The 144,179-nt window shown below is 39.8% G+C and overlaps 2 protein-coding genes across 2 annotated transcripts; both read left to right on the top strand.

The window, feature by feature from the left end:
- The first annotated feature begins 39,747 nt into the window (after positions 1-39,747).
- Positions 39,748-54,879, top strand: LOC138390405 (flavin-containing monooxygenase 5-like). The gene is made up of 8 exons (XM_069479255.1): positions 39,748-39,882; positions 42,513-42,701; positions 43,565-43,727; positions 46,697-46,839; positions 47,680-47,879; positions 51,559-51,908; positions 53,345-53,417; positions 54,522-54,879. The coding sequence occupies exons 1-8, from the start codon at positions 39,748-39,750 to the stop codon at positions 54,877-54,879; spliced, it is 1,611 nt and encodes a 536-aa protein (XP_069335356.1).
- A 21,714-nt stretch (positions 54,880-76,593) lies between these two features.
- Positions 76,594-142,706, top strand: LOC138390404 (flavin-containing monooxygenase 5-like). Its single transcript, XM_069479254.1, has 10 exons — positions 76,594-76,764; positions 77,629-77,791; positions 79,371-79,513; positions 80,934-81,133; positions 87,289-87,641; positions 87,787-87,859; positions 90,259-90,620; positions 127,883-127,989; positions 138,972-139,086; positions 142,633-142,706. Exons 1-10 carry the CDS (start codon positions 76,594-76,596, stop codon positions 142,704-142,706), a joined length of 1,761 nt encoding a protein of 586 aa, XP_069335355.1.
- Positions 142,707-144,179: the final 1,473 nt, after the last annotated feature.

Below are 144,179 nucleotides of genomic sequence, written 5' to 3'. Positions count from 1 at the left end.
AATGTGAAAGAAGCTAAACATGGTCCTACATGTAGATTTTAAAATTAGACTGCGCGAATGCAATGGAAAATCTAAAGTAAGCTTTATATTTTCTGAATCTAAATCTCTATTTTCCATTTATTTTCTTTAAATAGGAATTGAGAAGTTTGAAGGCAGTATTTCCACAGCAAAAATTGTAACAATCCAGAGGCATTTGGGGGAAAGAGTGTCCTCATGACTGGCACTGGGAATTCTGGCACTGCTCTGGCCGTAGCGCTGGCCACACTGCAAAGCAAGTCTGTGCTCTTATAGTTGCATCTTGTTAAAATTTGGTAGTCCTCTACCTGCACGTGCACCTGCACCAAGTGTACAATAATCAAGATTCAAAGGTTATTTTTGTAGATTTCCACTCAAAACACATCTTTCCATACAAGAGACAGCAAAGGGTTGAGTGTGTTGGGTGAGCCAAATGGATTCCCAGTGATCAGACAAGAAATACTCAGACCTTCTGATCTTTGTCAAGACCTCTAATAGTTAACGCATCTATATTGTGGAAGATTCTGTGGTCATTAAAAAGAATGAAGCATAATTACAAGTGCCAATGTAAGAAGATATTAGTTGGAAAAATTGTGCCAAAGGACTCCATGCATTTGTAATCCCATTTATGGAAAAAAAAAACTTTATACTTATGGTTATACACATTTATGCAATTTCAGAAAGAGTCAAGAAACAGTTAACAGTGGGTGGCTTCCTCTGGGGATAACAAATGTGTGTGGGGGGGAGAGTCTTTTACATTTCATGATTTATTGTTTTTACCTTGATGGTGTGTGTGTGTGTGCTTAGAATACTTAACTAATAAAACAAAATATGAAGCAACTTTGGTAATTAATTAAGACCATCACTCTATTACCCTGAATGACATGGTTTAGAATTATCTCTACAACATGCAAAGATTTAGAATGATCTAGATAAGTGACTTAAATATTGCAAATTTTCCAAATAGTGTTTAACAGTGTACTCACTTTGAGGTCTGTGAACAATTTGTGAACGTGTGAAGTTGTGCTTATTTAGTATGGTTAACACGGTGCAAATAGATCAGCCACTGGAAATGTGCTAGGCAGTTGCACAATAATCTGGTTGTACACTGAGGGGAGCTAACACACCAAGGTAACTCAGCTAAACCAAGGGTCAGTTTTTGTCCATGTGCAAGTGTGCCCTCTGCTGGCCATTCTGGGAAAATCACAGCTATTTTACAACCGTAGACTTCTCTATGGTCCAGAAATTCCTTCATTGTAAGAATGTTTATTATTCACCTACTGTGTGCCAGGTATACATATGTATGATCATCATGATATGAATGTCTGTTATAGAATTCACTTTACTTTTTTGTATGTGTAAATATTTTCTTATTAAAAATATTCAATGTATTGATACAGGCATATAATGAATTAATCAAATCAGGGTAATTGGCATATCTATCATCTCAGGAATTTATCATTTATATGTACAACTGTTATGTCCCCATAATAATTAAAAATTAAAAAATTTCAAAAAGAAGGGTAACAGCTACTTAAATCTTCTTTCATAGCATGAACTCAATCTATATAAAAATTAACTTACAGTTAATATAAAATACTCAAATCTTACAAAGATATTCAATGTAAAAAGCAAAAAAGGTTAGAAAAATCACATGACAAACAAAATTTTATATTATTTTAAAGAAATTCTGATAGTAATTCCTTGGGCCAATTAAATGACGTAAATGCATATAATTGATTAAAAATAATCATAGCATTTTAGAACTTGCGATTACTGAAGAAATTATTTAGTTCAACATCCTTTACTTTAGCGCCAAAAAAACTGAGTTTCCAAGACATTAACAGCTAGCGTAAAAGCAGTCAGGAAGTTATTAAAAAAAGGCCAATGCTAAAATTGAGATCTCCATCCCAGATTTGCTACATTTCAACCTAAGAATAAAAGAAACAGCAAGTGTTTTGTTTTTTTTTTCTTTTTTATATTTAAGCAACCATCACCGACTTGACAAAGGAACGAAGTTAAACTGTTTATGTAGAGATGGATCTTTAGGACTCATTCACATAGCAGTAGATCACGTAAGCCAGAAACCGGTGAGAACACCAGAGAGTGAACTGAGAAGTGAACACGAGGAAAGCTGATCCCAGCCCTTTGCAAGATTTAAGGTTGAGGAGCCCCAGCTGGGAAATGGCTGTGTTAATCCAGGGCTGAAGACTGGCAAAGCTTAGAAGACCAAGGAGGGGAGAGGACCCAGGAACAGCAGGCACTGCTGGGGAATTAGATAAGTAAGGGACAAAGTACTGGATCTTGAGAAGTCTATGAATTAGCAGGAAAAAATACATAATTACACCGTCCAAAGATTGCAAATGTTGGTTTTGCAAGGATGTTTTTAAAAGAGGAGCACACACTGAAGTTTGGGGAAGAGTTGAAGAGTTGAAGTTCTACTTCTTCTGTCAGTTCACAGGCCAACCACGTGATTTCCAAAGCAGCAATGAGGTCCAGGGCGTGTTCCAGACAGCCAGAAACAGCAGGAGGTGCTGAAGATACAGCAAGGGACAGGAGTTCTGTCTCATGTGTATTTTTCAGTCCTACGCCATCTTTACACAGTGAAATGCTTGTTTTTAACCAAGGAGGTCCAGTGACGTCTGTGTTCCTTCTCCTGCCCCACGACTGCCCCCAAACCCTACTTTAAACACACTCTTACTTTATTCTAGGTGTTTCTTAGCACTAAAGAGCCCTGGATATTGAACCACGTGTGGGGTGAAGGCTATCCTATGGACTTCGTTCTTTTCACTCACTTTAATGATATCATCAAGAAGACCGTGATGGCATCTGGGTTGAATAGCTGGACAGAGAATAAACTAATTCAGGATTCAGAGAAGAGTGACGTCAGCCAGATGGCTGCCTAGAGGTGCCTGGTGCTCATCTACTCCACAAGAAAGGACCCAGCAATGGATAAACAGCAAGGATTTGATCGGAGTGTCAAAGAAAGAGCACTGGGTTGCAGCAGGGGAGTGGAGAGGTATCTGTGGTGAGTGGAAGCCCAGTAGGGCAGGACGGAGGCACCCTGCCTCCGCAGCCCCATTTGTCTCACCTGGATTGGCCCAGAGTCAGGAGAGACTTCCCCTTGCAAAGAAAAGGTAATCAGAAGAAGCCTACCAGCCCCCCTCACCACAGCAAACACCTGCAGTCCTTATCGCAGAAGAATCCCATGGTCCTGATAAGCCCTGAGCCCAGTTTGAAGAGCTGCCGGGAATTCACACAGTTGCATTGTTCTTTATTGGGAGCACAAGGGTACACTCCCCACCCCCACTCATCCCCTGTAAGCCAAGCTCTTGCAACACAGAGCTGTCTTGATATCAGAGCCCCTTCTGACATATGCCCTGCCCACCTGCACTTCCAGCCAGATAAACAGCATGGCAGCCCTCCCCGGGGAAAACCAGCCCTTGAGCCAGCCAAACCACTGTGCACCTGAGCGGGAGAGGCCCTGAGGCACTGGACAGCTGACATGCCCCCAGCCCAGCTGAGCAGCCACGTGCCCACGTTCTGGGCCTGAGAAACAGCCTGGTGGGCTTGCTTCTGGCGAGCACACCCCCAGGCCTGCCTCACAGCCTGCACCCATGGGCCCAGGGCCTGAGAAACCACCCAATGCAATGGGTCCACTCCCGGCAGACATGACCCAGGCTGGCCAAGTGGTCATGTGCGTATGCCCAGGGCCTGAGAAACAGCCCCGTGGGTCTGCTCCTGGCTGGCTGAGCAGCTGTGCACTCACACCCTGGGCCAGAGAAATAGCCGGGGAGTCCCATCCCAGGTGGACCTGCCTCCAAGTTGGCTGAACAGCCGTGTGTCTGTGCCCCTGGCCATAGTAACAGCTTCATGGCTCCAACAGTAGTGAGCCAGACCCAAAGTCTGCTCACCCACCTTGTGCACACGTGCACCTTTGACCTGAGAAACAGCCAAGTGAACCCACTCTTGGCAAAGCTGTGCCATTGCTGCCACAAACTCTTGCAACCTAGGCTGCAGAGGCACTTGCACTCATCACTGGCATGGACCACGGCTGAAGAAACTGCACAGAGACTGCACTACTGTGTCCACTTAGAACCAAAGCCAGTGCACCCCACTAAACCAACACCCCAAGACCCCTCCATATGAATCAGTCTTTCCCTACTAAATTTACTACCTAAAACTGGAAGAGGTGACCGTTGCACCAGATGCATAGAAATCAACACAGGGACACATCAAACATGAAAACGAAGGGCAGCATGACAACTCCAAAGGATCACAATAGTTTCCGGTAACACACAGCAATCCTAAGGAAATAGGAAATGCCAGAAAAATAATTCAATTCAAACTAATAATCTTAAGGAAACTCGATGAGGTACAAGGAATACAGATAGATAATTCAATGAAATCAGGAAAACAATTCATGATTTCAATGAGAAATTCAACAAAGAGACGTCATAAGAAAGAACCAAACAGAAATCTTAGAGCCTGAAGGAGTCAATGAATGAAATAAAAAATATAATTGAGAACTTCAACAACAGACCAGGTCAAACAGAAAAAAAAATTTCTGAACTTAAAGACAAGTCTTTTGAAATAACTTAGGCGGGCCAAATAAATGTAAAAGGAAAAAGAAAGTCTATAGGATTTATGGAACAACACTAAGCAAATAAATATCCACATTATGGGGGTTTCAGAAGGAAAAGAGAATGGAAAAGTTGTGGAAAATATATTTAATAAAATTATAGCTGAAAACTTCCCAAGTCTTGGGAACATCCAGTTATAGGAAGCTCAAAGATTCCCAAATAGATTCAACCCAAATAAGTCCTCTCTGAGGGCATTATAGCCAAATTGTCAAAAGACAAAGACAAAGAAACAGTTCTTCAAAAATCAAGAGGAAAGCATCAAGTCACATATGAGGGAATCTCCATTAATCTAACAGCAGATTTCTCAGTAGAAACCTAATAGGCCAGGAGAGAATGATGTAATGTAGTCAAAGTACTGAAAGAAAAAAAACCCTGCCAGCCAAGAATATTATAATCAGCTATGAATATTTTTTTGCTACAGCTAGGCACCCTGAACCAAAGGTATAGTAAAATTAAGTCAGTCTACATCTAGACTTGTGAAATATGACGTTAGTATTTTGAATGTTTATTGCAGCACAATTCACAATTGCAAAGATGTGGAATCAACCCAAATGCCCATCAATTCATGAGTGGATTAACAAAATGTGGTATATGTTACCATGGAATAACATTCAGCCACGAAGAAGGATGACTTAATGCCTTTTGCAGCAACATGGACGGAACTGGCCATAATTATGGTAAGTGAAGTATTAAAGAATGGAAACAAACACCACGTGGCCTCCTGTTCTGCTCTAACAGAGCACATGTGCTCACTATTAAATTGGAACTAACTGATGAGCACACATGTGCATAGAGGGAAGTAGGACTCAGTGGAAATCAATTGGGGGCATGGGGGGAAGAGTTGGGCAAAATTCTTCTTAACAGATAGAATGAATACTACCTGGGTGACAGGCACACTTAAAACCCAGACTCAGGCCGGGCGCGGTGGCTCACGCCTGTAATCCTAGCACTCTGGGAGGCCGAGGCGGGTGGATTGCTCAAGGTCAAGAGTTCGAGACCAGCCTGAGCGAGACCCCGTCTCTACTAAAAATAGAAAGACATTATATGGACACCTAAAAATCTATATAGAAAAAATTAGCCGGGCATAGTGGCGCATGCCTGTAGTCCCAGCTACTCGGGAGGCTGAGGCAGTAGGATCGCTTAAGCCCAGGAGTTTGAGGTTGCTGTGAGCTAGGCTGACACCACGGCACTCACTCTAGCCTGGGCAACAAAGTGAGACTCTGTCTCAACAAAAAAAAAAAAACCCCAGACTCATGCATTACAAAAGCAATCCTTGTAACCAAGAACATTTATACCCCCATAATACTTAGAAATTAAAAAAAAAAAACAATTTTCAGAATTAGCCGGGCATGGTGGCGCATGCCTGTAGTCCCAGCTACTCGGGAGGCTGAGGCAGGAGGATCGCTTAAGCCCAGGAGTGTGAGGTTGCTGTGAGCTAGGCTGACACCACGGCACTCTAGCCCGGGCAACAGAGCGAGACTCTGTCTCAAAAATAAATAAATAAATAAATAATCATCAGTTTCAAGAAGGAATGGGTCAATTACAACCAAGAATTACTGTTCTTTAATTTTAAAAAGTAATTCCATTATCCAGCCATATTTTATTTAGGTTAAAGACAATAACAGGGACAGGGACATTTTCTTTTTATTTATTTTTGGAGAATTTAGAAAGACCTAAAAAAGAAAAGTGGATAAAATGCATTTATAATGATTTTACAAACCTGAAAGACGTCCCCTCCCGGTGCACACGTTCTGGGCTCTCCACACAGCGCACAACCAGCCAGGGCCAACCGCCAGCACCAGCACTGCACCGGGGACCGGGCGCCTTTTAGAAGTTGTACTAACTTTCTTTCCGGGATAAGATTTCTCCCTGATTCTTTTTCTTTTTATCTATTTTATGGAACCAACAGTAATCGAGGAGCCAGAGAAAGGAAAACGTGCTTTCTCAGGAGTTCTCGTTAACAATATAGGAAGAAAAACTCCCATTTCTATTGCTAACAGGGAAAAGGAAAAGTCAGGTATGTGTTTTCTTTCTAGAACTCCTCTCTCGGGTCCCTTTAATCAGCTTTGGAGAAGCTCAGCACCAGCGTTCCCGCACTTTTACTGTCCCGGAGTTATACTCTCTGCCTTTTCCTGGATCCTTCCTTATCCTGTGTTTGCTTTCACAGGACCAAACACACGGCCACCCCCCAGAGAAGTCTGGAGAAGGGAGTTGGGGGGGGGGCCGGGGGGAGGCAGGGGCTTCACTGCAGGCAATTACTGAACACGAGATTTATAGGTCTAGAGGTGTGGGGTCAAAGGAAAGCAAAACTCAATTATATTTTACATGTAACTTCTACTGTCAGGAAGGCAGCTCTCAGGAATGTTCAAAGAAAAGATTGAAAATTCGTTATTGCAGATGTTTACTCTGTCCTTGGTTTTTATGTTCAGGTATAATCTGATTATCTTACAAGCCAAGAGAAGACTTTTCCTCATGTAGAAGCGAAGCAAACATTCACCTGTGCAACCAATATCTGAGCACTTACCATGTGCTGAGAACTGTGCAGGCCACATGGGGTGAAGGTATCAATCATATAACTCCCACCCACAAATAGCTCCCGACGGATGGCTAATTAAATGTTTGCTGACTGGCTGACTGAAAGAATAAATCTTCACCCAAGCTAAGGCCACAAATGTTCCCTAGTAGAAATTCCTGAAGGTGAAAGGAACACTCTGATCAGGAAAATACCTAAAGCAACGAGGTATGTTCTAGCCTCCTTTTTTTGGTTACCTTTTAGGAGATTTTCACACAGGTCCATCTTTAGGTTTAGTAAAGAAGGCAAATAATGTCAATATTTAGCATAGGATAGAAATAAAGCCAGATCTAACCTTCCCCAGCCAGTTCTCCAGAAGAATCCTTAGTTAATTGCAATAAATATTTCAGTGAATGTCCACTCTGTACCTAAATATGAGCTGAAACCTGTGTAGACTATAAAAAGGACCACAAGATCTGGTCCTTGCCCACAAACAGCTTACGGCATAGTTGAAAACACGAGACCTCATGTGCTTGAAGGAGCACACACAGACAGTACGTAAAGCCCAGAACAGCAGTGTAAGAACAGTCAGGGTGGAAGTGGACATCAGGGTGAGTTAAGGTGGTCAGAAGGGGAGGACTCAAGCCTTGCTCTGACGATAAGACTTGTCTCAAACCAGCTTTGGAGGTTTTCTTTGGTCTGTGTAGCTGGTGAATCATCCCGACCCAGAGAGAAAGGATTCTCAAACCCATGAAGACCCAAGTGGTCCATGAAAATGTCCCCCAATCTCCCAAGCCAACCTGGTCCCAGTTTCTTTGCAGCACCCTAGCCATCTCACTGTTCGTGGTTACCTGATACTAACGGCCTCCTGTTCTGCATGTGACAAAATGGAGCAAGGGCAGCAGAGTCCCACGTGGCCCTCTGCTTCCCAAAGTCATCCCTGCTGCCTTTGAATGGCTTCTTTCCCCTCACCTGGCCTGCTCCGGGAGAGGAATTTGCTCACCACAGATCGCTAAGAGAGGATGTCTGATTGGTTGTCACTACCCCCCTCTGTCATTATCAGTGCTCATTCTACGCATGGCACTGTACCCAATGATGACAGTCATTCCACAATGATTGAGCATCAGTTTGAAGATGGGCACCATATGGAATTCTATTAATATTTGAACCGTATCTTCATTCAAAAAGAACAGTTAGATCATGGTTGCATTGACCAAATAGCTCTGTCTGTATCTCTTCCCAACAGAGTGGATGGAATTCAAAAGATACTTATCCCCATTAGTGTATGACTGAATCATTGTATAGTTGCAATTGCCAAACAATTGCACAATATTCAGCTAACATGTAAATCAGTGAACATTTATCTACTATATGCCAGCCACTTTTCTAAGAGCTTCACAACAATATACATGAAGGAGGAATTTTTAATTCCTTTTATGGGGAAAATTAGCCCAGACTGGCCCAGGTTGTGCAGTTAATGAATAGTGGTTCAGCATTTGAACCTACCAGAGACCAAAGCCGGTGTTTTTTACTGTGTATCACACTCTCTCCCAGTCGTTCCCAACTGATATTTTTCAGGACTTTATACACTGGAATATTTAAAACCTACTAGTGTGACATGTATTTTCTTTATTACTGATTGCTTGCTGAAGCAAGCAAATTGTTACATTGTACATAAGCAAAAGATGTACTGTTCTCACTACATTTATAAATATTTACAACTGAATGCCTTCTTGTAGTTTTCTTCCATGTAGTTTACAAATTGCATATTATAATGATATGAAGCCAGAAATATTTTTCAATGAAACTGTATTTACTAACATGAAAATGTTTGTCATTTTGATACATTTAAAATGTTTGAATGAAAGAATGTGTATTTTAAAGAATTTTTAGTTCAAAGTCTTTCTTTGAAAGATTAGTATAGTATATATCATCAAATTTCTGGCTCACAGGTGGAATCTGAGATAATGATAGTATAAAACATATTTTACCATCATAAAATATTTGGAAAAGTAGCTATAATTTTACCAATCTCATTGAGGTTATTAGTGTTGCTTGACAAGTATTTATGGCTCTCTTTCTGATCACATAGTAAGATTTAGCTATCTTGACCCCTTTGGAATTAGGCATGCCATTGTGGCTTACTTTGGCCAAATAAATGTAAGGCGAAGTGACATCTTTGACTCCCAGGCAGAATCTTTAAGTTATGGTGCCAACCACATCTTTCCTGTCAACGCTGAGATAATTGAGGAAGTACTTGTGAAGACAGAGCCTTCTTCAGCCTGAATCCCTAAATGATTGCAATGAACCAAGTCTCATCATGTCCCGTGAGCTTTTGTTGTGGGTCACTGATACATAGAGACTATTTGTTACCATAGCATGACCTGGCCTATGCTGACTGACACGATGATATAGCCAACGTTTTCCATTTCTTCCCGTTCCCATCACACTTTATCCACACAAACATACGGTTTTTACATGGACAGAATCATAGTATATACACACTTCTCTTTGTTTACATTTTCCAAAACATTATATTATAAACATTTTCTCAGCTTTTTCGTGGACAGTGTATGTATCATTTTAATAGCTGTATCAAAGCCTATCATTAGCATGTAATTATTTTTAACTGCTTATTATTTAAGTTGTTTCTGTCTTTTCTATTACAAATAATGCAGTTGTATCTTTACACATATAGGTTTTTTCTTTTTCAAAAGTGTTTTTCTGGAATAATGGAAAATAATAGTTGTTTTCTTTTCAGTTTTGTAGTATTTTACAGCCAAACTTTCAAACCCTTTTCTTGAAATTGATGCAAGAATTTTAGTACTAAGGAAATTGAGAAAAGATTTCCATATTTTACCTTTTTTATCCTTTGAAATTATGATGCTAATTAGTTTAAAAGATAATGTCCAAAATATTCTGGAGCCATGTCTAAATCGGTTTCTTTCTGAGATAAAATCAGGTCACACTCTAAGCCTGACACCCTGATAAAATAAACTACTTGATCACAGAATTTTTAACTTACCATAAATGACTTAAAGTTATACACATTTGTGCCCCCAAGATAAAGGAATTGATTCTGCTGAACTTACATTAGCAATGTTTCATCCTCATACTGAACAAGGCAAGAATATTTCTATAGTCTCTTTCATTGGTGGTAAACACGTTTATACTGCATTAATCCTTAGGAAAACCAGGCCGGTTACCCTGCCAAGGGAAAAAAACAACAACCACGACTCTGCTTTATTAACTTTACAGTGATCATTTTGATGAACTTTACAGTGATCATTTTGATGAATAAAGCAATTTTATTGCTTCTCACACATAGACTATATATCTGAGATTGTCTTCCACTTTAATGTTCCTAGTATTTTATATTTATCGAATAGTGTTTTCCAACGTACTCAAAGTGCTTCTTAAATATTGTTCCATAAAGCCTTTTGGTAGAATGATGAAGTCAGCACTTTACACAAATGTTGGAATCATCCAAAGCTAAAATTTCTGAAATTTTAACTACCGCTAAGGTTTCTTCTTCTCCTTTCCTCCTGCTCTTCCTTTCTTTCCCTTTCTCTCTCATCCCATGCCTGATTTTTAATTCTCCCTTAAGTTTCAGTGACTAAGAGATAAAAACGCCACCACCAATACCCTGATGGTAAAAACAAGAACAGAGAGCTGGAACACCTTTTTCCCCAGAGCTCACTGACTTTCGAGTGCCAACTCCAGGCTGGCACCTACTGGCACTGTCTGACCAGCACCTGCACAATGACTTCCCAAGGCTGGCATTATCTCCAACTCAGAGATGAGGAAGCTGAGCATCTAAGTGAGCTTCCTTAGATTCTGTAAGACCTTGAGTTAGTCTCAAGATCTTTCTAACACCAGTTCTTACCTCTAAAGTGGAATTAGTCACCCCTGTTTTACCGTTCTCAACCAGTGGCTCGGAGAATTAGATAAATAATGCATGCAGAAGTGCTTTGAAATTGTCTAGGTGCGCACAGAACCACATCAGCCTCATAAAATACAATTGATCATATTATTAAACACCCTACGTCTGCAGGAGAAGTCAAAATATTGAAAAAAAAAAAAAAAAAAAAAACCCAGCTTATTTCTCCAAATGAAAAATCTTATCTTATGCCCTCCTGGAGGGGAAGAAAACATGGCAGAAAAACCCATTATTTTGAGAAATAGATAGAAGACATTCTGTGCTGAAAGTCATTTTTCATAAATAAAAACTGTGTTCTTCAGAGGCCCAGTTCTAAACTAGTTTTGAGCCACCCACCTGCCTATTCCCAGCAGCTCTCAGGCACGGGATTTGCCTGCCAGAAGACTTAGCTTCGAATCTTGGATTACTCTTCTTGTGACTTTGAGAAAAATTATCCCATTCTTTGAAGTCTGCTTCATAGATAAAGTTAGAATGCCAACAGCATACATTCCTGAGGATCAAATGCAAAAGCACATGTGGAAAACCTTTTATAAATTAAAAAATAAAGCAGCTCTTGACAGCATCCATCTCCGCAAACTCAAAACAAGACTTTAAAGGGGACGTCGTTGGCTGATTCAGGCGCCATTTCTAAGTCAAAAAGAATTTCATCACCGTCAGATGCTGTTAAGGAAGGAAAGGGGTTAGGCCCCCAGAGCTGGCAGGGACGCAGAGACCGGGCCCTCCTTCATGTGCGGATGGGGACTCTGGGGGGGACAGGGGGCCGTGGCTGTGATGCAGGGCAGGACGTGCCGCAGAGCCTGACAACACGGCTTGCACAGTCCCAGCCCAGAGCTCCTACACCCCTCTGGCCAGCGCGCCCTGAGCTGCTCTTCCCGCTTCTTGCCCCCCAGCTCAGTCCTCAGCCCACCCCTCCACCCCCTGGGCCTCCCCAGAGAGGCTCTGAAGTCCCCAGTGCCCCTGCAGTCGCCAGAGCCAACAGGCCTTTCCTGGTGTTCGTCCTTCTTTAGCATCTGCCACGTGATTGCTCCTCCGGCTTTAAACTCTTCCTTGGGCTGTGGCTTGCCCACGGTGCCTCATTTCTCCAGCCTTCTTAACCACACCTAGTTTACGTATTTCTCAGTCTTTTCCCTCTGTCCACCATCCAACACTGGTGCGCACATATTCATTTTCACACGCACTTAGGGCTTAGAACGTGCCAGGCGCTGCTCTAAGGGCTTTATAAATATTTAAGCCTCATGACAGCCCTGTGATGTAGGGACACACCCTGCTGGGAAGGGACACACACAGGGACCCGCTGCTTGGTGTGCTGCTTCCTGTTATGCTGTGCTGCCTCTGAGGTGACCAGAGCTCTCCCCCGGGCCCTCCTGGCTGCTGACTCCACCTGTTCTTGTGAGGCATGGTCTTAGCATGATCTATAGCCCAGATTTACATGTCTAGACTTGACTCCTGAGCTCCACATCCCAACAGCACGTTGGGTATCGGCGTCTGCATTTACCGTGGGCAGCACGAGCATAATGTCGCCCAAGCCCAATGCGTCAGCCCTCCAGCCCCTGCCTCTGTGTCCCAAAGTGGCCCACACCCAGTCTTCCTGTCTCAGGCATGTGACATCGGACAAGACTTTTTTTTTTAACACTCTAGGCCTCAGTTTCCTCATCTGCATAATGAATGGGTTGAACTAAATAATTCCTACAAATATTCTTTCTTGACCATTTCTGAAGTCTGTAAATCTCTTGTCCAAGCACTGTCTCCGGGTTTTACTCTCTAGCTCCCCTCTTTAAATTTTCTTTATTCATTCGTCAATTCTATACGAAATTCTATACGACTCTATACGTCAATTCTATACGAAAGAGTTGGGCACATTTTGTAGGCCAAACGTAGGGCAGGGCACTGGCTAAGGTAAGACCCCCCCCCCCCCAGAACCAGGGCAGGGGACCATGAGTGCAAAAAGGCAGCTCACATCCTTCAACAGCGTGGGTGCTGCGGTCACGCGTGTCCGAACAGAGGCCAGGAGGTGGGGGCCACCATGGAGCCGGACGCCAGGCCAGAGCCTGCCGGTCAGCCTGGAGCTTCCTCCTCCCTCCCCTTCCCCACCCGGCCACTGCGTCAGTCTCTGAGCCACTGAGCTCTCTACCTTCACCGCTTAAATGCCCGTCTTACCTGTAGCCTCTGTCTACGCAGGCCCTCGCATTCATGGCGGCCCACCGCCTTTGGTACCGATCAGTTTTCCTGACGTTTGACGTTGACATTTTCTCCACTATTCAGAGTAATCTTTCCCAAAGTCCAATCTGACCCTGGCACTGTCTTGTTTGAAAGCCTCCAGAGCTGCCTCGCCCTTAGTAGGAAAAGTCTGGCTTGTGACGGACGACGCCTTCACGGTCAGGCTCGCGACAACCTGCCCTGTGTCCTCCCTCGCCACCCTCACCTTGGCTCTGCACTCCAAAAGTGCATTAAGGACCTGTGGTCCCCTGCACACGAGGTACTGCTGCCCACTCCTGTGCCTGTGTAGGTGGAGACACCTCAGTCACTCTAAATTTTGTGTGATAATTTTTTTTTTTTTGAGGCAGAATCTCACTCTGTTGCCATGGCTAGAGTGCCGTGGCGTCAGCCTAGCTCACAGCAACCTCAAACTCCTGGGCTCAAGCGATCCTCCTGCCTCAGTCTCCTGAGTAGCTGGGACTCCAGGTGCATGCCACCATGCCTGGCTGAGTTTTTCTATTTGCAATAGAGATGGGGTCTTGCTCTTGCTCAGGCTGGTCTCGAACTCCTCACCTCAAGCGATCCTCCCGCCTCGGCCTCCCAGAGTTCTTAGGATTACAGGTGTGAGCCACCACACCCGCCTATCTGTGCGATGAATTTCTGTTCATTCTCAGGAACCTAGCTCAGATAACACCCCTTTTGAGAAAACTTCTCTGCCTTCTGCCTCCCTTGAAGTCATAAATTTCCTCTTCTTCTGTCACTTCCACTCTTGAAATGTATTTCCGAAACTGCCTGTAACTGATTGCATTGTAATTGCTGAATGTTTGTCACCCAACTGGGACATGGGGTTTGGTAGGTTGTGGACGGTGCCTGCTTAATCCTGGCACCTCCAGCGGTGCCCAGAGAGCAGCGCACAGTAGGCTCACAATAAAGATTTGCCGACTGGATGATGGAGGGGGGGCTGCTTGAAAAGCTACAAAAGTAAGAACTGGAGCACATTAGAAAGTCTAGACAGGAGACCAAAACAAAGTGAGACCAACGCAAGTCGTTTTGGCAATATCACCGGCATAAAAAGAAAGGAAAGCAGAAAGCAGCGGCAGGGTTCGGAGTGAGAGACGAGCGTCCCCTCTCAGAGATGCTGGGCCCTCCTGCACGTCACTGCGCAAGCCCATGCGTGGGGCAGAGGTGTGTGTCTGCCCCGGAGACGGGGGGATCACACTGGGCGCTTCAGATGCACAAACAGCAGCATCAACCATCTTCCCCCGGTACCCCACCATTTGCCATTAAGGACAGCCTTGGGGAGTATAATTCTGTCTACGCAGCAACATAGTTCTGCGAAGGCAGATGATTGACTGATTCAGGCCCTTAAATACATAATTAGCGAGATAATCTGTCTGCAGATGGAGGGTGTTGCGAAGGCTCTGTACATGCCAGAAGGGATCAGCAAAGTCTTAATTTGTCTTTTAATTCTCGTATCCTCCCCTTGCCTCAGCCCACAAAGGCCTGCACAGGCTCACCTCAGCTCCCTGGGAAATCCCTTCAACGCCAGGACAGTTTGAAGCCATCTAAAGGCTGCCCTTGGGTGAAAAAGGTGGAGTGCTTTAGCCAGTAATCCTTTGGCTTGTTCACCTGTGTAAGCATTAACCCAGAAAGACAGGCTGACTCCATCTTAATGAGCTAGGCTGCTTTATAAATTAAAATTTTTATTTTTAATTATTATGGGTACATAATAGTTATATATATACACATATATGTATGTATGTATATATGTATATATATGTGTTTATATATACATATACATGTGTATATATGTTTGTGTGTGTGTGTGTGTATATATATATATGGGGTACATGTGATGCCTTTAATAGAATGTTGCCTCGCCTTCTCTGTATTTTTGTGGCAAATATAGTCTTTGCCATGAGACCAATACTTCGGCCACTGAAGCAGAGCTCAGATATTAGAAAGGTGCTCGACTCGATAGCTTTCATCTCCCACGGTCAGCTCCCGGACTTCCTGCATATCAAGCAGCCAGGCGTGAAGCCCCAGCTCTACCCTCTGCCCCCTCCCCACCATGTCCCACGTGCTCCCAACATACATTCAGGCTCTGGCCTCTGTTTGGACACGTGGGGCGACAGTGACCACCCTGTCAAAGTGTGTGCTGTCTTTCTTCACTTACGTTCTTCTCCCCAGTGCAAGTTCTTATCTTGTTCAATCCTATATCCCCGGTGCTCAGCCTGGGGACCGGCCCGTAGAATATGCTCAACTATCGCTTACAGAATTGATGAATGAGCAAAAACATTTTAAAAAGGAGAGGAATAAAGAACTAAACCTGGAAACAGTGTGGGGACAAGAGGTGTAGAGAATTAAAGAATGTGAAAGTAAGAATTTTTGTGGAGATCATTTAGTTCAACAGTTGATAAGATCGAGGCCAGAGAGGTGCAGAGACTTGTCTGAGGTCACCCAGGTGGCCGGCAGGTGTTTGCGTCTGAGAGAGTGAATGTCGGCCATTCAGGACTCCAGCCAGTTCCTCCTCCTCCCTCCCTGTCCCTGCTCCATTTCTCAACAAAGGATGAAGGTCCATAGAATTAGTTCTCTCATTTATGCCACTGATACTTACTGGGCATATGTCAGGCCCTGTGCTAGGATCTAGGAATGGGGAAATCAGCAAGACCGACTAAGCTCCCTGTCCCTGTGGAGCTTACAGATTCTGGTAAAGGAGACATGCAAGCCAGTAAAATGAATATGCATATAGTTAGAAGGGGATGTGACACAGGGGGGTGGTTAAGCCACGATAAGAAAGAGGGGGTGCAGGGGCCCGCGAGGGACTCGGGAAGGGACATTCGGGAAAAGAGCAAAGACTGGAAGGAGTGAGAGAGCAAGCCCTGGCGGAGCGCTCAGGCGGGGCGAGCAGGGGCAGAACCCTGGTGCTCCACGCACGGCTGAGGAGCAGCGAGGAGTCCCGAGGGCGCAGGGGAACAGCAGTGAAGGGCAAGGTCACAGGGAGAACCCAGTAGGGCCGTGTAGCTCCAGCAGCCCGACTTACTCTGGGCGAGATGAGAAGCCACTGGAAGGCTTGGAGAGGATGAGTGGGCTGTGAGTTCAGCAGGGTGACTGACTGCCGTGCTGTGAATAGATTGCAGGTGCAAACAGTGCGAGCAAGAGGCCCAGGTAGGAGACTGTTGCACCAACCCAGACAGAAGGTGGGCTCGGGCAGTATGGGGGCAGTGGGGACTGGAGAAGTGGCCAGATGCTGCATACGTTTGGAAGAGCTGCAAAGATTTGCTGATAGACCGGACGTGCGTTATGAGAGAAAGAGGGGAGTTAAGAATGATCGCCAGGTTTTGGCCTGAGTGGCTGGAAGAATGGACTTTTCAAGAGCTGAGACAGGAAAGAGTTCCTCCTGTGGCAGCAACAGGTTTGGGAGCAGAGATCAGGAACTCTGTATGGACATGTTGCATTTAAGATACCTGTTATTAGACATCCACATCTAAGGTCTAGTATGCACTTGGATAATGCAAACTTTGGATTTCGGGGGAGAGAACGCAACCAGAGTTACACATGTGGAAGTCATCAGCCTATAAAAGGCACTTAAGGCCATCAGACTGGGCAAGATCACCAAGGGGTGAGAGTGGAGAAAAGGAGGAGATCCCAGGACTTGGCAGTGGGGTGCTCTGGCATCTAGAGGTTGGGAAGTTCAGAGGAAGCAAGGGTGCTGAGACGGAGCAGACACGGAGGCAGGAGAGAGTCGGGAAAGCCTGGTGTCCTAGAAGCATCCCAAGAGGAGACACTGACCAACTGTGTGCCAAACGCTGCTGACAGGCAAAGAAAGAGGAGCTGAAAACTGGATTTGGATTCAGCAATGGGCACATCCCTGATGTTCTTGGCAAGAGGAGTGTATGTGGCCAAGACTGAGTAAAACTGAGAGAGAAGAGGAGAAGGGGAGAAGGAGGATTAGAGACAGCAACAAGTATCAACTGTTCTTTCAAGGAGTTTGACTGAACCAGGAACACAGAAATTGAGAGGGGAGTTGAAGGGAGAGCAATGGAAATCAACAAAGGTATTTTGCTTCTTGTTTTTGTTTTTGGTGAGATAAGTAGGACTATACTTGTCTGCTGATGGGAATGATCCAGTAGAGAATTGAATCATTTGGATATGCCTGTAAATTAGAAGTGAATCAGAGTCATTTCATTTAATGAAAGTCAATTGGATTCAAGTCAACTCAATTCAGTTCCACAATTATTTATTGAGACTCTACCTAGGGAAAGGCACCATTCCATATGGGATACATTTGTAAACAACATGGGCAGAGATCATTGTCATTGTCTAGTGGGGGGGAGCATCAAATAACAAACAATAGACACAATAAATAAGTAAATTATACGGCATATACAGGAAGATAATAAGTACTAGACAGAAAAAAATGTAGAGCAAGCTAAGAGGGTGGGTGTCAAGAATACCATGCACAGGATTGCAGTTTTAAATAGTGTGGTCTGGGTAGGCCTCATGGAGAAGGTAAGCAGTTAGCTACGCCACCCCCCACCATCAATGAAAGAACATTCCAGACAGAGGGAATAGCCAGTACACTTTAAGCAGGAGCAACATCAAGGAGCACATCAAGATTAATAAAAAATATGTATATGTAAACACCTCTTTTTTTTTTTTTTTGGAAATAGAGTCTCGCTCTTTTGCCCTGGCTAGAGTGCCGTGGCGTCAGCCTAGCTCACAGCAACCTCAACCTCCAGGGCTCAAGCGATCCTCCTGCCTCAGCCTCCCGAGTAGCTGGGACGACAGGCACGCACCACCACGCCTGGCTAAATTTTTCTATTTTTAGTGACACAAGGATGTCGCTCTTGCTCAGGCTGGTCTCTAACTCATGAGTTCAAGCTATCCTCCCGCCTCGGCCTCCCAGAGCGCTAGGATCACAGGCGTGAGCCACCGCGACCATCCACACCTCTTATTTGTTTTGCCTAGGGAAAGACATAGCCAGGAAGAATTTCAGTTGGGTTGAGTGAGAGAAGGAAAGGAGAGAAGAAAATAAGAGGCACTGCAACACTATAATGCAAAACAAGTGGAGAGAAATTGTTCTGTGTACCAGGAGATGAGGAAGAAATCCTGGGGGCATAAGCACTTTTAAAAGGAGAATTTTCAGCTAAATAACCCCACATAGTCTCCTGCCCCCATAATTCTCTTGTTATTTTCCTGGTCAGAATACCTGAGCTCAGCACCTGGAAGCTACTCCACCAAGACACACCTGTTTGCTTATCCCTCTTCCTGGCATGAAGGACCTGCTCATCGCTTGGCATCCGTGTGCCACTTCGGCAGAGCGTGGAGGGGTGGTGCCCCAACACCCCAGGCACTAACCTTCAACCAGGCTCCTCTCCTGAGTGGAGCAGGAGGGACGAGAAGTGGGGAGAAAAAGAAGCATCCAGATTAGTCAGAATCGCTTCCCTGTTCTGTTCACAAATGGTCTCCGTTTGTTTTCTGCCACACCTGCAATAAAAGGAATGTTCCTCACATTTTCATATGGGGAATCTTGTTAAAATGCAGACTCTGGAATTTATCCATTTCTTCTAGGTTATCCAATTTGTTGGCATATAATCATTTATGATAGCCTTTCTTGATCCTTTGCATTTCTGTGATATCAGTTACAATGTCTCCTTTTTCATCTCTGATTTTACCTGTCTGGCTCTTCTCTCTTTTCTTATTTAAATGTTTGTCAGTTTTGTTTATCTTTTCAAATATGAACTCTTCATTTTCTTGATCTTTTGTATTATTTTATGTCTCCATTCCATTTATTTCTGCTCTGATCTTTATTATTTCCCTTTTTACTAATGTTGAGTTCAGTTTATTCTTGTTTTTCTAGTTCTTTGAGGTGTAACTTTAGGCTTTCATTTGAGATCTTTCTTTTTGTAATGTACACTTTTATTGCTATAAAATTTCCTCTTATAACTGCTTTTGCTGTGTCCCATATGTTTTAGTATGTTGTGTTTCCATTTTTGTTGGTCTCAGGAAATTTTTAAATTTTTCTTTTAATTCCTTCATTGATCCTTTGGTTATTCAAGAGTCTGTTATTTAATTTTCATGTACTGGTGAAGTTTCTGAAGTTCCTTCTGTTATTGATTCTCTAGTTTTACACCATTGTAATCAGAAAAGGTATTTGATATGATATCTATCTTCTTAAAATTTGTTAAGACTTGTTTTGTGGTCTAAAATACAGTCTATGTTGGAGAATGTTCGATGTGCAGTTGAGAAGAATGTGTATTCTGCAGCTGATGGATGGAATGTACTATATGTCTGTTAGGTCCATTTGATCTAGAATACAGTTTAACTTCAATGTTTCTTTTTTGACTTTCTGTCTGGATGATCTGTCCATTGCTGAAAGTGGGGTGTTGAAGTCCCCAGTATTATTGTATTGTAGTCTATCTCTCCTTTTAGATCTAATAACAGTTGCTTTATATATTTGGGTGTTTCCATGTTGGGTATGTACATATTTACAATTATATGGACAAGTTCCTGGACACATACAACCTACCAAGATTGAATTATGAACAAATAGAAAATCTGAAAAGACCAATAAGGAGTGAGGAAATTGAATCAATAATAAAAAGTCTCCCATCGAAGAAAGGCCCAGGACCTGATGGCTTCATGACTGAATTCTACCAAATATTTTAAAAAGACTAATACCAATTCTTCACAAACTATTTCAGAAAATCAAAGAAAGGAGAATACTTCCAAACTCATTTATGAAGCCAGCATTATTGTGATACCAAAACCAGACAAAGATACACAAAAACACCAAAGAAAACTACACACCAATATTCCCAATGAACATAGATGCAAAAATCCTCAACAAAATACTAGCAAATCTATTATAATTCAATAACACATTAAAAAGATCATTTGGTATGATCAATTGGGATTCATACCAGGGATGCAGGATGGTTTAACATATACAAATCAATAAATATAATATGTCATATTAACAGAAAGGGCAAAAATCATATGGTCATTTCAACAGATGCAGAAAAAGCATTTGATGAAATTTAACATCCCATCATTATAAAAAAAACACTCAACAAATTAGATATAAAAGATACATACCTCAAACACATATATAACAAACCCACAACTATTATAACATCATACCAAATGGAGAACAGTTGGAAGTTTTTCTCTAAGTTCTGAAAAAAGAAAAGGATGTCCACTTTCACTGCTCCTATTCAACATAGTACTAGAAGTCCTAGCCAGTGCAATTATGTAAAAAAAGAAATAAAAGGCATCAAAGTTGGAAAGGAGGAAGTCAAATTGTCCATGTTTGCAGATGGCATGATGTTATATGTAGAGAATCCTAAAGATTCCACCAAAAAGCTGTTGGAACTCATAAACAAATACAGTAAAGTTGCAGGATACAACATCAATACACAAAAATCAGTAGCAACAATAAACTTTCTGAAAAAGAAATCAAGAAAGCAATTCTGTTTACAATAGCAAAATAAATTAAAATAAAATACACAGGAATGAATTTAACCAGAAAAGTAAAAGAAACCTACAAAACTGAAACCTATAAAACATCGATGAAAGAAATTGCAGAGGAAACAAGTAAATGGAAAAATATCATGTGTTCATGAACTGAAAGAATTAATATTGTTAAAGTATCCAAGCTACCCAGAGTGATCAACAGAGTCAATGCAATCCCTATTAAAATACCAATGATATTCTTCAAAGAAATATAAAAAGCAATTCTAAAATTTGTATGGAACCACAAATGATCTCAAATAGTCAAAGCAATCTTGAGCAAATCAAAACAAACAAAACCCAAAACACACACATACACACACATGCACACACACCCCTGAAGACTTCACACTCTCTGATTTCAAAATATACTACAAAGCTATCGTAACCCAAACAGTATGGTATTGGCATAAAGACAAACAGACCAATAAACAAAATGGAGAGCCCGTAAATAAATCCACACATCTATTAATACAACAAACTGATTTTCCACAAAGGTACCAAGAACATATGCTAGAGAAAGGACAGTTTCTTCAATAAATGGTGTTGGGAAATTAGATATCCACATGCAAAAAATGAAAATGGACCCCTATCTTTCACCATATACAAAATCAACTCAAGGTGACTTAAAGACTTAAATATAAGATACAAAGCTATGAAACTACTTCTTCAACTGCTGAAAAGCAAGAAGCAGATGATAGGAATTGTGGAAAGCTTGGAAATTGTGGCTTCCATCTTCAACATTAGAGGAAATCACCAACAGATGTGGGAAAGAACTGGGAGTTTAGAGTGGTGGCATGTCTCTGCTCCTAATATTTTGCATTTTTCTGGGTGGAAACACTGGATTGTTATGCCATCCAAGAAACAGAACGGCAGATTCCAAGCTTTTAAAACTATTTTTGAGTACGCTGTGTGTAATAGGCTTGTATATTTCAATGCTTTTGCCACCATTGCATCTTCATTGTTACTTTTAGGCCAATAGGTAACAATTATTGGCTTACGTGTTTGCCTTTTCCGCAGGCCTTTTGTTCCTTAATGGCAAGAGCTACATATCCTACTACCTAGGCTTGGTACAATACCTGTGGCTTAATACACATAAAATGCAGGCCACTTATGCTGAATAGTCATAGTAAGTCTAATCTGGATCCAAGCCAAGTTTAAGAGGCCAAATTAAACTGTTAATTAAAGGAGGAATAAAGAAATTGGGTTTCAATTGTCAAGCTAGGTTTCATCAGGATCCATAGAAAGATGTCAGGTGCATGAAACATCAATGAGTTTTACTAAACCAAGATCAAACGCGCTCAAAGTCAGAGGTGGGAGCTGTCAAGTAAACACTCTGACTTAAGGTCCCAAGTAGGCAGAGAACGTTTGAGGATTTTAAATACCAGGCCACAAATTATGGCATCTCCTATTGTTTTTCACCCAGATGCAAAGATTAACTCATGGGACTCAATCTGCCTGCTTCTCCAGAATGTTCTGAAACTTCCAGTCAGTACATCATCAAATACTATTATATACCTACTATGGCAGGCACCGTGTAGGCACTAGTGATACAGCACTGAACAAAAGAGAGGTCCTGGCCTCAACAGAAACATTTACACACACACACACACACACACACACACACACATGCAGCATTTGTAGCATTTATACAAAGGATGCACATGCTGGGAAGCCCAGTCTGAGAGTGAGAAATGGGTGAAGTCTCCAAAATCTTTTCCAGTAACTTTTTCACTGACCTCACTTCCTAACTAGAAGACAAATCTGCAAGTGAACTCTAATTCATGGATGTGATTTTTTCCTTTCCCTTGAGCTTCTTTTTAATAAATGGTATTATTAAACCTAACCCAACCATTTTTGATAACATAGAATTATTGTTTGCAACATGTAAAAAATATTTGCTGGTACATTGTTCAATCTTTTTTGCTTTGATTTAGTGTCTGCTCTATGGCCTATGAAATACATTTTTTAACTTATTGCATTCTTTAATATATACTGTATAAATAAAACCCAGAGTACTTTCTTTTCGCCTTCTACCCTTTGTGCTATTCTTGTCATACATTTTACTTCTATGTATACTTTAATGGTCACAACACACTGCTATTAATTTTGCTTTCAACCATCAATTATCTTTCAAAGATATTTTTAATTACAAAAATGCCTTTATATTTATCCTCAAATTTATCATTTCTGATGTTCTTCATTTTTTTGTATCTAATTTTCCATTTGGTTGAATTTTCCTTCTTCCCAGAGAATTATCTTTAACATGTTTTCATAGTGAAGACCTGCTAGTGAGAATGCCATCCCTCAGCTTATGTTTGTCTGATAAAGTCTTTATTTAATCTTTAATTTTGAAATTTACTTTAACTAAATGTAAAATTCGAGGTTGATTTTTTTTCTTTAAATACTTGGGTAATGTGCTTCATTGTCCTCTGGCTTACATAGTTTCTGATAAGCAGTCCACGGTCAATCTTATCGTTGTTCCTTGGATACACTGTGTTATTTTTCTCTGACTACTTTCAAGATTTTTTATTGCTGGTTTTCAGCAGTTTTATCATGATGTACCTAGGAGTCATTTTCTTTAGCTTTCTTTTGCTTGGAGTTTGTTGATCTTATATCTTATATCTTTCATTAAATTTGAAAAATTACTGGCCATTTTTTAATTCATTCTCTCCACTCCCCCCCCCCCCCCCCCGCCGCCCTTCTTCTGGAACTCCGATCACATTTCTGTTAATTGCTCAATGTTTTCCCACAAAATGATGCTCTGTTGATTTTTTCCAATTTTTTTCTCTTTGCCTCATTTTAGATAGTGTCTGTTGTTCTTAATTTTACTGATTTTTCCCTACAATATCTATTCTGCTTTTAACCTCTAACTTGTATTTTTTTTTTTCCACTTCAGTCATTGTATTTTTCTTTTCTTTTCTTTTTTTCTGGGAAGTATGTAGAGCAATCAGTCATTGTATTTTTCACCTGTAGAAATGTCATTTGAATCTTTTCTAGGCCTTCCGTCTTTGCCCTCACACTGATGTTTTCCTCTATATTTTTTGAGTACATGTAGCTGTATTATGGGAGCTGTTTTAATTTTTTTCCTTCTATCATCTCTGTCTTTTTTGACAGAAACATAATGTTTTAAATTTTTCTCCTGTTTATGGATCTTATTTTACTGCTTCTTAGTTTTTCTGATAATTGGGGGGGGGGGCAAGAATGCTGAGCATTTAAAATTGTATGCTTTAAGATACTAGATTTTAATGCATTTCTTTGTTTTTTAAATTTTGTTCTGACATACATTAAGTTACTTTGAATCAATTTAATTCTTTTGAAGCTTGATTTTAATTTTGGTTAGCACTGATCTGGGGTGGGTTTTAGCCTAAGGCTAATTTACCCCACTACTAAGGTAATCCACGTCTAGGGAATTTATCCATTGCCTCATGTATTACAAAGTCCCTCCACTCTACCCATTGGAATTATGAAGTATCCTGGACTGCAAACTCCAGGAATTTTGGACTTATTATTTTCTAAGTAAAATTATTTGCCAGTCCCATGGAGTCTTATTCCACGCATATGCACATTAATATTCAAAGATTCAAGGAGACACTTTGGCAGATCTTTAGAATCTTCTCTCTGTTCAGCTCTTTCCTCTCTAATTTTTTGGCCACAAATTCTAGCTGCCTCAGTCTCTTTGAACTCCAGTCTCTGTTTCTTCACCTTAATGAGATCACTGGGGTTCTCTTTGGTTATCTCTTCCTGCATTGCAGCCTGCAAATTGCCTTTACACAGTAAGTGAGAGCAATTATAAGGTTTATCTCGTCTGTTTTTCTTTTCTCACTAATATGTAGCCCAAGTGTCTGAAAATAATTGTTTCACATATTTACATATTTTGTTAGGTTTTCCAGTTATTTATGGTGAGCACACCATTACTATTGCAGTTAATTCTTCATACATGGCAGTGTAAATTCAAATATTATATTTTTTACTTCTATAATTTCTAGTTGATGCTTTTGCTAGAATCTACTCCACTAGTGAAATTTTTAAAAGCAATTTTATAAAATTCAACCCAGTCTCTTTTCTGCAAATATAAAATTGCTGTTTTCAATATGTAAAGATATTTACTGATACTTTTTTATCTCTTTTAATCCAAGTTATATATATATGGCACACATTTCACTACATCTCTGAAGTATGCATTAACCATAGAGCATTTGTTATAAGCTATTTTAAAACTACAAACATCAAACATTAAATTGTTTTATGCACGCTAGCTAAGCAATGTATATCTAATTCTTTATAAGATTATTTTTCTTTCCAAACGTGCTTGATGTAGAGATCATATTCCGTATATTTTTCACTATATTACTTGTTTTCACTATACTAATTGTTTTTTAAATTTTGTTCTGACATACATTAAGTTACTTTGAATCAATTTAATTCTTTTGAAGTTTGATTTTAATTTTGGTTAGCACTGATCTGGGGTGGGTTTTAGCCTAAGGCTACTTTAGCCCCACTACTAAGGTAATCCACATCTAGGAAATTTATCCATTGCATACAACTATGCATACTTATTTATTCTCTCATTAGTCTACTCCATACAGCTATGTCTACTTATTTATTCTCTCATTAGTTCATTCAAGTATTTATTTATTCATTAACTCAGAAGATTTTATTGAGCGTGTCTCATGTGGAAACACTATTCTAGACCCCAGAGATATGGAAATAAAAGAGAAACCATCCCCATCCTGGAGTATCTTCCTGCTGAGTGGAGGAGATAGAGTGGGAAGTATCTCATGTGATCATTGCATCAGAAAGGTTTGTGAGGGTGCAGCTGGCAATGAAGTTTTTCTACAGTAACACCTGAGCAATATTTTGAAGGAGAAATAGAGTTTAGCTGGGGTCAGATATTTTGGACAAGAAGAGCAAGAAAGAATGCAAAGTAGAAACATTGGCTTCCATGGGGCCAGTGGAGAAATATAGGTCTGGGCAGTTAGTGTCTGATTGTTTCAATTACAATTGCCATGTAACAAACCACCCCTAAACTCAGAAGCTTCAAACAACTATTTTCTAAATGCTCATGGATTCCGTGGGTCCAGAATCCCAACGATGTGAATAAGGATGGCATGTCTCTGTTCTACAATGTCTGGAAACTTAGCTGGGAAGACCCAAAACTTGGGAACTAGAAATCTGGAGGCTTCGTCACTCCCATGTCTGGTGGTTGAGGCTGTTGTCAGTTGGGATCTCTCCAAGTCCCCTGGCCTCTCCACAGAATGGTGGTTTCAGGATAGTTAAATTTCTTATATGGAAGCTCAGGGCTCCAATATGAGTAAACCAGTGAATAAGACAGAAGCTGCATCACTTCTTAGGACTTGGCCTCAGAAATCATGCATTCACTTTCATTGCATTCTGTTGGCTATAAAAAAGTCAAAAGCTCACTCAGATTCAAGGAGAGGAGGCATAGACCCCATCTCTAAATAGGAGGAATATCAAAGAATTTGCAGACATTTGTTTAAACTCAATCACACCAATAATATGCATTGAGGAGGGATTTTGAAGCTATTGCCAAGGGTTTGCTTTCCAGCTCTCCCAATTCCTGGACAATTTACCTCCCTTGAGTCTATTCCCTCATCTATGATGTGGAAATAATGCATTTTGCAATTGGGTCATGTGAGGATTAAATAAGATAACGCTCACAATGTGCTTATTACATTTGACACGCAGTTAATGCTGAATAAATACTAGCTCCTTCCTCCCAACTAAATTAAGTCAAAGTACTTAACTACCACAATAATCTATGCTATGGAAATGTTTTACAAGCACATTTTCTGCCTCATAGTAATTTTTGCTGAGTTTTTCAAGATACTTCTAAAAGTTTCCTTGAAGTCATATTTTAAGAAAAGTATAAAACTTTTGGAAGTATCTTGAAAACCACAGCAAAAGTTACATGAAGAAGAAAATGTACTTTATGTAGTAAAGAGAGCAGAGTTAAAAAAGAAAAAGAGGTTAATATTACCATCAAAGCAACACTTTATAACCGGGTTCTGGGCAAAGGGACAGCAATAAAAGAGCTCCCTCCCTCAACTGCTGTATACATTGGGGACCATGGCTTTCCTCACAGAGGGGGTCCCCAGTGCCTCATGTGACAAGCTTTCAGACACCACCCTGTGGAAAGTTGTCCCACTTTGAAGGGCAGACCAGAGTATCATCCCATATGGGCGGAACATTACAACTTTGGCAGAAATGCTTTTTAAAGGTATTAAAACTGTGCCTTGATTGGAAAATAATTAAAAATCTAAGCTCAAATAAGGTTAAAAGTTATACGTTAAAAGAGGATAAAACAAGATATATTAGACATTAAGTGAGAGTTTAAGTTTAGGATAAGGAAGAATTTGAACCCCACCCCACCCCCAAAAGAAAAGTCACCTGTCTTAAACAAATAGGAGGATTGCTACAATGGGAGAAATTTGTGCTGTGTTCAACCCCTGATTGGGCTCTCAAATTCTAGTCAATGTGCAGAAACAATTTTCGTTAAACTAAGTACCTCTACTGTTAGGGAAATGAATATTAGATAGACACGAGGGTTTTAACATACATGAGAAATGAAAGACACAATGGAATGGGAAGCCAGTACCAAAGAAAAATGATCAGGTGTCTGGTGGAACATGAGGTGCCTCTACTTCATGAGACTAGGAGGGGTCAGTCACATTCTGCTCCAACAGCGTGACATGTGGACGGGCAGCCCAGGGACGCCCACCCACTTGGAAGACACTGTTACACTCTAGCAATGGCTTCTTTTGAGCTTATCGAGTTTTTTAATCCTTTCAAGTGTACGGCTAAAAATTCTAGTCCCAAAATGTGTAACAGACATCCAAAAGTTGAAAACCACTGACAAAGATCTAGACTCTGACAGTCTTGGGTTTTTAATGAGGTTTCCACCATTTACTAATTATGTAACTTTGAAGACCTTGGGCACATTATTTAATCTTTCTTTATCTGTAAAATGGAGATAGTAGTACCCACTTCCAGAGTTCTTGTGAGGTCTAAATGAGATGCCAAATGTAGGGAAAACATTCGGTATCTCATTCTGACCTGACAAAGTGTCTAGAACATAGTAAGTGTCTTAGAAACAGTACATATTGTTTTATTAGTGATATAGATCTGTAGTATCTTGATAATTTAATAAAAATGTTGATATTTAAATTCCTTCCCAAGGGATATGATTTAATAAATATAGAGTGAAGCCTAGACATTCACCATTTATTTATTTTAACTTCCCAAGTGATTCTGTGCTCAACCAGGTTTCTATGCTCAACCAAAATAGATAAACTTGTAACTAATAAAGCTATATTTGTAGCTTGTGTTGTATTTTTGAAAATGTCTTTGTGTAGAGCTTTTTATTTAAACCATATCATAATTCTGTAATGTTGGTATTCATATTCCTACTTTACAGGTTAATAAAAGAGTCAATTGCTCAATTTTTCACAAGTGATAGCAACAAACACAGAACTGAATAATTCTTCCAACAAGCAGTCCAGTACTTTTTCTACCCACAATGCTTCTAACTGCTTCATTTGGATATTTGCTTTCTGTTGAAACATTAATAGATGGGTTAAGCTGTCTTTAAGGTAAGGCACATAGTAGGCCTATCAATAATTTATAAATTATAATAAATTTTATAGTCAAAATACAGGTGTGTGTGTAAATTGCTTATTTAGGATATAATTAAAAAATTAGCTTCCAGTATTCACTTTAGAAGCTCTCAAAGAAAATGATGTGTTGATTTTAGACACCTTAACTTCTCCATATTCCACAAAACCTTCATATCCTTAGTTCAGAGATATTTTACCTTCTCTGTTCTTAATTAATTACAATAATCACATTACTGATCAAATAGGCTCACTGGTTTTAATTAACTAAAGAAACATTGGCAATGATTTTAAAAGGCTTTTAAGATTTAATGCAAAGTTATTAAGGTTATAATGTCACAATTCATTATCATGAAATAGAAGGAAATATTTATATAAGCTACAATCTAATTTTTTATCATTTATGAAGCAAAACTTGAGTCAGTACCTTAGAGAACATGAATACAGGAATTTGGAGTGGACTCAATTCTTAGAACCTCTCCCATAATTAGATGTACCACAAGGCATTTCAGAAGTTTCTGCTTCTAGCTAAGGAAGCCGGCCAAGGTAAGATGATGGAACAAGACAGCTTGAGGATTTTCCATTGACTTCACCACCCTTATTAGCATTTTCATTCACTGTGTGTTTTCAAACATTGGACTTCTAAGCTATTGCTTCACTGTATGTCTGATACCAACTGAGTAGCCCACTCAGTTAAGTCTGAAGACAACCTAGGTCAAAACTCTGCCTACTTCTCCCTTTTGTTTCTGTTTTAAACCTGTTAATACCCATTTTATTTCAGGCGGCTCCTTATCTGTGGAGTGGGATGTACAGTCCCCCAAATAAGTAATCTACGTCTTTTTTTATTTGTTTTGGGAAATGGTCAAGGATAATGAAAATAACACAGTCACTAGGATTTAAGAAAGCTTGCCTGGGTCTCATAGTTGAGATCCCTGATCCACAGCTCCTATGCTCATCCTTCCATAGTCCTGGAAGTCCCGATGGGCTCCTGCTCCCCCGAAGAAGGTTGGAGTTCATCGAGGCACACTGTCCTTATCTGAGTACACTTTAGCAATTTTACATATTCATCATTTATCAGTACTGATGGAATAAATAGTCAAAAAATAGTTTTGATTACCTACTATGTGTTAGCATTTTCCTAGACATTACAAGGGAGGAAAAACTGCTCTCCAATGCCTTGATCTTACTTCAGGTTCTTTTTTGATGGCTTAATTTCATCTCCTTTGGGGTTCCTAAGATTTTTGTATGTTCAGTAGAGACAAAACCCTTTAGCATTTTTGGATCTCATAGCCCTTAAAGAAAGACGAATGCTTTGAATGCTGTCCCCAGAAAAGTGCACATTCGCATGGACGTAACCTTTGCATTCAATGTCGGGGCTGCATGGACTTCCAAAGCCCATCCCTAACACCTTCAAGAGCCATGCGTTCCATTTTCCAACGAATATGAAATTTCCTTCTACAATAGAAATTCTGATTTGTAGCCAGGCATATGACTGATGAAAGATTACAAGTTCTAATCTCTCTTACAGTTAGATGTGGACCTATAATGAATACTGGTTAGTGATTTTTGAGCAAAATGGATGGGTACCAATTCTGTGATGTCTATTTGCCCGTTACCCACTTTTCAGTGGCTTGATGGCAACTGAAACAACCCCTGGGGACCAGATATGAAGCCCCTGTATTAGAAATGATAAAGCTGCCCCATCTTTCCTAAATGGCCTATTTATAGACTTTTAAATGAAAGGTAAATAAACTGATGTCTTGTTAAATCAACCCAGCCTATATGCTAGCTCACTGGGCAAGCATATACCTCCTATTGAGGGGATAGATAAGTTCAGAAAAATCATCAGATTTATGAAAAGTTACTGAAAACTTAAAAAAGAGAACCATTCTGAAAGTCAGAACCAAAAATTTATACCCTTTAATGATTATTTTAGTTACCCAATAAATTAAAATATACATGGTTGACAACGTATAATTAAAAAAATTTTTTTAATGAAAAAGAACATAATATCTATGAATCTAGAGAAAACAGTGATGAAAAGAAAAAGATACAAAATTAAGGATAGTTGCACCAATAAACTCATAGTTACTTAATTTAAAATAGCAATGGAAGCAGCGAACAACAGATTATATATATAGAAAATCAATTAGTGAATTTGAATCCATATTTGAACAATTATCACTTAAATTTGAGGCACTAGATAGTGTTATTTTTAAGTCAGAATAGAAACTGTGAGAGAAAACAGTAAAAGATCACTGATATTCAATATACATATAATGAGAATCTCAGAAGAAGAGAATAAAAGAGATGAAACAGAAATAATTACAAACTAAGTAACAAAGTATAATTTCCTGAGCTAAAGAAAAATTTAAGCCTACGAAATAAAAGTGCTCAGGGGTTGGGTGAGACTTCTAGAACGCCTGTATTCAAAGCTCAGCAAATCCTCTCCCCAGTGAAACAACAGTTTAACTGATGAAAAATATAAAACACAACCATTTAAAGTCTCTGGAAATTGACTTAAGCTCATACAGCGAATCTAATAAGCATTTATTTAAGATAATCTGCTAAATCTTAGTAAGATTCTGTGTTACGTGAGCCCAAACCGGTTTCCCTGCCACTCCCAGCACCATGCTCTGGAAACTGTATTCTGGATGGGTGTGATAGATCTCCCTTTCCCTCTGTCTCCCAGTTGTATGGCTGTGGCTTCACCTCAGGAGGGACAGGACACTTGTATCTCTCACCTCTTCCCCACTGTCCCCAGCTCTCTGTCATGGTAGAGGTGAGAAAACTGGGGCCGTCTTCCTCTCCCTACCTCCCACTGGCAGGGCGGAGGCTGCACTCCAGGTGCAGCAAGCAAAGAAACTAGGACCCCTATCATCTCCTTCACAGCTTCTTCTCATTGGGCAGGGATTCCATGCCAGGAGGGCAAGCCAAGAATGGGGGTATCATCCCCCCACAACTTCAGCTTGTACGATGGTGGTATATTCTGGGAGAAACAGGCCACCACCTTACCTTTGTCCCCACCTCCAATGCAATCCCACAGAGTTTCTTCCCAGGAGAAGAGACAAGACAGGAGGACAGGCAGCTCCACGAAAATATTGAGTGAGCTAATCTTATTGGGAATAGGCTATGGAGGAATTTATAGAATAATTAAGAGAAGGCTAACAGCTCTGTGAAACTAGTTGCAAAAAAATGAAATGGCACAACATGCAGAAGTTTGACAGAAAGAAATAGAGAAAGAGACAGCTAAAAATGTCCGTGCTAAGATTATATTCATCTCTGGGGGATATGGAAGGCTGTGCATGCACTAGGCTGCACCTAGAAGCAACTAGAGTGAGCACTTCAGAGCTCCTTTCAGTTATTAATAAAATAGAATTTAAGACAAAAATGTTGCTACAGACAAAGAGGGACATTTTATAATGATAAAGGGGTCTATTTATCAGGAAGATATAACAATTATAAAATATATGTACTTAACAGCAGAGCCTCAAAATACATTAAGCAAAAACTGATAGAATTTAAGAGAGAAATAGAAAAGTTAACAGTAATAGTTGGAGACATCAATACACCACTGTCAACAGTGAACAAAACAACTAGCGAGTAAATCAGCAAAGATATATAAGACTTCAACAACACCATTAATTAACTATACATAACTGACATCTATAGAACATGCTACTCAACAGGAGACTACATGATCTTCTCAAGCACAGAGGGAATAGTCTCTGGTATAGATTATATGCTAAGCCCTAAAATAAGTATGAACAAATTTAAAATAATTAAAATCATACAAAATGTGTTCTCAGGCCACAACAGAATTAAATTAGAAATCAACAACAAATAGAAATTTGGGGAATTTACAAACACCTGGAAATTAAATAATATACTCCTAAATAACCAGTGGGTCAAAGAAGAAATGTTATGTTCCAGGCCAATAAGAGTGTATCTTCGTGTCTTGGGTAGGGCAATAATTTCTTAGATATGACACCACTAGCATAAGCAATAAAAGAAAAAAATCTGAAAATTGGACTCAATAAAAATTTAAAATCTTTGCACTTTAATAGGTAAGTGTGTTAGTTGTGTTCACTAAAAAAACAAAAAAGACAACGTCAAGAAATTAAAAAGAAATCCACATAGAGGTGCATACTTATCAAAAATGCTTGCCCATGTGCACCAACGCATGTACAGAAGAATAATTATAGCAGCACTATTCATAGGAGCCACAAACTGAAAACAATTCAAACAGTTGATTGTATAAGCATGTGGCATATTGATACATTGGAACTGAACAGTAGTAACAAGGAATTAACTATAGTTTCATACCTCTACACATAATTTTGAATGAAATAAGCCACATATAAAATAAAGCATACTAATTAATTAATTGCATTTATTAAAAGTTCAAACTAATCTATAGTTGTAGAGATTAAGGTGTGGTCACAGTCAGAGAAAAAGAAGAGGGTAGTGACTGAGAGGGGCATGAAAGGAGCTTCTACCATCTGGACATATTTTATTCCTTGACGCCTGGAGGATGTTTGCTTTGTGATCATTCATTGTACTATACATGTATATTTTCAGCACTCTTTTGTATGGGTGTTACTTCAATTAAAACAAAACTTATTTTAAAGTATTAATATATATTAACCATTAAATTGCAAAACAAAAGAACAATAAATTCAGGATACACTAATGCTATGTATTAATAAACTAATTAATGTATTAAACTACTTAGTAAATAGTGAAACAATTCAAACGTCCCCACTTGATTTTTCTAAACACAGTCTCAAATAGCACTCAAATGGCATTAACAATTCTTTTAAGAGATGATGATATGAAAGAATTGTAATTTATTTTTTTAAATCTAGTGTGAAAATCTCAATAAAATTCCAACAAACACCAAGATATGGGAGGGGAAGGTGCAAAGAAGTGTAATTGTGCTGACAGACTCTTCCTGCCTAGTTGAAGAGATCACTCAAGAATTACAGATGATTTTTTTTATTTTTATTACTTCAAAATGTTAAAGGGTACAAATGTTTTAGTTTACATGGATCGTTTTTGTAATGCTTGAGTCCTGGCTATAGATGTGCCTGTCACCCAAATAGTGTTCATAGTACCCATTATGTAGGTTTTTTTCCTCCTCTCCTCCTCCTCTCTCCCCACTGGTTGATTTCCACTGAAAAGCTATCTTCTTTTTCAGAATTTATGATGTATGTATATAAAATTAATATGTTATGCTTTGAAGACAGTCTCAATAAATACCACTAAATTGAAATCATTCATGCAATATTTTTTGAAAATTACATAAGTACAACTAGAAATTAAGAGCAAAAGTAAATCAAAAGAGGACAAAATATAATTTTTAAAAAGGTCTGGAAAACAATTCAAGTCAAAGGAGAAAAATCTTAACTGCAATTACAGGGAATTTAAAAATACATCTTAAAAAACCCTGACCTTGGGACTTGGCCAAATTAGTAATTAGAGAAACACTTATAATCACAGAAAAGAATAAAGCATAATAAAATATATAATACAAATAAAAACTCAAAAGTTAGAAAACAAGAAATCTAATAGAAGGAAAGAATAAGAAAATAAATAGAAATAAAAGTATGAATTAATAAAGCAATAAACCAAAAATTACAGGCATGATGAATAAATCTAAGAGCTGATTCTTCAGGGAGCATCAAGTAAAATAAAACAAACAAGACTCTACCTGGTGCTATAGCTCAAATTCGGTGTGATCTGCGTGCTCAAATTGATTGGCATTTGTCTACTGCAAGGAGTTTATATAAGAATGTAGACTGACTAAGTCACTAACCCCACGGTTGATGTTGACTAACTTTCTACTGTTGCAGGTCTCCCTTGAGGCAGTGCAGGCATTTACACCCTGGTGCAAGCTGCTGGGGATTGGTTGAATTAACTCTGCTATTGGTCTAAAATAAAATGAAGCCAATGTGCAATATACAAAATAAATATAAAAGAAAGGGACAGTTATAAACCAATAGAGATATAAAAGTTATAAGATAGTACTAGGCTAATATATAAGGCTAGATTAAAATTTTTGAAAGTCATATAAATGAATAATCTTCAAAGAAAAATAATAAATTGACATGCAAAAAATTATAAAGCCTATAAAATGAAGAGTTTAATAAATAAAAATTATCTCCAAGAAAAAAATGGGCCTCAAATGGCTGCCCAGAAAATTTGATGTTTGCCTTCAATATACAGATAAATACCATACTGTGTAAACTGTCCAAAGTATAAAGTAAATAAGAAAACTTCTTTATAACACTTAGAGTAAAGATAGCATAACTTCGACAAAGCACACCAAAAACCCTAAGCAGACAACCAATCTTAGTTTTAACAATCTAAGTGATAATTCTAAATGCAAAAACTCTAAACAAAGTTCTAAGACATAGAATACAACCCTTTTTTAATACTAATAGATTATGACCAACAAAGCTTTAATGTAGATGATACAAATAAGGTTCAAATAGGAAATCTACTAATATAATGCATCACAGCAATAGATGAAATCAGGAAACCATATTATTACCTTAATAGATTCCAAGAATGCAGTCAATAAAATCAGTATTCTTTTCTGATTAAAACACACATGCACACACATACATGCACGCACACACACAAAGGTATCTAGGAAGAGAAAAATATTTCCTTAGTGTGATTTAAAATATGTTCCTCAGATCAAGAGACAACATCATTCTCAAGAGTTGCATACAACAGAACATGTTGAGTCACCACTTCTATTGGAAATTGTTCTAAATATTTGAGACAACTCAGTCAATAAGAGGAAAAATATAGGAAAAGCTATAAGAGAGGGAGAAACTAAATTATGTTATCACTTTGATTCTTTGATTCTTGGACTGATAGGAGAATCCATGAAATATTTGGAATTAATGAGGGTTTAGCAAATGACTGAAATTACATGTGTGTATGAACTATTAAAAGTATAATATATATAGTTTTCTATTAATATATAATATATAAATAAATAAAATATATGTAACTATTAACTATGTGATATACCAGCAATAAGTTAGAAAGTATAGCAGAAAAATTAAAATTGCCAATAATAAGATATGTAACTAGAAAACAACAATAAAAATTGTGAGCCAACGTGAAGAAAATTTTACCATAGGATACCAACAGAAGTGAATAAATGGAGAGCTTCCATGTCATAAAGGTGTCAATTATCCCATCATTAATTGATACATTTAATAAAATTTTATTTCTTGGAACTGTGAAAATGATTCGCAATTTCATCTATAAGAATAAATGTGATAGAAAAGTCAAGAAAATATTGAAAAAGAAGAATTATAATTACAGGCTATACAAGGAAATATCAAAAAATCCTTAATAGCAACAATATATAGTGTGGTTTTGATATCTGAATGTAAAGAAGTATTAGTGGAGGAGAAGATGACAATCTACAAGACAAACACATAAGTATTGAGAATACTGTAAGGCAGTATTTAGGGAAAGATGGCTTGTTTAATAAAACAGGCAGACACACATGGTGACCTGTTGAAATAAGGGAGCATGTTAGAGTATGACCCAACACCACTTGGCAAAATTGAACTCTGAAAACATCAAAGAGTTCAATAAAAACATAAAGCCATAAGAAGAACTAATATAGATGAATAATTTTATAAGCTTAATATAGGACTATGAGTACAACACAATGGTAACTATAAAGTAAATTCTATTTAACTTCATAAAAATGGAAGAAAAATCTATGTAATTTTTAAATGTTAATGACAAAATGGGAGAAAATTTTTGAAAAATAAATGAGAGGAAATATGGTTTCTATTTATAATAAGAAAAGAATTCTTTAGATAAAAATAAAAAATGCAGAAATAATATTTATCAAATTCACCAAAGAAGAAATACAAATGGACTAAAAAATATATAAAAAGAGTTTAGACTCACTGGTATTCCGAGAATCAGAGATTAATAAGAAAATAGAATATTTCCTAATATAAAGTAACATTTGCTAATGTAATTAGCAAAAAGGGAAGAAAATAGTATCTTCAAACATTCTTTATTGTAATAAAAATTGCTTTACTTTTTTATTTTTTTAATTTTTTTACCCTAAATACATTCTTCAATAATTTTGCCATTTAACTTTGAAAATAGATTTTGAATATCTTTCCATGAAGATCTATTTTTAGAATGACTACATACTGTTCCATCATGTGAATATACCATAATGTATTTAAATATTTATACTGTTTTCAGAATTTTTCAGTTGCAAATAATGCTGCAATAAATGTCCATGTTTACATCTTTGCAGATTTGTAGGTGTTTATCCACAGGGAAAATTGCCGGAAGGGGAGTTTCTAGGTCAAATGGTGTGTACTTTAGAAATGTGAGGGATTTTGCCAATTGCACTTCTAAAATGCAACACCAGTTTATACTCCCAAGAACAGCGTATCAACGTGATGGCTGCTTTTCAAGAAGGGTTCTTACGTCTTTATTTATGCATGCATGCATTCAATCAACCAACCTTCCTTGCGTTGCCTTTCATGTGTCAAGTGCTCTGCCGATAACGTGGTGAGGGGAGCAGACATGAACCCTGCCCCCATGGAGGAAACAGTGAGTGGAGAGAGACACGTGCACCATTTTGTTTACTTTGATATATTGGTTTACTCTTTTCAAGGATGGTGTATTGAAGATCCGAAAAACTGTTCTTCAAATGCCTTTCGACTCAGCCATTGCTGTTGTAGGAATTTACCATAAAGAAACAATTGGAAATATAGAAAAAGTTATATAAGGATTGTTTTGGTCAATCTCTCTCATTTCCTATTCTAGCATTGATGATAATATTCTGTCAACTGAAATGCATTTACATTCATTATTTATCATCATAGGAGCTAAAATGTTTTCCCATACTTTCCAAGTTTCACTGTAGATCAATTCCTATCGCTATCTTAATGAAGTTCCTTTTGGGCTTCTTTATACCTGTGATTTAATTAGACTTTGTGAGACCAAAACAATTACTATGTTTAGAAGAATTTGACAACGTGCCAGTTTCTTTTTCTGAACCCCCAACTGAAAAGCCAAATGGCAAGGAAAGAAAGAGACTTGGGGAGGAGTTTTTGCAAATTAGCCATCACATAAAACTCCCCTTAGTGGGCTCCCTCGTCACAGGACAGAGCAAAGAAGAAACAAGCATCTCCTCAGGTGCTCAGCACTCTAGAGCCTGTTTCTTTACTTCGGTGCCTGGAGACTTCTAGAGCATATTTGATTTTTTCCTACTGATTCAGGTTAGTTTTGTGACCTTTATCTTCTCAAAGGCTCTGGGGCTTCACGGAATTTTTAAATTTTCATTTTATGTCATATAATTGCATGATTAGAGAAATACCCTTGGCTTCATATATGCAATCAAAATAAAAAGGCTACCTAATCAGCATGGAATATTCACAAGGGAAGGAAAAATAGACCAAGAATTCCTCAAAAAAGCAACTAATTAGCATTTCCAGTGGGGCAGCAGACAGATTGGGGACACTGGCCGCTGCAAGAATGGAGGGGGATTTGGCCCGCGGTGGTTTCACTTGGGTTTGTTTCAGGTAAGGGGATAAATGGATAGACTTGCTGGGATATAGAGTTGAAGGGGAATGGCTGGAGGAGAAGAGGATATAAGTGATCAAGGACACACCTGTATTATAAAAAACGTGAATTGTATGTGTTAAAAGCCTTTTTACTTCAATAGCCAAGAAATTCAAACACCCTGAAGAAAAGCATTTGACTAAATATTTTTGATATTCGAAAGCTGATTTTTCAAACAAATGCATATCCAAATGGAACTGTAATAACTTTGGCATTTTAAAATGAACATTGAGTATATGGGTCTATTTTTCAAATTAATTGATGCAATATTCTTTATCCATGTATATCTGTGATTTCATTTTTCTCATTAATATGGACTTATTCTGCTACTGTGTGGTTCAGAGCATTGGCTGACCCTACAATCCTGCTAAGCATCTGGAAGACCTCTGCATTAACAGGGTACTCAGGAGGGATTGCTTAAGTATTATTTTGTTGTTGTATTAGGTAAATTCATTGCTTATTCGTCTCTGGATCCATTTTCAAGTAGTAGCAACACATCGGTGGAACAGGGTTATGCTAAAAAGCCTTAAATTAAAAAAACTTACCCAGGGACTCTAGATCTCAAAGTAGTCTCATATTGTAATAAGTGCTACGATCCATTGTAACATAAACTGGTTAAAATGCAGTACAGAATTCTGTTCTATTTCTCTCTCAGTCCCGGGTAGAGAGCAAAGATACAGGGAGGCAATCACTAGATGATAAATTAAGGAGACATATCTTAAGAAAAATGTATTACCTTCTGGTTCAGCTGAGCAGTGGCAGGTGGAACATGCGCTTGCAAAGTGGATAGGATTAGGAGAGAAGTAGGGTCCTCAGAGACATTTCCCGGTAAGTGGCATTTCTGAATACCTGTTGATACAATGTAGTTAATATATTTTCTTTGCTCCATCCCTTGAATGGCTCCATCCGCCTGATCTGACTCTGATATTAATACCTGATTCTGCCTCTCTGACCCCATTTATATGCTTTACACCCTTTTCACGCCCGCTCACAAAGCTCCCCTTGCTTTTCTGCAAAAAAGTCCAGCATGTGCCTGCCCCAGAGACTCTGCTTGGAATTCACTTTCAGATACCTACATGGCTTGGTCCTTACATCCTGCTTAAATGTCCTCAGCAAGCCTTTTCCTGATCATATTATATAAAATAACAGTCTCCCTCCCGTATTTCCTATAACCTCCACCACGCTTCATTTTTTCTCCATAGTGAATATCATCATCTGGCTTTTTACTCATCTAAACAAGCAGATAGTAGCAGCAGAAGGAATTAAAAGTCAGATTGGGCAAAATCTGCATAATGAGAGGTTTTTCAGGTATGTGTGTGTATGTGTGAGTGCGTGTGTGTGTGTATGAATGTATCAGGTAGAAGGAAGCTATCAAAAAAGAAATGTAAAAATTAAGTAATATGGCCAGAAACATTTTAAGAGTCAAAACCTTTATTTAAAAAAATCTACTTAGTAATCGAAAATAAGAAATCATTCTGTAAGCTAGGACTTTCTGTCACTCTAAGAGCCTTTGAAAGGCATAAAAGCTTTGAGTAAGAGATTCCTTAAATGCATTAACTTGCAATTTTAGAAAAAAAAAACTAATGCTCTTGGATTATAGGGAAAAAAATACATGGCAATAAAAATCTGATTTTGTATTAATGCGTCCTCACACCAGGCACAATGCCTGGGAAAAGAATTGCAGTGATTGGAGCCGGGGCCAGTGGATTAGGTGCCATTAAGAGCTGTCTGGAAGAGGGACTGGAGCCCACCTGTTTTGAAAGAAGCAATGACATCGGAGGACTGTGGAGATACGAGGTAAGTTTGAAGAGTCTTATGCTTCCGTATGTATGGTGACTTTTTTTCCCCATATCTGAGAAATAGGAATGCAAGGATTACAGCACTATTTGACCCTTCAATTACCAGCATAATAGTAATTATTTTTGTGAATGCCCATACCTATGTGTTGGATCCCAATGTCTCCTTCCCAGGGAGATGTTCATTCGATCCTCCTTCCTTTTGGAGTCCAGCTTTTTGAAGGAGGAAAGTATGCTTGTTCTCTACGCTTTCTCCCCTCCCGCCGTAGTTGGACCATTGCTGCATGATGAACATCCCAGCACCTCCCGAAAACTGTTCTCGTTGCTGTTACCAACGTCGTCAAATGAAATGGACTTTCTGTTCTACATGTTCTTGCTTTATCAAGGGGATTTAAAAATGTTAAATCACAATGCCTTCCTAAATCCTTGTCCCTGGCATCTGTGATCTCACTGTCTTTTCTTTCCTGTTTTTCCTTTTCAATCTTTTTCTACCTGGCCTCTAAATGTGCCTGCTTGTGGCTTTATTCTCAGTCTTCTGGTCTTTTAACTTTTTGCAAGTTCCTGACGTCACCTCCTTATGCCCCTTTGGCTTCGGTTGCCATGTATATGTTCATACTTGATCTTTAGATCTTTACCGTCAGCGTAACCCGCTCCCAAACACACACACACACACACACACACACACACACGGGCGACTAACACTGACCGTCTCACAATCAAACTCAAAGCTCAGCAGCTTAGCACAATAACTGTTGTTTCTGGCCTGGATCATGTTAGATGTGATTAAGTGGCCCGTCTCCAACTTAAAGTTACACCCCTGGACCACAGGGGCTGCAAGTGTTCACGGAGGGGGAGAAGAGAGAAGGGGGAGGCCTACTGACTGCTAACTGCCCGGGGTAACCTAGAGGTGGGGTGGCTGCTGATTTTGCCACTCTCTGGGATGCCTCTCCAACCCCTTGTTGACTTTTCAGATCTTTCATCATCTGTGTGACCAATTCCCTGCGTTACATTCTGTCTCCAGTTAAGAGTAGTTTCCATGTTCTTGGTCAGGTCCTCACCGATAAGGACCCCTCTCCAGGAAAGCTTCTCCGTCCCCCGGCCGATGTCGAAAGTACTCTGTGCACACACCACTATTAACCTCTGCCACACTGCAGGTGATCGCTGACCTCCCACGAACCATTTGCAAAGCATTTTATGTGAATCATTTGGTCTTCACGACCACCCTGTGAGGTAGGCGAAGACTGACTTACAGATGAAGAAATAGATTCAAAGAAATGATTTGATGTCAAGTGCCTTTTTTAAGCTGTGCAATGATATATCTCAAAGGTCATATCAACATATTACAAAATACCCCATCGTGTCAACTGATTTCACTGACTCTCATATTTTAACCTATCACTTATAAAAAATGCTTACTGTATTTACAGGTTGTTCTGATCAGAAGAGGTATTTTTGTGTACAACTACCTCAGTACAACGGGTTTTATTTTAAAAAGTCCTCTCCACTTGGAAGAAGCAAATGCACCCTGTGATTCATTCTTAAAGCTGATATATTTTAGCAGGAATTAGATGTCATATTTTTTTGGCTTCACGTTTAGAATATTCATAGCACATGCGTTACTGATCCTTTACTTCACCAGTATTACATCTAAGATATAGAAAAAAAATATTAAAATTCCCAAAATTGTGTTTTATGTATACATCTATTAATGTATTTGGGACTATAATAAATGCTTCTAGGAGAAAACAACATATTTTTAGTCATGGTGTGTTTTTCTTTAACCTTAAATTACTTAGGTATCTAGCCTTAATTTTTAAAAAATCAAGAATGCCCTCTAACACACAGAACAGACATTGTATACTGGATGCACTGCTACTATAATGTGGAAAATTAAAATAATAACATACTTCACAAGACTAAATTAGGAAATGTATGTGAAAAACTCTAAAATTATGAGGTACTGTAATGTGGTAAAACACCATCTACCTATCTGTATGTATGCAGATAAATAGGTAACACACACAGAGAGAGCCTCAAAGATGGAGAGATTAAGACCAGAAAGGTATACACCAAAATACTGAAAGTGATCATCATTAATGGTATTCTTCACTGTAATTTCTTATAAAATTGTAATAAATATGTGCTGCGCTTATAATTAGAAGAAGTGCTAATTTAAAAAAAGAAGAGAAAAAAGAAAGTCTAATCTAATCATGATCTCTGTCCTTTTCTCCTGGTCACTACACACGGCCCAGGACCTCCCGGGTGTCCCTGCCCAGGACACTCCTGTCAGCCTTCAAGCCCCTGCCAAGCTCCGTGGCAAAGGGCTGCCCTCATCTTCCTCTGCTTATTTTCACTCTCTGGTGCTCTACATACATTTTCCTCTGTATATTCTTTCCATCGTCTTTTCATGTCCCTCTCTCTGTTCCCCAACAAATTATTTTTTTCTCTTTTCAACTACTTACCACATGGTATCTTCTCTCTTAGTAAAAGCAGTGGAAAATTGACTTTCTTTGAAAGAATCCAGCCCAGGAGCCCCATAATTTGATGAATCCAAGAGATGATGTAGAGAGTTCTTTTTAAACTATTATTTCTATATTTTAAAGGCAATAAGTGTCCTTTTTTTTCTTGTAGGAGACGACTGAAAGTGGCCGGGCAAGTGTCTATAAATCTGCCACCAGCAACACTTCGAAGGAGATGACAGCCTACAGTGATTTCCCTTTCCCTGACCATCTCCCCAACTACTTGCACAATTCCAGAATCATGGAGTACCTCCAGATGTACGCCCAACACTTCGACCTTATGAAGCACATTCGGTTTCTGGTAGGTGGGGCAGAGGCCGCTGAGCACCCGTGGAACCTCGTGGTAGAGCAGAGAGCCAAGCAGAGCATAGTGCAGGGAGGCCTCCCTTCCTCCCGGGGTGACCCCGACACCATGGGGTTCACTTCACAGGCAACTCCAGTGCAGTCAGCAAAAACTTTTCTTTCTCACTTCCTTCAAGAAAAAAAGCACACTGGGTTGGCTGAAATACCAGACTGGACCCTGTGTTAGTCCGTTTTGCATTGCCATAAAGGACATACCTGAGGCTGAGTAATTTATTAGTATAAAGAAAAGAGGTTTATTTGACTCGTGATTCTGCAGACTGCGCAAGAAGCATGGCACCAGCAGCTGCTTGGTGTGGGCTTCAGGGAGCCTTCGATCCGGGTGGAAGACAAAGGGGGAGCAGGGGTGTCACACGGCTAGAGAAGGAGCAAGAGAGGCGGGAGGTGGTGCCAGCCTCCTTCAAACAACCAGCTCTTGTTTGACCAATAAAGTGAGAACTCACTTATTATTGAGGGGAGGACATCAAACCATTCATGAAGGATCTGCCCCCGTGACCCAAACACCCCCCACCAGGCCCCACCCACACGCAACACTGGGGACCACATTTCAACGGGAGATTTGGAGGGGCCAAACATCCAAACGATATCAGACCCCTGAGGTTGACTCACCCCACAGCTGGGAAAGAACCAGACTCTGGCTCCCCTTAAAGAGGCCCCGGGAGGGAAATCAAGTCTAAAGGAGCGCTCTCATGAAATCCCAGAGGAGAGTAGCTATAACCAACCGAATTCGTCAAGGCCAGGAGTCCTTGGAAAGGAGGGCGACCACACAGAGCGGTCACGAGTCTGAGTCTGTCTCATTCCCAGGCGAACGTGTGCAGTGTGAAGAGGCGCGCTGACTTCTCTTGCACGGGGCAGTGGGACGTTGTGGTCGAGGCAGCAGGGAAGCAGGAATCCCATGTCTTTGATGGAGTTATGGTGTGTAGTGGCCTTTACACCCATCCCTCCTTGCCACTCCGGGACTTTCCAGGTATGTCATTCAGAATGCTAAGGCTCAGGTTTTGTGGGGTTTTATCACTGTTGCTGTTATTATTTTCTAAAAAAAGTTTATAACTCTGAAAATCATCTTATTTTAACAATAGATATTACCTTTCCTGATTGTAAAGTAATGCAGGCTCTTTGAATGTCCAAGCAAATAATATAAAATGTTATAAAATGGAAAATAATAATTACTAATATCCCATCACCACCACTTCTGGGCTATTTTAAGAGCAAAGTCCTACATTTTACCACAATTGGAAGGTTGTTTTGTGTTGGTAATAGTTTGGAGTAAATAGGAATGTCAAAGTACAGAAAATATTTTAAGATTTCGCTTTATTTCTGAATGTGTATGTGTATACATAGCATGACAAATATAGATAACTATGTGCTAGTGTCATCATGCTTCTTAAAATGGACTGCAGGGCTATTGTTTACTATTTGGAAGCTTAAGCACCCTACATATAAGGAATGGTGCAGGCATGATTTACCTGCACCAGGTAGGTAAGCTGTGTACTCAGTCTTTTTGAAGAGGACGAAACCTTAGACTGTTTGGGGGTTCTCGGAAGATGCTGGACTTCCCTCATTTCCATTGCTATGAGTGTCTCTGTTTCCCAGTGGATAAGAAGATAGAGAAGGTTAAAATTGGTCAAGAAAGGTCTATTTTTTATTTAGTTAGTTAATTAGAGATTTAAACATTCCTATATTATTTGTTCAACATTCATTGAGGAAATGTCTATTGAGCATCAACTGTGTGCCAGAGGCTCAGCGGAGAACAAAACAGACAAAACCTCTGTCCTCATGGAGTGTGGAAGTAGATGGAGAAAGGCACAAATGGGATAAATATGTTGGAGGCAATAATTATTAAAGAAAAACATTTAGCAGGGAATGGGGAGGGAGGGTTAGCAACAGGGGCTTGTATTGCAAGATTAGATAAGGTGTCCAGGCAAGGCTTCAGTAAGAAAGGGGCATTTTAGTAAACACCCGCAGGAGTTGAGACAGCGATGTAGATATATGGGGAAAGCATACTGTGCTGGAGGAACAGCATGCGCAAAGGCTCTGAGGTGGGAGTGTGCTTGACGGGTCCAGTTTGGCTGGAATAGAGGAAGGAGAATGAAGAGATGATGTCAGAAATTAAACAGGAAACCAGATCAATAGAGCCTTGAAGTCCTTTGTTCGGACTCTGACCTTGGATTCCAAATGAGATGGGAGCCATTGGGATGTTCTGAGCAGGGGTGGCTTGCTCCCATTACTTCAGCTGCTGTGTTAAGAAAGCTGGGGAGGAGGATGGTAGTGGAAGTTGGAAGACCAGTGTGGATGGTCTTCCACTAATCCAGGTGAGAGATGATGTCATGGATTGAGGTGGTAGCAGTGGAGATACAGAGAAGTTCCTGGATCCTGGATATAATTTGAAGGTAGAGATCTTGGGATCTATTGATGGATTAGATGTGAGATATGGCAAAATGAGAGGATTCAAGGATAACTCCAATGCCGTTGACCAGAGCAATGGAGTCGCCATTTCCTGGGATAGGGAAGGCTGTAGGAAGGGCAGACTCTTCATGCATGAGGGAGAGATTGAGGCGGCCACAGGGTGACAAGGCCCCAGAGATGCTCATTGAAAGTGGGACAGAATGGAATGAAATTCAAAGCTTTCAAAGGAGACAGTTAAACTTATTTTTCAAGCATTTACTATGTCATAGGAGCATATTGAGGGATGCGTATACCATTCCTATGCAGTAGATAAAATAATTTCCATTTTACACATTACAAATGTAGCTACTAGTGAAAGAGCTAAGATTCATAGGTGTGTTTGACCTTAAAGTCTCCTCCCACATTGGCTCACAGGGCAATGGGTTGATTTTTGGAATAGAAGAGAAACATTTTCTCCTGGGGAAAAGGAACAGAGGAAGGGTGGATGAAAACACACTAACTTTTAGGTGTTCAGGAACTCAGCTAAGATCCTTGTTGTTTCATACATATGAGAAAAAAAGGTTATTTTCAGGGAGTGAGAGGGATCACAGTGAGGCCAAGGAGAGGAGAAATAATTGAAATAGCTGCAGTAAGAGAATTGATAGAGAGTCCATCCTACCCACAGAATTGAACTTGGCAAAGATGGAGTTTGGAAACAATTAGATCCATGCCAGGAGTTCACTAGACAAGGATGAAAGAACTGTTTCCAAGGGAAAGCTGAAATTTTAGAGCAGATTCGGTAAGGAAAATGATGTCAAGGACTGAACTGCAGTCAGGACTGAGTAAGGCTGTCCAGTGTCACAGAAGGAGAAAAGGAAGCCCGTCTATGCAGACCTTTGTATCGTTTAAACAATGAAACACTGGAAAATCAATCAGATTTTATGGCTTTATCATACGAGGTTTTTCTTTAAGTCAGAGAAATTTTTTTAAGTAAAAATAAGTTCTTACATCCTCTCAGCTGCAGACCATGTGGTTAATGTTGGAGTGTTAATCCCCGGTAGGAGAACAGAGGGAGAGCACAGCAGGAAGGCTGCACTGGGCCCTGGAAGCAAAGGAAACAGCTAGACAAAATGCAGCTCGGGTTGGGAAAATGAGACAGGGAACTGGATCCAGAGCAGTGGTTGTAAATAACATGGATGACGGATGAGGAAGATGTATTACTTAAATAAGAGCTGAGCTCTGTGCCTTGACGGCTTGGCAGGATATAGATAAGTAAAAAGGAGGCAGAAATGAGATATCTGAGTTCCTCAGAAGCCTAGGGTTTGTTTGGACATGGAATTTGCAGCCTAGAACAAATCTGTAGGAGGTTTCATTCTGCCTGATGAGGTTGGGCAGATACACTTCATGGAAATGGCATCAACAGACCAGCAAATAAGATGTTTAAATAAGATGGCCTTTGAGTTCAGTAATAAGCTTTAGAATATGCCAGCAGTCTAAACAAATGAAATAAAATAATGAGCAAGGCCTGAGCAATTCTGTTCTTGCCCACAGGGATCAAGAAGTTCAAAGGCCAATACATCCACAGTTGGGAATACAAGAGTCCAGAGAAGTTTCGAGACAAGAAAATCATTGTGGTCGGCACTGGAAACTCTGGAGTTGATTTGGCAATTGAGCTCAGTCATGTAACCTCACAGGTTTGGCTCCTAAAATTCTCTGCCCATCACTTAAGCCTGTCCACTGCTGTGAGATGTGAGCATTGCATGAAATGTGTGTAACATGTTCCCCAGCACGCACACAATCCTGATTGTTAATTACCTCTTCACACTGTTTTCTTGGTAGATATCTTGGAAATACACAAAATACAAAAAATTGAAAATGGGATAAAAATAAAGACTTCAAACTTTCGTGACTGCCATATTGTTTCAATTTACCAAAGAGTGCAGTTTCACCAGCTCAGCCAAGGGTTTATAAAATGAACATACCCGAAAACCATTTTTCAAATTTATTGATTTTTCATTGACATGACATGACATGACACCATCTCCCAGCTCTGACCCCTTCTATATTTAGATTCTAGGGATACAATTAATGAAGTGTTCTAGATACTATGCTACTATAATTAGCAGATGAATGGGATTTTATATGTCAATTAGTTGATGTCTAATCTTCTTGCATTATTTTGTTTTCTCAAAATTTGAAACTTAAAAGATTGTAGACAGCAAACACTGCTTTGGAGAAAGTTCAAAGAGCTAGTTGGCAAGATCCAGAGGGAGGCTTGGGTAGATCTCTGGACCTATATGCAATGTGTGTGGTGTGTCTGTGTGTTTGAGTGGGTGTATCTATGTATGACTGTATCTGTCGGTCGACCTGAATTTGAGAAGAAGGAATACTTCAGGCTAAAAAGTTAGGAGAGTTTTTATCCATTTCTCTTCCTGAGACAAATAAGAGATATCTGAAAAGCTGAGAAAAGCATCGTACGAAAGGAAATATATTGTGAGGCAGGTTATTTCTAATATATTTACATTCTCTTCTAGGTATTTCTCAGCACAAGACACGGTGCGTGGATTTGGAACCGGGTCTGGGATGATGGGATGCCCATGGACACTGTCCTCTTTACTCGCTTTAACTCCATCATCAACAAATTTTACCCTACATTCTTAATGAACAGATGGGCAGAGAATAAATTAAATGCTCGCTTTAACCATGAAGTTTACGGTTTGCAATCTCAACACAGGTATGTTTTAGAATTTTTTAAAAATAATTTTGCCTCTGTCTTTTGGAGTCAGCAGGTCAGACTTGAAAGGTAGAGTGGTTTAGAGTCCATGTTTACCACCTTAAAAGTAGACTTCAGCTATCTTAAGAGAATGCAAATTATTGTTTGCTTTCTCATGCTTCTTTGGACCATTCTACTCACTTACCTTAGAGGAAAGAAATCAAGTTGCAGAATTATGATGGCAGCTTCATCTGTCTCCATCCTTCATGTTCTCAGGCTACTATTCACTTCCTCAGATTTTGATGGAGTGGACAAGCAGCAGATGATGTATTATGTCATAAAAATCAAACATTTTCCCAGGCCAAAAGAAACAATCAGGAATCTGTTAATATAAAACACTGATAAGGGAGACTTGGGAGAGAGGGAATCCTTTGAAATGCAATACATGCTTTCTTTGCCTTGAATAGAACTCTGGATTTAGACAACTATGATTTGAATCCTGACTTCACCACTTACTATCTATGTGATATAATTAAATTTACTTAAGTATTTGTGCCTCTTTTTCCTTATATTAAAATGAGATAACATTAGCACCAACTTAGAGAATTGTTTTGATCATTAACTAGGAAAAAATATATATAGTTTATACTAGCATCTAATGCATATCAAATGCTCAGTAAGTTTGTGTTGTTTTGTATTATTAATTTTATAACTGTATTAAAACTATACTTATGGAACTTTAATTTATGGAGGTGACTGAGTGGCAACATAGAGAGGTCAATGCCATTGAAAAAATTTACATTTACTTATATTTCCGGAGAAAAGGGGGCATGCCACATCACACAAGGTCATAGGAGGAGCCCCAGGATTGGTCAGGCAGAAGCAAGAGCAAGATGGAGAAGTCAAAGAATCAGCAGTAAGGATGGGGAAACAGGAAGGAGACAATTTCGAGAAGGGAACCGTCAAGCATTAAGTGTGGTAAAGCAATAAATATCGTCTGAACACCTTTTGTGTGTTCCTTATACAAGTAGGCAGTATGTGAGTTAAAAGAATGAACCCATCCACTTCCATGCCCCAAAACTCAAAAAAAAAAAAAAAAAAAAAAAAAGCTAAGACTCATCAGGAAATTTGCTGAAAATAAATGAGGAAAGATTACTCAACTTTTCTACAAAAACAGTTTTTGTATATATCTGAAATGCAGAGTGGTCTATTTCTGGACCTCAAAAAATATATTATGGAGCCATAAAAAAAATCTTCTGCAAAAGATAGTGAAGATGATAAAGGTAGACTGAAGGTCTGCTGCATGAAGACACAATAGAAATCTGCAGATATGCTGGGGGTGAGGAAAGAGGCAGGAATAAGCATGATGTATTTAAGGAAGAGCAAGAAGCCCAATGTAGCTAAAGTATTAAGGGAAAAAAAGTGGTAGGAAGTAAGAGAGGAAGGCAGGGGCAGATCACATAGGGCTTTATAGGACTAGGGCATGGTGGAGATTTGGGTTTTTATTTTCAGTGATATAGAAAAACATTAGGGAATATTTTATATTTTAAAAGGATCATTCAGGCTGCTGAGTAGAGGAGAAAATATAAGGAGTCAAGGATGGCAGCAAGGAGATCACTAATGGTGTTAAATTAAATAATGCTGATATATATATATATCATATATATGTTCTCAAAATAAAATGGAAATAAAAATATGATCTGATTTTACTGTTCCAATATAAATACATTGTCAATTAATTTTCAAAAACTTTCCAAAGAATTGTTTAAAAGAAGCTAGATATTAATGTATCACTGGTATAAGCTTTTATGCCACATTTCAAAATCTTCCCTTTGCATATAATAAGCATTAATAAATATTACCATTCGGATAAATACAGAATGTTTATTTGGTAAAAATTTATAAAAAGTACTGAGGCTGTACAAGTTTGCATTCTCACCAACAGTGTAGAAGAGTTCCCTTTTCTCCACATCTTTGCCAGCATTTGTTATTTTTTGTCTTTTTGATAACAGCCATCCTAACTGGGGTGAGATGATACCTCATTGTGCTTTTGATTTGCATTTCCCTGATGATTAGTGATGTTGAACATTGTTCCTTATATTTGTTGGCCATTTGTATGTCTTCTTTTGAGAAATGTCTGTTCAGACCATTTGCATAGTTTTTAAATGGATTGTTTATTTTTTTGCTATTGAGATGTTTGAGTTCCTTATATATTCTGGATATTAGTCCCCTGTCAGATGAGTAGTTTGCAAATATTTTCTCCCATTCTGTAGGTTGTTGATTATTTACTTTTCTGTACAGAAGCTTTTCAGTTTGATATAATCTCATTTGTTTAGTTTTGCTTTTGTTGTCTGTGCTTTTGAAGTCTCATTCATAAAATCTTTCCCCAGACCAATGTCCTGAAGCATTTCTCCTATGTTTTTTTCCTAGTAGCTTTATCATTCTGTGTCTTACATTTAGGTCTTTAGTCCATTTTAAGTTGATTTTTGTATAGGATGAGAGGTGGGGGTCTACTTTCATTTTTCTGCATGTGGATATCCAGTTTCCCAGCATCATTTATTGAGGATACTGTCCTTTCCCCAATGAGTCTTTTTGGCACCTTTTTCAAAAATCAGTTGGCTTTAAACATGTGGATTAATTTCTAGGTTCTGTATTCTGTTCCACTGGTCTATGTTTCTGTTTTTATGCCAGTAACTTGCTGCTTTGGTTACTACACCTTTGTATAATAATATATTTTGAGGTCTGGTAGTGTGATATCTCCAACTTTGTTCTTTTGCTCAAGATTGCTCTGGCTATTCAGGGTCTCAAAAAACTAAAAATAGAACTAACACATGATTCAGCAATTCCACTACTGGGAATTTATTCAAAGGAAAGGAAATCAGTATATCAGAAAGACATCTGCACCCCCATGTTTATTGCAGCACTATTCAAAATAGCCAAGGTACGGAATCAACCCAAGTGTCCAACAACAGATGAATGGATAAAGAAACTGTAGTATATTTACACTATGGAATACTACCCAGCCATAAAAAAGAATGAAACTCCATCATTTGCAGCAATGTGAATGGAACTGGAGAATGTTAAGTGAAATAAACCAGGAAGAGAAAGTTAAACACCACAGGTTCTGACTCACGTGTGGAAGCTAAAAAAAAGGCTGATCTCATAGAATTAAAAAGTAGAACAGAGGATACTAGTGGCTGGGAAATGTAGTGAGAAGGGAGAGGGAGGGATAGATTTGTTAAAGGATACAAAATTACAACTAGATAGAAAGGACAAGTTCTAGCATTCTAAACCACTACAGTATAAGGACAGTTAACTATATTACATAGTTTCAAATAGCTAGGAGGAGGATATTGAATGTTCCCAACACAAAGATGTGATAGGTGTTTGAGAAGGTAATTACCCTGATCTGATCACCATACATTATATGTGTTGAAACACCACTATGTACCCCATAAATACATACAATTATTATTTTTCGATTAAGAAAATATAATTTAAAAAAACCAAAGCTTTAGTACCCCTGTAATATTCTGAAATTAAAAAAAATAAAAATGAATAACTAAAAAAAAGAATTGAGGAAAAGAAATCTTTTGTCAAACCAAAAAATACGTTTTTTTCTTTAAGCATTTTCTTAGCTCAATGCCTTTCCAAAAAGACTTGTTATTAATTTTCCTGAACTTCAAATTTTATTCTTCAGATTTGTGAGCTATCACGCTACTTTCAGTGATGATCTGCCCAATCACATAATTTCTGGAAGAGTTCTGGTAAAACCGAATGTGAGAGAGTTGACTGAGACATCAGCCATCTTTGAAGATGACACAGAAGAGGACATTGATGTCATCATCTTTGCCACAGGCTACACTTTCTTTCTCCCATTCTTGGAGGATGACTCGAAAATCCTGGACAGCCAGTACTCCATGTTTAAATTTGTATTCCCTCCTCAGCTGGAGAAGCCAACTCTAGCTTTTATTGGCATCCTGAAACCAGTGGGAGCCACCATTCCCACTTCAGAACTCCAGAGCCGATGGGCTGTCCGTGTATTCAAAGGTATGTTCTGACCTTATATGAATATTTAGAAAAGGTAGCCATCAGGTGGTGTGATTTAAGAGGCATTGCAAAGGTCTCCTGTGGCAAAACATCTCTGAAGTTGAAACCTCTACAATGTCTGAAATCCTGCCATTTGAGATTTGTTTCTTCCTTGTTTCATAGTTATTTATTTACTATTTAGGATTTCTGTATGAAAATGAAAAATAGAAAACTACTATCTTAAGTTATCATCAAATAACAACTTACTGGCAAATAATTCTTTAGAGCACTACAGAGATGTATAGTATAGGAAGTGAAAGCAGTTGGAGAAAGGAGATCCCAACCTGAAGTATGGGAGAGAGATAACACTTGTACTACCTCCCAGTGTTGCCATCCTCATCCTGGAATGAGCTAAAATCAAAGGGAGTATTTTTCCTCAAGTGTTCATTCAAAACATAAAGAGGACAAGCAGGTAAATATGGCAGTCACTGAGCAACTGGAATAGCTGTACAGCACATTTAAGGGCTTTATAATCAAATTATTAAAAAGTTAAAACTCAGGTCCACCATGTACTGGCTGCATAATCTTGACATGCTACTTGACCTCCACAATTTCCTCATTTGTAAAAATGGGGAGACTTATATCTACGTTACAGGGTGGTAAGAATTAACAATTAAGCACCTTGACTTTAGTAGGCATTTAGTGACTACTAATAGAATGAATGGAGATTAACCACTGTTGTAATCCTTTATTAATTGTTTTTTATTTTACTATTATTGTAAGCTCAAGAATGAACCGGTAAAGAAAGATTCAAAATCTACCTTTATGAAATAATTCCAACATGTAATAATTCTGCTCTTTTATCTCCTTCTCTATCAAAAATTCCATATTTTCCTGGAACATTCTGTTTCTCAAAATATAGGATGTCATCTGTCTTAGGAATGAAGGAGAACTGCAGGAGAAAGCCTTTTATGGGTTAAGATGGGAAATTAGGAATAAATCTCTGTTTAATGAAAACCATCAGGAGACATTGAGTCCCCATTAATGCTACCATCTATGTTTGTAAACCAAGTCATAACATAAACGAATAAGCATGACTCACTATTGAAAGGAGAGCCAGAGTGAACAGTCTGTTAATAAGACCACAGACACACTAATTTGTGACTTGTCAGTTGGGTGAGACTCCCTTTGGTTCCCTCTTCTTCATGGGTGCTGAGGTCTGCTAATCAAGATGTGGACCCCTCAGGTATGTGACAAGGACATGTGTCTGCATCTGGCGAGCATGTACACCTGAGCAAACAATGAGTGGAGGGCATTCTAGAGCAGCTCCAGGATCCATCTCCTCCACACCTGTGCTACCTGCTCATGCTGTTCTCTGCCAGATTGAACCTATTTCCTCCCGAAACCCCATCTTCTCAATAAGAAAGCCACATTCAAATCTGGAATTTCTTTCCTAGGAGTGAACAAACTACCTTCAGTGAGTGGCAGGTTGGCTGACATAAGAAAGAAGAGAGCAAAGCTTGAAAAAGAGTAAGAAACTTTTTTGTTGTTGAAAGTCAATTGAAAGTGTTTAGGCAGAGCTGTTTGCCTACTAAGTATCCTTTGCATTTTTCCCATCATAAAATCTGGGTCAATTTTTTATATGAGTTCTCAAATTATCAACTTTTATATTTCCTCTTAACCAAGCATAATATTATATTTGGAATGTTTTAGGGGTGAAATGGAAACAGAATGATCCACCGTGGAAACTTCAGAATTTTTTTAAAGTCCATGGAACAGCTGATACAGCATACAATTTCAAATTTATGATGGCCTTAGAGATTTAAGGCATTTGAAAACTTAAGATGAAATGAAGGATAGTTTCATTCCTTTAAGGAGTTGGAAAGACACACAGAAACAAGTTGGCAAATCACTACAGAATTCGAATAAAATTCTGATGTGAGGTCAGAAGCTTATAGATTGTGCCAAATCTTCTAAACAGAAAATTATTCTCAACCACAGGAGTCAGGAATGTAATTTATTTCTAGTCAACAAATATCTGTTGAGAATCTATAAAGTGAATGTCACAGCATGTTCCCTAAGATCAAAGGGCTGACATCCTAAGAACAGTCAGTTATCCAAGTAACACTGGTTTAAGGTGAGCCAGGAATTGCATTTCAGTAATACTTAAAATCAAATTACTGTCACACATACCTGAAAAACTGGCCTGTACAATTCATATAGCATAGTTCTCACCACTGATTTACCAAGAGGAGATCATACTCTGAAGGAGAACCAAGTGCATGGCAAAAATATGGAATTTAGGAAAGGGAAAAAATATTATTGATATGAAAAAAATCTTCTGAAACCCACCTATTACTATCCAAAATCCCTTCCAAAGATTTGAGGGGCAAAAATACACCTGCATGAATATTTTGTTTAAAACCACTGAGACTTGGGGAGATGAAAACAAGGAAACTCATGTCATCTCTTACTTTTTGGGGAAATCATCAATGGCTTAGTTGCTATTAATCTTTTTCCCTATAGATGATCCCCTCACACAAGTTCTACCCAATGTTTGGAGGAAACTGTGCTTGCAGGGATGGAAGTCATCATCTGGCTGGGGGTTTCTGATTTTTGCTTTTCTGGTTTCAGACTACTGAATAATCCTCTTGACACACTCAGGGTGCGATATGTGGATTACATGGATGAAATCGCCTCTGAAATAGGAGTGAAGCCCAACCTGCTCTCACTCTTCCTGTGGGATCCAAAGCTGGCCATGGAAATTTTCTTTGGGCCGTGCACACCGTACCAGTACCGCCTCCAGGGGCCGGGGAAGTGGGCGGGGGCCCGGGAAGCCATCATGACCCAGAGAGGGCGGATCGTCAAGCCCCTGAGGACTCGCATTGTCACCTGCAACCAGCGTCCACTTTCCGTGCTGTTTTGGCTTAGAAGTGTCTGTGCAGCCGCCTTTGTTTTCTTTGTTATCACTTTGGTCATTGTTAAAGGATAATCCTCCTATGTTCCTCGTGATATTAGGGGCCAACAGTGGCACACAGTAATTAGGAGGCTGGGTACACGCAAGTGTTTTCCCTCAATTCAGACTAGACCAGCGCAGTGAATTGTCTAATATTAATAATTCCAAAATTTCTGACACATGAATGAATGAATACTTTGGCAAAACTGAAGATTTTTTTAACAGAGATTTCAAATGAAGTGGTTTGTATAAAAATTTACTTTGGGAGTGCACATGTAGTTTCTAGAACATGACAAATGTTCTCTGTTACACCGGGTATTCCTAGGCCTCTCTTTATAGTAAACACACAATTTGTCAGCTACTTGCAATCAACAAATTCATGGTTTTGCATCAAAGCAAAGACTAAGAGAAAGTATCTCTTCAAATGATCTAGAAAAAGTTAACGTGAAAAATGTCGTCAGAAATCCTTTTCATGAGGGCCACATTCTATGAATTGTGGGTATTGAGGTAACAGGCTGTTTCCAGCATCTTTGAGATTTTGTTAGGGTATGGGCGGTGGCATGGAGAGAAAAAGAGGGAATAAGAGAAGTCAGGAACTATGCATAATGTTGTATCCTATTAAATCTATCAAAAATACATAGAATAAGTTCTATAGTAAACACACAAAATTCTATAAAAGCACTCAGGAGAATGAGAAACAGATATGGGTGAAAAGAACAGAAGATATTTGCAACATTTATGAACACTTTAATAATTAATCAGAGAGATGATGTATTTTAGTCTCTAATTCAATCACTCCTATCACCAGGCTATGTCTTTGCCTAGTCCTGATATTCTATATAATAGTTTGTTGTTTTTTTTTATCTGAACCATATTACTTATTCTTTCACTTACTCAAAAAGTACTTACTGAACAACTTGCTGTGTCGGACATGGTGCTAAGCGCTGGGAGTGCCAGGTGCGCTGGACACCATCTGGACCTGTGCATTCAGCACGGCCTGTGCACTAACCGAGCCCCACCTCAGGTCTCCAGCCTTTGACCTGGCCTCTCTCTAAAGCTTACTGATGTCACCACGTGCTGTTTATCATGTTCAAACCTAGCGAAACCAAACTCTCGTGGTTTACCCTAGAGACGAGCTTCTCCATCTCTACAAATGGAAACTCCATCTTTCAGTCTCAAACCCAAAAGTGTCAAGTCTCTCGATTGCTCTGTTTCATATTCCACATCCAGGCTCGCAGCAGATCTTGTCACTTTGCAAATAAATCGAGAATCTCCTCATTTCTCACCACCTCCACGGCTACCCACTTAGCCCCTGCCACCATCTTTGGTCTGCATTACCGCGGTCGTCTCCTCACTCGACTCCTTGCTTCACCCTTAATCCCCATGGTCTATTCTCTTGGTGACAGCCAAATGACATTTTTAAAATGTAAGTCAGATTATAAAATCTCTGCCCCCAAACAGCCAATGGCTTCCACGTCACTCAGAGTAAAAGCCAGACCATAACAATGGCCTGCAGTGCACTCATGACCAGTGTCTGCACTTCTTTTGTGACCTCATCCACCCCTGCCCTTCTCCACGTCCATCCCTTGAACAAGCCAAGCGCACTCCCAGTTCCTGGCCGCGGTGCTCTCTGTCCCCTTTCCAGCACCACGCTGGAAAGGGGACAGCCCCCTGACTATCCGCACCGCTCACTGCCTCCAGGTGCCATAGCACACCTCAAAACAGTCACTTCCTTCCTCTTTAGGCTGCTTTACTTTGCCTCCTGTCACAACACTTACCGAGTGTTATTCTTTATTTTTTCCCATCTCCCTCTTCAAAGTGGCAGGGACCTTTACTGTTTTGTCTAGAATAGCTCATGGCACAAACTAGGTGCTTAAAAGATGTCTGCTGAATAAATGAACAAGTCAATATTATCCCCATCCTCCGAGAGCTCACAGTGAGAAAAAATAGCCACGTAAACACACAAATAGAAATTGAACATTGATGCCTCTGTCTATAACAAGAATATGAACGAAGTGCTGGTGGAATTCAGAGGAAAGAGCAAAGAACTCAATGGCGGGAAATGAGGAAGGATTTGCAGAGATGAGGAAAAGTTGACCCGGATCATGAAAGATGTTTAGGAGTTTTTCTGGCGGTGGGGAGGAAAGAAGGGGATCAACTATGCAGTGTGTGGGTGAGTGGAACAGCCTGGAATGCCGGCATGGGGGAGGGGTGACAGGAGGAATTGGGGAATTGGAGGAACCTCTGCTCTCCGCAGGGATCCTCACTCCTTTGGTTCATCTGAGCCAGAACCACAGCCTCCCGCCCCTGACTTCTCTTCCCCCTCCTGTCCTGATCCTGCTCTCCCTGCATCCAGCCCCTCCACACACACCACATCATCTCCCAAATTGCCACCAGACTTGAGTTTCTAAAAATTCAATCTGGTCACCTCATCCCCCTGCTTAAAACCTAATGTACTCTCTATTGTCTATGGAACTAGGCTCAAACTTTTTACCTTGCCTATTAAGTTTCTTTTTATAGGTTGGAAATGAAGTGAAAATTTCCACCTTTATTTAGTATTTTCTGTACATCAGTCCAGAAGGGCAATGCTGGAATCCAAATTTGAATCTGGTTCATATTTCAATTGCCCCCACACCAACCCTCTGCCAGCAGTCTGAGTACATCTGGGGAGACTCCTTATCACCATGTCCCCTCTTCTTCCACATTGCTGCAGACGCCATCCAGTAAGGCTAATTCCAAGCAAAGAGGAAGTTTTTCTGTTTTGGTTTTCATTGTGGTTTTTTTAGTGGTGTTGGTCTGACTTCTCACTGACAAATGATCCTCTCTGATATGGTTCTTAAATTTCAATACACTTCATAATCCTCTAAGAGAGCTTTCTAAAACACAGATTGCTGTACTCTCCCCCCAGAGATGATGATTGGGCAGGTCTAGAGTAGGGTTCAAGAATCTGTACAAGTTACAAGGCGATGCTGCTGTTGGGGACCACACTTTGAGAACCACTGCCCTGCAACAGCTGCAGCCACATGGTCAAGCAGACTACGTCTGAATCCATGTCATACGTCCATGGGAAATGGATTCAGCTAAGCATGTGAAAGCACTAAAGTTTTAGACAGCGCTCACTCTGGAGCAATTGCATGGGCAGATACAGACATGGCAGACTCCAGACTCTGGGACCCTGGAACGGCCAGATCAACACCCTCTTTAGGTGAGGCAAAGACCTCGAGAGGGACTCTTCCTTGGTCACATCCAGTTCTGCCCACGGCTGGTCCTGCCCATGGACTCATGAGTGGCCACAAAACCCCCTCCTCTATCAGCTTCTAAACACACAGCACCTGCCGCAGAGCTCACGCCAGTGGAAGCTTATCATGAATACTTGTGCCCAAATGATCAGGTTCCACTGAGCTCAGATATGCTGGAGGGGTTCAGTGGAAAGGGAAGGCATTTTCCCTGTGTGTGTCTTGCCATATGCTTATCCTGAATCTTTGATGGTGTCTATTTCAAAGAAACAATAATTGCACAGGTATTAAAAATTTTTACATCAGATAATACTTTGAACAAAGTCTTTCAGAGGCCAAAAAGTTTTAATATCCTTTCATCCTCAGGACATGAAACCAATATGTTAAGCTGTCTGGCCTAAGGCTGCACAGTGAATCACTGGGTATGGAGATTGAAAACCCAGAACTCTTAAGCGTTGTATCTTGTGCTTGAAACAACACAGTTGCCCAGACACGGTCCCTTCACTTTTCTTGAAAAAAATTACTAAAAGAAACTTTAAAAACTAAGAGCTTGAAAATTAAAAAAATTAGGATATAAGACTGGAATTTTCTCTGAAACCATGTAAACATAGAAATATCTAATAATTATTTCAGTTCCAAGCACAATACTGAACGCAAAGGTCAACGTTATTTTCTGGAAGAGCAAGTTACATAATGATGTTGGTTTTAAAAAATAATCATGGAAACCTGGATCTAAAATCTCAAATTATGTTAAGATAAATTGAGTTGGAAGGGATGAAGAGAGACCACATTCGTGCTAAACTCCATATCTTAATAGGGGGTACCCAAAACATCCCATTTACTTCTGACTACACTGCAGTACTTCTGAGACCCCCAGGGAGTGGGGAGTGTTTCCAACATGGCCCTGCTTCTACCGTCTGTGCTCCACCACCTGGGCGGTTCTGCATTTTCAGTTAATCCCCTTGGCCACACCTGAGATGGGCTTTTGGGACTCTGCCGTCCTTAGTTGCTAAGCAGTGTTTTCTGTCTATGCTCTACATCCATAGATGTTTGGCGGTCCAATAGTCATTTTTAGTCTCAAACAATTACAGTCTATTTTAGTCTAGACAGATTGCTCTATTGTCAGTTCAACTCTCAAAATTTTAGTTTCTTATCTGTTCGGTTTCAGCCAACTCCAAATACAAATAGCCATAGCCACAGCCTTTTAAAATTTGCTGTATTTCTTTTCTTCTTCCCACCTGTGCTTCTCCACCCTGACACACACACATACACACACACACACACACACACACATTGCCACCTCCCCTGTTTCTCTCTTCTCTCCCCGACTCCTGCCTTGAGTTACTTGCAAGTTCTTTGATCCCATCAGATATTAATGGGATCGCAACACCTTGAGCTATTTTGATCCACTGAAATGATTTCCTGGGCACCACTGCCATGGCTGGACCTTGACACCTTCATCTACTCACAGCCTTTAACAATGGATGGGATGGCTATCCCCTTATTTTGATCTTGGTCCTAAGGGTTAATTTTAATCAACCATTGTCACTCAGAAGCCTTCCCAGTTTCTTATTTTACTTATTGGGTTAAGAAGCAGTTGCCTCTTCCAGTGCTGTAAGCCCTCAAAGTTTTGGATTCTCTTTATTTCTTTTGTTCTTGTTTGCAAACTGGCCAACTCTTATCTGTGCTTATTTCTTTCTTGCAATACTGAACTAACAGCAACTAACATACACTTCTAGCGCTGTCTTCTCACTTCTTTCTCTACAGTCTAGAGCAGGGGTCTACAAACTTTTCATACAAAGGGTGAAATGGTAAATATTTTAGCTTTGCATGCTATAGAGTCCTGCAGAAGCTACCCAACTCTGCCAGTATAAAACAAAAGCGGCCATAGACAGTATTTTTTTAAAATGAGCATGGCTGGGTTCCAGTAAAACTTTATTTATGAACACTAAAATTTGAATTTTATATAATTTGTTCATGTCATGAAATAGTGTTCTTTTGATTGTTTTCAACGATTTAAAAATGTAAAAATCAATCCTCGCTTGCAGGCCATACAAACACCAGCAGGAGGCCAGATTTGATCCGTGGGCCATAGTTTGCTGATCCTTGTTCTAGAGTTAGAAGTCACCACATCATTTGCCTTCCAGGTTATCACAGGTGACCATCTCACCAAAAGTCTCAGTTCTGCATAACTTAGATCATAAAGATTTTCTAGATTTTTGGCATGGCAGCATCCCACTTCAAGGTATCAGTTTCTCTATCCTGCACAGCAGGTGAGGTCTTGCTGCAGTTACAAACATCCCTAAAACTTCATGAGCTTCAAAGCACAAAGGTTTATTTCTACTCATGGCAGGTTGGCCCAAGGTCACCACACATAGTAATCAGGCAGGGATCCAGGTTGTTGGAAGCTCAACCTCTATCCATTCTTCCAAGATTGTTGAGACGTGAAAAAGCCAACGTAAATTGTACACTTGCTCTTCATCAACCTCCTGAATGTGACGTGTGTCACCACCATTTACATATTATTAGCCAAAGCAAGTCATATGCCCACACCTAACTCCAAAGGAGAAGAGACGTATGATACTACGACATTCCCAGGAAGGCTGAGAACTGGAATTTTTTGAACTGCTGTGACGACTGTGACCCAGGAGTAGGTTATAGAACACTTCTGAAAACTCCAGTCAATAAAAAACATAGATATGCATACAACTTTCTAAATGTCAGATAAGAGATAAGCAAAGAACACATTGTCTACCTAGCTAAGGAAAAAATATGGATACATTAAAACATAGAAACCAGGCCGGGCGCGGTGGCTCACGCCTGTAATCTTAGCACTCTGGGAGGCCAAGGCGGGAGGATCACTCCAGGTCAGGAGTTCGAGATCAGCCTGAGCAAGAGCAAGACCCCGTCTCTACTAAAAAATAGAAAGAAATTATATGGACAACTAAAAATATATATAGAAAAAATTAGCCGGGCATGGTGGTGCATGCCTGTAGTCCCAGCTACTCGGGAGGCTGAGGCAGAAGGATTGCTTAAGCCCAGGAGTTTGAGGTTGCTGTGAGCTAAGCTGATGCCACGGCACTCTAGCCTGGGCAAAAAGAGTGAGACTTTGTCTCAAAAAAAAAAAAAAAAAAAATTAAATAAATAAATAAAACATAGAAACCACAAAACACAATGACAGAAATAAAGTCCAAATATCACTTATGAAAATAAATGTAAATGGATTAAGCTCTCAAATTGGTTGAATAAGGCAAAGTTTAACTACATAGGAGAAAAAGCAAAGTGACACAGAAGGTTAGACCACAGATTGGCAAACTATGGCCCACAGACTAAATCTAGCTCAACCTGCTGCTACCTGCTTTTGTAAATGGAGTCGTCCTGGAACGTGGCCATGCCATTTGTTCACACATTTCTGTAACTGTTTCAACCTGTAACAGCAGAGTTAAGTAGATGAAACAGAGACTGGATAGTCCACAGAGCCTAAAATATTCATACGGCTTTTTATGTAAAAAAAAAAAAAAAAACAGTTTACTGATCCTTAGGTTAGATAATAAAGGATAAACTAAAATATATAATACAAATTGGAATAAATTAATGGTTATAATACTATTAACAAAGTGGAATGAAATGTCAACCTTCATTAAGTGTGTGGAAAAATCCCTGAGTGTTAAAGAAAGGGAAAATGAGCTCAGAGCAGAACAACCCACACTTTTACATTTCATTTTAAGCTACACTATAAACTTCTTGAAGTACAAGCTTATTTAATTTCCCAAAGCATAATTCTTCCTTTACAATCCATAAAGGTTGAATATCAGTCTCTCTTTCCATCCAAACCAATTCTTCATTCTCTAATTTACTTCTTTTCAGAGAATGGTGCCTGAGTGAAGCCAGCGACGACGTAACTGAGGGCATAGGAAAAATTTTAGGAAGTTATGTATACTATGCACTTACAACACACATGGGAACTCTTAACACCTTCATTAAGCCAAGACGCTTTTAATGCATTGTTTTTTAAATTAGGTAAATGCATTGTTTTTCTGCTTTATTCTTATGTTGGATTAAGCTTTTAAAATTGCAATCTAAAAACATCACAACTCACCTATTTGTAATATGTGCCCTTTTCTTCGAATGACCAGGGGAGTTCTAGCCTAATTCTTCACCTGAGCAGAAGTAGGCTCACCTGCCAGGCGCCAAGCCACTCTTGCTCTGGAAGAAAACTGTGTCTTCACCCCTTCTGAGTGGTCAGAACAAAGAGTTCATGTCTCCACTGCATATCTTTTAATCCACTAATTTGTTTTGAGCCATCTATGAAAGACAATGTGGACTTAGATGAGTTCAGGCAATTAATATCATGAAATAGTGTCTTAATGCAGAATACACTGCCCACTTTCCTGGGACAATTTGTTGGTTTAGAACAGGCGTGTCTGTGCCCTATCTCCCTCTCTCTATTCATTCCTCTTACAGATACTTAGGGAGTGCCCGTTGTATTAGCCAGAGTTCTTCAGAGCAACTGTAGCAATAGGAGATACATAGATATGTATCAAATAATATTGTGGGCACTAGCAAGTCTGAAATTTGCGAGGCGTGCTGGCAGGCTGGCAACTCAGAGAAGAGTGGATGGCAATGAGTCATGAGTCTGGAGGCAGAATTCCTTCCCTCTTGGGGTGCTTCAGTCTTTTGTTCTTAGGACCTTCAACTGATTGGATGAGGCCCACCCATATGATAAAGAGTAATCTGCTTTATTCAAAGTCTACTGGTTTAAATATTAGTCACATTTGAAAAAATACCTTCACAGCAACATCTAGACTGGTGTTTGCCCATGATCGTCATAGCCTAGCCAACTTGACCCATGGAATTAACCCCCACACCCACTGTGTGTGCCAGGCACTGAGGATAAGGTACAGACCCGTGATCTCAAGCAGTAGCACACACAGTACAAGCTCAGAGAGCAAAACTGAATGAATGTGAAATATATGGAGAAAAAATAGACATACAGACATTAAATGTGAAGGGAAGACGAAGACTTCATGAGTGCGGTCCAGGTAGGCAAGTCCGGCCTGAGGGTCACTGATGGGAGACAGGTGTGCTCTCCCACGGCGCAGCTATGACATCTCCGCAGAATGCATCGCTGTCGCCCCCAACATTCCTCTTGGCCGTCCTTACTGCCGCACTGCTCATCTGGGTTACTGGGGGTTGTCCCCGACACAGTGCACGTGCAGATTTAGAAGCACACGTGGTGAAAGTGCTCAGCAGGGTAGCTTTTGTGTTCTTTCTGCCTCTTCTGTGTCTTCGCTTTTCTTCCACTTTCATCTTTTTGCAGGACTCACTGAGGAAATAAACCAAACGACACATCCCTGTGGAGGTGTCATTCAATTTAGCTCCCAAGACTTGGCCAACATTTCCCTGGGGATTCTTGCCCTGAGTTGCATTTTGTCTATTTCGCTTCACTGGGATGGGACTTAGGACTCTGCGTTACCACCAGTCCCTTTTACAAAGCCCGGTGGCCTCACATGACCCAAAAGCTCATGTGATCTTTGTAATTACACAATCTCCTTGAGCCCTTCCCTGGTATGTCATAATACATTCAGGATCTAGAAGGAGACAGAGATGCCGTGTTAACCAACAGTTGAGCAACTGTTAAGGAAGTGCTCAAGAATTAGGAGTAACTTGCTACTGGACATTTTGAGAGACAAGGGTTTGTCAGAATAGTCTGATTTTGTCAGGACCCCATAAGCTGCACAGCCGGGAAGAGGTGACCTCGCCAGGTGAGGTAAGCTATTTTGAGTCCCAGGCACGCTAATCTGGGGGTTTGCTTTCTGTCTTCTGTTGTTTCTCCTCTGACCACGTATTTTCCCTTCTCCTGATGGTGAGCTACTGGTGTTTAACCTCATTCCACTTTCATTTTACCTTCTGCCCCCAATTCCAGACTGTAGGCTTTCCCCCTAACCTGGGACTCCTCTCTGATTTCTAACGGCTTCCTTTGTTTCAATTTTGTTATTGTTCACCAGGATTTGTGTTTGACTCACTGAAACACAGTTATTCAACACAAATAACCAAAGCTCCTGTTCTTGTCAAATATCTTTCAAGGACAAAACCACCAATTATTGTATATAAATGGGAAGAAAGAGATACAATGTATGTTGACTTTTAAATAAAACATCTGATTCAGTCCCATACAATATGTTTATCATTACATTAGATAAACTCTATTTAAACCATGAAATTGTTTTTTTTTTTTCTTTTTTTTTTTATTTAATTTTACAGAATCAAAGAGTCTAACAGTATATCTTGTTAGATACAGTATGTCCTCATAATGTATACATTATTTCTTGTACAATGATATGAAATAATATGGGAAATATTCATGATAAATTATTAAGTGAACAGTGCAAGTTAAAAACAATAGTTTCATATTTTTTCCCCACCCCCCCTTTCCCGAGTCAGCACCTTCAAGTGTTACCACTCCCCAAACTGTGCGCAATGCACTCATTGTGTAGGCATACCCCCATCCCCTCCCCCACCCTCCACCTCAGTCTGATGTCCAATTGGTGTCGTTTCCAGATTTGTATTTAGGTGATGATCAAGGAAACCAATTTTCTGGTGAGTACATGTGATGCTTGTTTTTCCATTCTTGGGATACTTCACTTAATATAATGGGTTCCAACTCTCTCCAGGAGAACCATAGAGATGTTGTATCTTCATCATTCCTTATAGCTGAGTAGTATTCCATGGTATACATATACCACAGTTTACTAATCCAATCATGTGAAATTGTTTTATGTGCTCAATTCTGAAACCTTTTTCCCTTCATATTACCAGCACCTTAATCATACTTAATTAGCATGATACTCTGGCGCCTTTGCAAATCTGAGCAATGCACATTTTCATCCAAGTAAGAAAGAGATCAGGGGAAAAGTCAACAGAGAAAAATCGCCCAGGAGTCCCTGAAGAGATTTTCACATCACATTACGGGTCAGACTATGTGACAAAGGCATTATTTACAGTATTCAATACACAGAGGTGTTTTTAAAAGGATAAATAAAACACTGGGAATTAAATATTAGAAAAACTGAAGCTCTGTCCAAGGGCCAGGCTAGTGAAAGATCTTATTACTGGATAGTTCCAGTGTATTTTTCCTTGGCAAGATACATAGCACCTATTTATACTTTTAAATTAAGAGAATCAAAATCAGAAGAAAGATTGACGAACCACTTCTAATGCTGGGAGCATAGAATTTTGCACATTTCTTTCACAAGGCAAATTTTTCAAACATTGGGGTTATATCTTTTGCTGTTTCTCCTTTCTCGTACTTTATTTTGTTAATTTGTATCCTTCTTTTTCTCTGGTTGATTTGTATCCTTCTTGGTGCTTAGTAGACAGCCACCCATCAGAAAGCATTCATTAAACATTTAATGAATGGATTGGAAAAATGAGGAGAGAAGGCCACTTCGAGGAGAAGATGCAGCCGAGAGGAGCAGACCTTCCTGGGCTCGCCTTGGAATGGACACAAACGACCATTGGTGACGTCCTCACGTGTTTCCAGTTTGCCAACAAGATCAGACGGATTCCTAAAGAATATTCTCAAATGCAGTGTCCATGTGATTAAAAAGAAGCAAGTGGTGTTGCTAGTGAGTGGAAGCCAGGAGTGTAGCTGAGCTATTTGATCGGCTACTGTCACTGGTAGGATAACACAATTGGGTGTCGTGAAAAACAGTGCTCATTTCTATTTAATCTTATGAAAAACTGCTGGCCTGTGCCCAGGGTCCACTTCAGAGGGTTCGTGCATTATCCGCCAAGGAGCTTCCTCAGGCATCTTTACAACTGAGTTTCTGTTTCTGGAAGTAGGTGGACTAAGGATTAGAACATTTTATCTTTATTTTCTCTTTTCCCCAGAGGCTCAGAGGAACACATGAGCTTTGTAGGCCATTAATTTATATTTTATAACTTATCTTGATCCAGAAATACTTAAAGTAAATGACTGTTCCCGTATTTACAACACAAGTTTGGAGGGGGAAAAATGGTAATAAGTTACTAAGTTAAGGAAATTGATTAACCTACTTGACTTTAGTAATCAGTTTGCTACATATATGTATTTCGAAACATCATATATGTTTTGTACAACTTAAATATATTTAAAAAAAAAAACAAATTAAAGAATAAGATATACACACCTGCCTCCCATCGGTTGTACTCTCACTCCCCTCTACTTTTTCTTTTTTCCGTAGCACCTTTCTCCTTCCAACATGCTATTTACTTCACTTAATTATTGTGCTGATTAATTATTGGCAGTTTGTATCCCGCTGCAGAATGAAAGCTCCACAAGGGCAGACACCTTTGCTTTCGTTACTGGTGTATTCCAGGTGCCTGCAACAGTGCCCATCATCTACCCAGGCAGCCAGTTCCACATAGCCATCCTGCAATGGAAAGAAAGAATTTTCATGCTGAGATTTTTATTTTACGTAACATACAAATTCTACAATCTGTGTTCATAATCCAGGGGTTGGCAAACTTTCTCTGTAAAGAAGCAGGCAATAAATATTTCAAGCTTTGCAAGCTGTAAGGTCCCTGCCACAAGTATTCAACCCCGCCAGGGTAGTGCAAAAGCAGCCACAGGTGATATGTTAAAAAATGAACACGGCTGTGCTGAAAAACAACTTTACCTATAGATGTTGAAATTGGAATGTCATATAATTTTCAAGTGTCAAGAAATATTCTTTCTTCCCCCTAACTATTGAGTCTGTAAGAACCATTCTTAGCTTGTGGGCTAGATTTGGCCCATGGGCCACAGTTGGACAACGTCAGTTATAAACATCTCCTTACAAATCAAATCATGTAGTAAATGAAGAAGGGGAGCCACGGACGGGCTCTCGGAGGAGTCTGTTGAGGGTTGGGGACCCACGTATATGGCACCAGTGCCTCCCTACACTGACCAAACAGGAGAACTTGACACATCTGATGGGCTCATCATTATTTTTTGCCTCTTACTGGGGCAGATGAAGAGCTCACACTGGGAGTCAGAGATGTGTCAGCTCAGACTGTCTCGTTAGCTTGTGCTTGCGTGATTACTGTTATGTCTTCAGTCAAGGATTTCCTGGGCAATAATCTTTTCTAAGCCACATGTCCTTCTTGTGAAGGTTAGTTTAGTTGAGCTGGAAGGGGTTATATAATTTACAAACCCATATAACCCAGCCCAGGCAAAGTGCCACAGGCCACACTCTGCTGAGAGCAAAGGACCAGGTGAGGGGGCCACAGCCAAGCCCTCCACATCCCTCGGGTCACCACAAGTGACCTGGGCTCCCACCCTTAAACACAGACCTATGTCAGTGTCAAGGCTTATATCAAATACAGTAAATTTTAATGCATATCTTACATTTAGAGCAAACTATGGTTGAAGCATAGTCTTTTCTTCTTGTTCCCCAGTGGATGTTTTAATTCACTAACCCTTCTTATAGAATCACTAACCTGGCATATGATTATCTAACAGAGCTTAAGTAAAATCACATCCTATATAAAACCAGAGACAATTCCCCATCTCAAACTGGTTAACTGACAAAAGGAAATCCAGTTATACGATACTGTTATTAAATGCCTTTACATAGAACCAGGGAAGATCAGAGGAAGGGAAGGGAAGGACATTGTGATTGGCAGAATCCCAGGATGACCCTAGTGACCCTGGCCTTGTACAGCTCCCCTCCCTGGGGTGGGGGTAGGGCCTGTGACTATGATGGGGTCTCACTTCCAAAGCCAATTCAACAAATAATTATTCAGCACCCAGCACAGGTACTGTGTCACACATTGTGTTAAGAGAACAGTTAAATTATTTTTGGAAATTTCCCTGATTAAAGAGGAGGTTATATAGGATATAACAACTGTCTTTTTTGGGGGGGGGGGCGGCTTCTAGAATAGCAGCAGCAACTGTCTTAAAGAGTCATCATATAGAAAACAGATGGCAAGCACTGAACGAGAACTATGGTACGTAAGAGAAATAGGTGTAAGTGAGAAAGAGCCTTTTGAACATGGAATGCACTGTTTATGAAATGGCGGCAGCCTCGTCATTGTGTGCAGTAAAGACTTACTTGATAGACACCGCTGAGCTGTGCTGTAAAGATGGTTCCTAAGTTTGCTAGAAGACTGGACCAGATGACCTTTAATTTCCTTTCCAGTTCAAATATGTGGGTTTATAATTCTTCCTAGATTATAACTGAGAACCCAAAGCCTAGGTGTTTAACAGCAATCATTTTTATTTGTTTTATGTATATATTTTTGCATGTTATAGGAAGGTATAAAGTTTACTCTTGTTCCCCCCCACCCCACAGCTATAAAGTTTAAAAGCACCATAGCTCATAGTTCTATTGCCCAAATATAATAATTAATAACAGCTTGATATGTTTCCTTTCACAATTTACAGCATGTTTTGTTTTCTCGTAAAAGTTATAAGCATTAAATGAATATTTTCATTGTCCACACTGAAAGGTTTCTTAATATTAATTATCTGAAATGATAAAAATGTTTTGTGACGACAGTGAGTTAACGACATTATTTAATTCCTAAAATATGTGTTATGCTTTCCCCAGCCAGTGCAAATGATTTCATTTGTATGGTCTTTACAATGTGTAAATTAATATTAAAATGTATCGCAGACCAATATTAGTGGGTGAATTACAAATACCGTCAAATTAGACATGGTCCCTTCCCTAAAAGCCTCATGGCAATTTTTTTAATCCAAATTGGAGGAGTCATGGGAAAGGATTACACAATAACTAACGCAATAAGAATAAGCTATAAAAGTCTTCAAGTTGCTGTGCAATGACTGCTTTCAAGAAGACAGAGGGGGAAATATATCTACTTTCATTAAGAAGCTCAAATTAAACTTGAATTTCCTTCTTTCCAAAGGTTGGTCTCTTTTCTTTGCCTTGTACTATATGTTGTCGGGAGAAAGGTAGGGATAGTCACTAATATATTTGATCAGATTGTAATTGTATGATATAGTATTCTTACTGCCCAACCATGTTAGCAAGCAAAAATAAAAAGGTATGGAAGTTCAGAAATTAATTTATTAATAAATTAATTATCCAGTAGCCAGCACTAATAAATTAATTAGTAGCCAGTAGAAAAGGAGGGACATTTCTGTAGTGGAAACAGCATTTGTTTCCACTGAAACAAATTTTCATCAAGAAAGGACATGAGTCTACATAGTCGCTACAAGTGATTCAGCAAGAATCACTGTACACGCACAATTTGCATATATCTTAGCCTTAGCAGTTACAGTGTGGTGCCTTTAACTGTATCTGCCCTATGCTCTCTCCCCTTTAGGTTGAAGCCTCAAAGACTGTGTCATAATCTTCTTTGCAGTCTCAGCAGCAAATGCAGTACCTGGTCCATGGTTAGGAATCAATAAGTGTTTGTTGAGCAAGTAAATAAGGGGTTAATAAGTAACTGAATGCACAATCTAAGGCTTGGAGATACTGTTAGTAAATATTGGTGCGTTCATAATAATTTTGAAAATACAGTTTTAAAAAAATCTCCCAGTTATTTCAATTAGCTTTTGTTAGATCATTAAAGAAGGGAGAAAAAAATCAATATGTTGATTTTTTTTTTTTTTTTTTTTTTGCATTTATGGGCCTTTCTAGAGTGTAATTAACAGACATTGTGTCTGCTTTCTCTGGTCTTATTTTCTTCTCAAACTACTGTGAAATGGCTTCTACCCCATTACTACATAGAAACTTCTCAGGCAAAGGTCAGAAATGACCACAACCTTGGCGCATCTAATGGGCCGATTTCAGTCCTTATCTTACTGAACTCAGGATGATTAGACTGCTTGTGGTTCTCCACATCCTTTTCCTCATTTTCTAACTTCCTCCTCCACTCACATTTTCTCCACGGTCTGCAATGTCACGGCATGTCAGGCGTGCACACACACCCACACATATCCCCCCCCACCGTTCCTGATCTCTCACCTAGCTACCTCCTATTCATTCACCCTTAGGTCTCTGCTTGTGTACTTCCTGTGTACTTCCTCCTGCAGGCCAGGTATTCCTTCCCTGTGCTGTCTGCCCACTGCACACGTAGTATGATGGTACCACTGCATTTATCTACATATAGCCCCGGCATTATGTGTTTGTGTTTCTCTCTCTGACTATACAGAGAACTTGTAGGAGTAAGAAATCCTTGTCTGTACATTTTTGTGTCCCTTATACCTAACATAGTGATTGGTAATCAGTGCATTGGTGTTTTCATGGCTAATAAGAATAATCAAACAAAGTGTAGGTCCTTGTGACAGTAATTTTTGTTTAAACGGAGTGAATGGTAGAGCCAGAGCTCTCGATGTCTCTGACCGGCAGAGACACCATGGCCAAGAAGCGGGTTGCTGTGATCGGGGCTGGGATTAGCGGACTGGGTGCCATCAAGTGCTGCTTAGATGAAGATTTGGAGCCCATCTGCTTTGAAAGAAATGATGATATTGGAGGCCTCTGGAAATTTCAGGTAATCTTGGATTTTATTTGGTTTTAAGCATGTAACTTTTTAAAATAGCTGTAACAATTTGGGTGGTGGTTTCCTCAGAGGGAACATACAGCACATTACATTTTAAGAAGTATGTAATGACCCTAATCTCCTTCCTTGCATTACTGATTGACTGGGGAGATCTGTAAATACATGTCAATTTCACACCTAGGCATGACATTTATGGGATCCTATGCAGGGTAGCTGAGATTCCATGTGGTCATCATAAATATTAGAAAGGAATAGTGGTTGAGGATTCTTTCAACCAATCAGGTGATATTATGCCCAAGATTAGAGATGGCATGTATTTTTTTTTTTTTCTTTTTTTACCTAACTTGGCCTGGTATAGGGCAGGGTAGGATGGTCTATTGCTGGGCTTCTCTTCTGTGTTCGTGCCTGATAACCGGCTGGACCCTGCATGTTACATCTTTTGTCTATCAAAGGGCAATGTTTTTTTCTTTTCTCTCTCAGCTCTCGGTAGCAAGAGATTTATTGCCCCGAGGGGTTCAAGCTTGGTACCAACTGTTGAACAGGCTTAAGTTCCTAGGTGTCCCCATCTTGTTTTGGTGCTTCACTCTGCGTCATTGGAAGTGCCCTTGAATTCCAGCACTTCCAACCAACACTTGCCGGTTCTGACAATCCCAGAGAGCCGTTCTGCTCACCAGTCATGGCTGGTGTTGTCATGGGTATGCACGAATGAACAATTGTTTTCTCTTGCTCCTGGCTCTTGTCCCTACCCAGGCTATGCTTCCAGAGCTAGAATATGAGACCTCTCGCTCCCTGTGGAGAGTGGGCTTGAGGCAAGCTAATCAAAGTCACTGTCCTGCAGGGACATTCCTCTGGTTGTCTGGAGCAAACCAGTGCCCAGGGAATATTCCTCGTATCCTCAGACAAATTCTCCAACCTGCTGTTGGGGTTAATCAAATATCACTCTGTAACCTATAGGTTTTCCTCTATATTGCTTTAATTGACATTCAGTTCTAAATATGCCATAATATCCATTTTGTTTCTTCTTTAATTCAAGAGTTCATTCATTCAAGAAATAGTTTTTGAGCTCTTACTCTGTGTCAGGCACTTTTATAAGTGCCAGGAAATGTATTAGTAAATATGAATACAAAGTTCTAGCCTAGGGAGCTTACCTTTTAATGGCAAAAGTGAATAAAACAAAATAAATAGCATGGTTGCTGGTAGCAAGTATAGCAGAGAAAAATAAAGCAGAAAATGAGGAGAGTTGAAGAATATAATTTAAATAAGGGATCTTGGATAGCCTCAATGAGAAGTGATTTTTTTGACAAAGAATTGAGAAGTAAGAAAGAAAACTGAGAGGATATCTGGGAAAAAGGATTCAGAGGAATCTTTAAGGGCTAAGCCATGAGGTGAGAGCATGCCTTGCGTTTAGGGAAGAGCCAGGCGGCTAGTGTGGCTGGATTGTCGTGACCAGGGGGGAGAAGTCTAGGAAACGGTCAGAGGAGGAATGGGAGACCAGGTCCTGTTAGAGTTTACGGGCCATGGTTAGGACTTTGACTTTGATAGGAATTGAAATCCATTAGAGGGTTTTAAACTGAGGAACAATCTTCTCTGACTTGTGTTTTAAAAAGAGCACCCTCGTTGCTCTATTGAGAATAGACCAAAGGGATAAACCGCTAAAGAAGTTTGTCTAATTTTAAAGCCACTCAATAATAATGGAGATGTGAGATCATAGTAAACTATACCAGGATTCTAGATATAGGGATCTTTAAAAAATATGTTATGATCTCTTATATGTGTTGATTTTTTTTCTATTTCTTCTTTCATTTCTATCATAGATGCAAAAGGTTTGTTGGTAAGTATTTAAAAGTTTATGTCTGTTTTATCTTCTTAGTGGATAGTTCCTTTTCTTAACATGAAGGGCCTTTTTCTTCCTTTTACCTTGAATTATATTGTGTTGGCATTAATGTAGCTATCTTTTTGTTAGAACTTAAGAAGCATATTTTTTCCCATCACTTGATTTTTCCATTTTACTGTGTCATTTTGTTTTAGGGTTGTCTCCATAAAACCTGATTTTACTTTATTATCTAATGTGAGACTTTCTGTCTTTTTTATTTTAAAAATTATGCTGAGATAAAATGCATACACTAAAATACATAAAAGTAAGCAAATTTTAAGTGTACAAAATAATTGTGATACATTTATTTATCTATGTAACCACTATTCAGATAAAGATATAGAATATTTCTGGAATCTTAGAAAGTTCCTGTGTGTTTCTTCCCAGTCAATACCCACTCATCCCTAGAGGTAACCAGTGTTTTGATTTCTATCACCATTAATTACTTTTGCTGGTCCTGGGGATCATACCTTTATATTCTTTTTGTATTGTTTTTTTTTTCACTTATGTAGCTGAAATTCATCCAAATTGTGCATGTAGCAGTAGTTCATTTTTATTTTCTATTGATGTGTAGTATTCCAGTATATGAATATACTACAACGTATTCACTAATCTTGTTAGCTTAGTCCTGGCTATTTGATGTTTTTTATGCTATTGTAAATTGCAGCTGTTACAAAAGTTTCACTTTTCAATTTGTTGCTAGTATATGAAACAATTAATTTTTATGTCAGCCTTATATCCAACAACCTTGCTAAATTCTCTAATGCCTCCTGTGTGGATTCTTTTGGATTTGCTATGCACATAATCCTGACTTCGATGCATAATAATGGTGTTTCTTCTCCCTTTCCAATAGTTATGACTTTTGTTTCTTGTTGCATGAGCTGGGGTCTCCAGAACAATGTTACATAAAAATGCTCATAGAAGACATCCTGTTCTTCCCAACCTGTTGAACAGGTTGAAGAGAGAACTGTTCAATTGTTTACCAGTAAGCATGATGTTAGCTAAGGTTTTTGTAGCTTAAGAAAATTTCCATCTATACATAATTTATGGAGAGTTTTTTTAAATCATGGACATATGTTAAGTCTTATCAAATGATTTTTCTGCATCACCGAGATCAATATATGCTGTCTCTGTTTATTTTGTTAATGCAATGCATTTCATTGATTAGTATTCAAATGATAAAGCAAATTTTCTTTCTTAGAAAAACCCTTATTTGGTGATTTTTTAAAAGTTTTATTTATTGTTAGGTTAGAGTCACAATTTTTGCTGATATTTCTAACTTGCTAGCTATTCAAAATTTTACTGATATTTTTGTCTAACTTTATGAGAGACATTGTACTATAATTTTCCATTTTTATAATGTCTATGTCAGGTTTGATGTCAAGGTTATTCTAACTCAAGGTTATGAAATGTGTTGAGAAATGTTCCTCCTATTTTCTTAAAGAATTTTTGTAGGAATGGTATTCTTTTCTTTTCATTCAGAAGAATTTCATTCAGAAGAATTCAACAGTGAAGCTAGCTAAGCCTGGAGTTTTCTTTGTAGAAAGATTTTTTAATGACAAATTCAGCAGATATGAGGCTTTCAACTTTTAACTTTAACAGATATGTTTTTTGAATTTTATTTTTCTTTTCATATTAGATTGATGAGTATTGTTCTTGAAGGAATTTGTTCACTGTTTTGTAAGTTGACAGTTTGGGGCTATTATGCAAAATATCCTCTTAAGCTCTTTTTATTATATGCAGATTCTATAATGATGTTCCATTTTTATTCCTGATATGGATAATTTACAGTTTCTCTTTTTTAGGGGGTGGTAATCAAACCTGGTAGGGATTTATAAGTTTTATTAATCTTCTAAAAACAATGAGACTTAAGTTCATATCTTTTTCTTTTATTGTACATCTAATTTGTATTTCATTGATTTCTGCTCATATCTTTATTATTTTCTTTTTCTTTATTTTTGTGTTTATTTTACTGTTTTTCTAGGTTCTTGATTTGGAGCTTAGATAATTGATTTACAGCTTTTTCTTCTTATCTAACATATAAATTTAGGCTATAAATTTTCCTCCAATCACTATTTTGCTTCACCCACAGGTTTAATGCATTGTCTTTTCATTATTGGTCAGTTCAAAATATTTTTAATATTACTGTGATATATTCTTTGAGCCAAAGTTTATTTAGATGTGTTGTTTAATTTCTAAACAATTGGGGGGTTCTAGTTATCTTTCTGTTACTAATTTCTAATTTAATTCCACTGTTATTAGGGAACATACGCCGACTTTAATCCTTTGAAAATTGTTTAGATTTTTTTTAATGGCCCATCATAAACTTATATTGGAAAATATGTCATATGTACCTCAAAAGATACGTAGTTAAAGTTGTGGGGTTTATTTGGCTATATATGACAATTAAGCTGAGTTGTTTAATTGTGTTCTCCAATCTTCTATGCTATTGCCAATATTTGTTCTATTGTTCTATCAGTTAGTGAAGTGAGTTAAATTCTCCGGCTATGAATCTGAGTTTGTCTATGAATATGAGTTTCTCCTTTTAATTATGTTCATTTTTACTTTATATATTTTGTAACTATGTTACTAAATGCATTTGAATGTAAGATTTTTCTATCTTCCTATAGAGTTGACCTTTATATCATTATTCTTTCTCCTTCTTTGTCTCTGATTTTACCATCATGTCTAATTTGTCTGATAGTAACATAGTCACTCCGGTTGCCTTTTGATTAATGTTTTCATGATATATCTATCTTTCAGCCTAATTTTGTCTTGTGTGAATATCATAAAGAAGGTTTTGCTGGGCATTTCGATTTTTTGTTTTAATTGGTATTTTGATAGGAATTGTATTAATTCTGTAGATCACTTTAGGTAGTATGCATATTTGAACAATATTGATTCTACTAATCCATGAGTATGGTAGGGATTTCCATCTGTTTAGATATTCTACAATTTCTTTTCTCAGTATTTTGTAGTTCTCCCTATGTATGTCTCTCACTTCCTTCGTTAAATATATTCCTAAATATTTAATTTTCTTTGATGCTATTGTGAAAAGTGTTGTGTCTTTGATTTGACTTTCTGCTTGACTATTATTGGCATTTTTGAATGCCACTGATTTGTGTGCATTAATTTTGTATTCTGAGACTTTACTGAATTTGTTTATCAATTTCTGGAGTCTCTTGATTGAAACCTTGGGATTTTCTAGTGCTTACATATAATGAAATACGAATATAATTGGTTTTAACTGTCTCGCATTTTTTATTTGTTTTATATCTTTGTTGTTTTTTTAATTCCTCAATTCCTTTTTTTAGCTTTACTCATGTATTTTTTATTCTTCTACTTTTCTTGTACATTTTTCAGATAGCCATTTTTGCATTTGTATTAACAGTTATCCTTTTAACTTAAATCCATGGTAAGAATGGTTATCCTTTTTAATTTGCAAACTTTAATATGCATTCTTGTCTTATTATTAATACTTTCTACCTTCTGTTTATATTTTACCACTTTCTGAATAAAGCAAGAATCTTACGATAGTTTAACTTTATTTTCCCACCTTTTTGTTATTATGTATTTTACTTCTTGAGTATGTTGTAAATTGCACAAGATATTAATGTTTTTAAAAGTCAATATTTTTATGTTTATCCACACATTTATGATTTCTAGTTTTCACCCCTTCCTATATGTGCATGCTTCCATTTTTGTTCATGCCCATTCAGCCTAATGAACTTTCTTTCATATTTCTCATAGTGTTTGGTTGCTGGCAATGAATTCGCTCAGCTTTGGTTTGTCTCAGTATGTGTTCATTTCATTTTCATTTTTGAAGGATATTTTCACTAGGTATAGAAATCTAGGTAAACATATTTTCATTTCAGTATTTTGAAGAAACCATTCCATTGTTTCTGACTTCCATCCTTTCTATTGAGAAGTCAAACATGCACCTTATTGTTGATTGGATATAACTTTTTTCTCTAGCACATATGGGAGTGAGGGAGAAAGTATTTACGGAGCAAATAAAAGGCAATGCACTGTTTTATTATTCCTGTGATTATTTTTCTTCATTAGGATATTTTATTTTGATACTCTTGTTATTGCAAGGTTTATGTCATTAAGAGATGCTTTCTTCCGTAGAAAAATACTTCAGACAAAATGCCTAGTATCTACAGATCTGTGACCATCAACACTTCCAAGGAAATGATGTGCTTCAGTGACTTCCCTGTACCGGATCATTTTCCCAACTACATGCACAACTCCAGACTCATGGATTACTTCAGGATGTATGCCAAACACTTTGGCCTCCTGAATTACATTCGTTTTAAGGTAAAAATCTAACTGATATATTTCATAGTAAATGTGTGTGTATGTATGTGTGCACATTTGCAGACACACTCGTGCACATATAAGAATTATACTTGGCATCTTCTAGTGTGCTCAGAGGAAGAGATCATTAGTGAGCTTCCACCCTAGAAAATCATCACTTATGATGCTGTTTTGATGATTTCACTTGAATGTAAGGCTGAAGAATTTTGCCCAATAGGACCTCATCTAATCATATTTTGGTATGGCATGGTAAGGGTCCTCTCTCTTAACCTTAAATTCAAACTGTTTGAAGTCTTAGAATAGTGACGGTAGTAACCAAGCCAAATTATGTTGCCTGTATGTAGAACAAGAACCAGGGTCATATAAAGAACACAAAGAAGACTTTTTCAGATCCAGGTACTTCCCACAATCTATCTACCACCACGACCCCCAACTCACACATACAAAATCCATCTCTGTAACATGGTGGAACATGACTTTCTCCCTGAAACTCAAAAGCTAAGCCCAGAGAAGCTGGACAGCTTTCTGCTAACATATGAAAAACACTAGGAACACTATTTTCTTTCGTGTGGAAGTCTTTCTGAAACGAGGATATTTTTTCCTGTGGCTTTAGTCACTCCTCTGCTTTTTCACGGTTACATCTCAGCTGTTTCTATTGCTATAGAAAATTAGATTTCCAACGAAATATCCAGAATACCTTGAAAATGAACACATAGCAAAGTTGCTGTGGGAGGACCCAGGAGTGGGAACCAAACGAGCGTGACTACCGTAGATGAGTTGTGTTGTTCAGATCTTTGGGTTTGGAGGAGAAGGGATTAAAGCTGAGGTGATAATGTATCGTCTGTGTTGTGCCCTTGTTCTCAGACCAAAGTGCGAAGTGTGAGGAAGCACTCTGATTTTCCTTTCAATGGGCAATGGGATGTTGCTGTGGAGACTAATGGGCAACAAGAGACTTTGGTCTTTGACGGGGTCTTGGTCTGCAGTGGACACCACACAGACCCCTACTTGCCACTTCAGTCCTTCCCAGGTATGTCACAAAGAACCTGTTTGGTAGAGAAGTTCTGTTCAGATACTTTCCGAGCCAAATGATGGAGCATGAATTTTATTACTAGCATTAATAAAATTTCTCCGGTAATGTTTAATAACAGACAACTATCTGTCTGACATTTATGTTAACATGGTTACACTAACATACAAAAATAGTCAAAGACAACACTTCTGTTTTTTACTTACCACAGTTTCATATGATTTCTAATAAGTAACAAAAACTAGCCCATCTTTAAGTGGTTTTACTTTCATGTCTGTTCATCTGATCTCACTTCCTTCCAGAGAAAGTGAAATTAATAAAAAAAATAAGGGGTAAGTGACAGGCAAAAAAGAAAAAGCAAAAAGCTGACAAACCCACAAACTTAGAAATCTTAAAGGTTGGGACATGATCTCAAATAACATTAATTTATCATGGATTTTCATTGGTTGATCAAAATAATTCAGCTATTGCTCCCTCTGAATTTTGTTGGGTAAAATGGTTCACATTTCAAAGGAGACTATTAGTTAGGGGGAAAAAAAACCCTCCCCAACTCCCCTCACTAGAGCCTCTCTCCTTACTCCTGCTCTATTTTCCTTCCCTTTCAATCAATTGCAATCAGGAGTCAATCAAGAAATACTTGATATGTCAGTGCCTTTCCATGATGCCTAACAAGCCACCATAAGAAACACTTTGGGGGTGGACACAAACTGAAAATAGAAGGGTCCTCGCTGGAAATCAAGGGACTTAAACTTGAGTTACAAACTGAATTATGTATAACAAGTGCCAAACCTTCCTGTGTCTACGCACCAACACAATCATTTTTAAAATAAAAGTACTTAATCTTCTGAATGTTAAAGTGCAATATATTTTGGAAATCATTATACAATTATTATGTAATTATCTCAATTAATTACAATTACATTAATAACTGTCATATATGTATCAGCTTCTTTTTTACTTGCTTCTGGGCTGAGAGACACTCCCTATAGACAGACATGTTGGAAATGTATTTGAGTAGGTTTCAGGGGAGCAAGAGACATAATATATCCAGAAGGAGATGATGTCTGAGAATGCCAGACACGGAGCGGAGCCACTATGAAGCCCTCAGCAGAACCAGGGGCAGTATGAGGGCATCAGGGGCTTGGAAGACAGAGGAGTTGTCAAATTGTTGAAGAAAGGCCCTATATCTGCTTAGAGAGTAGTAAAACAAAAGAAAACAACAACCAGGTCCTGCTTCATTATTTTGCTTAAGACTGCATAGGGCAATGTAATAATGAATAAAATTAGATTATCATGGAATTGTAAAACTTTCATTTTGGTTACAATTGGACTTAGCAAATACTTTGTAAGGTCACTAATCTATATTTAGAATCCATGGGTACTAATTCTAAATTTACTCCCTCTTTCCCTGAGCACTGTGAACTATAAAATTACATTTTTAGGACAAAATTCAATATTCAGTTTGCTGACCCAGACTTAAAGTCTGGCTTTTTCACATTACTGAGAACACAGCTTCTATGTGTTGAGTTAGCACTGTCAAAACTACTCCTCACAATGAGAAATTCTCTTTGTCCACCAGGCATTGAGAAGTTTGAAGGCTGTTACTTCCACAGTCGGGAATACAAAAGTCCCGAGGACTTTCTGGGAAAAAGAGTCATAGTGGTTGGCATTGGGAATTCTGGAGTGGACATTGCAGTGGAGCTCAGTCGTGTAGCAAAACAGGTTTGTTTTCAACAACTTCACTAATGGAAACCTATGCATTTATGGGGAGCCATCTAGAATGTAGGTTTGTTCTGTGAGGGGCCAGAAAAGAAAGTGAACTCTATGGGCTCTAGCCTCAAGATGTTTAAATTCATGGGGAGCAGAGGATGTATGCACCATGTGAACAGATTACTATTACCTGAGCTTATTGAGTAAAACATTAGCGCAGATAAAACAAAATGTTAGATAATTAATCTGACTTTTCTCACTACCATAATAGCACCTGGATCCCGAAATAGACTTCCAATAGCAGTAACAAGAAATTGGGAGTCTATCTGTGATCAGTAGAGTAGATCTTGGTGGGAGAATTAAAGAACAGGAAAAGGAGGAGAATAAATGATGATGACAACTATATGATCCTCCTTAAATAAATGTATTGTAATGTGTCTATAATCATGATGGAAGATACAAAGAAATAATAAATTCTGCTTTAGGCATATTTCATTTCATACAAAAGCAATTTATCCAAGAACTTCATTTATGCTTTATTTATTCTTTCTTTAGAAGAAAATGAGATAACATTTTGCATTCCAGATTGTTGACCACATTTAATAAAACCTTAATTAAGAGAGAACCCAACCTACTAGGCTATTCAGATACCTTGATTATTGTTATTTATTTTTACTTATTTATCTTTATTTATTATCATTTATCATTAGTTTTTAAGAGAAATTATTACTAAGCCACTTACTAAGAGTTTAGTTTTTTTTTAAAAATTTTTAATAAGAATTTAAAGAGGTAAATACATGGTCACTAGCACCCATCTAACCTATCTTGTACTTCACAGAGTAAGAACTGAGATTCAACATTCTCAAGGTTGTAAAAGCACCAGTAATCAAACAAAGAAACAATTCAACACATTTTCTAATTGTATCAGAATGCAGAAAAGTTTATGAATATGTTACAGGAAGATTTTCAAAGTCATTCTAGTTACATTCAGTTAACCAAAACACTAGTCCTGAACAATATGATTCATTAAAGATTTTAATGTATATTTTTATTTTGATGCAAACAATACAGTGGAAGTATATAATAGTTAATATGACAATTCACTTCTGAATTCAAATCCCTATTTATCTATGAAGTATAGCTATATCAGTATCCAGAAATTTTTTTAAAAACAGTAATTCAGAAACATATAGACTAGTGAATAAAGTTTTCTGTTTTTCGTTCAGAAATTTGGTGTCATAGATGCAGTCTTTTTCTGGAAATCAGTAGACAGCTCTGGTAAAGCCTGGTGATCACTGCATAGCATTTTACCTCCTAATCCTCAGAAGCCAACACTCTTAAAACTTGGTGATGGGTAAAATGTGCATAAAATAATGTATGTAAAATATTCTCTCTCTCCGTCACTGGTTTGCTCTATCTCTGTCTCCCTCAGGTATTTCTCAGTACTAGACGAGGATCATGGATTCTACACCGTGTTTGGGATAATGGGTATCCAATGGATAGTTCATTTTTCACTCGGTTCAATAATTTTCTCCATAAAATGTTAACTACAGCACAAATAAATAACCAACTGGAAAAGATGCTGAACTCGAGATTCAATCATGCGCACTATGGCCTGCAGCCTCAACACAGGTGATGACCTTAATTTGTGTAATTACGAGTATGTGTAAATAGGAAGTTGCCTTGAAGACAGCTTCTGGCATTTAACATTTATTTTGGTCAATTAATCTTATATATTCATTAATATATAGCAATTATATATAATACATACATATTATAGCACATAAATGTGTTTGCTTCCTGATGCTGTTCACTCACTCTCTCATTCATTCGGCACTCATTTAATATTTAATTGCTATGTGTCATATACAGAAATAAATACATGGCTCCTCCCTTCAACCAAGCTTCAAGTCTAGAGAAGCAAGGACACAAAACAGATTAGAGCAAGGAAATGTGATTGGTGCTGTGACAGCTGTTGGTGTGGGGTACAGAGAAGCTCAAACTAGGACTCAGTAATTTTCACTGAGGTTGGGATAAAAATGTCAGAAAAGACAACATGTTGGGGAAGAATCCTAACGCCCCTTCCTCACTGCAAGCACCCCTGTGATTCCAGGTCTGTCCCATGGAAGTTTCTTGGTGCAGAAACTATCTGAAGCTTCTGATGAAAAAGCAAAAGATAGAAGTAGAAAACAATACTAAGCTGAGTTAAGAAAAGGGGAAAAAAACGGAATGAACAATACTATTTAAAAGAGTAAAATAAAAATATCAACCAAAGCATCAACCTAAGGAATAATGGTCTGAGATTATAAAGCAATAATTGTTTTTCTCACACGAATACTTAATTGTCCTGAAAGGCAATTCTGAAAGAGAGATTCCTGAAATCTTTTAGTGAACAAGACAAAGGAATGTGGCATTCACTGATTCATGCATTACAGATATTTCATGAGCATCTACCGAGCTGTGGATGCAGAACAAAATTGCATTCTGCTTGAGAGAGACGGATGGTTTTTTAAAAATACAGAATGTAATGAGAACTAAGAAGGAAATGAGTAGGATCATGTCATCAAGAGCAAGTGGAGGAAGGGAGCAGCCATATAATTTAACAGAATGAGGTAGAAGGCATTTCTGAGGGGTGATGTTTAAGCTAAGACTTAAAGGACAAAAAGGATCCACAATGAAAAGGGTCAGGAGAAAAGGACTCAGAAAGATCTGCAACTACAAAATTCTTGAGGCAGAAAGGGGCTTGGTGCCAACTGAGAAGCAGAAAGGAAACCAGTATGATCAGAACAAAGTCAGTGAGGGGAAAATACTATGCAAGAAGCAAAGAGGCCGGAGCCAGGTCACATGTTCCTGGGCTGTTGGGGCAAAGTTTAGATTTTATCCTTTTTTAAAAGTTTCATATATTTAAGATGTACAATATTGTGTTTGATATACATATGCATAGTAAAACGGTTACTATAGTCAGCAAATTAGCATAGACATCATCTCACAGAGTTACTCTTTTGTGTGTGTGTGTGTGTGTGTGTGTGGCAAGAGCACCTAAAATGTACTATTTCAGTAAAAATCACTGATACAGTACAATATTATTAACAATAGTCCTCATGTTGTACGTTAGCTCTCCAGACTCATTCATTCTGCATATTTGCCACTTTGTATCCTTTAACCTATATCTTCCCCACCCCTCCCTGGTAACCACCATTTTATTCTCTATCTCTTTGTATTTGACTTTTTTTTTTAGATAACCACATACAAGTGAGATCATGAAGTATTTTTCTTTCTGTGTGTGTCTTATTTCACTTAGAATAGTATCCTCCAGGCTCATAGACACTGTGGCAAATGACAGGATCTCCTTTTTTAATGCTGAATAATATTCCGTTTTATATATATATATATATATATATATATATATATCACAACTTTTTAAACCCATTTGCCCATCAATGGACACTTCGGTTGTTACTATATTTTGGCTATTATGAATAACACTTCAATGAACATTGAGTTCACATATTATTACAAGTTCATGATATCATTTCTTTTGGGCATACACCCAGAAGGAGTGCTGGTTCACATGGTAATTTTATTTTTAATTTCTTTAGGAACCCCCATACTGTTTTCTACAGTGGCTACACCAATCTACATCCCTACTAAGAATGTACAAAATTCCCCTTTTCTCCACTCCTTTGCCAATACTTGTGATCTCTTGTCTTTGTGGTAACAGCCATCCTAATAGGTGGGAGGTATTAACTCATGTAGTTCTGATTTGCATTTCTCTGATGATTACTGATGTTAATGATTAGTGATGTTTTTGTATAGAACACAGAGTAATCATTATGTATTTTAAGCATGGGAGGATCATAATTTGATGCACAATTTTAAAGGATCACTGAGGCTGCTCTGTGGAAAATGGAAAACCTGGAGATTGGGAATGGGGGTGGGATCAAAAGGAAAGGCAGTAGCCTAGGAGAGTGATTTAATTGGCTTGGGTTAGCACGATAGGAGTGGAGAGAAAGCAAAATGGATAGATTCAGGATGGGCTTCACAGATGGAACTTAAAGTGTTTGCTGATGGATTGAATGTGGAAGGAAAATGTAAGAGATGAAGAAATCAAGAACTCCTAGGCTTTTTACCTGAACAATTGGGTTGATAAAGGAGCCATTTACTGCAGTGAAGATGGGAAGCAATCCTGAGCAAGAATAGGTGAGAAGGTGAAAACTGGGAGTTCTGTTTGGATCACGTTAAATTTGATGTGCCTATGAGGATGTCAGAGAGATGTAAGTCACAGCAGGGAGCTGACTGTGTGGGACTGGAACTTAAAGGAGAGGTCTGAGTTTGATATATAAATAATTATTTTTATTTCAGAATATTACAGGGGTACAAATATTTAGGTTACGTATATTGCCTTTGCCCCACCCGAGTCAGAGATACAAGTGTGTCCATCCCCCAGATGGTGTGCACAGCACCCATTAGGTGTGAATATACCTGTCCCCTCCTCCCCAACAGCCTATGAATGTTACTACCATATGTGCACGTAAGTGTTGGTCAATTAATACCAATCTGATGGTGAGTACATGTGGTGCTTGTTTTTCCATTCTTGGGATACTTCACTTAGTAGAATGGGCTCCAGCTCTATCCGGGATAATACAAGAGGCGCTAGATCACCATTGTTTTTTGTGGCTGAGTAGCACTTAACTAAATAACTTCTATTAGGTTCACTGTAACACAATTGCATGACTATTGCAGTCTATTCTTTCAAAATCTTTGATTACAGGAAAAAGCAGAAAGGAAGATTCTGGTAACAGAAAAACATATATGTGATCCCCTTTCCCTCCCATCCTAACACTATTTTTGTCCCCTGAGCCAGACAGTTGCTTGAGCCCCAGGGCAGCAGGGGTCAATTCGGCTTTGAGCTCTATGCTGTCTTCCCCATGGGTCAGACAGGTGCCTCAAGACCAGCTTCAGCGATCTCCAGAGTAGGACAGGAGAGTGACAGATCCTGGGAAGAACTTGGTGTGGAACTCTTTGGTGAAAGTCAACATCAGCCCTTCGTGATGAATGTCTGGCCCTAGCACTGATGTCAATGAAGAAAGATGAGTGAGGAGGCTGAGTCCTCCCTGAGGTCATGGAAGTCCTAGTATGAAGGAACAAGAAGGCTTTGTCCAGGTACCTCCATAAGAGAAGGGATGCTTGCTAGTTTCTGTATCTTGGGCTGATACAAGTGGTCTACTTCACCTTTTACCAGCTACAAAACCTCCACCACAAGGGGCATTCTAATAACCAGACATCAGCCCCAGTAGGCTGTCAAAGAAAAATACCATCCCTTATGAATGAATGAGTATCCAGGGAGAAGAAGATGAAACTCAGAACACAAGCCTATGCAAAAAGAGGAAGAAAGAGAAGTCACCTTGCATAAAAACATGAAAAAACTTTAAGGAAATTCAAGTGCCACATGAAATATTGTTTGCAGTTTAAAATTTTCATTTGCCAACTAAAGACAACATTAGATTAGACTGAAGGAAAAAAAAATAGTTACTTGGCAGATTAAGAGAGATTAGAACAGATGGAAGAGACACAATATTTAAATAATAGAAGAAAAAAATTTCAGATTGAAAGAGACCACTGAATTTCAGGATGGATTTTTGAAAACACACACAAATATACCCCCTCACACACGTATACCCTTACGTAGAGTTCCTCAGTTTCCCTCGCTTTTTTTCTCTGTTCTGACCAAGAAATATTGACCCAGCTGCATGTTCTTCCCTGAAGGATTAAACCCAAGCTTTGGCCTTGAACATTTCTAGGCACCTAGAAAGGTGTTTAGGTTGTTGCCCAAAACACTGAAAGAAACTAGCCCCAGCCCTAAGTCAAATTCCTTAAAGCCTCCGATAAACTTTATAACCTGAACCCCTCCTTGAGAACATACCTACGTAGAACATTCCTCATCTCGTCAGCTGCCAGCATAAACTGCAGCCTCCTCGTATGGTGGTTTCCCCAGTACGTGCTTGGGACTGATCTCCCTGACATTTCGTGCTTTCTTCTTTGGAATCCCAACCAGTCCTATCTCAGAACAATTTGGAGTTTTCCCTTGTGGTAATCCCCCGGCCACGCTAAAAGAAAGATAGATATAACAGATAGATAGGTAGATAGATACACAGATAGATAGAGCCCACCTGGGATTGTGTAACATAAGTGCTAAGACTTATCAAACAAAGGGAGTATAGCATAAGGAAAATCCTAATAAATGTGCCAAACTCTCAACTATCTCAAGGAGTGAAGAGGGAAGAAAAGAGACAAGATGAATGACTTCAGGAAAGCTAGACTTCAGAAAATTAATCTATCTGGTGGAATAAAAAACAAGGGCCAGAGATTCTTTTAAGTATGATCAGTTTTTATGTTTGTAAGAACTCTTTGTGTGTTGTAGAAATCAACATATTTTTAAATCATCAGTGTTACATTTTTTTCTGATCATATCATTTTCCCATTGATTTAGCTTGTGGTATTTTTTTAATATGTGAAAGCCTTAAATTCTCAATACTCATATGTGTCCACGTCTTCTGTTGTAATCTCTGAGTTTTTAAACCAAATTAAGAAAGTCTTCCTTTTTTTTTTTATTTCATCTTATTATGGGAGATACAGAATTGCAAGTTACATACGTTGCCCATGTACCGCCTGTCCCCCCAAGTCAAAGCTCCAGGCGTGTCCATTCCCCAGACAGTGCGCGTTGCACCCATCATGTAGGTATATATCCCTCCCAAGAAAGTCTTCCTTGCTCAAGATTGTCAAAGTAGTCTCCAAGGTTTACTTCCAAGATTCTTACTTTTTGAATTCAAGTCGTTAATCAATTAAGAGTTTAATTTCAACATAGCAATTGTAAGATAAGAGTCTAATTTTATTTATATACCTATACTAACTCTCTCTTGACCCTCAGATTAAGTCCAAACTAGCAGCCTTGCATTTTATCTACACTCATAAGCCAAACTTAGCTCCATACCTTTTTCTATATATATTTGGCTTCTCTATGTCTGTATCTTTGTTCATGTTTGCAAATCTTATCTATCTATAACAGACCCTCGTGGTGTTTACCAAGTAGCTCCTCCTTCCTCTCAGCAGAAGATTGTCTGGACAGGGTGTTCATGTGACACAGTTTTCCCCAGTTAGGGTAAGTGGAAGCTCACTGGATAGAGTTTCCGAGAAGGCTAATGTTTCCAGCATAAAGCTTTACACTTCCCTTTTTCTTGTTTTTCCTCTTTGGAACATGGATTCAATGTCTGGAGGTAGAGTTATTTAAGACAACTTAGCCGTTTAACGAATATTTGAATGGATACTGTGTCAGGTAACTTTATAGCTAATTCTTCTACAAATGTATTAATATCTAACATGGGGATTGATTTAGCCTACAAATGATAACCATTTAGTAGAAAGCAAGGTGGGCAGAAGCTAACAATAATCTATGATTTGTTTTCAAACTACGATCCCTAGTCATATATCATTTTTCCTCAGTTCTAAGTAGTTTAAAATATTTAACATTAAAACAAATAAACATGGCACAGGATGCAAGATATACACAAAAGTTTTCAAGACAAAACAGAAGACTTGAAAAACGTAGAACTGAGAAAGCCGCTGAAGCACTCAAGGCACAAAATTACTTCCCTTTGCCATTACAGGCCAAAAGTTGAATGAGCACAGAGTTAGGGCAAAAATGCAAATTGTTGGCTTCAATCCCTTCTCATATGCATTGTTTCGTTTTCGTATATTTGCTTACTCAGGATTTCTGTTTTTACATACAGACCTTTAAGTCAGCATCCCACTGTCAGTGATGACCTGCCAAACCACATAATTTCTGGAAAAGTCCAGGTGAAGCCCAACGTGAAGGAATTCACAAAAACAGATGCCATTTTTGAGGACGGCACAATCGAGGAGAATATTGATGCTGTCATCTCTGCTACAGGATACAGTTTCTCTTTTCCTTTCCTGGATGGTCTGATCAAAGTTACTAACAATGAAGTGTCCCTGTACAAGCTTATGTTCCCTCCCGACCTGGAGAAGCCAACACTGGCCGTGATCGGTCTTATCCAGCCACTGGGCATCATCCTACCTATTGCAGAACTTCAGTCTCGCTGGGCTACACGAGTGTTCAAAGGTATGTGGATAAATGTTGGAAAAAGGCCTAATATTTCACCTGAAGTTTATCCTCAGTTTCTTCTTGACACTAGTTCTCTGCTTTCGACAAAATGTTCCCCTCTTATTCTTAGGAATCCCGAGAGACTCTGAATTTTCTCTTTCAGGGCTGAGCAAATTACCCTCAGTGGAGAACATGATGGCAGATATTGCCAGGAGGAAGAGAGCCATGGACAAACGGTAAATAAATAATTAGTAACAACTAATTATTGGAAACCTGCATAGGGATCACAGACTTCTTAATCTGGGATTCTAAGCCTGTGCTTCATCTTAATTACGTGGCCATTGTTTTTCTCCATTTCCTACACTATCTTGTTACACAACTCCTAAACAAGAATGAATCTTGGTCCTCTGGCTCAGTTATGCAACAAACAACTGAGCACTTCTGTTACATGAACTGAACATTGTTTCCATGTTGTGAGATCTTCCCCATAACAGATTATAGAGCTCATATCTGAGTACTAAATGCTTGTTTCAGATACTGTTACATAAGAAGAAACAACAGTGCTGTCGTTTTACGTTGCCCTCCATGTGCCTTGGGCATAATCCCATTGGAAATGCTGCAATATGCCTGCCATAGTGGGCGCAAAGTAAATTTGTAATCAATTCACTCCTTCTCCCAAATGTCGATGAGAATGCACCTAAAAGCTTTTTCAATCCAGAGTTTTCTCTGTGGCAAGTTTGTAAACTTTGTGTGTATTCTCTTTAAATCATGCGACATCTCAAGGTAAGCCCTCAACCTCAACCTCAGTCATTATAGGATTTTCTCTCAAGACCTCACCAGAATCCAGGAAGCCTCTGTGGTTTCCCAAAATGTAGGAGCAGTCTCTGGTTTTCACCACAGCATGCTCCTTACTGACATCGGCATTGCCTGAGTCTAAAGTGCGCCCTTAAAGTCTGCAGGTTTTTGGCTTTTCTCTGTCATGAGTAGGGTAGAGGAATCTCTGCTGAGGATGGGGCTTCCTCTGACGTGGGCTTAGGGTCCAGCCTCCCCAGGAACCCCACACCACTGTTCCCTCTGACATCTTGCTGTGGGTTCCTAGACTCTTCCAAACCATACTTCTATCTCACACACTGTGTAAAATCTTTCCCTCTCCTCTCTTGTTACCCTCAGAGACATTTATCTTATTCTAGTCCATGAGCCCACAATTTAAGGAAACAAAAGCTAGGAGGGGAGATGTCTTGCTACTAAGGTACTCTTTTGGTCACCTAACAAGGGAATACAAAAGGCTTGGCCACTTCTGCAGATAGTGAAGGAATGGAATATAGACAGAAAATAGACAAATTAATATCTTAAGTAAACTTGCCACATTATTTCAGAATTCTAAAGACTTTATGTAGGTGTATGTGTGTCCATATAAAGACATCAAATTCATTCCCATTAACTCCCCCGCCCCCCTCCCCACACGCACACATACTTTACAGTTTTGCAAACTGTGTAACAGAGAAAACTCTTGGTTGAAAAAGGATTCAGGTACATTCTCATCGACATTTGGGAGAAGGAGTGAATTGATTAAAAATTTACTTTGCACCTACTATGGCAGGCACATTGCAGCATTTCCAACGGGATTATGCACAAGGCATATGAAGGACAATATAAAATGACAACACTGTTGTTTCTTCTGCTGTAACAGTATCTGAAACAAGCATTCAGTACTCAGATGTGAGCTCTATAAACTCTGCTATTCGGAGAAGGTCTCACAACACGGAAAAAATGTTCAGTTCATGCAGCAGAAGTGCCAGCTGCCGCACATCTCTAGGATGACACCTTGTGCGTTCTCACGTCAGAAAGATACGTTGCTGTTGCCCCATGTTGTGCAGCAGGTGTGTAAAGGGCTACTGCTAGCCCTTAAAATATGTTTGTGCAAATTAGAAAAAGGCAGTCCTCCCTCAAGGCACTTTACTTCCAAACGCTAGAAGTAAAACTGCCATAATAAATATCAAGTCCATAATATCTGCCACGGTAATGAGGTTATGCAGTCCCTGGATGTGCACCACGCAATGCACGCTCCGAGCTGAGGCATCTGGGTCAAGGGGGAGCTCCGCAGGCAGTTGCTGTTCCCAGCAGTGCTGCAGAGCTACCTTGCTCTGCAAAGGGTGCCACACTCTCCACACCCTTACCCCATGACATCCATCAAGCTCCTGGGGGCAAGTTAGCAATGACTGTCCTGTCCCCTGGTTGACTACAAACACACAGGTGGGCTGGAAGTTAAGTTTTCCATCCTACCTACAAAATACACAGGGAAGTATTTAGCTGGATCATAATCCTTCATTTTAAAAATGAACAGCTTAAAGGGTAGGAATCACTGCAAACATCGAGTCCCAGTTCAGTCATCCTGCTGCCATCAGAAACTATGGGACAGTGAGCATGGAAATTTGGATTCGGTGTCTGCTCTGCCATTCCGTATCTGAGTGTTGTTGGATTTATCGGTATGGCTTTCTGGTTCTCTGTTTTTTCACCTCTAAAATGAGTAGAAATCAAGTTGTTTAAACTTTTTGTATTTTTTGAATGATAGAAATCTCTGTCCTCCTACCACTGCGGGAGGCTGAGTCCTCCACACTCTTCTCTTTGGTTTCAGATATGTCAAGACACTCCGCCACACAATCCAAGTGGATCACATTGAGTACATGGATGAGATCGCCACCCTGGCAGGGGTGAAGCCCAACCTGCTGTTCCTCTTTCTCTCAGATCCAAAGCTGGCCATGGAGGTTTTCTTTGGTCCCTGCACCCCATACCAGTACCGCCTGCAGGGGCCAGGGAAATGGGATGGGGCCCGGAGAGCTATCTTGACCCAGAGAGAGCGGATTCTAAAGCCTCTGAGGACTCGAATTCCTAGTGAGGACAGTCACTCATCCTCACAGCTCTCCTGGACAAAGATGGCACCAGTGGGCCTGGCATTTCTGGCTGCTGGCTTAGCATACTTTAGATATATTCATTGTAGTAAGAGGAAATTAATGAATGAATGAATATTGAAGAGAAAAAGCATGGAAGAGTTTCTACTCAAACTGGATCATTATATGACTTATTTTTAAGACAATAACATACATCCAATATTATCTAGTACTACTATAACTACGATAGAAAATGTTTAGACTTTACACATAGATTTATTCCTTTAAAAATAGGTATACATTGTATTTCTATATAAAACACTATGAATGCACAAGAAAAACTTATCATTAAAAGCAATCCTATTTAAGCCTTCAGAATGTTTTTGCAACATAAAATCTACCTGAATTGTATACTTAAAGTTGTATTCTCCTTATAGGAATTGATAAATAAAGTTTTACTTTATCACTGAATTTATTTTCAACCTTATACTTTCTTCTTTTCAAGTGATTTTATCAATTCTCACTCAGACATAAAAGTTTTAGTGTACAGTATAGAAATTAAAAGACACAGGTTAAAATATTCTAGGTTGTAATTTGCTAGAAACCAAAAAAAGAATGCCTTTTTTTTTTTTTTTTTAAAGACTAAAACTATATTGATACCCAAGTAACAAATACAACTGCTTGCTGGCTGGCTTGATCATTTTGCCTGGCTTTTGGAGTGGTCCTCCTGCTATGTGGGACAGTTGACATCTTCACTGTTTTGATTTTGGGAGATGGCTTCTCTGGCCCCAAATGTCTTCTCCTCCCACTGACTGTGTGAAATTCTTCCAAGCCTCTGACTCTGTTATTTAGCTAATGGGTATTCTCCAGGCCCTCCAGCTAGAAGCAAAACCACATCAGAATCAGAGTGTAAAACTGAGTGTGGTGACGTGAGAAAGGGGAACCCTCATACACGGTTGGTGGGAATATAAATTAGTACACCTACTATGGAGAACAGTATGAAGATTCCTCAAAAAACTAAAAGTAGAACTACCATGTGACCCAGCAATCCCACTGCTGGATGTATATCCAAAATAAGGGAATTCAGTATCTCAAAAAGACATCTGCACGTCCAGGTTTAATGTAACACTATTCACAATAACCAGGATTTGGATTCAACTTAAGTGTCCATCAACAGATGAATAGATAAAGAAGTTGTGGTACATATACATAATAGAATATTGTATAGTATGCGGGCTATATTAGAGTTACCTTCATTTTACATTTTTTTAAAAAACTATATTTTTTAACCAAATTTGATAGAGTGTGAAAAATCTGGGATATTTCTACAATAAAAAGTTTTGAATCACCTAGAAATTCATACAAATTTCATTTTGATTAAATGAGGCAAATCTTTTATGATTCTAATAAAATGACCAAAGATCTGGTCTTTAAATATATATATATATTCCAAGTTAAGATAATAAAAGCTGGAATAGAAGCAAGCAAACTTTTATCACAGGAAATGGTGATAATGCTAAAGTGAAGGGGACCGACATGGCAATAAACCTTGATGTCGCTCATCAAAACAAAACCGAAAGAACAAAACCAAAAGGACTCAAGCCTGTGTATTTTGAAAAAAGCAATGACACTGGAGGACTGTAGAGATACAAGATAGTTTTATAAATATTCTCATGAAGTCTGATGTACTGTGTACAGTGAGAGAGATGTTTCCTTTCTAACTAGGAAATAGAACTCTGATGACATATAAATTATATATTCCTTAAGTTTTCTTTTCAAAGTAGTAATATCTTACATTCATATAAACTTGAAACTTTCGGATGTGCTTACACAATCTTGTTCCCTTTCATTCCCCTAACAATCCCACATGGAATATTTGGGGAAGCAGTATGCAAGTTTTACAGATGAGGAAACCGAAACTCAAAAAGTTTGTATAGTTATTTGGCCTCTAGCAGATTTGGCAGTAGGACCTAAGATCTCCTGAATCCTGGTTCTGACATTTCCCTCTGTGCTACAGGGTCACTTTGTATGTTGCATCGTGTTGTTTATTAGATGCTGAAAAAACTACCCCTACCAATAAAAGTGTATGTGATCATGACTATACTCATATATAGGGGTTTATGTCATGGATAATACCCCACATGAACAGAAGAAAATAAGTGTGGTCTTAAAAATAATGTATTACTGAAATATATCTTTTTTAAAAAGCAATCATTTTTGCTCTTGTATTCATCATATTTGTCTGGTCCCAGGGGCCAGCAGTTTGGAACTGGACAAAGCTCTTTTTTTTTTCTTTGTAAGACAGACTCTGCTAAAAAAATGGGAGGGGGTGAAAAATAGCTCTAAATAATCAAAACTACTTTGGGGCTAACTGAATAGTTTCATAATAATAGCCTTGTCTCCTTGTTTCATTACCTAAGTGTATTTATTTTCATACTTCTATTCCAACTGGGGCCATTTTGCTTTTCCTTTAACCTCCCCAGTAAAAACTCTTTTCCTTTTCCTTTTCACTCACTTCTGTAATTTTAACCTAGGCAAAAATCTTAGAGTTTTAGATTGACTACTTATCCAACCAACCAACACATATACATAATGAGCTAAGTTATAACTTAGGAAATGGGTCAGAAATCACTTAAGGATAACAGAACATGTGTTTTGGTGACCTTGCTATGGTTAACCTCATAAAAGAAAATTCAGCAGAGATTTAGCAGCCTAAGCCTAAGGCACTCCCATCATAATTATATATTAGTATATATTCCATTATTAGCTTGTTAAGCATATATTAATTTATTAGTGAGCATTTTTCAGATGTTCATATCATTCTAAATACTTTTTCTGAAAAATCAGAAAGGGAGTATGATATAATGCAGCAAGTAAAAGTTTCAGGGAATTTTTTACTGAATTAGCTGATTGTATCGACATTGTGCACGTACAGTCGACGGGTTCTTTAGTAGGTCAATGACTGCACCCAGGGAGGAAGTAGCAGAATCTAATATAGATTATTTAGATTATTAAGTATAAAATACTTGATCTATCAAGATCTTAAGAGACTTTCTTGGAAATTTATTCTGCAGGGGTGGGGAACCTGTGGCTTTAACGCCACACGTGGTCTTCTAGGTCCTTAAGTGTGGTCTCTTGACTGAACCCAAATTTTACAGAACTAAGGCTGCAAATTTCCCACCCCTGGGGGTGCTCCTCTATTTGTACATTTCTGTACACTTGTCATAACTCTCTGGATGCTCCCTGTTGTTTATTGACACAAGAGGCAATATAGTTTCGATTCTAAGAGCTTGTGCTCTGGGGCCAAACAGCCTGAGTCCGACTCCTGGCTCTGTCGTTTGCTGGCCCTGGGATCTTAGGCAAGGTATTTATTCTCAATATGTTCAGTTTCCTCATCTGTAAAACGTGGGTGATAATATAGTGCCCAACTCACTTTAGATAAGTTAATACACCAAAGATGTTTAAAATAGTACCTGCCACATCATAAGCACTCCACAAAGTAGCTATGCTACCAAATGCTATTTCAATCACACTTATGTGGCCCATTTACAATCCTGATTCCACCTTCTCTAGTGCAAAGAAAAGTCATATGAAGTCAAAGTAGGTACCTTTCAAAGCAGTTATCAAGCTCATTTGTGTTTCCAAATAATATTATATCAAGGTGCATTGAGAATGTCTATATTATTTCTTCTTCAAACATGGTATTATACCATACATACTCTTATAACTTGCTTGTAAATTATTTAAGCAAGCCACCAATATTGGACATTTCTGTTGTTAAAAAAAATGCCCTATCATTGTCCTGACCTTGGCCTACATCTTCTCCACTTGGTAGTGTCAGACTCTCGTCTAAGAACAGAAGCTGAAGGGCAGGTTGACGCGCTCAGACTCCAGTTAATTTCCCAGTTTTCAGTCATCATTCATGTGTTTCAGCCCTACTTATTTTTTCCTCCTTCCAATATCCAATTCTTTGATAAGCTAAATCTATAAAGCACATGAAAAACTATGGTGTCAATACCCCACCCTATTTTTGCTCCACCTGCAGAGCTTCATTTGATGATACTACACCTCTCGGGATAACATCCTCACTCCAAACACTCCCCACCTCCCCGGCACGCCACCACCACTAGTCTGAGTGCACCATTTCTGAGAATTGCTGTTTAGGGCTCAGCATAGAAAAAGAAGGCTGCCACCTCAAAAAACATCACACAGTTATGGCAGGTAGAGCTTCCCGTCTCTGAATCAGAGGAACAAATGAAGGAAATGACTTCATAAGAGCAAGCCAAATGCCACTTTAAAATAAAATTCCACTGGGCCATTGGATTAGTCATTGATATCCCTTCTTTCTTCATAATTTATATCTTTTATTTTTTAATGTCTTTATTCATCCCAAAAGGTAATATTTTGATATTTAAATGTTATAGCAAAAACATATGCAGTATATGATATGTCCTAAAGGGCTTTCAGCTAGCTGCCCTGTCTCAGACCTTCATTGAATGAAGTTTTAGTAGCATCATCCTTAAGTCCTCCTTCACATTCAATTCCCAAAAACGTAAGCAGCGGGAGGGGTCTAGACGCACACCAGTGCTGAAAGCCTGAGGCTGCAAAGTCAGACTGAGTGGGGTTCAAATCCCAGTCCTATCTCTTACTGCTAAGTAATACTGGGCAAGTGGTCTCACCCAGCTGAGTCTGTGTCCTCATCTGTGACACGTGGCTAATAACAATCCCCACACACAGAGGAGTTGCAACGAATTAATGAACAAACCATGAGAGGTGTGTCTGAGCACTGAGCCTTGTGTTAACTGTCATGACGACCAGAATCCCCTGCTGCATCCCTATTCTCCTGAGGAAGTCAAAGTGCAAGCTAGATATTGCTATTTTTACTTTTTAAGGTACACAAACCTTAAGTTTAATTTCTGTGAGGGTTTACATGCCTATCCATCCATGAAACCACTGCCCAGATCAACATACAAAACATGTCCAGTGCCCCAAGAGGTTCCTCACAGCCCTTCCCAGCCAGTGCCCTGGCCAAGAAACCGTGTCTAGACTTCTATTGCCATAGATCAGTGTTGCCTGTCCCTGAACGCCATATAAACGGATTCATGCAGCTTGTGCTCTTTTGTGTCTGGCTTCTTTTTTCAACATTATGTCTCTGAACTCCATGCTGTCTTGTGTGTAGCTATAGTTTGCTTTCTGGTGTTGCTGAGTAGTATTCCACTGTACCAATACACCACAGTCCACAGCCGTTCTCCTGCTGATGGGCACTGGGTGTTTCCGATTTGGAGCTGTCAAGAATAACACTGCCATGAACGTTCTTGTACTTGTCATTTCGTGGACATAAGTACTCGTTTCTCTTCAGCATGTCCCCAGGAGTGGAATCGCTAGGTCATGGGGCAGGTGAATGTTTGCTTTGGTAGATTCTGTCGTGGTCCATCCATTGTTCACATCCACGCCAGCCACGCAGCACCGCCCGCCCACGGCGTTTGCTCTGGACCCGCCTGCTCCACTGAGCTCCATCACACAGCCAGGCTTCTCTCCTCCTTCGCAACACCCCCTTGCTCTGCAGGGAGAGTCATGAACTGCCAAGGTGCTTTTCACTGGGGAACCCCTAACTGAGAGGATGAGCGGGGAGGGAGAGCTGCCCTGCGTGGGATTCCCTATCTTGGAGGCCAGCACATGTGCACACCTGCCGTGCAGCCTCGTCTTCTCTCAGCACCCACCTCTGTGCTACAATGCCACCCAGATCCCTGTATGGGCTTTATGAGAAACAAGTGGGTGGTCCATCTTAGTTCAGAGTAACACAACCATCCACTTCATCCTCCTCATCCTCCTCATCCCCTCCCTGCCCACTGGGCTCTGGGGGACCCACTTTTTAATACAAACACCAGCCTTCGTCCTCAGGTATCGTAGTTACAAGCAGAGCAGAAGGCTCTCCCTGCACCTTGTGTCCAAACCCTTCCTTGCCCACTGGCTGGTGCCTGAAATTCCATCAGCGCTTCGTGCTTTTTCCCCTCAAGACCACGATCCTTGGGACACACCAGTGACCCTGGGTAGAGTGAGCCTGCTTCCCTTGGAGTGACTGATGTCCAGTGTGAACAAAAGAGGTGTGAGCAGGTTTTGATGAGGCAACACAGCAAGGACACTGGGTCCTCCAGGGGAGGATTAGAAAAGGGATGAAAAGGGTGCAATCGACACCCACCTGTATAAAATCACCCAAAAGTTAAAGTCCAGAACCCTGATTCCACAATGGCTTGAGAGGTAAAACAAAACAATAAGCGTCTATCCAACAGTATGAACAGAAATCCACCCCAAATATCAATTCTCTCAATAAATGTGAATGGCTTGAACTGCCCACTGAAGAGACATAGGCTGGCTAAAGAGATAAAAAAAAAAAAAATACAAGTCAAGTATCTGCCATCTCCAGGAAATGCATCTTACCCATGAGGACTCATTCAGACTCAAGGTGAAGGGATGGAAAATAAATTTTCAGACAAATGGAAACCAAAAGAAAGCTGGGGTCCCCATTCTTATAGCAGATAATGTAAACTTTAAAGAAACAAAAGTAAAGAAAGACAAAGATGCTCACTATATATTGGTGGAGGGAAAAATCCAACAGGAAGACCTAACAATCCTAAATATTTATGCACCCGACACAGGAGCACCCAGATACATAAAGCAAATCCTGCTTGATCTAAACTATGTAATAAACAGCAATGACATAATAGCCAGGGATTTCAATGCCCCACTGACAGAACTGGACAGACCCTCCAAGCAGAAAATAAGAAAAGAAACAATGGACTTCAACAGAATTCTAGAACAAATGGGCTTAACAGATATCCACAGAACATTCCACCCAAACAACACTGAATAGACATTCTTCTCATCAGCTCATGGAAGCTTCCCTAAAGCTGATCACATCCTAGGCCACAAAACAGATCTCAACAAATTTTAAAAAAATAGAAATTATACCATGAATCTTCTCAGACCACAGTGGAATAAAATTAGAGTTCAATTCCAACAGAAATATTCACCACTTCACAAAGTCATGGAAATTAAACAATCTATTGCTGAATGACTATTGGGTCAAGGAGGAGATCCAGATGGAAATCAAAAGATGCTTCAAACTAAATGATAACAGGGACACAAGTTATCAAAATCTGTGGGATACAGCAAAAGCATTCCTAAAAGGAAAACTCATAGCCTTAAACGCCCACATCCAAAAGACAGAAAGATCACAAATCAACCTATTAATGAACTGTCTCAAGGAACAGGAAAAGGAAGAGCAAAGCAATCCTAAATCCAGCAGAAGAAAATAAATAACCAAGATAGAGCAGAACTAAATGAAATAGAGAACAAAAGAACTATACAGAAGGTTAATAAAACAAAAAGTTGGTTCTTCGAAAAGATAAAATCGACAGCCCTCTTGCTAGATTGACCAGAAGTAGAAAGGAAAGGACTCTAATTAGCTCAATTAAAAATGAAAAAGGAGAGGTCACAACTGATATCACAGAAATACAAAACATCATTTTTGAATACGATAATAATCTCTATGCCCAAAAACTTGAAAAATGTGGAGGAAATGGACAAATTATTAGAAACACACAACCTCCCTAAGCTCAATCAGGAAGAAATAGAATTCCTGAACAGACCAATATCAAGCACCAAAACTGAAGCAACAATAAAAATCTTCCAATAAAAAAAAAAAGTCCCAGGCCAGATGGGTTCACACCTGAATTTTACCAAACCTACAAAGAAGAACTGGTACCTATATCGCAGAAATTATTCCACAACATTGAGAAGGATGGACTCCTCCCCAACTCATTCTACGAAGTAAGCATCACCTTGATACCAAAGCCAGGAAAGGACACACACACACACACACACACACACAAAGATATTGATCTTTGACAACTGTCAGGCACAGAACTATCGAGCCCAATGTAGACAACAGAAGTCTCCCTGAACTCACGTAATGTGCCTGAAAGTTTATCCAAGCCAAGACTAGGAAATCCCCAAAGAAAATATTTCTAAAGTTCTTTAAACTCTCCATACTTCTTAGGGGAATTACACATACAGTTTTCAGAATCTAAGTTCCTCTTAATAGTTATCGTTCTTTAGCACACCAAATGTACCCACCAAAAAAATGTTAATTTTAATCATAAATCTTTTATGAAGGTTAAAAAACCAAAATTTGTCAAAATGACCCTAGAAATAAAAGTTTTATTAGAAATAAGGATATGGGTCAAAGTCCTCAAACACTTTTTTTGTTCCAAAGGCATTTGGGCAGCAGTAACTTGTGAATCCAGGGACCAGCTGAGGAATATCCTGCTGCCCTCGGTTTTCTAGATGCCTCAGACACTACGGGGTAAGGAGGTGACCCAGCGGATTTTTAGAGCCAAGGCTAGACGTGGACTCTAGGATCTGTTTTTTCAGGATAGATAAGCTATCAGACTCTATTGGGAATCCTCAAATAAATATGCACAATAAAATTGTGCATTTCTTAGCTGGGACTACAGGTGCACACCACCACATCCAACTAATTTTTTCTATTTTTAGTAGAGACAGGGTCTCACTCTTGCTCAGGATGGTCTCAAACTCCTGAGCTCAAGCAATCAATCCTCCCACCTCGGCTTCCCAGAGTGCTAGGATTACAGGTGTGAGCCACCACACCTGGCCAAAATTATGCATTTCTGAGAATGGTTTGGTCCACTTTAGAGATACCCCCTCAGAACAAATGTATCTTTTTATGGGGCATGAAAAAGTTTCCACCCTCTCTCTTTTCTCAGACAAAACCCAGCAGAGAACTTCACCCACTGAAATCTCAACCAGCACTTCTAAATAACCCCCACTGGGCAGGCCCATGCCCAAGGCAGATAAATGAGTAAGAAGACATATTATAAGCTTAGTATTTTTGCCATGTGGCTTTTCTCAAATCTTTGAAAGAATCCATTTCAAAATAATGATACTCATAAATATGAAGCAATTTGAAACATGAGCTAACAATTCTATATAATGCTCTTTTGATGCCAGGAAGCATTACTATCCCTTCATGTTTGAGGTGATGAAGCAACTATGTGAGGTTGGCTGGCCTAAGGCACCACCATGAATAGGGATTAAGACCCAGGAACACCCAGAGTAGATCCTGTGGTTCAAATCACTCACGTGCACTGTGGCTGTTTCCAGGAGTTTGAAGGAAATCCTCGTCAATCAGGAAATACGCCTGCGTGGCTCCACTGCTTCAGGAGGGAGGGCACCGGCTGCCTGCACTGTCTACCTACGTGTCAGCTTCACACTCACGCCACCCCTCAAGGACAGGGAGTCACAGGCTCACGGTTTTGCAAGATTATTGGAATTCAAGTGGGTATCACAATGGCTCATCACATGATCCCCTGGCTGGATACAATTCAAAACATTGATAGATCCTTAGATGCTCAGCAAATCCTTCCTTTAGGCTTAGGCGTCCTATGTAATTAGCAAATAATGCCAGATGAAGCATGAACCTGTTCTGACCCCTAAAGAATCTCTACTGTTCTAACACTGTGCTGGAAGTGTTTTCCACTTACGCAATTTCATTCTTCAGTACAACCAACACATCTGAGCTCCGGGCACTGTCCTAGGCACGAGGGATACAGCAGTAAACAAGAAAGTCAACATCCCTGTCCTTGTGAGCTACATACTCCAGGGGGATACAGGTACTCAACAGATAGACAAACACAATATCAAGGAGGAAAAAAGACCAAGCTGGGGCAGGGATAAAGCAGGTGGCTTCTGTAAACAGAGTGGTCGGGGAAGAACTCTCTGAGGAAGGACACTGGAGCAGAGACCTGAATGAAGTGAGGGAGACAACTGCGGTCAGCAATCGGTGGATTGTCTTTCCAATTTTTTTATATATACATAAATACCCAAACTATTTTCCTGTGAAAATTGGAACATACTACACCAACTTTGTTGTGAATCTCCATATTTATTTCAGTATCCCACCAATTATTGGGAATTTAGTTTGTTTCAACATATCAGAATTTATAACAATAACTGACTCAAAATTAATTATAGGTGAAATAGTAGATAATGAAGATTTTAAATAACTAAAAATCCTAAAGGCTAGACTATATAGACAATACATCTAAAGGTCATTGTCATGTTGACCAGATTGCTCTGAGCCACTTACTGCTCTTCATCCAGAACTCACCTTTACAGTGACGGTGGATTCCTCTACCATCTCCCCACACCTGTAAGTACCACCATCACCTCTGTAACAAATCGTTACCTGGAAAGCTGACGGGCCACTCCAACGTACAAGAAGTAATTCAAAACCTATTGTGCTCAGAATTAGGAAACAAGAAAAAACATCTGAGTAGAAAAAATTATCGGGCTCCCCTCCAGAAACAAATCCTTTGCTGATAATAAAAGATATCCGGAACGTTCCCATGACATTCCAGCCCCATCTAACCTCTGCCTTCATGGATTACCCCACGTTCCAGCCACTCTCCGCCATACTCTTAGTTGTCTCACAACAAATGAGGAGAATTTAATATGTAAGCAACAAAGGGAAGGCTAGACAAAGTTGCTTTAACAGTGCAAAGAGAGAAAAGTTGTGTAAAAGAAAATCAGTTCATCACACAGCACGTATCAACGCAGTCATGCCAAGAGAACCACAGTGCCTTATACCATGTTCATATTGTGTTCATATTGCCTTACAGTTTCATCAAAGTGACGTGTTAGTTAAATTAACGTTATAGTCCTGTTTTCCTTTAAATTTTGGATATATTGAATAAGAGTTATCATTATAAGAATTTATATCTGATTTTAATGTTTGTACATTTATAAGTAACCATGTAACTAAAATAACTTAAGTCAACATGGCAGATCCTCAAGAATTATTTTTCACTTAAAGGAAGCCCATCAAGGTTATTTATTGCACCATTTTTTTATAATTGCTAAAGATCAGAATATCTCAAATCCCAAATATCTATCCATAGGATACTAATTAAATACCTATGGTGCAGCCACCCACTGGCATGTGATACAAACTGAAAAATAAAATTAGATAACCTCTACGTACTGACATGGAGTGATCTCTAGGATATGTGTTAAGTAGAAAAAAAGTACAGAACAGTATAAATAATATACTGCCATAGGAGTAAGAAAGGGGTAAGAATAAGAGTCTATATTTACATTTGTTTGCATTTACATTTAGAAAAACACTGAAGGACACTCAAGAAACTTGACAGTGGATACAGATTAAAGCAGACAGGGGAATGGGGTACACAGCGAGGAGGATGACGGTTAAGAGTTCTCAATGTCTGTCTTGTTATATAGTTTCAATTTTTGAACCACATGAAAGTTTGTATACTGAAAAACAAAAACTAAATTTATAAACAGAAAGTAAAAATAATGTATCTATCAGCCAAGATTAAGAAACACTCAGTCAATTGCTGGAGTAAGTGTGTAGATGAAGGTGTTTCAGAAGTTCAAGAAAAAAAATTGAACACATTTAAATGTTCCCATATTTAAAGCCACCAAAATCCGTTGAGGACCCTGGGCCATAGCAACCGGAGTGGGGGCTGTGGCGGTAGTCATGGCAACTGTGTAGGAGAAGATTATGGGAGTGGAAATTGCAAGGATTTTGGAAATTATAACCAGCAGTCTTCTAACTCTGGTCCAATGAAGAGTAGAAACTTTGATGGAGGAAACGGGTCCAGAAGGCAGTGGAGGAAGTAGGGGGTCATGGTGGGAGGAGTGACATTGAGCTTCTTCCCATTTGCCGTGGGCGTCACTGTATCAACAAGAGAGGATGCCAGCCAAGAAGAGACAGAACAGCTTCAGGTTATCAAAGTAACAGTGTTAAGTCTTATCTCAGTTATACATCAATATGTAGTGATAAGGCAGAAGGCACCAGAGCCAGATGCCATGAGCCGTTTTGTGAATGGATTATTTCATAACGTTACCTTATTGTGGAGGAAGGACTGTAAAAAAAAAATACCTTTAAGACAGTTCGTTAGCTTTTCAATTCTTTCTTTCTAGTGGTCTTCGTATGAGTAATGAAGCATTTCTTCTTTGATAATGTTAAATCTGTCAGTTTCAGGTATGTGAAACCTTTGGAAAGATTTTTCTCGCAGTTTTAAAAAACTATTAGCCAGGATCATGGAGTAATAAGACATAACATTTTTCCTTCAAAAAAATTTAAGCGCATGTGCAAAGAAGCTGTTTGTACATTTATGATTTAGTAAAATAATTCTAAGGAAAACAAAAGACTGGTTGTTTTAAATATATGTATTGGGATGTAAAGCCCAGCATACCCCCACTGAAAGCCAGTGAGCGGCAGCATTCCACAGAGGGAGTTTCATGCCTACTCTGGGCACCAAATCTGACTGTGACCATCAGGTGGGCACTCACTGGCCAAGGTATTTGACCGTAAGGATGGCACAGAGTTCTTCCTGAAGACAGCAGAGGGGGTAGCTGCCAATGACGGCATGTTCACTTGGGAATGAGGACTATGTAGGGTTGATTGTGCAGTTTAATCAAGCACGAATGCCGTACTTACCAGATTCTCTGGTGCACAGAGCTAAGTAAGCAAAAGAGAGGACATTTTGCTTAGAGTTCAGGGCTACCTAATATAAGCCAGGCACACAGTCTGCCCTCAAGGACTGACTCCAGAAACTAGAAAACCGCTCGAAACCCCAGGCAGGACTCTGTCCCTCTCAGCTGCTCTGACAGCTGCTTTCTTCTCTCCTCTCTCCGCAGAGCAGCTTCCTCTGCTCCCAGCCCGCCAGGTGGAATATGACTGCCCGCAGCTTCCCAGCGGAAGTCACAGGTCCAGGGACATGGGGGGAGCAAGTGTTCCCCAGGGCCTGTTCTAAGTTCCCAGTGAAGGGTCTGGGTTTGGCTCACCGTGGGTCAAATTCTCACCCCTAAACCAAGTGACTCTGGCTTTCTGCAGAGAGCAGAGTTATTTTATACTCATGTAGCTGCTGGAAGCTCACTTCATGAATTGAGATGGGCCAGTTAAGAAAGACATTTGCTGAGACCTGGACAGACGTCTCCAAAAATGTTCACAGTAAATACTACAGAGGGCTTCTGATTTTCATACAGAACACAGAGACAAAAACCAAGTTTCCTCTCTGCAATATCTTAGAAATATAACAAAATTGTTATATTTCTTATAACAAGATTGCAGTAAATTCTCGGTCTATTTTTATTTGCTGAATGGATAGGTGCCAAGTCATCTTCAGCTATATTTATAACCTTCTTCCTGTAAAGTTTTCCGCCACATCTCTGTCATGTTTTTCCTTGGGAATGGCTATTCTCTTCACTCGCATGACCCTCAGGCTTCCTCTACCTCCCCTGAGCTCTGTCCAGCTATCTTCCTTGTTCTCCAGATGCCACTGTGTTCTCTCTTCTGCTTCTATTAATAGCTCCCAGGGTATCTTCCTGGTTGGACCTGTACTGACGTAATGTCTTCCACATCCTCTGTAACATACACAAATTGTAGTTAATCTACTCCTCACTCCATCACCTGAGTACATTGCAGATGCTTCAGATATATGAAGTAATGACCTCACCTTGAACTCTTCTCAATCACCTTAACATCATGTTGAAAGCAAGCACAACAAAGAATATGATGTTGGAAGCATGCTTTTTAAGATTATGACTTTTTGGATTTCTATGCCATGGATCAAAGAAAGTTAAAACCTGAGACCAGGGACAATGTGATGTTGTATGCAGACGGTAATTTCAGAATATTTTGCTAAATTTTCCAGTTTGAATTGCTGTAAGAGTGACCGGTTCTGCCCAATAGCAGTGATTAATAGATGGCAAGTAGGTGGACAAACTTCTCCACTTGGCCCAGGTGCCCCCTCCTCTTTGCCCTACCGCGGATGCCATTGTTAGAACTTCGCCACAGCAGCCTGTGGTGTCTTGTCAGTGTCTGTTTTCTGCTGTCCATTAGAGGGTGGAAACCAGGTCTTTTCCTCTTTTTATTCCCACCACCTAGAAGTGTAAGCATCACATAGCAGGAGCTCTATAAACATTTGATGAATTTTTTTAAAAAGCAGTAAGAATTTCAGAGGCCGAGGCAGGTGGATCGTTTGAGCTCAGGAGTTCGAGACCAGCCTGAGCAAGAGCGAGACCCTGTCTCTACTAAAAATAGAAAAGAAATTATCTGGCCATCTAAAAATATATAGAAAAAAAATTAGCCGGGCATGGTGACGCATGCCTGTAGTCCCAGCTACTTGGGAGGCTGAGGCAGGAGGATCGCTTGAGCCCAGGAGTTTGAGGTTGCTGTGAGCTAGGCTGACGCCACAGCACTCCAGCTCAGGCAACAGAGTGAGACTCTGTCTCAAAAAAAAAAAAAAAAAAAGAAAAGAAGAATTTCAGCCACAAAGGGGCTTTATAAGAAGCAGGATTACAATTAATAAGCAGATGAAGGTAAGGTGAACCCCACTGAGGAACGTTGTATTTGGGACACATTTTTTAAAACGCTGTCTCAGTCATGTCTAATTTGTGAACACTGAGTACTCTCTGACAGGCAGGGAGAACTGCAACTGCTTCCAAACAATGCAGTGACCTAGGTGTTTTTATAATGTGACAAAAATATTACTTCTCACTGCTGACAACATTTTTCCACTGTGAGGTTAACCTACTCTTGTACCTTGTCACTTTCTCTCTCCTGACGAGGTAAATCCTCTGTGTGTAATGCAACCGTAATCCCTCGAGCTATGCAAAGGCAACGTGACAGTTTTGATTGAGTAACATCTATTTCATAGCTCAAGGGGGAGCTGACAAGGAAGTCATTAGAACAGATTTCACAAGTCAGTGGAAATTCTTCCCACAGTACAGTGTGTGAACTACAAAGGTGGGACTTAAATCTAGAAATAAATATTAAAGATCATTAGTTCCTGGGCCCTTTCAAAAATAAGATTAAAAATTTTTGAGCTTAAGCGCACTGAATGTGATTAATGTCAGTTAAATCTCAGTGACCTTATTTCTAGGTTTTTGTAATTTTAGAAAAGCTGGCATTAAAAAATGACCAGAAAATGCTAACGTATATTTACCCTTAAAGCGTTGAATTCTTTCAACATATGTGATTGTGAGCCTACAATATTCCAATGTCCTTAGCTCTGGGGTTACGAAGATGAATATGACATGGCCTCTGCTCTCACGAAGCTTACAGTCTGGGAAAAAATGAGCCAGTCATTCTATTTTTATAATAATTATTCAAAATTGAGTAACCCTAGATTGTCAAAGACCTCTGGAAGTTTATTCCCTAGTCCCTAGAAGGCCTTATCTAAACTATTCCAGATATAGGCACATGTTCATTTCTCTTGGCCAGAACTTTGAAAAACACAGCAAATGTCTACTTCCCTGCTACTAATATTATGTACCTTTAATAATCAGTAAAAGCCATCAAAAAGCAAAACAACATCTGGTAGTTGGCCAGTGTAAATATGATCAAAAATTCATTATTCTGGTATCAAAATTTAAAAAGTTTATATATTAGTAGTCAAATTTTAAGTTTCCATTAAAATTTTCTCAGAAAGCTCACGAGCCTCCCATGTTTACTGCAGCTCTATTCACAATAGCCAAGATATGGAATGAACCTAGAAGCCCATCAACAGATGAGTGGATAAAGACAAATGTGGTGTGTATATATATATTATATGCACATACACACACACACACACACACACACACACAATGGACTACTATTCAGTCATAAAAAGGATGAAATCCTGTCATCTAGAGCAACATGGATGAACCTGGAGCACATTATGTTAAATGAAATAAGTCAAGCACAGTAAAGCAAATGCCACATGATCTCATTGATATATGGAATCTACATAATTTGATCTCTTAGACATCGAGAATAGAATAGCGGTTACCAGAGACTGGGAAGAATAGAGGGAAGGGGAACCGGAGTGAGGTTGGTCAATAGGTACGGTGTTACAGTTAGACAGGAGGAGAAAGTTCTGGTGCTCTATCGCATGGTAGGGTAACTACAGCTAACAATCATGCACTACATATATTTCAAATACCTAGAAGAGTAGATTTTGAGTGGTCTCACAACACAGAAATGATAAATTTTTAAGGTGATGAGTATGCTAATTATCGTGATTTGATCATTACACAATGTATACATGCTTCAAAACATCACAAATTATCCCATCAATACGTATGATTATTAAGTGTCAATTAAAAAAAACAATGAGTGAGCCACCCCCACTTTCACTGCTTCATGCCTGGATCCATGTACTACAGGCCCACAAGAGGAATAGCTTTAAACAAATATTAGTCATTTGTTCCAAGCATATGTGATACTATATCCTATAGGAAAGTGCTCTGACCTCTCAGGTGTGCACCAAAACCGAGTCTTCAGTAAGCCATTCGACCATTCGATCACGCCAGTTGCTTATGAGCGATAGGCTGTATGGTAAGACCAGTGCATCCCATGGGCGTGAGCCCATGACTGCCCTACTCTTGTGCTGAAATGTTTCTTGGTTAGACCAATGTTTTACAGAATAAAATGACAGTGAATAAGAAATTCCCTAATTCCACTGATTGCGATACAGGTGGAGGCACCACAGGAAGAGAAGGAAAATCCATATCCAAAATGGTTGACTACTCTAGTAAGAACAAATCAACCACTCTTACTAGCTGTAAGAGGGCCATTGTGCTCAACCTGACACCAGGCAGATAGAGGACCCCACCACCCCAAGGATGATGGTGCATCAAGCGTCTGCTTTTAGCAGGTTGGGAACTCCGCTGTGGAAGTGGAGTCACAGTGGTCAGAAAAGTGTCAGCAGGAACAAATTTATGTTGCCGATTGCATGCCCAGCTCTCCACAATACCTTCTCTGTCCATGGACCACGTGAGAAGGTCCGAGGGCTGGATGGTTGCTGACATCCGTAGGACAAGGCTGCCTGATTACCGAGTGCCGCATCTACAGTGGATGCCTGTTGGTGAACATTGACTGAGACACAAATGTCCTCACAGTCTGTGCTCATTACAAAAGGTCCATCTCTTTCTTCTCTGAACTTTCTTGTCATCAATTTTTCAATTTTGTTCTTTCTAAATCACTGATCAGCCAGCCAAACTGTAAGCCACCACCTAAAAATTAATGTACATCCTTACCTCTGGCAGTCTCTCCCTCTACACATAAAGAACAGATTATTTTCCCTTCACCATTGTTCTCAGGGGCCACCTTTACGTGGGCTGTCCACTTCTGGCTGGTGCCTGAATATCATGCAGAACAACCTATAAAACCAGGAATGGTTGAAGGGAAAATGCAGCAGGAGTAGGTAGCACAGGAGTCTGAGTCAACTGCCCAGGAAACCTCCTTCCACCTCTGCCTACGTGTGCTCCTGTCTACACCACTTCCATCTGCAGATAGATTGTTGCTGTGCACATCCAGCCTTACGGTTCATTGGATCACGTAGACCTGCTCCAACATGGGCTGCTCAGGCCCGATAGTCACTTGGTGTCTTATGGCCAGTCTCTAACAGAGGCTAGTATCAAGCCAGGGGTTGTTTCTCAAAGGGAGCATAGTTGTCAGCAGAGGAGTGTATGGCTTTGCTCTAAAATCCCAGGGTCCTATACTGTGATCCTCCTCTTAGGGCTTATCAGAAGCTCCATTCTATGTCAATATTTTTCGTAGACATTTCAAGCAACATTAGATTTGCTGACTTGAGAGGTAAAGAGGCTTACACCCCAATTTTGTCCTGTTGCTGAGCCTTCTTTTGCTTAAGGCCTAACCTAAAACTAGCAGCCTTACAGGCTGCTTGGAAAATAGATTTAAAAAACATACTTGAACGTGGTATATGTTGCCTCCAAAATCCAAGAAGAGCCCTGCCCTGCCACCAAAGCATTGTGCCTCTTTTTTGTAGTAGGCAGCGTAAAGTGTAGCAACTCCTCTTTCATTGTATAAGGGATATACCCTGGCACGCCCTGGACCCCTGGTCTTCAAAACGTACACCAATATTTCATGGTATTATCTCCCACTGTCTGGAACACATGAGTCTTACTAAAGCATCTGGGGCTCTTGCTTGTTCCTGCTCACCAGGTCCAGTCAATGGAGTGGGCCAGCATCACATAATATTACACGGAATGTTCAGAGAGCAAAAATTCTTTGCAGACTACGTTATGACAGAGAACAGAAGAGTGATAGAATCCTGCAGTTAAACTGTCAAGATGTTCTTCTATCCCTGCAAGGCAAAAGCAAATGGATTTTCATTGTCCTTGATGACTACTAAGGAGAAAAAGCATTTACAAGATCAATAACAGTATAAAAGATATCAGGAGCTGATGTTCTGATTTACTCAAGGAATATCCCTCTAGGCTCCTTGCTACCAGAGCCACGTTGATAAAGCAGCTGATAAAGTCTATAATAACTCACAGACATTCTCTAAGAGGCACCCAGCTTTTGCACTAAACAGATAGGCACATTAAATGGGTATGAGTTAGTAATTACCACTGCTGCCTTTGTCCAGTCTTGGTGGTAGCACTAACCTATGAAGATGCAATACTGCTTTGGTTTATGATTTGGGTAGGTAGTAGCAGCTCCTGGAGCTTCCACAGATTGGCCTTTCCCACCACAATAGCCCTCACTCCCTAAGGCAGGGTGCCAATGTGTAGATTCTGCCCAATTCCTAGTACCATACCTCTATTTCAACTAAGTGTGCAAGTGATGGAGAAAAATAGTCCCAGGTTAGGTCTGCTGCCCACTGGACCCATGAGAGAGACTCAGGACAAAATTCCATTTATCATAGACCCTTCAGAAGCGCTCACTCTGACCAGAAGACCATGATGACATTCAGAGTCCTAGAGATTAAAATTAATTCAGTTATCCTAGTAATTGGGCACCATACTAAGTGGTCAGAGATTCCTTTGGAAAAGACTTGCATAAAGATCTATAATACATATTTATGGCAGCATTTTAGGGTCCTTCCTCAAGGGGATATAGTCTCACCTTTAAAGGACCTCAATTTCAGACTTTGAATTAGCATAAATGTGAGAATTGGGTAAGAAATCATGACTTTCCACTGTCACTCCCCCTTGCTGACCATCACTGTGATTGTACCCACCTTGTCTATGGTGATTAACTCCTAACACCTGCCCACTACTGCTCTGGGATGCAGTCATCCCAATGAAACCAGGCCACCTAATTCGATGGTGCCATCCCCCAGTGTCATTCCCAACCTAGAGTGGACAACTAACATACAGACTTCCAAGGATGCTCATGCTCCCCTCACCAATGCATTTTTCCATATCTTAATGTAGAGAATGTTCTCTGGGCTCTCCCAGAAAACGTAGTCATGGGAGAAGGTGAGCAGGTGCTATGTATAATACATCTATTTCACCAATCCCATCTTCCTAAGTCCTTAGATCCCTTCTTCCTCATTATGTCAGGGAATGTAGGACACCACTGAATCCAAGCTTCAGTAACCAATCCAAGCAAACTGTTAGAACCATTTCTAGCTGCAAAAACTAATGCATTAATCCAGGGTCTCAGGTAAATGCACCCATATTGATAAATAATTCAACCTAATTCAAAAAAATATTTTGCTCTCCTTGGTCTAACATTTTTAGAATCCATGCTCACGTTCGTTTTCAGCTTTGTCCTACTGACACAAATTAGCAAGATCATGTGTGTGTGTGTGAGAGAGAGAGAGAGAGAGAGAGAGCTCAGAGCATGCTGAAGTGTTGGAATGTGACCCCATTATGAATTTGGAGGCAATGAAAGATATTTAGAGTCTTGAGCTGTGGTTCTAAAGTGTGATCACAGACCAGAAGTATCATGATTCCCTGGTAAATTGTTAGAAATGCAATTTATTGGTCCCCATCCAGATTTACTGAATTGAAAGCTCTGGGAGGGGGGCCCAATTGTCCAGGTGATTCCGGCGTATGCTAAAGTTCAAGAACCACTGGTCCTGAAGAAGATTCACATGCCTTTAAAAGCCCGCTGCCTCAAATGAAGTTATTTCAGAGTCTTTGAACAAGGAGGACCAGTTTTTTCTGAGGGGCAAGAAATGGCTACTTCTACTTACAAAGAACGATCGGGGGAATTGTGGGTTCAAGGCTCTCAGTTACATCTGGCTTCACCCAAATGTCTTTATTCCAACTTTAAGGATCCCATCCCACTTCTTCCTAACTAATTCCTTAAGCTGGTACAACTGTGTGTTCACCTTGCAATGTAATTCTGCATTCCAGGGAATTGTATTTGGAGGCCTGATCCTCAGCTGTGTCTGTCCTGCAGCTACAAGAAATGAGAGATTTCTTAAGGCTGCCTTAGATGTCTGGTGCCCTGTGCAAATCTTGAACTGCAAGTTCCAAGCCATGAGGCTATGTTTTCTTTCTATAACTGTCCAGCACTATCAGAGTCATCATGAGTAACACACTGGTCAAAGGCAGCCACTGCTTTATTTCCCAAAGCATTGCTTTCAAATAGCACCTCATGCCAAGCAACCACAGGCGATAATTTAAGTAATCACAATATTTCTGCATGCTTTAGGTTTGTGCTCCTCAAATTTTAGTGTGCATACAAATCCCTTGGGTATATTGTTATAGTAAAAATATTGTTTCAGCATGTCTGGGCCTGATTTCTGCATTTCTAACAAGCTCCTCGATGACATGCTGAACCTCCCCCACATAAAAGATGTGATCACTACATTTATACTTGAATATAACCCCATCTTGAGAGACTATTTTCTGTACCACTTCAGGTAGTAAGCAGTAAGTGTCTCAGTCAGAGTCCAGCCAGGAAAACAGAAACCACTTGAAATGTTGATAATAGAGACAATTTGATTCAGGGAATTGGTTACAAAAGTGATGGAATAGTGATAAGCCACACAAGGAACAGTGAGGCAACAATAGAAAATTGCTAGTAGCCCTGGGCTGGAAGTACAAAGAGAAGGGGTGATGCTACTGGACCCCTGGGATGGGGGACACCAGAGAAATCTGAGGTCATGGAAGAGATATTCAGTGAGAGCTGGAGCCACAGAAGAGTCACAGCTATTCCTAGAAATGCCACCCAACAAGAGAGAATGAAGGAAAAAATATCCCAATCTTTTCCATTATTTTTTACCCTCATATCTCCCTCTAGTCCCTCCCATTGGTTGAACCCAGCCAGAATCCAACCGACAAGGAAGCCCATAAACACAGGCTGTGGAGTATGGGCACCTGTGATGCAGAGCGGATCAGGAGAGGGGTGAGAAATGGATATGATAGAAATGGGCCAAATGTCTCTACAGGATTTAACACAAGCACACCTCTATAGATAATAGAGCAAGTCTAGCCTTTGTTATTACCACTTTAGATTAAAAATGTTACTGTCAAGTGCAAAGTACAACTCCAAATCAAAATCAAATGTAAGAGCAGGAACTATAGTCATGAGTATCACTGTGTTGAGTTATAAACAAAAAATTACGTGCCTTTCCTAAAAGTCCAAGACTGGGAAATACACGTTATTTAATATTATGTATCTGCCCCACTTCCATATAGACTCCTCATGACTTAATCATGTAAAATTATTTGTTAACAACTAACTCCTATTCTTGATAAAGTACTGGTTTGTAAGTCATTTTTTTAAAATAATATTTGGTAAATAATATTAATGTAAGAAAAAGTTTTATAAGATTATTTTTAATTATCTTCTTTTGATTTATTATTCTGTTAAATATTAACATGAAAGCTTTTTTCTATTTAGCAAATTTGGAGTCACAATTATATGGTATGATAGTTTATGTGTCAACTTGATTGGGCCATAAATTTGGTTAAACATTATTCTGGGGGTGTCTGTGAGATTGTTTCTGGGTGAGATTAACATTGGAATCAGTAGGCTGAATAAGCAAGCTTGCCCTCCCCAATGTGGGCGGGCCTCATCCAATCTACTGAAGGACCAAATAGAACAAAAAGGTGGAGAAAAGGAGACTTCTCTCTCTCTCTCTCTCTCTCTCTCCCTCTCTCTCTCTCTCTCCCCCCTCCCTCCCCCCAACTATCTTTGCGCTGGGACATTGGTCTTCTCTTGCCTTCAGACTCAGACTGGAACTAAATTATAGGCTCTTCTAGGTCTCCAACTTGACAACTTCAGATTGTGGCACTTGTCAGTCTCCATAACTTTGTGAGTCAATTCCTTATAATATCTCTCTCTGTATATAGATAGATAGATAGATAGATAGATAGAGATACAAAAATATTCCCTATTGGTTCTGTTTCTGTTAGAACCCAGACTAATACAGATTTTGGTACCAAGAATGGTTCCAGAAAAGAAGAATTTTAAGGATGTGTTTTCTGAATTAGTTCTGGGATTTCTGGAATTAGCTCTCTAATTTGATTAGATTTTAAAGTTCTAGTGACTCTATTGCCAGTAGTAAAGAGAACACTGATAGGTCATACTGTGATCTGGCAATAGAGATTCGCCGGGTATCTCCATTGGATACTCCTGATCAACAATTTACAAAAAGCAAGGAGCTGGGTGACTGTGTATATAAAACTTTTGAACATATTTTCAAAACTAATGAATATAATAAGGTTGGCTGGTTACTCCTAACGTCTCTTGACAAAGTGCTGAAAGAAAAGGATTAGCACAGGGATTCCAATTTCCAGCTCAAGCACCTCAGCAAATGACCCGAAAGCTCCTGTATGTTCCCTGAAGAAAGTCATTATCTCCTATAGCCGTAGGGCTCAGACTGGTGATAGTAAAACAAACAATCTCATCCTGATTGGCTGAATTACAACGCAAGTTGAACTCCCCGCCTCACAGGGTACCTACAGTTAAAATAAGGGCACCGATTGGAAAGAATGAAATCCTGTACATTGGAAGGGGGACACGTGGGAAGACCCTGATGAAGCTGGAGGTCTCGAGCCCCTAAATTCCAATGTGTTTTTTGCCAATGGAAGAGGCTTCCTCAATCTCCAGTAGCAGCAGCCTGCATTGCCTGAGGAAGCCGTGACGGGTCTCCCTGAGTCAGTTGCCAATCAAGACAATGCTGATTCTCCTCAGGATCCACCCCACCACCGCTCTGTGCTTCTAGACCTATTGGACTCAAGTCCCAGCAGCCCTTGAAAGGGGAGGTAAACAGTGTGACCCATGAGAAGATGCACTACCCTCAAAAAAAAAAAAAAACTACTTGAGTTTTCTAATTTATACCAGCAGAAATCCAGGGAACTTGTGTATAAAGGGATATTGAGGTTGTAGGATAATGGTAAAAGGAACATAAAGTTGGGTAAGTCTGAATGTACTGATACAGGCTCACTAAGTAGAGATTCTACATTTAACATTGCAGTTCAGGGAGTTATGAAAAGCACTGACAGTTTGGTTGGCTGGCTGGCTGGCTGAAACATGGACCAAGAGGTGGCCCCCAGTGAGTGAATTAGAAATTCCAGACTTGCCTTGGTTTAACACAGAAGAAGGCTTTCAAAGGCTTAGGGAGATTAGAATGTTAGAGTGGATTTGTCATTCAAGACCTGCTACCCACACTGTCAGGTCCAGAAGACCGTACCTTTCACCACTACTGTGAGATGTAAATTTGGGAGAGGAGCCCCAGCATCCCTTGAAAAGCTCTGTGATTGCTCTTTTCTGTGGGCCAGGCCTTACAGTGAAAACTGCAGTCACTAAATTGGGAAACCTAAATGTAATGGGAGTAATTGGATCCCGGGGTGCAGGGCCCAAGTGGAAGCACTCAACTGTCAAAGGCAAGCTGGTCGTGGTTACCATGATGGAGAGTAGAGTCACATCAGCAGTCAGAATAGTCTGACTTGTGCAGACCTATGGTCTTGCCTAGTTAATCGTGGTGCTCCTAGAAGTGAAATAGATAGGAAACCTACTAAAGTCTTACTTGATCTCTATAAGCAGAAAAATTCTAGGTCAAGGGAACAAAAGTCTAACCTGAATCATAAAAATGGGGAGTCATGGCCCCTCAGTTGATTCCCAGACTTGAGCCAGTATACAGACCTACAACCCCTTGAATGAAGGGGAGGCTGTGTCCCCTCAAGGGAGGACCTCTGTATACTACCAAAAATTTATAGTGTTAATCTTTCTCCCAGCCTTCTCCCAAGGGACCTTTGGCCTTTTACCAGGGTAACTGTGCATTGGAGAAAAGGAAATAAGCAGACCTTTCTAAGACTACTAGACACTGATTCTGAACCAATATTGATTCCAAGAGACTCTAAACGTCACTGTAGCTCTCCAGTCATAGTAGGGGCTTATGAAATACAGGTGACCAGTGGAATTTTAGCTCAGGTCCCTCTCACAGTGAGTCCATGGGGTCCTCAAATCCATCCTGTGGTTATTTCCCTAGTTTCAGGTTGCATAATTGGAATGGACATACTTAGCAGCCGGCGGAATATGCACATTGGTTCCCTGACTTGTAGAGTGAGCGCTATCATGGTGGGAAAGGCCAAATAGAAGAATTGCCTCTACCTAGCAAAACAGCAAATCGAAAGCAATATCACATCCTGGAAGGACTGCAGAGATGAGTGCCACCATCATGATGCAGGGGTAACAATTCCCGTCACATCCCCATTCAACTCTCCTATCTGGTCTGTGCAGAAGACACATGAATCTTGGAGACTGACAGTGGCTTATTCTCAACTTAAACAATTGCAGCTGCTGTACCAGATGTGGTTTTATTGCTCGAGCAAATTAATACATCTCCTGGTACCTGGTATGCAGCCAGTGATCTGAAAAATACCTTTTTCTCTCTATCTCTTCATAAGGCCCCCTAGAGGCAGTTTGCTTTCAGCTGGCAAGAACAGCAATATAGCTTCACTGTCCTACTCCGGGGTCTTTCATCTCTCCAGTGCTATGTCATAATTTAGTTCTCAGAGATCTTGATCTCCTTTCCCTTCCACAAGATACAACACTGGTCCATTACATCGATGACGTTATGCTGATTGGACCCAGTGGGCAAGAATTGGAAACTACTCTTGACTTATTGGTAGGACACTTGCATGTCAGAAGATAGGAAATGAATCTGACAATTCAGGGCCCTTCTCCCTCAGTGAAATTTCTAGGAGTCTAGTGGTATGGGGGATGTTGAGATATCCCCTCTAAGGTGAAAGATAAGTTGTTGTATCTGGCCCCTCCTACAACCAAAACAGAGACACAATGCATAGTGGGCCTCTTTGGATTTTGGAGGCAACATATTCCTCATTTAGGTGTTCTACCCCGGCCCATTTACTGAGTGACCTGAAAAGCCTCTAGTTTTGAGGAGGGCCCAGAACAAGAGAAGGTTCTGCAACAGGTGCACGTTGCTGTGCAGGTTGCTCTGCTGCCTGGTTCATACGGCCCAACAGAGCAGTGCTTGCGGTGGCAGTGGCAGATTGGGATATTGTTTGGAGCCTTTTTCTGGCCACTATAGGTGAATAGCTGGGCAGACCTTTGGGATTTTGAAGAAAGTCCTGCTATCCTCTGCAGATAACTACTCTCCTTCCGAGAGACAGCTCTTGGCCCACTACTGGGCCTCAGCAGAGACTGATTGCTTAACCATTGGCCACAAAGTTGCTGTGCAGTCTGAGCTGCCCATCATGAGCTGGGTGTTATCTGATCCACCAAGCCATAAAGTTGGGCGTGCCTAGTAGCACTCCATTATCAAATCAAAAGGGTATATATGTGATTAGGCCCAAGCAGGCCCTGAAAGCACAAGAAAGTTACACAAAGAAGTGGCCCAAATACCCATGCTCCCCACTCTTGCTACACTGCCTTCTCTCTCCAAGTCTGCACCTGTGGCTTCATGGGGAGTTTCCTATGATCGGTTGACAGAGGAAGGGAAGACTCACTCTGGTTTACAGATGGGTTCTGCACAATATGCGGGCATCATCCAAAAGGGAACAGCAGCAGCACTACTATCCCTTTCTGGGACATTCCTGAAAGATAACAGTGAAGGGACATCCTCCCAGTGAGCAGAACTTCAAGCAGTACACCTAATTATTCATTGTGCTTAGGAGGAGAAATGGCCAGACGTGCAATTATATACTGATTTAGGGGCTGTCACCAATGGTTTGCCTGGATGGTCAGGAACTTAGAAGGAATATGATTGGAAAATTAGTGACAAAGAAATTTGGGAAAGAAGTATGTGGAAAGTTCTCTGAATGTGCAAAAATGTGAAGATGTTTGTGTTTCATGTGAATGCTCGCTAAAATGTGATCTCAGCAGAGGAGTTTAATAATCAAGTGAATAGAATAATCCATCCTGTGGGTACCAGTCAGCCTCTTTCCCCAGCCACCCCTGTCATCACCCCATGGGCTTATAAGCCAAGTGGCCATGGTGACAGGGGTGGAGGTTATCAGCATGGACTTCCACTCACCAGGGCCAACCTGGCTATAGTCCCTGCTGAGTGCCCAATTTTCCAGCAGCAGAGACCAACCCTGAGTCTCCAGTACGGCACCATCCCCTGGAGTAATCCACCAGCTTCCTGGTGGCAGGTTGATTACCTTGGACCATTTACATCATGGAAGGGGAAGCATCTTGTTCTAATTGGAATAGACACTTACTCTGGATATGGCTTTGCCTTCCCAGCACACAGTGCTTCTGCCAGAACTACCATCTGTGGACTTACAGAATGCCTTATCCACCAACACAGTATACTACACAGCATTGACTCTGATTAGGGAACTCACTGCATACCACAAAAAAAAAAAAAAAAGTGCAGATGGGTCCATGCTCATGAAATTCACTGGTGTTACCATGTTTCCCACCATCCTGAAGCAGCTGGTTTGATAGAATAGTGGAATGGCCTTTTGGAGCCTCAGTTGCACTGCCAGCTAGATGGCAATGCCTTGCAGGGATGAGACAAGGTTATCCAGAAGGATGTATATGCTGTGAGTCAAAATCCAGTATTATAATGCTATTTTCCCCATAATCAGGATTCAAAGGTCCCAGAATCAGAGGGTGAAGCTGGGAGTGGCACTATTACCTTAGTGATCCACTAGCACAATTTCCCAGAACTGTATGCTCTGCTGACCTAGAGATCTTAGATCCGGAGGGATGAATGCTTCTAGCAGGAGCCAAAACACCGATTCCACTGAACTAGAAGTTGAGACTGCCACTTGGCCACTTTAAATTCTTCGTGCCTCTGGATCAACAAGGAAAGAAGGGAGTTGCTTTGCAGGCTGGGGTGAAATTGGACAAAATTTGATGGCTGCCCCATAATGGAGCTAAGGAAGAGTACGTCTGCAATACAGGAGCTCCCTTAGGGCATCTCCCAGTATTACCCAGCTCTGTGATTAACATCAACTAAAAACTACAACGCAATTCAGGCAAGACTACTAATGGCCCAGACACTTCAGGAATGAAGGTTTGGGTCACTTAATCAGATAAAGAACCGTAACCAGCTGAGTTGCTGGCTGAAGACAAAGGGAATACAGAATGGGTAGTGGGAGAAGGGAATTAGAAATACCAACTACAACCACACAACCAGTTACAGAAACAACAACTATAATTGTCACGAGCATTTCTCTTTATTTTACCATATATACATTTTTATATGTGTATGTATAGATCAATACATATGTATAGATAGCAAATATCTTTGTTTTCCTCCATCTCTTATTCCTTTATTGTAAGGGAATAATAAGATCGTGACGTATTTTGATATATTTAAGTATTGTTAACTCTACATCATAGTATTTAAGTTATGGGATACAGAAGAGGAAACCTCACTCAAGGACTTTACTTCCCCTTCTGTGGAAGGGGTTAAGCATTTTCAGTTGTACACAGGATAGTTGTACATTGTTACGTAGAATCCTGATTTTGTTTTTGTCTTTAGCTGGATATCAAGTATGGTTTAAGGAAATGTGTATGGGTGCCACCTTGACAAGGGGTAGACTTGTGATGGTTAATATTCTATGTCATCTGGACTGGGCCATGGGTTGCCCAGATGTTGGGTTACACATTATTCTGGTTGTGTCTGTGATAGTGTTTCTGGATGAGGTCGACATTTGAGTTGGTAAACTGAATATATCATATTGCCCTCCCCAATGTGGGTGGGCCTCATCTCATCTGTTGGAAGCCTGACTAACACAAAAAAGCAGAGTAAAAGAAATTCTTTCTCTCTCTCTCTCTTTCCTTGATTGCTTGAGCTGGGACATTAGTCTATTACCCTCAGTTTCAGACTTGGACTAGAACGATACCACGAGCTCTCCTGGGTCTCCAACTTGCTAACTGCAGATCCTGGGACTTCTCAGCCTCCATACAATGCGAGTCCATTCCTTATAATAAATCTCTCTCTCTTTTTCTGTCTCCTTGGACCAAATTGTGTCTGAAGAAACCAACCCTTTATCTGGAATTCATTTAGGTATGTGATTTTTCTATCTCTGCCAATGAAATCTATCTCAAAGTTCAATTTTTATATACCTAAGACAATTAGGAATGCCAAGTAATTGTCCTATATAATGGCCCTCAGAAGTTTTAATATCTCTTCATCCTCGTAAATACAATGAAACAGATAGGTTGCGCTGTCTGGCCTCAGCCGCCACACTGACTCATAGCCACGTAGGGATCAAGCCCTGGAATTCCCTACTTTAGATCCTGTTCTTCCAATAACACAGAATCACCAAGTCACCTTTAAATCAGGAGTGGAAGCCAGCCACCAGTTAATATATGTCAGTGGCAAATCAATGAGCAACAACTGATATTTGGGCACCCACAAGTCTCCCCTACATACAAAGCCCCCTGTTCAGGCACCGTGAAAAAATTAAAGGGGGAGAAGAAGATTCAGGAGCCAGGAACTATTCTCTCAAAGGAGAAGACAGAACAAATAATCGAAGATTTAAAAATGAATAGAGGCTTATTCCAGTCAGCCATTATAAATAAGTTATCATCCCAAAATTCAGTGGTATAAAACAGCCACTAATTGTGTTCTCTCTCGTGATTTCAGTGGGAGGCTCCGGCTCCCGTGTCTGGTGAGGCTGCAGTCAGACGGTGGCTGGAGGGAGAGCAGCGGGGCAGTCCTGGGCGTTGCTCTCTCTCCCTGTGGCCTCAGGCTCTCTCCATGTGGTCTCTTCGTGCGAGCTAACTGGGTGTCCTCGCAACACCCGAGCATCACAGCAGTCACATTATTTACATGGCAGCGTAGGGCTCCAGCGCCAGGGCTTCCAGCCAGCAAGATGAAAGCGGCATCACCTCATTTGACCTACTCTCAGAAGTCATGAAGTGCCACTTCTGCATTTTCTTGGTTATAAGCAAGCACAAACCCATCCAGATTTACAAGCCGGGGAATTAGGCTTCACCTCTTGACGAGGGAGTAGAAGGGTTTTAAAAGATCACGTAGAACGGGAGATACTGCTGTAGTCATCTTTGGAAACAACAATCTCCCACAAGCTTAAACAAATACAAAACTGGTAATTGGAGCTTTGATCCCAATGAAATTCACTCTGCCCCAGAGACCCCACGTGATCTGATAGCTCAGCTCTTGCCTGCTATTTTCTCCAACTCTGCAACCAGTACTCAATTCCCTATGGACCTTAGTTTTTCTCAGTCTGACACCACGGAGCCACCTCCACCCAGTCGTTTTTTTTTTTTTTTTAGAGTCACCATTCTTTGGCCCCCTCCCCACATCTTTAAAAAAAAAATTGAAGGAATCTCTCATATCACTGGGCCCTTGCTATATCAGATCCCAAATTCCCCAGACTCTTTCAGTGCTCTGTGAGTTTTAAATTAAGTCTGTAGCTATCATTTATATGGTGTTCTAGAACAGGGAGATGAATCTTTAGTTAGGAGGATAGCAGTGATTGCCTAGGCCTCAAAGGATGGTGGAGGAAGAGGGGGAAGGACATGTCAAAACTCATGAAACTGTACATTCAAAATAGATACATTCATTTTTATGAATAATGCCTCAGTAAATTTAATTTTAAAGGAGAGAGAGAAGAGGCCAGGGTCTTAATTCCTTTGCTTGTGGGAGACTCCTTAGCCTCTGGGCACACTTGTCTACTCTCCCCTCTGACAACTGTAAGACAGCCAATTAACCAGATAATTGCAAAGTAGAGAGAATGAATCTTCACCTTCTTTGTGTTAACAGCCTAGCCCAGTGCCTGGATTCACACTTAATAAAAACTTGTTGAAATGAAGTTAAGTATTCAGGGGACACTGTGAGACAAGAGAAGGGCCCCCAACCCGATCCTACAAGGTGTCAGGAAAGGCTAGGGAATAATTTACAATAGTGGTTCCGAACCATTCAAGTATGAAAATGCCACTTTAAAATAAAAAATTTCAACACCCTCAAAAGAAATAATTATACTTCCAGTTACTATTGATTGAGAAAAGATGGTTCCAAAAACCACCATAAATTTAACAATGATTTTTTTTAATTTCTATTTTACTAATCGCACTCATCACACCATCATCTAGATACTTATCTTTTAAAATAGCTCTCCCATCTGAGATTCCATTAGTCAGTCTAGAGGTAAAACTAACATGAATGTGCAGACTTCCCGTAACACCTTCTTGCCCCACTAGTCGAGAACCACTTATCTGTACTTATTTCTGGATGTCTTCCCTGGGTTGTAATTGATGCTTCAATATCTCTCCTTCACAGAAATATTTAAATAATTTCTACTAATAAAGACATTAGTAGAAAGAACCTTTAGAATTTAAGGTTACAAAACCAATTTCCAGCTCTACCACTTAAGAGCTCTGATCCCTTGAATAAGTTACTTAACCATCATAAGCCTCCGTTTCTTCATTTGTAAAAAAGGAAAAATGATATCTCACAAACTTGATATGATTCATTTCAAATTGCCTAATACCCTTCCTGCCTAGCCTGTGATAAATGCTTAATAAAGTGCAGGAGGGAGAAAAATCCCTTTTAAGGTTCGTTGGCTACTTTGTCTCCTCAGACAGTACTGTCCTCTATAAATGGTAAATTTCCAAGATTATTTGAAAGGAAGACCAGCTTTAACGCGGCACCATCCAACAGAGTGCTCCTTTATCCCAACCCTTTGTTTCTGATCCCTACGAATTCTGTATCGACAAGACACACTCGTCCTTTACACCAGCTTAAACTCCATGAGTCTCTGTTTTAAAATAACTTTTCTGTATGGAAATTGTTCAAAGGCTTTTGGAAAATTTAGATAATTCATTCAAATCTATTTTGTTACATTCACAAATCTAAAAACGGAGTAGAACGTCTTATCTCTTTAGGTATGGAACTTACAGTTTTCATCATGGACATATCAGTATGTTACGGGATCACATTGCAGAAGAAAGAACAAAACCTTTCCAATGCCTAAAGTCATTAATCAATGATCAGCAAGGACAATGACAAAGGTGGCTGGACAAATTGGAGAAGGGGTCCTTTGAGCTCTAATTCTAGGTGCTGCTCTCTTTAATACCTCTACAACTTGAACTTTAGAGTTTTACATTTCAGAAGTGAACAGTTTGACACCAATTGCAATACCCTACAGGATGAATATTTACAATGAGAAATTGTTTAATTTCGTCTTGAATTCCCCCACTGCAACAATTACGATCAGTAAAAGCATTTTTGTTAATGACCTCAGATATCTACTAGATGAGAATAGCGGCTCATTACTGTATAAAAGACATTCCATCTTAGAATTTCCTTCTTTATAACCATTTAAATCCAAGTTTCTCCCTTTGGGAATTTGGTAATGGATATTCTGTGTCTATTTGGCTCTTTCTTTTTAAATTTAGGAGATTACTTTATTTCCTTTCTAGCCTTGATTTGTTTTGTTGTTTAGTGATTTGCTATTAATATTTAAACATATTCTTAAGAGGCTATCCCTAATGAGTAATATTTTTTACAAGACAAATTATCCCTAAGTTATTTATTACATATGGAAAATGCACAAATTACATAAATTATCTGGAATGATATTTAAAAACAACCTTTAACCATCTAGTAAATGACAATATTTCTCCCCTTTTAAAGTATTATCATTGGTTCTCAATCCCCTTTATATTCTTAAAATTATTGAAGACCCCAAAAGAACTCTTTTTTCTGTAAGTTATGTCTATTGAGATCCACCAAATTAGAAATTAAAACTGAGACATTTTTTAAATATTTACTTGTTCATTTAAAAATAACAATAAAAACCCAATGATATTAACATAAACAACATATTTTATGGAAAATAACTATCTTTTCAGAACAAAGAAATTTTAATGAAAAGAGCGGCATTGTTTTGCAATTTTTGCATTTTGCAAGTCTCTTTAATGTCTGGATTGGTGGAAAACAGCTGGATTCTAATATCTGCTTTTGCATTCAATCTGTTTAAATATGTTGTTTTGATTGAAGATTATGAAGGAATTACAGCCTCACTCAGATATGGTTGGAAAAGGGAATCATATTTGAATAGTTTTTTCAGATAATTGTGGCTATTTCTCTGTTGTTAAAAAAACCCAACAAGTGGTAATTTCTTAAAGGTTAGCTGCAATATGGAATCTGAAACTGTATCAATGAACTTTTTGTAGTCTATTACATTAAAATCTATTGATCTGTCTTGCACTTTAACCTTTTAACCATTCTTAATTTTGTAACATCACACGTTGGTCATTTATAAAATACTGGTTTCCTGAGTTGGGCAGATTTTCCAAATGTGACCTTATATCATTATACAATATCAGAAGATCGCATTTCTCATCAGAAAAGTCTTTCAGTTTTGGGAAGCTATCAAGTTTATAGTAGCAGATGCAAGTTTTCCAATATTCTAATTTTTGCATGAATGCTCTAATTTTATCACTTGAACTGACAGGCTTACTTCATCCAGTTTTTTTAGAAAATGTCTGTCATATGCCCAAGTCAGAATAACCACAGTTTGTGTATCAGTCATCCTTTCAAATAAAAATGGTGTTCCATAAGAAAAGCCATTAGTTCAGCTTACGGCTTAAAACAATTGCACAAGTGCTTTTTCCCACAGATAACCATCATATCTCAGAAAGCAGCAGAAGTGCAATATGCACACAGATTATTACAAAGACTCAGGGGCTGAGATTTAATAATATTAATAATTCATCAAGTTCACTGTTAGGGAAAACTGATTTTTTTTTTTTAAACTGCAAATGCATGGATGAGGAATTCAATGAGTACGAGCATGGTTTGGTGCCATTGCTTTAATTCGTTCTGAGGCACCCACCTTTGCTTTTGTGCCATCAGTGCAAATGTCAACGCAGTGAAAAAGGCAAATAAAGATGATTTTATGATGAAAATAGTTTCCCCCTCCCAGACTCTCTGAAGGGGTCTCGGGGACGAGCAGAGGTCTGCAGACTAGACTTTGAGAACTGCTGCTCTACATAATATTCAGTTTAGTCTTAACTTCTGAGACTCAGGTTTAAAACAAGCTAAAACCTCAGCAGCACAGCCTCATGAAGGTGGAGAAAGGAAGCCAGAACTGAGAGGTTAAAGGGGACTAGAAAATTGACCCAGTTGACAAATACCTTTCAACAAAGTAAATTCCAGTGTCAACAAAGTAAATTCCAGCGTCAGGTGAAATTCCAAGTCAGCCTGGTGGTAAAGGTGGCAACTGTTCTTTGAAGTAGGAACCTGTTTATCTTAGAAAGGATCCCAGCCACTGGCTGCGGTACAGAGATAAGAAGCCATCCCCTGAAGATGCCATCTGCTAAGAGCTAAGCAGGATGTTAAGCCTCCAACTGGATAAGTTGAGATCAAACACAGGGTTCATTCCTAGCAGCATAATAGCACATACGTAATGGTTAGTAAACTGAGGCAGGTGCCTGGCCATTATGGATGGAACCAACCGAGGAGGGGTGTTGGTCCAGGGAAGAGAGAAGAGGTTAAACAAATGCAAATCAAATAGTGTACGGGTTCCAAAGGCAAATGACCAAGACCTAAGAGCTGATATCTTACAGTAGTCAGATTAACACCCGACCACACCAGCTGCCATCAGAGACTATTCAAGACTCATTCCTTGCTGAATCTTGGTCTTGAACCAAGGAATAGTAGAGTTTGCAGATATAAAGGTTTAACAACTCCGCCTGCAAGGCCATCAGGAAAGCCACGAACGACTTGCTTTCCTAAACCAATTCAAATGATTGCACTAGATGATCTTAACAATCTGACAAATATTGATCATTATTAGAATGGGGCTACATAAAAGCAGTGGTTTTTCAAGCCATAATCTTCACAGTCCTGTGACTTAGAGAGGAGGGCTATCATCGGAGAAAGGCCAGGTGGGCAGACTTCTGTTCCTGCCACTCCAGTTCAACCCAAGAAGCTCCACGTCCATCAGCTATTATATATTAAACTTCCCAGTAAGGGTTCACATTTGTATATACATATTACTTATAATATATTATATAATATATGTGAAATGATAAAAATATATAGCATTTATATTATATATTTCTATATTACATATAATTATATATAATATTACTTATAATGTTACATAGTACATATTATATATCAAATGCACTATATTTAAATTATATTATATAATGTAATTATATTAGTATATATTAATATATATACATATAAAATGTTACATATATTAAAAAAGCAGGTGTAGAGCATCAAATTAAGCATTATTTCTTCCTGAACTGTGCAAAAACATGCACTAAAGCATATGTGCGGGGCCCATATAAAAAAGTCATGTACGGGGCCAGTGCTTATTAACTGTCAATAAAAGCCAATAGGTACAAGAGGTTTATTGGGGTCATGGGTAAAAAAAAAAAATCAAAAAGAACTTTTGCTTCCAGGCAGGATACACAAGTAGCAGCAGTTCATCACTCCCACTTCAACAACTAGGAAAAAAATAGATAAGTCACAAAAATCTCAGTGAAGACATGAAAGAGCTTAAAAATAAAGGGGACTAAATGCACTAAAATTCCAGAGTTGGAAGAGCCCTTCCTCAGTAAATAGAAATCATCAGGCTTTTCTTTCCTGGAGACGTTTGCTGGCCTTTTATAAGGACCTCAGTCCCATTCACGAGAGAGGAGACTTCCTGGCCTGATCACTTCCTAAAGGCCCCACCTCTTAATACTATATTAAATTGGCAGCGTCTGGATTTTACTAAACATAAACTAGTTGTAAACATAATCAATACAAACTAAATATAAATATAATAAAAACTATTATATATGTTTGTGTATATGTATGTGTGGGTGTGGATATATATCTATACACCTATCGATCCATATCTGTCTGGACCTGTCTGTCTGCTACACCAGGGCCTGACATTAGAAAGAACATATTGAAACAGTTACATAGATATAAATAATACTGTTTTTATTTGAATGGTAATGCTTTATTTTTAAAATTAGAAGACATTCTGACATTTAGTGGCAGAAAACTATCAAACTATTATAGTTCACTTTAAAATCAGTTAGTAGAGCCAAACACAAACTCTCTGGGAGTTTGGAAACTTGGAGGAAAAAATTTTGAGAGAGAAATGTTACAAATTTAAGAGAAAATGGATATATATTGCCATTACTGTATTATTATTCCTCAAGTTTAGAAATTTATCATGAACTAGGTATAGCTTAATCTGTTCGTTACATTTCTAAATTTATTCGAATGTTATCCATCCCAGAGAATACAACTGGCACAATTACTTGCCTGTTTTCTCTGGAAGTGAGCAAGAACAGTGTACTCATCATCACTAGCAGAAGGCACAAATACCTGTCGTAGTGAGTGGATTATATTATTATTTTTTTTTTTTTGAGACAAATTCTTGTTCTGTTGCCCGGGCTAAAGTGCCGTGGCGTCAGCCTAGCTCACAGCAACCTCAAACTCCTGGGCTCAAGCGATCCTCCTGCCTCAGCCTCTCAAGTAGCTGGGACTACAGGCATAAGCCACCATGTCTGGCTAATTTTTTTCCTCTCTATATATTTTTAGCTGTCCAGATCATTTCTTTTCTATTTTTAGTAGAGACGGGGTCTCGCTCTTGCTCAGGCTGGTCTCGAACTCCTGACCTTGAGCGATCCTCCTGCCTCGGCCTCCCAGAGTGCTAGGATTACAGGCCTGGTGAGTGGATTATAAAATTGAATGGCACATCAAGTGAAAATAGGAATATCCCAGAACACTTCAAATATTCCTGATTGCAGGACCCCAAAGAAATATGCCAAAAGATTTCATCAGTATGAGTAATGGCCCATTCACTGGAAAACTGGTGAGAAGAGAAGGAAGGACTTCAAAGTCAGTGACGTAAATATAAACAGCAGATAATCCGGGACCCGTTTACATTTAACATTTCTTTACCTTAGAATTTTCCCTAATGGCTCCAACTTTTTAAAACTGTTTAGGTTTGGCAAATAACAACAATGGCTTGTGTCACTCCTGAGCATCTACATGCACAGACACACAGGTAATTGTGGCTGACAGGACAGGCAACCTAGCGTTAAAATTTACTGAGGATGGATTGTCCCAGAGAGGCATAGTAAAGAGCTGGCTGGGCGTCTTCTAATACCATGTGATCAAGCCAAATTATTTTAAAAAAAAACATGTTACAGAAGAAAGAAAAAGTTTACTGGCTGGGTCTAAGTTATTCCATGCATATTTTTACTGACACTTTATTCTTTACGGAATGCTTATCAATATTATGTGTTTCAATAAATAACATTTCATGGGTCTTGAAAAAATGCACCAAAGCCTGGGGTAAAGAATGATTAGAATAAAAATAACTAAACTGAACTCCAGTTGTGATCTTCTCAACGTCAAATCCCTGGCAAATGGTCCTTCCGTGCGTTACTCCTAACGAGCCAGCAGCCCTCGTTCTAGCTCAAATCCCTAAGCACTGTGGGTCTTCCACGAGCCTAGCACTGTGCTAGGTTCCTTGGCGGATACAACCGAAGTCCGTGACGTTTCTCTTCTTAGGAAATCAGAATGCCCATATCTGCAGCAGAGAGCAAAATAAGACCATAAAATGTTAAGTCGTAATAATTATGATAAAGAGGGAGCTGCATTTTAAGTGAATCTCAAAGGAAGGATAGAATTTTGATGAGTGAAGATTGAGGAAAGGGCATTTGTTTTTCTATTGTTCCTATTTTGTCACCTTCTGAAGGCAGAAATGAGAAACCCATGATCTGGGGTCAGCAGGAAAGCCAGTCTGTCTGCAAAAGTGACCGCTGTGAGGAGTAAAGCAATTGGGAGGGACATCAGTAGTTGCTGGGTGCCTATTTTGGCTCGGCAGTATCATCAGTAGACATAGATGTGGATGTGGATGCAGACGGAATTATATAATAGACAGAGATTCTCACCTAAGCCTTGCCACAGCCGCTTGTAGTAAATTGGTATCACCCCCATTTTGCAGATAAGAAACCATAACTTGCCGGAAGCCATGCAGCTAATAAGTGGTCCTTTTGACTGTAAAACTACCCGTGTTACATACGGCGTAGACAGGCACAGAAAGCAAAACCAGACTGAGCCTTAGAAATCATAGTGTATCTCTGTCACACTCCAGGCCACCGGGCAAGCAGCACAGAACTGAGAGCTCCAGCCCCCTCTGCGGTGCTCTGGGACGCCCCTTCCTCTCTGGTGCCCAGAGCAGTCCGGACGCTCCTGGTTCTGGTACCTTGGTTTTCAGAAGCCAGCCAGGGATCAGCATGTAGCCACAGCTTGCTTTACAAGACAGCATAATAAAGAGCTGAGTTCCAATAACCATATGAACAAACTGGAATCTTGCATTAATCCACTTTCCAGAAGAAAAAGCCTCATAGCATCTGGTGGCTGAAAACATTTGGCTTAATCTCCTCATGGACCTGTTATCTCCTTTGCCTAACAGCTGCTGGTAATAATTGACTAGAATTTTTTTTTTTTTTTTTTTTTTTTGGCAAATACAGAATCTGAGTACATTATGTCTGACTACACCATAATGTTACCACCTAGTGGTTAAATATAAACTAACTTTCCATACTAATGTTATAAGGGAATAAGAAAACATGTCCCTGATGTTGTTTCCACTACATCATTTTTTTAAATTGAGATCATATCAGAATTTGCTCTCTGTGATGCTCAAAAAACACCCCACTCTGAGCTCTATGACGGAGGGGTATATCTGTAGGCATGTAACAAATTGTTGTTGAATGAATAAAGGAGGCTTTATTTTTTCTTCTCTGAACTTGATTTTCTCTGAATCAGCTTTAAAAGAGGTACCTTCTCATATACATAAACTATTAATAGTAGTGGGCATAAGTGCCCTAAGTATATCCTCAGGGATTATAGAGCTACCGGGTGAACAATGATGTGGCTGATGATTTTATCATATAGGTGCTGACAACCACTTAGTTAATTATATTGAAGAACTAAGACGCTACTAGCACAGTGCTAAAGATTTAAGGGAAATGTAATTCCTGGTTTCTATTTTTAAGCTTTATCATGAGGACGAAATATACCTAAATGAAAGAATAGCATAAAAACTTTATATAGCTAAGCAGAAAGTGGCACGTGGTATAGACAGTGGGTATTACAGGAAGAGGAGATGTTGGGAGGAATGGTGAAAAAGCTTCAGGAAAATGACAGATTGAAACATTGCTCCCAGTGGTCTGCTCCCGCCTGGGAAGAGCATTATCCAGCCCTTCCCCCAACCTCCTTGTGGTGAAACACACTTCCACTCGCTGTCAGGTTTTGCTGGGTGACTTGCTTTGAATAATAGAACGTGAGTGGAGTATATATATAGTGACCAACCAGAAATTCCAAATGCACATGCATGGTTCTTTTGGCCTCTTCCATCTCTGCCCTCTGTCATAAAAATATATATATATATATATATATATGTCCTAAATATGCCACAAAAGCAGTCCTTTAATTAGCTAGGAATTATCAAATCCACTGAGTCAGAAGATCAACAGCACCAAAGCAAATCATTATACAATGGAAATAAAACATTGGGGATCTGTCCTGAGCAGGTCAAGAAAGCACAAATAAGTTGCATGGTCCAGACACCAGGCCACCTGTCCCTGATGCATGAGCATCTTTCCTTTAACTCACCTCATGGAGGCCCTACCACTAGCTGAGAGAGAAAGAAAATCTCAGGCCTGGTTCCCAGATGGATTGCCTTGATGTGTTAGCACAAGCTGAAGGTGGATGATCTGGAAGGACAGTGAAGGAAGTGAAATGCTCCCACTGGGCAGGACTGTGAGCAGAGGGCTTGATTATTCACTTATGGAGGGCGAATGGGATCTACTGGGACTCCTGTGCAATGAACAATGGATTAATGGGTTGATCAAGGTGCTGGAAGAAGGAAGATTGGAAGATTAGAGGTAAGGAAGTATAGGGAAGAGGCATGTGAATGGACTTATGGGAGTGAGCACAGAGTGCGTGGATCTATGTGTCTCACATTAATGGCCAGGAGAGAGGAGTCTCTCAATAACCTGGCAAGAGATCCTCTCTCCTTGGCAAGGCTCTTTGCTCAGCCAGCCCTTTGCTCGTGCAATGGATCCACGGTGGCCATGGTGTCAACAACAGGTTCCGTGCATAGTCCCAGCAGCATGGGCCCCTCTCACTAAATCTATCTACTGCCACTGCTGAATGCTCAGCGTGCCAGCAAGCACAGACCAACACTGAGCTTTGATATGGCACTGTTCCTTGAGGACACCAGCCAGTTACTCGGTGGCAAGTTGATTTCATCAGACCTCTTCTGCCATAGATGAGGTAGCAATTTGTCCCCACTAAACTGAAACCTATTCTGGATGAGGTCTGCTTTCCTTACCCACACTGCCTCTCCCAGAGCTCACACAATCCCTGATTCACCAACATGGGGTCCTGCATAGCGTCATTGTAGACCAAGGGAGTCTACCTCACCGCTATCCACCTGCATGACTTCACACAAGCTAAACCACTCTCTCTAAGCTTTGACTGCCTCAACTATAAAATGAGGAATTTAATAGTAATTTTATTGATTATAATGTGTACAAAGAGATTAATATATAATAAATCCATAGTGAGTTTCAGTTCCACGTCCTATCTTCTTGGTTCATCTTGTCTCCCCACCATATGCTGGGGGAAAGAAGGGCTGATGGAACACAGTGCCTGAAACCCAGTAAGTGTCAGCCAGTATATCAGGGGGGTGACTTCAAGGACTTCTTGAAGCTACGTGGAACTAATACTGAACACAGCTTCACCTGCTGGCATTCTACTGTCAATGGCTCTCTCTCTTCAGCTTGAGGCTAATCCGTGAGAAATCCAGTTCGCTGCAAATGTTTGTTTCAATTGTCCTGGAAAAAAGTTGCTGTTGTATGTAAGATATTTTAATAGGGTCAAACAATTGTACTTTTAAGACAGGAGATAAACATGGTCCTCTGTTCAGTTTTCTCCCTAAGAGGAGGAAAAAAATGAGAGAAGATTCCAAGGGAGGTCAGTTAAAGGAGCTATGAAAAACCGTGTCATTGCACACTTAAAACAGGGGCTTTTATGGTATATAAATTATATCTCAATGAAGATGATTTTTTAAAAAAATTCAGAAAATCTGTGGGGGAGAAAAAAAGGAGCTATAAAGATAATGGCAGATTGTATGAAATATCACTAGATTGCACTAACCTAACAGCTTCAATGGCATTAAACAGCATCATTTACTCTTCCCTCTTCAATTGTGAACTACTAAATAAAAGTCACAGTTTTTCGTTGTCTTGCAAACCTGTCCACATTCGGTAGCTACAACGTCCATTTTTCATAACTATCCAATACCCGATTCCTTCTGTTGTCCCCCAGTCATGCACAAGCTCACAAGAGCCAATTGTTAAATTTTCAAGGATTTTGGTGAACAATTTAATAAGTGGCCATTATTAAAAATTAAGCTAAACTTAAATAAATTATATTAAATACAAAGGTGATAAATACCCCAAACTTATCTATTCCTAATTATTTTGCTATTTTGTTGTTATCTGTGCTCTTAAGTTTATTTATGTCTTGGAAGAAGGTCATTCTGTGAAAGAAGGGTAGCAAGAGAAACACGTAGAGGGGGGAGGATGGTGCTGCCGTCAGCTCTAGCATTGTTATCACTGTTGCTACTAATGGACATGTAGCCCACTGAGTGTTAGCAGTTGGCACTCCCCTAAGAGTTCACCCCAAAAGATCTTGCATGCCATGACCCAAGAAAGCCCAGTCACAAACAGGCTCAGAATTCCCAGCAAGCTTGTTTCTACTCTGCAATTTTGGCCATATCTTTCACTTCTCTTTCCAAGGATAGCAATAGTGTTTTTGCAGCCCTTAAGAATCTGCTGAAACCATCCATTGTAGATGGCCATTATTTCTCTACCAGCTTGCTCTCTTCTCTACTCAGAGAGCTTAAGCTCCAGTAGAATCTACCCAACTTGCATTTGTTTCTTTTACTGATCCAGTAATTTTAATGGTGTAATGATGGATCGCAGATTTGTGATATCATTGCTTGGCTATTTTTATTAATTAATGATAAGTGTCTTTAAGCTTTCATCAGATTATAAATGATCTGAAGTTTTCATAAATTATAAATGTGTTGGGGGGGGCATGGGCAAAAATAAATAGATAAAGTAATTATCACCCCAAGCGGCCTCTTTCCCTTGGCTTCTCTTAAAACACCCTTTTGGTCTCACTTACATTACTCCTCCCCTTAGGATCCTCTAACCTTTGATCTTTTTGTGTAAATACAGAGGCCTTTGAAGGGTAATTTCCTTCTCTTCCTTCTACTTATTTCAACTCCACACCCAAGTCTGTGTAAAAGGCCACCTGCTCCAGGAAGCCTCCCCTAATCACCGTAGCTCTCATCTTAGCCACCTGTGGGAAACAGGTGTGAAGCGCTTTGGTCCTTGGTTTTTGGGGGCTCACACAGGCATGGAGACTTCTCCTCTGCGGGAGGGATGCCTTTCCCCTTGGTGGCTATTGAATTAGGCAATTACTTTTAAGGACAAGTTCACTGATTTCGATAATCACTATGTGTCTAAAAAGATAAAAGTAGCAACAGTCAGGAATAAATATATAAAATAGTTTTTAAAACGTAAATTTCATGAATTGAATAGTTTTCCATTAAGAGAGTCCACTTAATGCCTTAGCACTTTTAACGCCGATGGTGTCTTTGTCCCCTGTCTTCCTTCTTCACCTTCCCGCGGAGTGTCCCCTGTGTTTCAGACACGGCTTGGGGGGCACCCAGCGCCCACCGGCTCCCTTACTTTCCAGGGCAGGGGGAGGTGAGGCTAGCAAGGTGAGGGGTCATTTCCCCAAAGCCAAGAAAGCTCATCAATAGCAGACTTGGCATTAGACCCTTGGTGTGTCTGATTCCCAAGCCCAGGCTTTTTGTGATATGAACAATCTGCATTTTTACAAATAAGATTCTTATTACTTCTAATAATCCCACTTGATTTTTCAAAATCCTCACAGCTTTTTATCTTTTCTAGTGGTGCTACGAATAAAAATTAGGAAAAATGAATTCCTCCAGAGCTTTCTTTCCTCGCTTATTATTGCCAATTTTACCTCAGTGCCATTTCTTGGGGTCACGTGGGGACTGTGACCTGGCACACCCCCCTACTCCCAGCCCCGGCCTCGGTCCGGCACTCCGGTCCTACCCAGAACCGACAGCAGGGGGAGCTCTCAGCCCGCAGCCCTCCCTCCCCCTGCAGGTCGTGGGGTTTGGTTATGGTGTCGTCCTTTCTTCCGAAGCCCCTTTCTCAAATACAGAAAGCATAGGGAGAGGAAGGAGGTGGCAAAGGCTGATGGGACACTCCAGAGAGAAAAGCTGCACAGTCGCCTAGGCTCGGTGTGCGGAGCAGGGAGGTTGCACGGAGGGAAAACAACGGGGCCTGCCCAAGGGGCGGTGGTATCGTGCGGGGGGGCCGGACGCCCCTATTCTAGTGCCCCGTCTGCCTCTGGCTATTGGATGTTAGCATGGGAAGGGCCCTTAATCTATATAAGCCTCAGTTTACTCATCTGTGAAACAGCAAAATAATACATGTCCCGCGAATTTCACGGGAGTATTGCAAGGATGAAAGGAAATCATGGCAATGAAAGTGCCCGGAAGCCGCGCAGCCTGTGCACGTCCGGCCCGGACACGTCATTTTTAATAAGAGAAAAAAATAACTGTCTTTGGAATGAATAAACTCAGTCCTGTCACTAACTGCATGCATCTGTTACTTAGTATTTCAAAGTCTCACTTGTCTTCCAGTAAAATGGTACTAACAATACCCCCTGTGATACACAAATTATATAAGATAATTCCTTCCTCATTTTCTCTTCTTCTCTTTGGTCTGGCGGTTTCTTCCTCCTTGATGGAGCAGGGAACACAGTTACAAATCTTTCAGGGTGGCCCATGTCCAGCCACAGAGCACAGGCCCCTGTGTTACGACCAATAGCCCAGAACGTTCATTTCCCTGCCTACACGAATTTCTGGGCACAACAGTACATTATTGCACACGCTGCAAAACAAAAATTTCTTAAGCAAGAAAATGTTTTAAAGGAAAAGTGGATGATTAAATTGGAAGACGCTCTATTCTGGTACGGAGCATCATTCACAACTGTCTGGAAGTCTTGGTTTCGAACAAGCTGTCTTACTGGGTATGCACCTTCATCGTCTAACTTGTCCAATTGGGTGTTCTGATTTGGGGGTTAACATAAGGTCACGCTATTTTTTCATAATTGGAAATCTCTTCTTTTAAAAATTTCTAAATAAGTAGAAATCACTTTAAGATTAATTGAGTCTATGTTGATGTTCAGAAAAATTATTCAAAACTTGGAAATCAGGCGAAAGGAGGACTACAGGCCCTTTCAAGATCAGACCAGAACTTTGTCTAACAGGTCTGCTCGAAAACTACTTAATTCTCTAGTAGGCACACTTTTGTGTGACTTGTTATTTATTATTAATGGGAGCCCAGACATTGTACAGTTAGACGATAACTCATAGATTTTCATCAGGTAGAGACATAAATAATCCTGTGCTGCCGAAAAGATAACCACGAAGTTATGATTTCATTGGCCAGTATGATATTAACCAGGTTTCCATGTAACCTGGCATTCAACATTCTTTCTTCAGTGACTAAAACTTCTTCAAATGACACCAGGTTTCTCATCTTGCTGATTCCCTTGTTAACAAGTTTAATAAATCTTTGATGTGTGTTCATTCTATATTTGTATATTTTTAATTTTAAAGAAATTATTCTTTGACATCCCTCTCCCCCTCCGTCCTCCCCCACTGCAACAGTGCATGATAGGATAATAAAATTCCTGATTGTGTATCACACAGAAGCGGCTGCAATAAACAAACGGTCTGATTCTCTACTGCCAGAAAAAAATAATTAACTATTCTGTATTAAAATGAAAAGTGTTATCAATGGGACAATCTCCACAATCTGTGTACATCAAATAACAACTTTCTGAAGGTCAGTTTGTCCTGTTCCCGAATATATATTTTGCAGGTTTACACTTTAGTGTGTATACCAGAAGGCAGACTTATTTATGATTTCTTCATCCATTCAGCATTAACTTATTGAGGGCATACTATTTTCCAGGCTCTAGTATGGCTTCCAGGATTGCAGCAATTAACACAATAAACCACATTCCTGTACCCATGGAGCTTATATTCCGCTGGGAGAAAACACAATAAACGGACAGTAAATATAAAGGATGTCAGAGGATAGTAACTGTGATAGAGAAGATAAAGCATAATACAAGAGACAGGCAATGTGGGGCCCGGGGAAGTCACTATTTTATAAAAAATCATCATGGAAAGCCATGAGGTGGTGGCATTGGCCTGGAGACGTGACGAAGCGAAAAAGAGTTTTCTAGGGAAAAGGAACAGTAATGCCAAAGCTCTCACGGAGTGGGGTGAGGGATTGACGGCGTTAGATCTTAAAAGGCACAGTAATAACTGTAAATTTTACTGTGCTGATTGGAGGGTTTTGAGCAGAGGAGGAACCTTTCCTTTTAAAAACGCTCCAGCTGTCTGTGTGGGAACAGACTGTAGGGAAGAGAGGCGGAAGTGGGGTGCCCAGCCACGAGGTCGGGGCAGTGACCCAGTGAGAGGTGATGGTGGTTCACTCACTGCAGGATGATAATTGTGGAGGAAGGCAGATGCAGGGCATATTTCTTTTCTTTCCTTTTCTTTCTTTTTGTTTGTTTGTTTAGGGGTTTTTTAGAGACAGGTTCTCACTCTGTCCCCCAGGCTGGAGTGCAGTGGTGCATTCATAGCTAGCTCACTGTAATCTTGAACTCCTGGGCTCAAGTAATCCTCCCACCTCAGCCTCCAGAGTAGCTGGGACTTCTGAATCTCCTCTTGAAGATAAAGCCCATAGGATTTCCTAATAAAGGAGAAAGACGGAATCAAGGATAACTTGGCCAGAGCAACTGAAAGGATAGGGCTGTTATTTAACAAGATAGGAAGACTATAGGACAATAATTTGGGAATAGTGTCAAGATTTCATGTTTGGATAGATTTAGTTTGAGATGCCTATTAGACATCCAAATGGAAATTTCTGGCAGGTAGTTGAATACGTAAGTTTGTAATTCAGAGCAGAAATCCAAGCTGGAACATTAACATGAGTCTCATTTCAAATGTGGGTATTTAAAGCTAGGGGAACAGGTGAAATAAGGAAATGAGTGTAGAAAGAGAAGTCTAAGAAATGCACTCTGGGGCATTCAGATGTTCAGAGGTGTGGGAGATGAGGACAATAAAGAAAGTTGAGAAAAAGCAAGAAAAGAAAAAGAATTAAGAGTGATATCCTAGATGCCAAGTAAAGACAGGATTTCAAAAAGAAAGTTAGGATACAGGTACTCAAACAGATACTTACATTCCAATCTTCATAGCAGCATTATTCGCCATAGCTGAAAGGTGGAAACAACACAAACATCCATCAACTGATGAATGGATAAACAAAATGCAGTATATTCATACAATGAAATATTATTCAGCCTTAAAAAGGAATGAAATCGTGACACATTCTCCAACATGGATGAAACTTAAAGAAATTAAGCTAAGTGAAATAAGCCAGACACAAAAGGACAAACATCGTATGATTTCACTTATACGAGGTGCCTAGAATATGCAAGTTCATAGGGACAGAAAGCAGAATGGTAGCTGCCAAGGAACGGAAAGGGTGGAAGAATGAGAAGTTATTGCTTGGTGGGTACAGAGTTTTTGTTTGAGGTGGTTAAAAAAAGTTCTGGAAATGGACAGTGAAAATGATTGCACAATACATAAGTATGCTTAATGCCATTGAATTGTATGTTTAAAAATGATTAAAATAGTAAATTTTATGTTACATATATTTTACCATAATTAAAAAATTATATACATATATACAGGCATGACATGATCAACTTTGTTAAATGCTGCTATGAGTCAAGTATATCATTGTCTATTGCAGCATAAAAAAGTACCTCAAAAGTTAGTGACTTAAAGCAACAATTCTATTGCTTATAGTTCTGTGGGTCAGCAATTCAGACTGGCTCAGCTGGATGGTGCGCCTGCTTGCCTTGCTTGGGGTCACCGATGTGGCTACAGTCAGACAGCAGGCTGGCTGGGAGTTGGCTGTTTCCCGATGGCTGTGGAAGGTCTGGCGGTTAGCTTGAGCTGCTACACCTTGATTCTCCTTCACATGACCTCACCAGCAGGACAGCCCAAACTTCTTTTCTTGACAGCTGGGCTCCAATGAACAAGCGCCTACCCAGCCTCTGCTTGCTTCGGACTTGCTAATATCCCATTGGTCAAAGCAAGTCCCATGGCCAAGTCCAGAGTTAATGTGGGAGGGAAGCACACAAGGCATGGATCTTGAGAGGCAGGAGTGTTTGGGGCCAGTAAGGAACAATCTACCACAGTCAAGTAAGATGCAGGTTGAGAACAAGTGATGCAGTTAGGCAACATGGACTTCACTGATGACCTTGACACGTCTGTTGTGGCAGAGTATTGGGGTAAAAAACATGACTCAGGGGTGTCAAGTGGAAGACGGGAGAGAGGCACAGGAGACGGTGAGAACAGATGACTCAGGGTTTGGTGGTAAAGGGAGCAAAGAAAAGGTACATGGCGGCAGGAGACATGAGGTAAACTGTTTTTTAAAAAATAAGTGATATTGCAACATGCTTCTGTGCTGATAGGAATGACCCAGTAGATGGTGTCTTAGTCCGTTTTGTGTTGTTATAACAGAAAACCAGAGACTGGCTAATTTACAGAGAAAAGAGGTTTATTGAGCTCATAGTTCTGCAGGCTGGGAAGTCCAAGTTCAGGCAGCCCGTCCCATGATGGTCTCGAGCTGCTTCAACTCATGGCAGAAGGAAGGGGAAGCAAAGAGGCTAAAGCTTCGCTTCATAACAACCTGCTCTCTTCCTGTGAGAGCAAGAACTCACTCACTCTTTTGACACTGCATTAATCCTTCATGAGACCAGATCCCTCAGGACCCAAGTGCCTCTTCAAGCCCTCACCACCTCGCAACATCATGACATTGGCAATTAAACTTCAGCATGAGTTTTGGCAGGGACAGACCACATTCACACCACAGCAGATGGGAAATCATACTCATGGGACCATTACTTCTATATAACCTCGCAGGACAACTGTTAACATCCGCTTTAAAATTTTTCCAGATCAAAATTATTTTACCATGCTTGAGGTTTGGAACATTAAGGATTCTACCAAATATGTGCTGACATTGATGTAAAATTACTTACAGAGAAAAGTCCGACTTTGTCTACAGATGCCTTTCTATCCAGGCTACTTAATTTTTGAAATTTTGTAGTTGGACATCAACTCCTCCCCTGCTAAAGTGGATTCCAAAGCATTCGAAAATCTTCCAGTGGGCAATGTAAGATACCAACATCTTAACCTCTCATTAGAGAACTGTCTCCTTTCTATGTCTTAGCAAAAGCTAGGCCAGGAGCAATGATACTCTGAGAAAAATGAACAAAAATATAAGCTTCCAGCTACTCTTCCAAAATCTCAAATTCAGTCCTTAGATCAAGACTTGGAGGCCGGGCGTGGTGGCTCATGCCTGTAATCCTAGCACTCTGGGAGGCCGAGGAGGGAGGATTGGTCAAGGTCAGGAGTTCGAGACCAGCTTGAGCAAGAGCGAGACCCCATCTCTACTAAAACTAGAACGAAATTATCTGGACAACTAAAATATATATAGAAATAATTAGCCGGGCATGGTGGTGCATGCCTGTAGTCCCAGCTACTAGGGAGGCTGAGGCAGAAGGATTGCTTGAGCCCAGGAGTTTGAGGTTGCTGTGAGCTAGGCTGACTCCACGGCACTCTAGCCAGGGCAACAGAGCGAGACTGTCTCAAAAAAAAAAAAAAAAAGATTTGGACACCCGAGGGATAAATATAAGAATTTAACCATTTATCACCTTACTTAGTCATCTTCACTGAGCTACATTTTAATATTATTCCTCCAGATTTTCCTAAGAAACAACGATATTCATTAGTTACATGCATATGACGAGAATTTCAAATGATTTTTACTCTTTTCCATGAGTAAAACAATTTTTTTTTTCTAAAAAGAAAAGCAGTTTCCAGTCCAAACACATAAAGAGGTTAGAAGTGGTCACTCCTGCCCTCAGAAGAAAAAAAGCTGAACAAACCGAAAATTGACAACTTTTTTTAGATCCTTCAGAAAACTGAGGTCACAGGACAAGCTGCTGCCCTAGAAAGTGGAGAGACAGATGAATACGGAGAATCACGGCTTACAGGGGCAGACGCCAGCCGCCGGAGACCATTCGGTAGGGACATTGTCAGAGGCTCAGTGTGGGCCAGCATGCGAGTAACCCTGGGGGCAGTCTTAACTGAGCCCCCACAGTTCAGAAGTTTTACCTCCAGGTTCTCAGAGAAAATTCCCCTAATGCTTCTGGCAAAGAGAGGGAGACAAATAGCCATTTTGAAATAAGCCCAGAGCATTCTGTTCTTAACAAAAGCCTGCCCTCAAGGGAAACTTTTTTTTTTTTTTTTTTTTTTGAGACAGGGTCTCACGCTGTTGTCCAAGCTGGAATGCGGTGGCACTAATGTCACTCACTGCAACCTCAACCTCCCAGGCTCAAATGATTCTCCCGCCTCAGCCTCCTGAGTAGCTGGGACTACAGGTGCATGCCACCATGCCCAGCTAATTTTTTTTTAACACACTGCCACACTAGAAAAATTTTTTCTTCCTTGGGGCCACAGTGTTTTGTTATGAAAATAGAATAAAAACTTTGAAAATAAAACGACCCTATCTAATTTAGGGAAAAATTTGTTATTTTTTTTTGTTTTCTGTGCATGAGTTATATCCAACTTGAAAAATGTTCTCATGGCTCCCAAGGTAAAGAGACATGTGAGTTACATATGCTTCACGAGGCCCCAGGCTCAAAACTAGCGTGAGTTAAATACAACTCACATGGCAGTTAATGTATTAAATTATTATTCTTTGTAGAGGCAGGATCTCAATATGTTGCCTAGGCTGGTCTCAAACTCCTGGCCTAAAGAAATCCTCACTTTGGCCTCCCAAAGTGGATCACAGGTGTGAGCCACCACACCTGGCCAAGGGAAACTATTTTAGCAGAGCCCAACCAGCTTGGGTTTTACCAGAGTCTAATAGACCTGGGGAAGGGAAATACCTAATTCCAGACCCTTCTTCCTGTCTCACTTGAGGCAGAGGGAGAGGGAAGCTCACTTGTGAAGGTCCACGCTCAGGGACACAGGCTCACTGAAAGACTGAGACCTCATCATCAGATCACAGAATGCTTCTCTTCATGCCAAATCTTAACACCACATCCATCAGGCTCTAACAACAGGGGCTCACAGCTAAAAGAACTGCAAGCCTCAGACTCTATTTAGGAAAGAATCTCTAGGGAAATCCAAAGACAACAGGGGAGACAAAAACACATAAGGACATTTTACCTCTGACACCACAGGTACAGCAAACAGTAAATACAGCCTGACTCCCAGCCAAAATACATAAAACCTCACACTGAAGGCCTATTTATCTCAGTTCCTTTTACTAAATAGATCATATCTGGCTTTCAACAAAAAATTGCAAGGCATGGTAAAAGGCAAAAAACACAGTTTGAAGAGATAAAGCCGACATCAGAGCCAGACTCAGATATGGCAGCGATTTGGGAATTATCAAACTTGAAATTTAAAATAACTATGATTAATATGCTAAGGGCTCTAAAAGGAAAAGTGAACAAAATGGAAGAACTAATGGATAATCTCAACAGAGAGATGGAAACTCAGAGAAAGAGGAAATTCTAGGAATCAAAAACAACATAACAGAAATAAATAATGCTTTTGATGGGCTCATCAGTAGATTAGACAGAGTCAAAGGAAGAATTAGTGAGCTTGAAGATACGGCAACAGAAACTTTCCAGAATGAAAAGCCAAGAAGAAAAAAATTTTTTAAATAAAACAGAAAAAAAAAACAACAGAACTGTGGGAAAATTATAAAAGGTATAATATACACAAAATGGAAATACCAGAAAGAAAGAGAGAGAGAAAACCAAAAGAAATATCTGAAGTAATACTAGCTGAGAATTTTCCAAAATTAATGACTGACACCAAACCACAGATTCAGGAAACTCACAGAACACCAAGTAGGATAAATACAAAAAAAAAAAAAATCACACCTAGAAATATCATAGCTATGATGGTTAATTTTATGTGTCAACTTGACTGGGCTAAGGGATGCCCAGATAGCTGGTAAAACATTATTTCTGGGTGTGTCTGTGATGGTGTTTCCAGAAGAGATGAGTATTTGAATCTGCCCTCACCAACGTGAGCAGGCATCATCCCATCTGTTGAGGACTTGAATAGAACAAAAAGGCAGAGGAAGGGTCTTCTTAAGCTGGAACTTCCATTTTGTCTTGCCCTTGGACATTAGAGCTCCTGGTTCTCAGGCCTTCAAATCTGAAGACTTATACCAGCACATGTGCACGCACACACACACACACACACACACACCCAGTTCTCAGGCCTTCATACTCAGACTAAATTATACCACCAGCTTTCCTGATTCTCCAGCTTGCAGACAGCATATTGTGGGACTTAGCCTCCATAATCACATGAGCCAATTCCCATAAAAAATCTCATACACACATATATAGTGTGTGTGTGTGTGTGTGTGTGTGTCTATCTGTGTCTTCTATTGGTTCTGTTTCTCTAGAGAACCCTGATTAATACAATATCCAAACTGCAGAAAATCAAAGACAGAGAAAATCTTGAAGTCGGAGGAAAGATAAACACCTTACCTGTAGAGGAACAACGATAAAAAATACATTGGATGTCTCCTCAAAAACCTTACAGGCAAGAAGACAGTGGAGTGAAATATTTAAAGTGTTGAAAGTAAAAGCATCTTTGCGGCAGAGACAAAAATCCATGCTCTCTTTTCAGTGTATGGAGCTGTCGCTGGGAAGTGACTACTTGACATGCACTATGTTTTCCTGCCCCTTCTCATATAGGTGTGACCATGTAACTGATGCCAACCAATAGAATGTGTGACAATTGTTTTTTTTTTTATTTTATTTTTTGTTTTTTTAGAGACAGGGTCTCACTATGTTGCTCAGGCTGGAGTGCAGTGGCTATTCACAGGCACGATCGTAGAGTACTGCAGCCTTGAACTCCTGACCTCAAGTGATCCTCCGGCCTCAGCCTCCTGAACAGCTGGGACTTACAGGTGCCCTTCACCACACCCAGCTTCAACCAATGCAGTATGAACATAAGAAATGTGTGTCCCTTGAGGGCCCAGAAAAGGTGTGCCTTCTCCGTCTTCTCTTTTCCCTTCACTCTGTGGATGAAGAAAACCACAAGGCCTTAGGTTATGGCAAAGTCACACGACGGAAAGAACATGGCTCCCTAAATCCCAGGATGGGGGGTCACCTTTACCAGGAACACCCACACTGTACTGTTACATAAACGGAAAGTACATTTCTGTTGTGTTTGAGCCTTAATGCATTTGGGAGTCTGTTTGTTACAGTAGCTAGTACAACACTAAGTATTATAATTTTCTTTCCTTTTCTAGAGAAACTACTGACTGTTCCTTAACCATCTGAGGTGATCAAACCACATTATCTCCTCTCCAGGAACTTCTAAGCCCTTCCAAGAATGGTGGTACAGGGTTTTCCTTACCATTTTGTCAAGATCTACCGGGAATAATTTGAGGCTTTACTGGGTAATTTCTAAGGCTCGGGTCATATCTTGCTCTTCCTCTGAAGTGCCAGAATCCCAGGGAAGAGCAGGACGTGGTCAGCAGTGACACTCCTTCCCTCCATTTGTTCCCTCCTCCTTCCCCGACTATCTAGGATTCCTTGTCCACATACCAGAAGATATCCGCCATGAAACGGTCTCCTTCTCCCACTTCCGAACATCCCCATGAGGGCCAAGGTTGGGAGCCCCAAGACCAAGGTTGCCTCTTGTCACTGTCTTAATTAGCTATAGCCACAAAAATGCTATATAACAAGACACCCAGAACTCAGTAGCTTAAAACAACAATGATCTCTTCTCCTGGTCACTGGCCTCTGTGTTAGCCAGGATGGCTCTGCAGCAAATGCCTCATTCTGATGCCCAGGTTGAAGGGGCAGTGACGATTTAGGCATACTTCTGTCATAGCAGAGATCAAAGGCTTTCAGAGGTCTAAGCAGAAACATGAGACCCCTTAGGACCTCTGCCCAGGACTCACACACAGATTCCCTCCACATTCCATTGGCTCAAGCACATCATAGTCCCAGGCCAAGTGAAGGGGTGTTGAAGTACATTCTGTACACATGGTACCTCAGCAAAGACATGGGGCGTAACACTACCACAGGGACACAAAGAACAGAGACGATTAACTCAGTCTACCACAGTCCCTGAGGAATAGCTGCATGGGCCAGTAGCTATGCTGATCTGGCCATGAAGAAGGTCAGAAATGTGTATTCACCAAGGGACGCTACAGTGTAAAATGAGTATTTTGTGGAATTTGAGCCTCTTTGGAAGCCCTGTGGCTTGTGTACTGCAATAATCCAACAGGAGGAAGGATGAAGTCAGACAATACCATCATTAAAGAATTATTCATATTATGTTGATTACATGAATGTTCTGCTGCTATGTATTGGCCACCTACTAACAGAAATCCATCCGACTCAATGACCAAAGTCATAGGCTGTCTCAAAAATTTGCTTCAATCACTCCTCGTTCAGACTAAGACGAAGTCTTATGGAGAATGGAAGCTCTGAATAACGGAGCTAAGAGAAAGCTTGGACAGGACCTTTTTGCAGATGAGGAAACCCAAGCAAAGAGAAGTGAGATGACTTACAAAACCACTTATACATGAGTATGTCTGCAGGGTATTGGGCCTACACCAGCACTTTGTTCCAAGAGTAAGTCTTTTGTTAGCAACCATGGACCTGTATAAAGGGGGGTCCCATGACAGTAACAGAGATCATGAGGCTGTGGGTTCAAAGTCAAGAATTCAGGTGAGTCACTGTTGGTTAGCTTCCTTTCAGAGACAACTAACCAAAGCTGCATGAGAACATCAAGGCTCTCAGGGACTAAAACCCTAACATAATATTTCTTTGTGGTTATCTCATAACTTGTATTATTTTTTTCTAAGAAGTTGAGATTCCAGTGATACCCCTGGTACCCTGCTTCCTTCCTAACACCCTCCTCACTTTTCTGTTTGAATCTGCCCTTTCCTCTGGAAAGTTTAGATGGGCATGTCAATCAATTTCAGTTAAGATGTCACCTCTGCTCTAAAAATACTAATGTTATACACAAAAAGAACTGTTCATTAAAACAAACAAAAAATTCTAAACCCTATCCCCATATTTGAATAATCTTTTCCATCCACCCATTGGACCTTTTCTGGTCT

This window comes from Eulemur rufifrons, chromosome 8 (assembly GCF_041146395.1).
Source record: "Eulemur rufifrons isolate Redbay chromosome 8, OSU_ERuf_1, whole genome shotgun sequence".
Classification (NCBI taxonomy): Eukaryota; Metazoa; Chordata; class Mammalia; order Primates; family Lemuridae; genus Eulemur; species Eulemur rufifrons.
Note: the sequence above shows the minus strand (reverse complement) of the source record. Positions and strands in the feature narration are given on the sequence as shown.

Excerpts from the sequence above, each read along its gene's own strand:
- LOC138390404 (XM_069479254.1), top strand. The coding sequence starts at position 76,594 with ATGCCTAGTATCTACAGATCTGTGACCATCAACACTTCCAAGGAAATG. Across the intron at positions 79,514-80,933 it reads TCAGTCGTGTAGCAAAACAG|GTATTTCTCAGTACTAGACG; the intron begins GTTTGTTTTCAA and ends TGTCTCCCTCAG. Across the intron at positions 87,860-90,258 it reads AAGAGAGCCATGGACAAACG|ATATGTCAAGACACTCCGCC; the intron begins GTAAATAAATAA and ends CTTTGGTTTCAG.
- LOC138390405 (XM_069479255.1), top strand. The coding sequence starts at position 39,748 with ATGCCTGGGAAAAGAATTGCAGTGATTGGAGCCGGGGCCAGTGGATTA. Across the intron at positions 43,728-46,696 it reads GCCACTCCGGGACTTTCCAG|GGATCAAGAAGTTCAAAGGC; the intron begins GTATGTCATTCA and ends TCTTGCCCACAG. Across the intron at positions 46,840-47,679 it reads TCAGTCATGTAACCTCACAG|GTATTTCTCAGCACAAGACA; the intron begins GTTTGGCTCCTA and ends ATTCTCTTCTAG.